General features: G+C 40.2%; 2 protein-coding genes across 4 annotated transcripts in view; one reads left to right on the top strand and one right to left on the bottom strand.

Moving 5' to 3' along the window:
* Positions 1-2,778: 2,778 nt before the first annotated feature.
* On the top strand, positions 2,779-66,333 carry RNASEH2B (ribonuclease H2 subunit B). 3 transcript variants are annotated; one of them, XM_054446744.2, is made up of 11 exons: positions 2,779-3,239; positions 20,500-20,571; positions 22,573-22,680; positions 23,781-23,857; positions 27,970-28,084; positions 39,177-39,250; positions 41,307-41,412; positions 43,853-43,934; positions 45,268-45,310; positions 49,717-49,797; positions 52,177-52,322. In XM_054446744.2, exons 1-11 carry the CDS (start codon positions 3,176-3,178, stop codon positions 52,291-52,293), a joined length of 939 nt encoding a protein of 312 aa, XP_054302719.1. In that variant the 5' UTR covers positions 2,779-3,175; the 3' UTR covers positions 52,294-52,322. The 3 variants fall into 3 exon arrangements, with proteins under 3 accessions (XP_054302719.1, XP_054302722.1, XP_054302720.1); XM_054446745.2 differs by lacking the exon at positions 2,779-3,239 and adding an exon at positions 14,435-14,457; XM_054446747.2 differs by lacking the exons at positions 49,717-49,797; positions 52,177-52,322 and adding an exon at positions 65,805-66,333.
* Positions 66,334-96,374: 30,041 nt separating this feature from the next.
* LOC129011784 (guanylate cyclase soluble subunit beta-2) overlaps positions 96,375-144,179 on the bottom strand; it is a 58,445-nt gene continuing 10,640 nt past the window's right edge. Inside the window, exons 2-14 of the mRNA XM_054446970.2 lie at positions 140,114-140,208; positions 123,764-123,924; positions 119,364-119,460; positions 117,969-118,168; positions 116,453-116,564; positions 115,086-115,189; positions 113,856-114,072; positions 110,151-110,471; positions 106,487-106,633; positions 105,753-105,901; positions 99,627-99,781; positions 96,553-96,704; positions 96,375-96,472 (exon numbers count right to left, since the gene is read on the bottom strand). Of these exons, the coding sequence (XP_054302945.2) occupies positions 96,375-96,472; positions 96,553-96,704; positions 99,627-99,781; positions 105,753-105,901; positions 106,487-106,633; positions 110,151-110,471; positions 113,856-114,072; positions 115,086-115,189; positions 116,453-116,564; positions 117,969-118,168; positions 119,364-119,460; positions 123,764-123,924; positions 140,114-140,180 (1,980 nt within the window). The 5' untranslated portion in view covers positions 140,181-140,208. The remainder of the gene's footprint in view (positions 96,473-96,552; positions 96,705-99,626; positions 99,782-105,752; positions 105,902-106,486; positions 106,634-110,150; positions 110,472-113,855; positions 114,073-115,085; positions 115,190-116,452; positions 116,565-117,968; positions 118,169-119,363; positions 119,461-123,763; positions 123,925-140,113; positions 140,209-144,179) is intronic.

Below are 144,179 nucleotides of genomic sequence, written 5' to 3' on the forward strand. Positions count from 1 at the left end.
TTTTTTTTTTTTTTTTTTGAGACGGAGCTTTGCTCTTGTTGCCCAGGCTGGAGTGCAATGGTGTGATCTCAGCTCACCGCAACCTCTGCCTCCCAGGTTCAAGCAATTCTCCTGCCTCAGCCTCCCGAGTAGCTGGGATTACAGGCATGCGCCACCACGCCTGGCTAATATTTTTCGTATTTTTAGTAGAGACGGGGTTTCTTCATGTTGGTCAGGCTGGTCTTGAACTCCTGACCTCAGGTGATCCGCCCACCTCAGCCTCCCAAAGTGCTGGGATTACAGGCGTGATCCACCGCGCCCGGCCTCATCTGTTGTTTCTTGACTTTTTAATAACCACCATTTTGACTGCCATGAGATGGTATATCGTTGTGGTTTTGATTTGCATTTCTCTAATGATCAGTGATGTTGAACGTTTTTTCATGTTTGTTGGCCACATGTATGTAAAGACACCCATTTCTTTATGTGCTTGACGTGGCCTTAAACATGCATGTATCCTTATAAAATACATCGTGTTGTTCTTTGTGCCTTTTAAATTTACCTACATGGTATTCTGCTAAAAATAATTTCCTGCATCTAAATTTGTTTCTTTAGATACAAAGCATCTGTTTGTATATGCATACCGATCACTGTGTCAAACTGCTGTATAAATAGCCCATATACAATACACATTGTAGCATAACAGTTTGAAATAACCTAAATACTGCACACTAGGGAATGGATAACTAACCCTGGTACACCAGCTGTGTTAAATATCATGCCTTCATTAACAATGATACTTCTCGATATGAAGGGGCACATGCTTATGACAATGTTAAGTGAGAAAAGCAGACAAAATAGTCTAAATTGTGACAAAAAAACACAAAAATATACATTAATACAGCCAAGGGCTAGAAAGGATCAGAGAAAAATGAAACAGGTATGTATGTCTGAGCAAGGGAATCATGTGTAACATTTCTCATGCACAGTAGCTCCCCCTATTTGAAGTTTCGCTTTCCAAGGTGTCAGTTACCCCCAGTCGACCTTGGTCCAAAAATATTACACGAAAAATTCCAGAAACAATTCGTAGGTTTTAAATCGTGCAGTGTTCTGAGTGGTGTGAAGAAATCTTGCACCATTCAGCTTCGTCCTGCAAAGGACCTGAATTCTCCCTTTGTCCAGCGGATCCACACTGCAGAAGGTCCCCTCCTTATGAGTCACTTAGTAGCTGCAAGAGTAGTGATGCTGGCATACTGTGAGAATTATTCTATTTTATTATTATTGTTGTTAATCTCTTACTGGGCCTAATTTTCAAATTAAACTTTTTCACAGATATACGTGCAAAGGAAAAAACAGTGTATTAGGGTCTGGTACTATTTGCGGTTTTAGGCCTTCACTGGGGGTTTTGGATCCCATCCTACAGGAATAATGGGGTGCTCCTGTAGCTGTTAGTAAGACAATGGTGTGCCTGGGGATTTGTGCTATACACCACAGCATCTTCTACAGTCGTTTTGGGGGAGAGGGAAGATCAGAGCAGTACAAATCTGCTGCTCCTTGCCCCAAAACTGGCAAGAGGCGCCTTTCCTCAGCCAGAAAGGCCTCTTCTCCACCAGCTGTGTCCTGCAATCAACTGCAGCTGTATTTGTCTCACCCCATGGGAAACAGGTTTGAAGTTAAAAACCTTTTCAGAGGGCCGAGATAAATTTAGTGCTGCTAAATTTAACTATCTTCAAGATTAAACATGAAAAGCAAAGTGCATGAGTTATGTATATTATTCTTTCAATTGTGCAAAAATAAGACATTAACTTGTTTTTGCATGGAAAAATTCTGCAAGAATAGAGAAGAAATGTTAACAGTTACCCCTGGGATCTGGGATAAAAGAGAGACATCATGCTTTTCTTTAAAAAAAAAAATTAGGTTTTCGCGGATTTTTTTTTTTTTTTTTTTTTTTTTTGACAGAGTCTAGCTCTGTAGCCCAGGCCAGAGTGCAGTGGTGGGATCTCGGTTCACTGCAACCTCCATCTCCTGGGTTCAAGTGATTCTTTTTTTTTTTGTTTTGTTTTTGTTTTTGTTTTTCTTGGTAAGTTTATTATTTAAAAAAAAAATGGTTGACTTGTGCCTCAGCCTCCGTAGTAGCTGGGATTACAGATGTGCACCACCACACCCAGCTAATTTTTGTATTTTCAGTAGAGACGGAGTTTCACCTTGTTGGTCAGGCTGGTCTCCAGCTCCTGACCTCAGGCGATCCGCCCGCCTCGGCCTCTCAAAGGGCTGGGATTACAGGCCTGAGCCACTGCGCCTGGCCCATGCTTTTCTCTAAAGTATGAAAGGAATTTGTACTTTCTTCTTAAAAACCATGTACCAAACAGCACTTTTCAATTAAAATGTTATTTTTAAAAGTTTAAGTCCCCAAATTTCATGGCTCTAACTTTTTAAACATCACTTTTTAAATAAATGTCTAAATTTTTCTCATTATACAGCGTTCTCCAGAAGAACAAATTCATATTCTGAGCCCAAAACTGTGCACCTCTTTTAGTGATGAGGACGGAGTCCAAATTGAGGACATCCCTTATAGCTCACAATGCACACATATTCTCACATCAGTAGCAACATAGAATGCAACTGATGACCAATATATATTCACAAATAATTGAGGACCATGGCTAAGAGTTGCATTCGGATTCCGATGTGACTGCTATTGTCCTTAACACGGACTAGCTCCAGGTGAGTCCCCCGGCCCCAGGGGTGTGGCGGGCGTCACCCGTTGTCCGGGCACACACCCCGCAGACCCAATCCTAGCCTGCTGGCTAGACCATGGAGGGCCGCTGGGTGCAGCGACAGAGCGCGGGGCCCCGGCGACCCCGCCCTGCGCCGCGTCACTCGGCGCCCTGCGGCGCGCGGTGAGCACCTACCGCTAGTGGAGCTGCGAGGGAGAGGCCGCGGCCCCTTCCGGTTGCCTGCGGCCCCGCGCCGGCATTCAGAGCCCCTCGCCTGGCGCTAAATTTAAAAACGTAACACGAGCAGCAGACTGGTCTTGGAAACGAAACGAAACTCGGCCCCTGGGCCTCCTCCCGGGCGCTGCCGGTCCCTCAGCGCGCCGCGCCACCCGGAACAGACCCTTCTCCCGCCATTTTCGGCGGGGCTGGGAGACTGAGGCCCGCGGCGCTGAGCCTGCGGCGCCCCGGAAGAAGCGGGCGGCATGGCCGCCGGCGTGGACTGCAGGGACGGGGTTGGCGCCCGGCAGCACGTGTTCCTGGTTCCAGGTAAACACGCGCGCCCGGGCGGCGGGGGCGACCCAAGAACTGGAGGAGCGGCCCGCGACCCCGGGCGCGCGGCCCCCAACCTCGAGCGCGAGGCCCCCAACCCAGGTGGCTCCCACTACCCGGCCCGGCGCGGGATGGGATTCTCTCTGGGAGAGCTAGCCCCGCATCTTGGTCACACGTCATAGCAAGCCGCGGTTTTCAAACCCGGAAGCTCCGAAAAGGAACGAGCGTGTTTCCCGGGCCCTGATCCCCGGTGGCTCGGGTGGGCGGGTGGAAGCCGACTCAGCCTGAGGGGAGCCACGCGGGTTCCGGGTCACCGGTGCGCTGCGGGCCCCGGAGGTTTCAGCCCTTGGTGTCCCCCACCTGCAGATGGCCCTGCTTCTGTGATCCTACTGGGTTGGAACCAGGGATCCAGTAGGCTCGAATTGGCCTCAGACGGTGCGCAGTTTTAACAAGAAACCAAAGGGACAGGCCTGCGGTGGCGAGGCAGGAGGGAAGCGGGATGGGAATCGCTGTTAGGCCAAGGGTAGTTCAAAGCGATTCAGCAGAATAATGACCACAGGATTGCTGGAGCCGGGCCTTTCAGCCCGCGTGTGGATGATGACCGGCCATCCAGGACATGCGAGGGCTTGGGACAATGGACAGCCAGTGCCACACAAGGAAGGACCGATTAAATGACACAGTTAAAGGAATTTGGCCTAGGGAGTGCAAGCCAGAAAGGTTTGGTCTTTTTATATATGTATAACATTGGAAAAAAGGAACATCTCCTGTTCCCTGTATTAAGTTTTGAGTTTAGCTCAGCAAATGCAGAGTGTTTGTTGCAGTAAATATACTGATAACAATATTCTTTCCCAGGAATTTCGACTTTTATGATGGTTATTGAAAATGTTTACATGACAGGCTGTCAATAATATTTTTTGCCTCTAAAAATAAAACGTAAAGTGTACGAATTTTAAGTATGCAACTCACTGAACTTTTCGTATACACCACCCTAGTAACCATCCCCCAGTTCAAGATGTAGACTGTTTCCAATAACGCCTCATGCCTGTTCCTAGATAGCCCCAGGAACCTCTATGCTGACCTCTGTCACCAGAGATTAGTTTTGCCTGTTTGGATAAGAGCGTGCCCCTTTGTGTCTGGCTTCTTTCACTCTGAAAGATTCATCCATGGTTTGTGAAATTCATTCATGTTGTAGCAGTCGGTTGGTTGGTTGGTTGGTTAGTTTTTTCATTGCTGCTTCTGTTTAATTGTATGAGTATCCATACTATGTATCCCCTCTACTGTGGATGGACATTTGGGTTGTTTCCAGTTTGCAACTATTACAAGTTACACTTCTCAGAGCATTCCTTTAGGCGGCTTTTGATAGACATGGGCACTCATATCTCTAGGGTGTATACCCTGGAGTGGAATGGCTGGTTCTAGTACTTGTGTGTAGAGCTGTAGTTGACAATGTTAAATGGTTTTCCAAAGTGGTTATACTGATTTATATTCCCACAAGCAGTGTATGAGAGTTCCCATTGCTGCGCATCCTCAGTAAAAACGTTTTGGTGGTAAAACAGCTAATGCAAAATTCAGGGTTTTGACAGAATCTCGCAAAGGGCTACCCGTATACATGCTTTTCATTAGAAAAATCATCCTTTCTTCTCACTGCGTCACATCAAGACAATTAGATTTTCAGGGTAGGAACTCTAATCATTCTTTCAGAATCAAGTGCATTATTGTTATTTCAGATATACACAGTAGCTGGTTATAATTTGAGCTTCTTATTTTGTTGTTCTGTTTAATCAGTATTGACATCGTCATTTTAAAAGTATGTTTGTGTCCTTGTATTAAACACAAAACCCTCAAAAGAATTAAATATTGATTGTATCCCTGAAAATTGTAGGTTTTAATATATCTACTGCTGGGTTGTGGGAAGAGTTTCAGTTGAGTTTCTGTTCAGAGCTGAGATCTACTGTGACCTTTTAAGGCATTGGGGGAGGCTGAGCAGCTGTTGGAACTGCTAGAAGAGCTGTGTGGTCAGGGGGCAGGAACTCTTAGCAGTTAAAAACTTGAGCTACCAGCTCCTGCAATTCTTCCTTCTGGCCTTTAGTGCCACCTGCAGGCTCTGAGGGTACAACAAGGTTTGATAGCGACTGCAGTGCAACACTAGTTCTCAAACTTGAGGGCATCATTTACCTGGGGAGCTGGGCCTCAGCCCCCAGAGATTCTGGTTCAGTAGGTCCTGGGCTGGGGCCAGAGAATGTGCATTGGTAACAAGTTCCCAAGAGATGCTGATGCTGCTGGTCCGGAAACCTCTGCCCCCACTCCAGAAACCACTGCAGTAAAGACTTTGGGAACTAGATTGGGATATAAGAATGACAAGCCTTATGTTTGGCCCTCTTTGTGGTGGGCCAGAATTTATATGGTCAAGGAAGTGCATGTAAGTGCAGAGTGTGAGGCTCGTCTTCCCAGATGTAGTTGTCGTCTCTTCCAGAAGATGAGAAATCAGCCTGCTTAGTTACACATTCAGGAGTTGGAAACGATATGCCCTTGGCTGAGGGTGCACCATACTCCAGTAAAGCTGGGCCCTTAATAAAGAAAACAAAGATTATTAAACATTTTTCAAAAGTATTTGGCGGAGGCGGCCTGTATTCAGTTTTAGAACACTTGGGATCTGAAGAACTTACTCTGTGTACTGAAAAGTGAGCAAATGAACCCACAGGTCAACAGAACTTTAAAGGGATTTATCCATGAGACAAGGGTAAAGATGCCTAACCTTGCAATGATACTTTTTTCCAACATTTAATTCATGCTGTTCATCGAGTTGCCTGCCACAGCACTGTGTTATATCTTGAAGGATATATTTAAATGTTTGATATAGGTATCTTTGCCTCTAGTTTTCAATTTGTTTGGAGAAGCTGGCTATCTCAGATAAACAAATCTGGAACTTGGAAGAGATACTTGTGAGATATTTAGACTTGGGACGTTGGTTTTCACAGGCTGGTGAAGACAGAACCGTTTCCCATTTCAGCAAGGCAAGCATTTCTTTTAGTTTGGGATGGTCTTAAATGTTTCTGTAAAATGGCCTGGGAATACTAGCCTGTTTCCAGTTTTAATTTCTATAAGAGGCCATTAACATCTTTACTTTTTGGAAAGTAGTATAAGTTTCCGTCCCTCTTTTTCTGCCCTAAAAGTAAATGTTTGCGTCATATTTTTAATATTTTTCTTAAGTCCATTTTTCTTGTTAATGCTACTAAGTTGGGATGTACCCAGGTGTGAGAGGTCACCTGATTCATTGCGTTTAGAAGACTGCATTTATTGCTGTTGGGGGCTGAACAATTAATTGGGTTCATCTCCAAGGAAATATTAATTGGGAAACCCTAACATTGTGTATTGAAAAAAAAAAAAAGAAGAAAAATCATTTCAGGCCTATTAAAACAAAACTCATTTGGGTTCACTTAGGCTGATTAAAATATTCCTTAATCAGCCCCCTGATTAAACAGTCCTGAGGTGAAACTGGACCTCAACTCGAATTTTCAGTTAGAGACAAGTTTTGCAATAAAGTTATCCCCCTTTATTTCATGAATATGCATGTTAAAAAGTATTTTAGGAAAGATTGCACTTATTATTTATTTCTCCACAGAAAGCAGTTTCATGGAGGTAGAGGATGGGTTGCTTTTTGGGAGATAAGAATCCTTGTCTACCTTCGACATTTCAAATACAATAACAGCTTTTTATGTGAGGCATCATGATAATCACAAATGATTATACCAGAGCTGTCTCTCCAATTGGAATGCAAAAATAGATGTGGAAGGACTGTATAAATTCATGCATTAGAACTATGTTCTAATTAAAGGATTTAAAAAATAAACTAAATTTAAAAGGAAAAACTAATTTTCTTATTTAATGATGGAGAACATTTATATTAATGTTATTTCTGATTATAGTCTTGAAACTTTTTTTTTTTTTGGTCCACCAACTGGCATAATTGTAGCTTTTTATAAGTCCAAAGAAATGCCTCTTGTTTTGGGGGAGGAAAAAAAGTAAAGGTTTAAAGTGTATGGCAAAGGAAGAACTACTATAGATTTAATGCACTTTTCAGTGACACTAAAAAACACTCTTTTCCCTTCTTTACCTAATGGCTCATGGTTAATCTCAGAAGAAAAAGTTAAGCAGGATTTTTGTTCTTTGTCAAAACAGTATGTATGTATATGTTTGTGTTTAGAAATACACGTGAGGGCCGAAAGCTTCCTTATTTTCAGAAGAGGTGAACTTCACTTGGCACATGATAGAGAACCTGGCCAATTCAAGTGCTGATTTTAGACAACCTCGGAATAATTAAGCTCAGCTTTTTGGAAGGTGTGTCGTTTACCGAATAGTCTACTGCAGGCAGTCAGCAACGTAGGAGTCTCAGAGTTTTCCAGCATAGAGCATGTTTAACATTTTCCACACGAATCTCAGTCTGGCTTTGTTTTTGCAAAATGTTTTTTGGTGGGACCCGACTGACCTTTCTCAGATGGCCACTGGATCCGCTCCCCTTGCTATCTATCTGAGCACGTTCTGAAGTGGATGGACTTCAGTTGCCAGTTGGTGTAATCAGGCTGTTTCCGGAGTCTGATCTTGTCCCTTTAGTAACTGTTCCAAAATACTTAGGACATTTATAAGTAAGAACTCATGACTCCCACATATTTATCCTCCAGGTCAGAAAAAAATTCATAAAAGGAAAGCAAGCAGTGTTCGTGATTTTTTATATGAATAACAGAATAAGGACTGCATGGATTCTCCCACATCCTCTGAGCTTTAACTGTGATGTTAAAAAACAAACAACTCAGTCAGTGTGCTCCAAAGCCTGGCTATAATAACACAGACTTAAAAGCTAGATTTATGCTATTTATTAGCTCTGTGTCCTTGGGTGGTTTACCTCCTCACTATAAAGCCTCACTTTTGTCATCTCCACAGTGGGGAGAACAGTACCAGTCTCGTGGGGTTGTTATCTGTGATTTGAGTTACTCATAAGCTTTCTTACACCTCAAGCTTTTAGCCCTGGGCCTGGGACAGAGTAGATATTTCAATAAATATTTACTGAACGAATAAAAGTCTCACATTCCATTTCTTCCTGCAATGTCTTTGCTTATTCTGCTTTTTCCTCCCCTTCTACTTCTATCCAAATTCTACCCTTTCCTCAAGTTTCTGTTCAACTGTGTTTTCCACAAAGCTAAGCCATTTGCTCCAGCTCAGCTTCTCCATCTTGACTTTGTGTCTGCCTGGAATCCTGCCTGCTCTTCACTTTATCTACTTGGCAAATTCCTACTTATCCTTTAAACCCAGCTCAAGTATCACCTCTACCAGGAAGCCTTCCCATGGGCGTCTCCTCTTGTTACTGCCCAGGTTCGTGGTACCTGTTTGACCACCTACACATTTCATGATTATTCATTTAAGTGCCATTTTTATATAAATATGTATTGAACACCTAATACATGCCAGGAGCTAGAGAGAGTCCAAGTGTGTTTTCCCTGAGTGGCCATTTTGCTTCTCAGTGTGGGCACCTCAGCCTTCAGCTTCAGAGCACAACCTCCAAACAGTGGGGCATGTCACGTAGGATTTCCAGGCCTTTGTTCAGAGCTACCTTTATGACTTCCTTGTCTAAGGATGACTGTTTGCTAAAGCAGAATGGGCCACCCCGTGGCAAGGCGATGTAAGGGATTTGGGGCTGCATGTTCTGGTCCCTGTTTCATTATCTGTCCCCGAAACAACTAAGCTGGAGGCTGGCTGACTCCTCCGAGGGCCTAGGTCTGAACATTTGGTAAGGCTCTCCTGCATGATCGGCTACCTTTGCCTGATTGTTTTTAAAGGTTTTTTGTTATTGTTGTTGCCTTTTAACCTTCTTTTGACCAGTTAACTCTACATTTACATGTTTTTCTCACAGTGGTTTTTTTTTTTTTTTGATAACTTTAAATAATTAGAATGATAATACTTACCCAGTATAGAAATTTTAGTAATACGGGGAAAAAAAAAACTAATAAAATAATTTGTCCATCATCCTCACCCAAAATAAAAATTTTGGAGATACTTCTTTCCAGTTTTTTCATGTTGTTTACATTACAAAATGAATTCCAATGTTCTTAAATTTTTTCTTAATTTTCTATTTTTGCCTTTATTTCATTGTTTACCCTTACTACTTATTTAATGTAACACTAAAACACTCAGGGAGATTGGAGTTACATGAAAGTTTATATGGTGCTGTTCTACATAAAATTGGAGAAAGACAGTTCAGTTGATTTAATAGAGGTAGGGGCTGTTTTTTTCCTCTTAATTTTGGTAAGGACAGAAACTCACACAGTGATATGAACCAAGTTGACAAAGAGAATTTGTATTTTAGGCTTTGAACATTGAAGAGGTGTATTACTTATTGCTTCAGACAGTAGACAGTACATATTTGGAATGGGTTATCTTTGAAAGTGGATAAAGATTGAAAATACAAATAGGTGCAAAAGAGGTAAAGATACATTTGCAGAGCTGTATTGGACCCAATGGCAAACTAGGATGTTTCAAAAGTCATTGAAAGCAGGTTACATTTTTGAGGACAACCATACCCTCCTGCAAACATCCCTTGGTGTGCTTTCCTGAAACCGGATACTGGTTTGAATAGCCTGTGAGTCTGCCTTAGTATGGAAATTGCCATTTTTTAATGTGGGGTCAGTGCACCTGGGTTGTGTGTTACAAAACCAAACATGAACTTCTTTGGGAGTTCCTTAGCAGGTTCACATCTTCCCAGGAAGGAGCAGGGGTGGTGGCGTGGTGGAGAGCATAGGACATCTGGCCCTAGGGTGTTGCAGCAGCAGGAGTCCAGGGTTTCTGCCTCTGTGAGTGTTAACTTCCTCTTCTCAAACTGACTTCCTCCATTTAGTGGAAAACTGGTTTCATGTGATTCCCAAGCTACAGATCCCCCGGTGTCTGCTGGGAGGGGTTTCTCCTCTTAGTTCCAGTTTGAAACGTTTCAAAACAGCCTTCTGACTGGTCCTGCTGTGGTCACATGCAGTCCCACCCTCCACCACCTATTGTGGCCAGGGAGGGGCAGGCTGTAAGCACAAGGTGGGAGAGGAGGAGGACAAAGTGGGCACTTGAGGCTAAAGAGTGCTTTTCCGGAAGAAGGAAAGGGTACAGGATAGACAGCAGAGGAACTAGCTACCACATCATTTCACCAGTGGGACTCTGAGCTCTGGCCAGAAACCTCAGCCATTTGTGAGCCGTCTTGCCTATGGCCAACATTAGGGGTTTCTCAGTTGCTGGTAGTCTGTGTGACTGGCTTGTATATAGGTATAGCAGAGGTTTATTTGTGTGGAGAATTGGGTTCTAGTTGTAACTTATACTTGCCTTCATTTAGTCAAAGTTTGTATAATTTTTAGGAAGCCCAGCTTCTAGGCCTGCAACTTCTAGCTGTTATAACTTTGCAAAACACTTTCATATAATTGTATTTGACCCTCTTGATGAGCTTGGGAAGCAGTTAAGGCAAGCTTTATTATCACCATTTTGCACATCAGGAAACCAAGACTCAGAAGTCAAATAATCTGTCAACATACAATAGAAATCCAGTGTCAGAGGCTGTCAGCTCTCTCAAGTCCTTTTCCAGGACTCCTGCATGTGCCAGAGGCCACTCTGCTGACTGAATAATGATACCTCACCACTGTGGGAGAGGCCAGAGGACCAGGAACGGCTGGTCTCAAACTGCTCTCAGTTTGATGACTGGGGACCAGACATACCTCCTTCCCTGGAACCAAACCTGGTTGTTCTCAGTCACCCCAATCAGGTCTGTCTTTTCTAGCACTCCAGAATTTTTCCTGCTTCCCACATAGTTCATGCTCCACCCATGGTCCATCTCAGTATGTTTGCTGGTCTTTGTGGCTCTGAGTTGGCTGTGAACCTGAATTTTTTTATTAGCTTCTTCTCCAGTGCACAGGCTGTTCCTAGAAACATGGTTGTTGATAGGGACAACCCTGAAAGAATGGAGATTTTGTCTTCTATGTTCCTGCTGAAGGCTAGTTTCTAATTTTTATATTTATTTATTTATTTATTTAGAGACAGAGTCTCGCTCTGTCGCCCAGGCTGGAGCGCAGTGGCTTGATCTGGGCTCACTGCAAGCTCCGCCTCCCAGGTTCACGCCATTCTCCTGCCTCAGCCTCCTGAGTAGCTGGAACTACAGGCACCCGCCACTACGCCCAGCTAATTTTTTGTATTTTTAGTAGAGACGGGGTTTCACTGTGTTAACCAGGATGGTCTCGATCTTCTGACGTCGTGATCCGCCCGCCTCAGCCTCCCAAAGTGCTGGGATTACAGGCGTGAGCCACTGCGCCCGGCCTCTAATTTTTATTTTTTTCTCCAAAGCTTCAAAAGAAAGTTACACATAGAGGAACCTATTACTTCAGTAATCACATAATTTTCCTGGTGCATGTCTCTCTTGCTTTCTTGGTTTGTGTCTTGTAGTCTTTGAAGAAACAAGAGCTTCAAAGCCAGGAAAATGACCCAGATCTCTTTGACAGCAGTGCTAATGTTTTGGGAAGTGAAGGCGTATAGTTATTACTGAAATTAGTGTTCCTGGAAGCTGCAAGTTACTTGAAAATTATGCTGATTTGTCTTGCATGCATTGTATTTGTGTCCTACCAAAGTGTTTCCAAGGAAGTGTCTGGCAAACAGGCAGGAGGGTGCCGGGGCAGGGAGAGGGGGAGAGTCTGAATATATTCTGATGGCTGAAGTCTAAAGAAAATGAACTGGAACCTATTTAGGACATCATATTGCATAAGCATGAGAGTGATAATCTCATCTCTCTTTTTCTTTTTTCTATTGGATCTTCTTAAGAAACCTGAATAGCCTTGATATGATATCTAAAAATAAAATAAATGGTGCTTTGATGTCTGTACTTTCTTCTCCATGTAACAGTGGGTGTATGTTTCTCAGAGTTTATCTCCTATGTGCCAAAAATCAGAGAGGCTCAGGAACAAGTGTCCATTGCTTCCAAGTCATAAGAACAATTGGCAAAAATCACTTGTCTCGTGTCGTTGAACTTTAAATGCAGTGAAAAAACTTGTCTTAACCAAGAGAGGGATAAGAAAGAGCTGCCAAGTTTGAAAAACCTGCTGATAAATAACTTCATACCAACTGTACAACAACCTGTACTATATAGTCTGTAGATGAAAAATCATGTACCATTTTGGCTTGTACAATACTTTGTGGCTAACTTTAAAAAATACGGAATGGTTAAGTCTGTGCATTAATACGTGCTGTGTAACCTAATTTTTCAGCATTATAATGTCACAGATATCTGGGGGTGGTGGGGAGAAGTATATGCAGCTTTGTATGGAATATACACAGCTCTCCCTCCTTTCTCTTCCTTCTGCCCCCTGGCTGTGTGGTCTACTGGCTGGATTGCAGTAGCTGGATTGCAGCTGGTTAGATGACTCTGCTGGTTTTTGAGGATGAGGAGGACAGGACAAGAGAGGGAAAGTTTTAAATCTTTATATCATAGGAGAATAGTCATGTCAGGATCATTGTGTTTCCAAGCTGCTGTTTGTGCTTTTTAAGTTAAGAGGTATGGGACTTCAGATTAAGAGTTTCTTTACAGTATTATAGTTTAAAACGTTGGCTCTGGATAATAGTTGACTGAGTTTAAATCCTGGCTCTATAGTTGACTTGCACTCTGACCTTCAGGCAGGTTTTTCATCCAAAAAAGTGGAAATTAACATAGCACCTATTATGTGACCAATATAGAGGACTTAAACAGTGCCTGGTAGACAGTAAATGGCCAATACATATTAGCTGTTATTTTTGATTTTACATTCATTAGACACAATTGTCTCTTTGTCACTGGTATGTTTTCTTTAAAGTACAGATGTCAGGAAAGTAGCAATCAGAGATTCCTTGTTTCTTGAGGGTGTTTTGTTTTGTTTTGTTTTGTTTTGACAGAGTCTCGCTCTGTCGCCCAGGCTGGAGTGCAGCGGCGTGATCTCGGCTCACTCTAACTTCTGCCTCCTGGGTTCAAGCGATTCTTATCAAGCGATTCTTATGCCTCAGCCTCCCAAGTAGCTGGGATTACAGGCATGTGCCACCACACCCGGCTAATTTTTGTATTTTTAGTAGAGCAGGGTTTCACCATGTTGGCTGGGCTGGTCTCTAACTCCTGGCCTCAAGTGATCTGCCCACCTCAGCCTGATTTCACAGTACTGGGATTACAAGTGTGAGCCACCGTGCCCAGCCTGTGGAAGCCCAGCAGATGGAAGATTTGCTGCCAGAGTTAATGGTGACCAGTGGGACATACAATTGAATCTTTACAGAGAATATAGAGACCATGAGATAACTACTCTGGAATCAGTTAGTTTTAAGGAACCAGAGGGGCAGAGCTTGAGATAATTGGGAAGTTTAACATGTTATTAAACCTAAAATGGCCAGCAAGACTGATAGCTGCTTCTCAGTTGTCTGAGTTTTTTCTTTTTTTGTGAAAATACTTTTTTAGCCAGCATGACTTATGTCATCTCTTAGATGAGAGAAAAGAATAAAAAAGACAAAGTGTATAGCTACTCTTTTAAAAAATAGAGTTGGAAGCATAGTTTTGGAAGAAGGTGTCTCACATGAGTCAATTTTCTAGACAAGTGAAATTTGGCTCTTTTAGTATCAAAACTTGCTTTTATAGTTTTTTATTGAGTTTTTTCTAAACTTGAACAATTCATTTATGTTATGTTTATTGAGTATATCTCATGTGCCAGAAACACTACTGGGTACTTTACATTACCTTGATTTTTACATATAAAATGCATTGTGTTCTGGCTTTTAAACAAGATACACTGGTTCTAATTTAATATTTTCTTGGAAGACTAATTGTTAAGCCGTTATGTAACTCTGTGCTTAGATTTTGTGACTTTTATATTTTGATCTTATTATTCCCTACATGTTCTCGACATTTTCCACGTAGTTGAGGGAAGGGATACTGATTGTTAATTGATTATTTATTATGTGTTCTAGGCACTTTCACATACATTTCATTTCAATCTAACAGAAACATGTAAAATAATTATTATTATACCCATTTTATAGATGAAACAACAAACTACAGAGAGGTTGAGTATCTTGCACAGAGTCACACTGCTGAGTGAGGAGAGGAGCTGAGATTGGAGTATGGACCCATCTGACTCTAGGTCCAATGTTCTTTCTATGCTGACATCATTGAAGAAATAGACATAAGTTAAAAGTAGGTTTATAGATCATGACCCTTCCTCACACTCCCTCTCTCTTTTCTAATTCTTTCCCATTACTCTAAAAGCAGGGTTTTCTTCTCTAATTAATTTAGCTATTCTTCACCTGTGCTAAATGCAAGTAAAAGACAGCAGAAGTTAGAAAAAGGGTGGAGCCTCCAAACCTGTTGAGTGAGAGGCTGGTCCATGAAATGACCCAGGATTTTCTCAGAGTAAATGGAAACTCTTTAACTTTGATAGAGTTAATTTATAGTTACAAGTAATTTTGTGTGCCTAATACCAGGTATAGACTAAGGAATTTATCAGAAATATTATAGTAAATGAGCTCTTTTTCTCATACCAAGTCTTCAAAGTTCAGTGAGGGTAAATCCACCCTCCCATAAAAGCAATGAAAACACTAGCAAAGATAGCAAAAAGCAACTTTTTCAGAACCCCTGAAATTAGCCAAAGGCTTCCAATAGTTTGAGAAGTGTTTATTCAAGAAAATCTTCTGAATCTTATTAGGAACAGCAGGGTTTGTGGGATTGTAACTTGAACTACTCCCATTTCCTCTCCTCAGCTCTGTAGTAGCCTTGAAAACCAGCAGCCTTGCAAACACGGTACTTGTAAAAACCAACAGCCTTCAACCATTGGCTAGGATAGGCCTGGATGGAAGATCCTCAAGAAGTCCCATTCCCAGAGCATTGTCCCTATTTGACTTTTCTCACAGCTCCTTGGAAAAGTCTCATTTGCAGGGCATAGTTGTTATTTGACCTACCTTGTAGCTCAGAGCTTGCTCTGTTCCCACAGAGCCCTATCTTCAGGGTATTTGTCAAAAACAATCAGTGACAATCGTTTAACATCATAGCTTCTGAGGGGTCAATACCAGTTGCGCAAGTAAAAACCTGGCCAAAAACTTATGGGTAAGATATGAGGAACAAGATGTCCATAAGGGGCTTTTAAAAAACCCTTGACATATTCCTAGAGGATTAGAAGGCTACACACATATGCAGGGCTATGTGCATGCTCAGAAGGACCTGAGAGGGCCTCAGTGTCTCACCTCTGACTGACCATGAGGTCCGAAGAAGGCAATAAATACAAGCTAAGGCAGAAGATTAAAGTGCCCAAGTGTTGAAGGTATGCCTCAACACACACACCGGACCCTTCAGCAAAGATTGGATCACTTATTTGTTCACAGCATCAGCTAACCACTAAGCTAACTAAACAGAGACATCAGTGGCTGCACACTGCAAGAAATAAACAGACTTTACAGAATTAGTCCAGAAAAGTCACTAAACAAACAAACAGCAACAACTGCAATAACTACAAAAAAACAGCAACAACAAATCCTGGGGAGTTGGGAGAGGAGAGTCTGATTTCCAGAATTGCCACATTTATTATTATCTGAAGTGCTCAGTTTTTTTTTTAACAAAAAGCATGAGACATACATACACAAACAAGACAGTATGACCCATACACAATAGGGAAAGTAGTCAATAGAAACTGTCTCTGAGGGAGCTGAGATGTTAGATTTATTCTGCAAAGATTTTATTCAGCTACTATCAACATAGTCAAAGAACTAAAGAACACCATGTCTAAAGAATGAAAGGAAAGTATGACAATGAAGTTTCACCAAATAGAGAATATCAATAGAGAAATTGTAAAAGGATCTAAAGTCTGGATTTGAAAAGTATAATAACAAATGAAAAATTCACTCGTGAGCTCAGCAGCAGATTTGAGCTGGCAGAGGAAAGAATTAGAAAACTCAAAGACAGGCCAATTGAGATTATCCAGGGTGAGGAACAGATAGAAAAAGAATAAAGAAAACTGAACCTGAACCTAGTCCCAGAGACCTGGAGGACACCATCAGGCCTACTATTATATGCATTATGGGAATCTCAGATGAGAAGAGAAGGGTGGAAGAGGAATATTTGAATAAATAATAGCCAAATACTTCCCAAATTTGATTTAAAAAATACTTGTCTGTACAACTAATGAGTGCAGGAAACTCTAAATAGGATAAACTCAAGGAGATCCATACCTGTGTGTGTCATAGTCAAACTGTGAAAAGACAATCTTGAAAGCAGTAAAAGAAAAATGACTCATCAAATAAAAGGGATCCTCAATAAAATTAACAGCTGACTTCTCATTAGAAGCCATGGTGGCTGGAAGTGAGTGGGATGACATATTTAAGGTGCTGAAATAAAGAGAGGCTCAACAAAGAATTCTATATCTGTCAAAATTATCTTTCAAAAATTAGGAAGGAACCAAGACATTCTCAGATAAAGGGAAAAAATGTGTCACTAGCAGACCTGTCTCACAAAAATTATGAAGGGAGTCCTTCAGATTGAAAGGATAAGGCGCTAGATGATAACTTGAATCCACAAGAAGAATAAAGAGCACTAGTAAAGATAAACACAGAAATAAACATAAAAGCACAAATATATTTTTGTAACTCTTTTGGGTGATAGATAACTACATAAAGCAATAATTATGAACTGTGTTAACAGGCTTATAATACGTAAAGATGTAATTTGTATGACAGTAGCACAAAGGAGGAGAGGAAAAGGAATATGTGCAGAAAACTTACTAAATTCTCTTGAAACTCAGTATTAATCTGAACTACATTGTGAGTTAAGATACTAATTGTAATTCCCAGGATAACCACTAAGAAAATAACTCCTTTAAATAAAAGAAACAACAAGGTATCAAAAATGGTACCCTAGAAAACATCTATTTAACTCAAAATAAGACAGTAATAGGGGAATCCAAAGGAATATGACATACAGAAAACAGAGCTAAATGGCAGGTGTAAATCCTACCTTATCCTACCTTATCCATAATTGTATTAAATCTAAATGCACTAAGCACTTCTATTAAAAGGCAGAGATTGGCAGAATGGAGGGAGGAAAACTCCTGACCCAATTATATCCTATCTACTAGACACACTTACACACACTTTAAATTTAAAAACAAAAATAGGTTGAAAATAAATGAATGGGAAAAGATATACAATACAAACAGTAACTGAAGGAGAGCTGGAGTGGCAATACTAATATCACATGAAATCAACTTTATGATAAAAATTATTACTAGACACATAACAGTCTATTGGGAAGATATCACAATTATAAACATACATGCACCCAATGACAGAGCCCCAAATTACATGAACCAAAAACTGACAGAACTGAAGGGAGATATAGACAATTGAACAATAACAGTGTTTTTTTAGAGAAAGAGTCTCAGTCTGTCACCCAGACTGGAGTACAGTGGTGCAGTCACAGCTTACTGAAGCTTTAACCTCCTGGGCTTAAGTGATCCTCCCACCTTAGCCTCCCGAGTAGCTGGGACTACGGGCACATGCCACCACACGTGTATTTTTTGTAGAGACAGGGTTTCACCCCGTTGCCCAGGCTTGTCTTGAACTCCTGGGCTCAAGCAATCTGTCCACCTTGGCCTCCCAAAGTGCTGGAGTACAGGCATGCACCACCATGCCCAGCCAAGATTTTCTTTTTATTACTGATTTCAAAGTATTATTGTGATGTATAGTTTTATTCCTGTTTCTTATACTTTGGGTTCATTGAGCTTCTTGGATTTGTAGTTTTCATCCAATTTGGAACGTTTCAGACTTACTTTCTTCAAATTTTTTTTTTGTTCCCTCTTCTCCTTTTGGAAACTCCAGTTATACATATATTAAAATGCATGAAGTTGTCCCTTAGTTTACTAATACTCTTTTTTCTTCAAGTTTTTTTCTCTGTGTTCCCATTTTAGATAGTTTCTATTACTGTGTCTTCAAGTTCATTAATCTTTTCTTCAGCTATTAATTTTATCCAGTGTATTTTTCATCTTTAGAAATTCAATTTAGGTATTTTTTTTTGTAATCTTCTATGTCTCTAATTAACTTGTCCATGAGGAATGTTGTTTTTAAAGCCTTTGTCTATCAATTCTATTATCTTGTATATTAATACCCCTCTTTCAGTAATTGATTTTGTTTACTCATTATGGGCCATATTTTTCTGCTTCTTTGAATGCCTCATAGTATTTGATTAGATGGCAGACATTGCGAATTTTGTCCTTTTGGGTGATGAGTATTTTTGTATTTCCATAAATATCCTTGAACTTCATTCTTGGACACAGTTACTTTGAAAGAATTGGATACTTTTAGGTCTTGCTTTTATAATTAGTTTGGTGGGACCAGACCAGCAAATAGTTAGGGCTGACTGTTCCCTACTACTGAGGACCCTTTTGAGTACTATGCCTAAAGCTCCATGAATTGTGAGGTTTTACAGTCTGTCTGGGAATAGGCACAATTCAAGACCCTGAGGAAGTATGAGGTACTGTTTCCTCGAATCTGTTTAGATGAGTTTTCTCCTGGCTTTTGGGTAGTTTCATCACATGCATGCACTGATCCTACTTAAGTAGGACCCTCTGCAGATCTCTGGGGTCTTGTTTCTTTTTAGCCCTCTCCTTTCCTGTGTGCTGACCTGTGAACCCTAACCACCTTGGTGTCTCTGGAATTCTTAGCATCATCTCTTCAACTCAGCGAGTCAGCTAGGCTTTACTGGGTTCTCTCTTTCTGCACTGTGGCCTGGAAACTCTTTTAAGCTGGGCAATCATAGGGCTCATTTCATTTGTTTACCATCTCTCAGGGACTACGGTCCTGCATGGCCTGTGTGCAGTGCCTTGAGAATAGTTGTTTCATATGTTTTGTCTGGTGTTTTGTGGGTTTTTGTTGTTGTTGTTGTTTCAGAGGGTTAATTGAATTCCTGTTATTCCATCTTGGTGGAAAGTAGAAATCTCAATTTTTTTTTCTGTAGATACTTAATGTCACTATTAGTTTAAGAAAAAATGGTCATATTTTAACTATTCATGGGTAAGCCAACTTCTAAAATATGTCTGCTCTATTTAAGCTTATGAAGATCTGAAGTAGAGTAAAGGGAGTGGGGGCCATAGAAAAATAAAAGAGAGTAAAATCTCCCTTCTTTCATTCTTTCTCTTCTGCTCTTTTGGTAAATTGTTGCTATGCCCCCTTACTAATCCGAACCCCATTGTTCTTTTTGGTAATAGGGACATTTTAAGAGTTCTATGAATATGCCACTCAAAATATATGGAGAGTGTTACCAATAAAATTGTCATGGTCTTTATGTTTTAATCTATGTGATAAAAACTTGATGGTTTTGGTACAACTGGTTAACTCCTCGAAAAGAATATTTAAATTGGATTTCCTCTTAATATCTTATACCCAGATGTAGTCCAAATCGGTTAAAAATATAATTTCTAAATATTAAATGAAAATATAGGCAATTCACATAATCTTAAGACAAAGTCTTTCTAAGTGTGATACAAAGGATGCAACCATAATGAAAAAGATCAATATGATTACATGAAGATTTTATATCTTTTATATGGCAAAAATCATTATGAGCAGGATTAAAAACATAGTTGATATCCTTAGTATATAAAGATATCTCACAAAGTAGTAAAAAAAAAAAAGCCAAATATCCCACTGGGAAATTAGGCAAAGGATAATTGTGTAAAAAATATAAGTTTCAGGTAAATATGTTTACAATGCTCTACTTCATCATAGTAACAATTACAAATGATAATACTAATAATAATAGCTATCATTTATTTCATGTTTCTATTTGCGTGATTACGTTAATGTTTTCAGTAGATTGGCTAATTTGATACTTTGAAAAACAAGTATACTATTATTGTCAGTTTATAAATGGCATTTGAGACAGGAGATTAAGACCCTTGCCCAAGGTGACAAAGCTATCCAAGTGGCTAAGCCAAGATTATCACCCAGGCCTTCTGATTCTAGACCCCTGCTTCTCATCATTCCTCATAGAAATACATTTAAACTACCTGAAATTCAACTGCAACTTGCAGAGAAATTGGTAATTTGCTTGAGATCACAACATTTGTAAAGTGATAAATTGAGTTAAAAATCTTCGAAAAGTCATATAAGTAGAAGAAAGGAAAACAGGGTAAAGTAAGGTGAGCAACAAAGCAGCTGTGTGTTTTAATTTTATATATTCACGGTTTATTTTCAGAATATTTAAAAGATGCTTCAAAGAAGATGAAAAATGGGCTAATGTTTGTAAAACTGGTTAACCCGTGTTCAGGTAAGTTCTCTTCTCATAACTTGAATGTTCTTAAATGTGTGGCTAATGAGTATATACACTTTTATGTCTTTGTGTCCTTGCTCTTTCTAAATAGCTTTTAAAGTTAAGATGGCACCGTGAGGAGAAGAAAACAAGCTGATGACGTTACTAGTCTTCCCAGATAATTCATTTGACTTAAACATTTTAAAAATTTCTTCTCATAATTTTAATTCACAAAACTGTTCAGCCATCAGAAATACGGGCAAAAGAAAAAAGTAGCATGTTTGAGTTCTCTTTAAAAACAGATTAATTTTCTTTGGCTTCCTTAAGCCAACTTTTCTTAGAGTAGTTATTCAACATTAGCCTCCATTTATATTCATTTTATCTTATAAAGTAAAATAAACAACCAGAATTAAAAAAAAAACAAAAACAAAAACAGAAGGCTTTTACTTGACATGCCAAGATTTTGATTAGTTTCGGTTTTAGCTATACTTCCCTATTTTCTTCTGACCAAAAAGTAGTACTTTTTTTCTCTGTCAGGGGACTTTTTTTTTTTAATGATAAGCATTGTATATTGAAGGGATTCATATTTTATTGAAAAAATTTTATTTTAACTTTATATTCAGTGCATTTTCAGTTTTGTCTTCACATTTTTTAGGCAAAAATATTAAAATGTATTCCAAATATTGAGTAATATGGGCAATAGTGTTTATCTCTGTGTGTAATTGTTTTTCCATTGATTTATAAGGTTTTGCGTAGACACCTGATACTTGCCATATTAGAGGTTTCTCCTGGTGACAGTAATACTGAATAGTAAAAGTATGGGAGGGCCAATGAGTAGTGCCTTGTTGTTATAGAGACATGTAAATAGAAGCAACAAGAGAAGAAACACATTCCTGACTTTCTCCAGTGTTCTTTTCTTCAAAATGAAATTGACTGTAATTGGTCAACTATATTTAGAATTCTTAGTTATATATCAGACTAAGTTGAGATGAGAAATATTTCTTCAAGAGAAGTTTTAGGTAGCAGTAAAGGTTCTAAAGCATTTAAGAAAAGTACAGGTATAGAAGAAAGCCAGCCCTGTTTTAAAATTTCTGTTTTATCTAAATGCTCATAGACAACAGAGGAACAAATGTTTTTATTTGCTACATTGGCAGTGGGAAAGTAAAGGCTAACATTTGCTGAGTTCTTACTGTGTGCCAAGTATTGGTTTAGGAAATTTACATGTGTTCTTTTTTTTAATTCTTATAAAAACCCTATGAGGAGGTTCAGTATTGTCCCCATTTTACAGGTGTGGAAACAGCCACAGGAATGTTTATGTAACTTCTCCAAGGGCACGTGCCCAGCATATGGTGGAGATAGAGTTAAAGTCAGCATCCTTGTCTGCAGAGATTGTGCTATGGTTAAAAAAAAAAAATTTTTTTTTCATTAGTTGAAGTGATAAAACATGCAGATGTGCACAGTCTTCACCCTTCTGCCTCCTCCCTTTTTTTTTTTTTTTTTTTTTTTTTTTTTTTTTTTTTTTTTGGTTAAGAAAGGAAAGGAAAAAAAATTCATTCAGTTGAATAAAGCTTTACTCACTCCCTATGGCTTCAAGCATGTCTGTCTTTCTCACTTAGGGTTGGCCTGTGGCTTGGTCCCTGTCAGACCCTGTGTGGGAAGAGCCACACACTGCCCAGAGGCAGGGACCCACGTGCCAGCTCATGTCATATGGCTGAACTGTTGTGTTTTGATAGTTTAGGAATGGATATTCCCTCTTGATCTGATGGAGGATTTAAGGACAGGCTTTGTATTAGTATTTTTTGGTTTAAGTCCAGTGAGGATTATGGAGCTGGAAAACTACCATCTATGTATAATAGCTGTAAGCTTTCCTTGGAATCAGTTTTTTAGAATAGACCTGTGTATGTTTATGTTCATATTAGGAACATTCGTCAGAGATACTGGATAGTCTTTTGGGGTGTGTGTGTGTGTGTGTGTGTGTGTGTGAAAACTTACAAATAAAAGACAGATTTGTCTTAACAGGAGAAGGAGCCATTTACTTGTTCAATATGTGTCTACAGCAGCTGTTTGAAGTAAAAGTTTTCAAGGAGAAACACCATTCTTGGTTTATAAATCAGTCAGTTCAATCAGGTAGGTGACTAGTGTAAGCATTTCCAATAACTAAACACATTCTCCAGCTTTTCCATTCTTCACACGTGGGGTTGTGGGTCTGTCACCAGGTTTGGAGTCTGGTCACTGGTTTAGCCTTCCTTGGCATCAGAGCAGGTTTAATCAAGGAGAAAGGAAAGATCATTTGAACACTAAGGTTAAGTCATCTCCTGTGTGTCTTAGACAGTAGGAAGTTTTAAACTAGCAACTCTGATTTGTCTCCTAAAACAGTGACACATCCTGAGTTAGAAGTTAGATTTGTACATGGGGCACATATTGTGTTGATTAGAAACTCTTTTGAGGATCTTTGTGTTTTTAACATGTTATTTCCTTGAAATTGGGTACTGATATGGCTTCTAACATAGGCTAGAGCATAACAAAGTTTCTTTAAAATGCTTTGTCATATACCAGCCTGCCCACCTGCTCCCCCACCCCCATACACACATACACCCCCCAGCACCAAAGTTCTATTTCTTGTGGTGTTCCCTTAATTTGGGGCCAGTGCTGACTAAAGGAAGAGTAGGCCAACGGAACTGTTCTGCCTCATGTTCTGGGGTGGGGGCAGTCAGTGGCTATTCAAAGCATCCTACATTCCCCTGCCCACAGACCACAGAAGGGACTGTGTATAGAGGGAATGGCACTGCTTTCCCATGGCTTTGTCCTCAAAAGCACAGGAAATTACATTTTACTGCAGCTTTATAGATAGACTGACTATACAGGTTTCCTAACATTGCCGTATTCTCATTCTGTCGGTGCTTCCTCCTAACCCCTCTTTTTTCAGGGCGTTGGGAGGCTGTGTTAAAAATGATTTCTAAAGAAGAAATGGAAAGTTAAAGATCAATTTCAGGATCTTGGTTCTCCTCTCCACACGGGGATTTGAAGCTCTTTGGAGTAAAATCTCATAGAGCACATTCTGCCTTTTGAGAGAATCACATAGACTCTGAGGCCTGTGTAAGAAGAGATTTGAATTTGGAATTTCACGTATATTTTTCAACACTGTTTTTCACTTTGAGATTAAGGTGAAATAGCCACATTGTCTTTCCAAGATGTTTAATTCCCTTCGTCCTTTTTGTAATCTGCAGGAGGTCTTCTCCATTTTGCCACACCTGTGGATCCTCTATTTCTCCTTCTCCACTACCTCATAAAGGCTGATAAGGAGGTGAGTTTCCAGCTCGGGGCATCCACAGTGAGGAAACAGAATCAACTATTTTTGTTTGATCTCCTCTCTCTTCTTTTAATGATCCAAAGGTGGACTCTACCTTCATATCTAATATAGTGACTGGAGAAAACATGAGTCATATGGGCCAGTGCAGGACAGAGCACTACTGCACAGGCCAGAGAAGCAGCACCTTACTTTTGATCTAGTCTGACCCTGGCTTGCTTGTGACCTCTGACTTGCCTGACTCACTGTGCTATGCACCTTACTGCTTGACAAAGCCTGACAGCTAACACTCCTTTATCATTAAGTATTCCTTACACTTGAAATACAAAACAGATATTTAAAAATTGACCACATGTCTTAAAGGGTCTCTTCTTCAGTGAGAGACTGTGGAATAGGTAAACTGGAGCAGGTCCAATAGAAGCTCATTAATGGCAATGTGCTAGTTGAGACTTAAGGAATCCCAGATGGATAAAATTTACCTTTGGAATAGAAATAAAGACACAGCTTACTAATAGTAGTAATTTTAGCCGGAAGTTCTGTACTATTTTAGTCTCAGGATACATTTACAATTAAAATTATTAAGGGTTCTAAAGAGCTTATGTTTCTGTGGGTTCTAGCAATACTCACTCTTAGAAATTAAAACTGAGAGATTTAAAAATTATTTATTTAAAAGTTAATAAGGCCATTACATGTTAACATAAATAACACATTTTTATTGAAACAACCAAATTTAATGAGGCGTGTGGCATTGTTTTACATTTTTGCAAATCTCTTTAGTGTTTGGCTTAACTAGAAGACAATTGGATTCTTATATCTGATTCTGCATTCAGTCTGTTTCCATATGTTATTTTGGTAGGATTATATGAAAAATATGTGGCCCCATACATCTTTGTAGTTAGAAAAGGAAGACATAATGTTACAGCCTTTTTAGATTATTGTGGATATTCTTCTTTAATACTGCCTAAAAAATCAACAAGTAGTTTTTTAAAGTTTAGTTGCAATGTGGAATGTGAAATTTTGTCAGTTAACTTTCTATGCTCTGTTACATTAAAAGGCATTGGTCTATCTTGTACTTAAAATGCATCTTTTTAATAGTGTATGATTTTGTAACATCATGCTTTGGTCATTCGGAAAATATTGATTTGCTGAGTTATGCATATCTTCCAAATGTTGACACATCTCATTTTACACACACACACACACACGCACTCCCTTTTGTTAATATTACCACTGATCTCATCAGAAAGCTCTTCAGGTATTGAGAAGCTGTCGTAGTGGCAGATAGAAATTTTCTACAATTCTGATTTTTGCTTGAAAGCTCAAATTTTATTATTGGCTGCAAATATTGTCAATCTTTCCCGTGAAATGACAAGCTCACTTCATTCATATTCTGCCTAATACCGGGGTCTGAATCACCGTAATTCATAGTGGGTTTTTCAAATAAAAATGGTATCCATGAAAAAGCAGCTGGTTCTGCTTGCAACTCAGCCAGCCCCAGGAGAACATGCTCTTCCTGGTAATCAGCTTATCTTTGGTTAAGCAGCCAAAGACCTTTAGCCATACCTCACTTTCATCACAGATAATTTACAGGACTTGTGTTCAAGGGCCAAGATTTAAGTAAAATTAATTGTTTTTACTGCTTGCTCAAGGATATTCTTAAGTGAAAATGGCATTTTTTAAACTGCACATAAATGGCGGTAAGGATCCAAATGATGACTAGGACAGTCTGGTGCCACCATCAGACTCGTGCTAAAGAGCCAGCAGTTTTACCCACCATTGCATTTGAATCATCAGTGCAGATGTCCACACAGTGAAAATGCAGATAGCATCTTAGCAGTATTAGGAAAATAGCTTTGAGCTTGGGTACTTCATGACCCAGGGATCCATCAACCATAGTTGGAAAATCTTTTAATTAATAACTTTAAGTGATAAGTGTTACTCAAACTGCTTAGAAGAATCTGGTTTTTTTGGACTCTCATGTTTGCATAAAGTTTGAACACTTATAAATTTCTTACTTAATCCTTATACCAAATTCCTGAAACCTCCATTTGATAGATAAATTAAGTTGCTATAAATACTGGAAGTCATAAAGTATCGATGCATGTTTTCTCTTGATGCAGCTTAGCCTTTTTTAGCCTCCTCCTTCCCTGCCCTCCGCCCTTCACTGTGGATTAGTGAAGTTTTATCCCTTCGTTTAATCATGTATCCCTTTATCTGGAAGCTACTGTGATGGCCAGTATAATGAGGGCACACAAGCTGTGAGGCTGGTAAGCCTCGTGTCTTTAAGGAACAGAAATGGTCCTAATCACCACCAGGAAGGCCCTGGGGAATATTCGGGGAGGAATTTGTAAACCTCAGTGGCTCACCTATGTGGTGTTTTCTAGGATAAATTAATGAGCAGAAAGACACCAACCAGCCTCAGCAAATATATTGATCTGCACTTAAGGCTCCCCCTCCCCTTTTTGATAGCATTTCTCCATCTCCCATTAGGACCATGACTCTGGGGGATTAACCCTATCTTGGCACTCTGGGCACCTCCAGGGTGCTATGGCGAGCTCACGTTGACAGGTGCAGAATGAAGCAGAAATGCTGTTTAGGGTGGCCTTTGGCTTTCATTTTAAACCGTCGTACTTCCCAAACACGTCTTCCCAAGTGCCAAAAATGCCGTTTAAAGTAACATTTGAGATGTTTAAGTATTTCCTTCTCTACATTTTAGACATGATCATTTCCTATTTAGTTAAAAATTATTGATACACACTTTTGAAATGTGACCTGTTCTTTTAAACTTATTTTAACATCAGTAAAAATCACTCTTTTTTTCTAGGTATCCCACTGCTACTAGCTTTATAGTCAAGGCAGGTTGCTTATTACATTTCCTTCAATGTATATATGGTAAATAAAAATAAGAATGAAACACTAGTTAATTGTGAAATTATTTTATATCATGATTGTATGGTAGTCCATTACATATAAATATTGTTTTAGAGTAGTCAAACATTTAACATATTGATCGATCATGGAAGACTATAGATTTAAGGTAGAAATCTAAAGACAGTAAGACTTGGGAAAAATCTGTGCATTATTCTTACTATTTGAAGGAAAAAGAACATTTAAATTGAGATAGTTCATGGCACTAGTTAACCTAAGAGAAAGTGTGGCAAGCTATCACATGCTCTCAAATGATTGAGAAGATTTTACCCTTAAAACCCAAGAAAGCTGCATTTGCAGAAATTGATCAGATGCAGTTTTTGTGTCTTCAGGAGGAGTTGTCAGTACACGAGAGGTAGAGCAAGCTAGAAGTGGGGCATGGGCAAGGCCATATATCTGGTACAGTCTGGTGTCCCCAAATCAGGGGGCTAATACCTTAATTTAGACAAACTTCGCCTCCACTTGCTACTAGTACAGTTAAGAAAAACTAGACCTAATTCCAAAGAATGATGTTGTGAATCCATATGGTCTGCACTTCTGGCCCACTGGCAACCAGGCCGTATAAACTTCTCTGGCTGAGCCTGATTTAGCCTGTCTGCAGCTTCCCATGACTTCTCCCTCTGGCTGTCTTTTCTTTTATTCTGGTCTAAATTTGGAAGCATTGTGAGGCAGCTCTGACAGGGGTAGATTCACTTTTGTATTTTCTTTTTGTGGCGGGTGCTTCTTTCATCATCCCTAGAGTGATGATGGGGAGGAAGATGTATGTCTGGGCCTGGTCTGGGCTTGTTCCAATGTGACAGTCAGGACTCTTGCTCTGTGACCACAGCTGGTTCTTCAAATTGAATGGGTTGGACCATCCCCAGGCAGTGTCTACCATCTTTGCAAGCTTCTGTGGCTTCCAGTGCTTTTGTAGATTGATGTTGTTCCCCATTTCATTTGGGGACTGTACACCCAAGGTAGATGGTGTGCTGTGTGGGACTCCAGTGCTCACAGGAGCTTCCTGAAGGGAACTGGGGTCCGTCCTAGAGCCTGTCCCATTGTAGGGATTCCTTAGATGGAATAGGTGGCTCTGCACTAAGTTTAAAGGCCCAGCCATGAGTTAATGTGTCTTTTTCTCTTTTTTTCTGAATGTCTTTGTTGAATGAAATGCTTGCTTTCCAACTAACTAAGTGTTTTTTCAGGGGAAGTTTCAGCCCCTTGATCAAGTTGTGGTGGATAACGTGTTTCCAAATTGCATCTTGTTGCTGAAACTTCCTGGACTTGAGAAGTTACTTCACCATGTGACAGAGGAAAAAGGTATGGTATAACTTAAAGGCTTATGGCTGGTAGAAAGGATGGACCTTGCCTAAGAACGTGGCTGCTTACAGACCCACTGAATGTAAGGCTTATTCTGTGTCCACCATAGGGAAAACTATCATTCAGATTTGCTAACACTGCCAGCACTGTTCCTCTATTGCTTTGGAGTGTTTAGTCTTTGGAACTACAACCATGGCAGTCTAGGGCCTACGTCCACAGGGCAGGAATCACAAGGTGTGGCTTCAGTCTCGCTTCTTCTTTGAACTAGTTCTGTGACATCAGGCAAGTCACTCAGCTGCTTTCTGCCCCAGATTTCTCATTGTAAAATTACGTAAAACCTGTACCTTAATAGATGGAAGCATTTATCGAGCACCTACCAAAAAGCATATGTTGCACGTTAGTGCTAAGCTCTAGATACTTATGAATAAGACGTTGTCCTTTTCTTCACTTTGCGCCCAGTCTGATGGGGGTCAATGACAAGCTGAGCAGTGACCACACAATGTAATGGAAGTGAACTCTGAATTTGCTGGGGATGCACAGGACAGGTTTCTAATCTGGCGGGGTTGGGTGGGGAGTGTAGGTGGGTAGATGTCGTGTTGCTTTCCTGGGGGAAATGACCTCTTTATGGAGTCCTGAAGGATAGTCAGAGAAGCAGTGTAACAGAGGCTCAGATGTATGGAAAAGTTTGTCAGGTTCAGGAAGTTCCAAGGAGTTCAAAGTATAGGATTCTGGGGAAGGATGTAGGTTGGTAAGGAATGAGGCGGGAATGCTGGGCATGAGTCCAGATGGTAAAGGGCCCTGTGTGTGTTTGGACTTTGCTTAATGGTAGTGGAGTGTCTGTGAAGTTTTAAGCATGGCAGTCTGCAGTGTGGAGAGTATATTGGAGAAGCCAGGTCCACCAAGGCTGTTGCAGTGATCCAGACAGGAGATAGTGGTGGCCTTGATCTTAGGAGATAGAACAGGAAGAAAGTAGCGATTTAGAGATGGACCCAACTGCATCTGGTGGTTGGGTGGTGGTCAAGGAGAAGGAGGAGTCAAGAGTGACTTCTGGGTTTGTGCCTGACCCAAAGGATGTGTAGTGGTGGGATCCTGGACACAGGGAACATGGGCTGGAGGAGCAGGATAGGATAATGAAGAGATTCGTTTTCACTATCATTCATTTAATTTTTCAGAGGGGAAAGTAAGGCAGTGTGTGTGAATGTGTTTTGACAGGTTAGAAATAGTATAAAAACTTGGCTTCAGTGTCTCAAAAAATCATCCAAGTAGTTTCAGGGTTAATATGGAAACAAAGTGTGGGAACCAGAGCATCCAGCTGATAAGTTGTGGCTGTTTGGGGTCATAGATGGTTTGGCCAACTATGACAGTTCTTCTGGGACCAAGAAAGTGGTGATTCCAAGAAGTGTAAGCTTACAGTGGGAAAGAGGAGAACCTTATTGATTGCATTTTATGTTTAAGGGGTCCAGTAAATTCATACTTGGCCACACTTGGAGCTCCAGTTTGGAAGTGAGGAGTGTATGATGCCAAGGTTTTATCAAAGCACTTCCATTAAAGACATTCCCTGATGCTGAGTTTGGCAGAAGACAGCAATCTTTTTGTGGGTGACAAATGAATTAGCCCATAACCACTTTTAAAAGATAAAGTAATGAAGAATAATTTAATTAAGCCATGTTAATTTTTGTCAACTTAATGCAAGCTGAAAGTGCAGTTAACTCATTGTCCAGAATTCTGCTATTAGCTGTATAAGAACAATCATCTTAAAACCCAGAAATCCGGATTTAGAAACAGTGTTAGTGCCTCAGCATTTGTTTCCTTACAGTCTGCGGCCGAGAGCAAGAGGCTCTCTCTGTCTCATCCCTTCCCTCTTGTACACCGAACTCCTGACCATTTATTGCATCATTATCTGAACTTCTGTCTTAGTCTCCTTTGCTTCTCAATATTGCCTAACTTTTGGAAGTTCTGCACTTCCATTTTCAAAGTAGCTATATTATTAGCCTTTATATTTGCCAGATTTCAAAAACCCTAGGCCTCAATTTTTTACTTTATTTTTAAGTGATGGGCAAAACATAAAATACTTTAGAATAAATTTCACACAGTAAAAGATGTATTCAATCTCTAGAGGTTTGGCAGTTTCTTTTTATCAAATTCTTCCCTTAATAAGCTGAAGCCTTTGAATCTCAAAATAATGGAAGTTTTAAAAACAGAACCAAAAAGATTTTTATTTTTATGTTTTTATTTTTATTTTTTTAAGACAAGGTCTTGCTCTGTCGCCCAGGCTGGAATGCAGTGGCACAATCATGGCTCACTGCAGCCTCAATCTCTGGGGCTCAAGCAATCCTCCTACCTCAGCCTCCTGAGTAGCTAAGACCACAGGTACAAGCCACCACACCTGGCTAATTTTTTCATTTTTTTTGGAGAGATGAGGGGGTCTCCCTATGTTATCCAGGCTGGTCTTGAGCTCCTGGGCTCAAGGGATCCTCCTGCCTCAGCCTCCTAAAGTGCTGAGATTATAGGTGTGAGTCACTATGCCCATTCTCAAAAAGATTTTTAAATGGGGGGAAAAATACATAAGATTCTCAAATGCCTCATCCTCAAAAAGACCTTTTCATCAAAATACATACAAGCATTTTCACATTACTTGCTTTACCCCTTGACCCAAAACATAAATATGTGAAATATGTTTCTTTATGGAAGATCTGTGTACAGGGACAGTATACTGAGATAGCATCTTTTCCATGAAGATCTATAGGGATCAGCATTCGGAAGTTTACCACTGCCATAGAGTCCAACGAGACAAGTGCAGTACCTGCACTTCTATGATGGCAAAACTTCTGTGGTTATTGGTTTACATATATTATATAGTCCTTGCAGTAATTTTCTTTCATTATATATTATAATCTGCATTCTCACAAATGAGGAAACCAAGGCTTAAAGAGTTTAAGTAACTTGACTGACACTATAGAACTTGAAGTGGTAGAACCAGGCTTTGAACCTATGTCTGTCTGACAGCAACTCTTTTGCCTTCCTTCTTATAGCTGTGTATGTAACACTTCCAAAATACTCTATAAGCGTTTTGTGTGTGTGTGTGTGGTGTTTCATGTAAAAATAAAAACTTGACTCTTTTTTTTTTTTGAGATGGGGTCTCACTCTGTTGCCCAGGCTGGAGTGCAATGGCGCAATCTTGGCTTACTACAACCTCTGCCTCCTGGGCTCCAGTGATCCTCCCACCTCAGCCTCCCAAGTAGCTGGGACTACAGGCGGGCGCCACCACAGCCGGCTAATTTTTGTGTTTTTAGTAGAGACAGGTTTTCACTGTGTTGGCCAGGCTAGTCTCGAACTCCTGACCTCAAGTGATCCACCCACCTCAGCCTCCCAAAGTGCTGGGATTACAGGTGTGAGCCACTGCACCCAGCCAAAAACTTGACTCTTTTAAAATTTATTTTTCTTTTAATTTTTTTTTAGAGACAGAGTCTCACTCTGTCACCCAGGCTGGAGTGCAGTGGCACCATCATGGCTCACTGCATCTTTGAACTCCTGGGCTCAAGTGTCCTCTCATCTCAGCCTCCAGAGTAACTGGGACTATAGGTGTGCACCACCATGCCCAACTAAGTTTTTTTATCTTTAGCAGAGACAAGGTCTTACTATGTTGCCCAGCCTGGTCTCCAACTTCTGGGCTCAAGCAATCCTCACACCTCAGCCTCCCAAAGTGCTGGAATTACAGGCGTGAGCCACCATGCCTCACTTTGATTTTTCTTTTTTAATCTCATGTATTTCCTCTTTATAATTTCCCTTTGTGTGGCAAAAAGAGAGAGAGACAGGGAAGGAGACAGAAAAAACTTCCATAGCTTAAGGAAATGTCCATTCTTATCCCTCCAGGGAGCTTCCTAGAGCTTCTAGGCACTGTATGACCCCGCAGGCCTTATTCTAGTGATTGTGTTGGGTACTGGCTACTTATTTGAATGTGGATTATTGTCGATTTATAAATCAGTGTTTGCTTCCATTCTCTGTAATTTATTTCTAGATTTCTAAATAAGAAAGACGACTACTAAAGAGTTGTCAGTTACTATCCATGATGGGGAGTAAAGGTAAAGAAGAAAGCGATGTTTTTTAACTTCCATTCCCTCCATAGGCACTTGTGCAGATAGAGTAAAGCTTGAAATACTCAAATTCCCCAGCTAGCTGTTTTGATATTAAACTCCAGATGCTGTCTTAAACATCTGTGGCATTAAAGACCTGGTAAAGGCTGCTAGGCCTGTGAGAATCTTCCCCTTTTGCCTTCTCCCTGATGAATGAACCTGGCCATGGTTGTTTGTACCCTGAATGATGATGGCAGTGACCTTAGCCCTGCCTACTTTATTAGTGAAGGAAATGATGTGTCTCTGTTTGCTAGTTGTGGGGCTCAGAGCAGATTTCTTGCCAAAGAAGTGCACATTCAGTGGAGAGATGGCATGGGAAAGGACTAATGACGGGTCACGAACCTTATCTTGAATGTAACCCTTTGTTTCATATTGCCAGCCCAAGCTGCAGTGCACTGTCTGAGGTGATTAACAGGAAGAGCCAGGAAAACTTACCTGATTAAAATATCCCAAGTACAATTGCCAAGTTTCTTTCCCTAGGAGGCAGGGGAAGAAAGCGATCATATATGAGTTTCTCAGTTATGGAAAACATTGAGAAAGTAGAAGTGAAAATGTGCCCGAGGCAGTTCAAAATACATCAGGGAAATTCAAGTTTGTGAGCCAATTACCCAGTTGCTGAACATGTTACTTAACTGTGGACTCTCTTTTATTCCATCTTTATTTTGTAAACCCAGTCTTTCCAGATGTTTGAAATCAGTTTTATAGGCACCAGGCACATAAGGGAAAAAAACCTTTCCAGCGTATGCATGTATTATCAAACTCACTGACTCTCACAAATATTAAATTTAGGACACAAATGAACATGCTGTGGTATTTTTCATAATTATGGATAGTCTGTGGCCTTCATGAATATTTTAAACCTCCTTGTTTTTCAAAATTTGTAAATTTCAAAAATAAGCAGTAATTTATACACTGGGTCCATGTGTAGCCTTCTGGGATATAGTAATCATCTTGCCATCTAAGTGTTAACTTAGAAATAAATTTATAATTTAAAAACTTCATAGGAAAAAACCTCCAGACCAAGCTATCTTCACTAATAAATTTTACTATACGGAAGAAATGATAGTCAAAGAAATAACACTTGCTCAAACTCTTTCAGAAAATAGATGAGGAAGGAATGTTTCCCAACTATTTTTATGCAACTGGAATTGCCCCAGTACCAAATCAAAATTATTACCAAAAAAATAGACCGTTATCCCTTATGATTATAGACTAAAAAATCCTTAAGAAAATATTGGAAAATCAAATATCTAAAAATTAAATATATAAAACCTAAGTGGGGTTTATTGCAAGAATTCACAATTGGTTGAGCATTAGAAAATCAATTAGTGTAATTTACCATATTTATGCATTACAAAATTGTATGATTATCTCAAAAGACACAGAAAAGGTATTTGATAAAATTCAGTCATGATATAAATTATCAGCAAATGAAGAATAAAAGGGAACTTCCAAGGGCATCTATGGCAAACTTAAACAGCTAACATCATCTTCATTGTAAAAGACTGAACACAATCTTCCCCCAAGACTGGATACAAGAGAAGGATGCCTGCTCTTACCACTTCTATTCACCATGTGGTGGATGTCCTAGCATGTGCAATAAGACAAGAAAAAGGCATACAGATTGGAAAGTCAGTAGTACAACTGTCTTTATTCATAGACAATGTTGTCATGTATGAAAAAATCCAAAAGAATCTACAAAAGAAGTTACTAGAATTGATAAGCAAAGTTTCAGGATACAAGCTCAATATACAAATATTAGTTGTGTTTCTATATATTGTCATTGAACAATTGGATAATGGAATAAAAACATACTATTTATACTACCATTAAAAATAACATTCTAGTGCTAAATGTAACACAATATGTGCAAGGCCAATATGCTGAACATTACAAAATATTGCTGAGAGAAATTAAAGAAAATTAAATAAATGGAGAAATAGGCCATGTTCGTGGATTGGAAGACTCAATATTTTTAAGGTATCTATTTTTCCCAAATTGTTCTGTAGATTCAGTGTAATACTTAGCCAGCTCCATTTTTTTTTCTTTTTTTGGTAGGTATTGATAAACTGATTCTAGAATTTATATGACTATGTAAAGCAGCAGAAGCAGCAGTCTCCAACCTAATTTTGGCAGCAGGAACTGGTTTTTCAGGAAGACAATTTTTCCATGGATGGGGCGGGGAGGGGGATGTCTTTGGGGTGAAACTGTTCCGCCTCAGATCATCAGGCATTCAATTCTCATAAGGAGCACACAACCTAGATCCCTTGCATGTGCAGTTGACAATAGGGTTCGCACTCCTATGAGAATCTAATGCCATCACTGATCTGACAGGAGGCAGAGCTCAGCTGGTAATGCTCGCTTTCCTGACACTCACTCCTGCTGTGTGGCGCAGTTCCTCACAGGCCATGGATTGGTACCAGTCCATGGCTTGGGGATTGGGGAGCCTTGATGTAAAGGACCTATAATAGTCAAAACAATTTTGAAAAAGAAGAATTTGGAGAACTTACACAAACTGAATTAAAGACTTACTATAATCAAGAAAATGTGGGGGCCAGGCACAATGACTCATGCCTGTAATCCTAGCAGTTTGGGAGGCCGAGGCAGTAGGATTGCTTGAGGCTGGGAGTTCGAGAACAGCCTGAGCAACATAGCAAAACCCCATTTCTACAGAAAGTTTTAAAATTAGGCAGCTGTGGGCCAGGCACAGTGGCTCACACCTGTAATCCCAGCACTTTGGGAGGCCAGCGCAGGTGGATCATGACGTCAGGAGATCGAAACCATCCTGGCTAACATGGTGAAACCCCGTCTCTACTAAAAATACAAAGAAAATTAGCCAGGTGTGGTGGTGGGCACCTGTAGTCCCAGCTACTCGGGAGGCTAAAGCAGGAGAATGGCGTGAACCCAGTAGGCAGAGCTTGCAGTGAGCCAAGATCGCGCCACTGCCCTCCAGCCTGGGTGATAGAGCGAGACTCTGTCTCAAAAAAAGAAAAAGAAAAAAAAATTAGCCAGCTGTGGTGGTATGCGCCTGCCGTTCCAACTATTTGGGAGGCTGAGGAGGGAAGATCACTTGAGCCCAGGAGGTTGGGGTTACAGTGAACTGTGATCACACAATTGCACTCCAACTTGGGTAACAGAGTGAGACCCTGTCCCTAAATTTAAAAAATAAATAAAAATAAAATAAATGTAGTGTTGGTATAAGGATAAATGTATAGATAAATTGAATAGAACAGAGTATCTAGAAATAAACCCACACTTACATGGTCAATTGATTTTTTTTTTTTTCCAAAGGTGTGAAGATAATTCAGTGGGAAAAAGGATAATCTTTGCAACAAATGTTGATGGAAGAATTTGGTGTACATATGAAAAATAACGTTGATTCTTTACCTCATACAGAAAAATTAACTCAAAATGGATCACTATGTTAAATTCAAAAATGAAAATTATTGAGCTTCTAGAAGAAAGCATAGGATAAAATCCGTGTTCCCTTGGGAGGCAAAGATTTCTTAGGACACAAAACCCACTAACTGTAAAAAAATTATGAATTGTATTTTATCAAAAGTATTATCTTTTGTTTTTGAAAAATGCCATTAAGAAAAAAAGGAGATTGTGAGTTGTGGGACAGTTGGAACTTACCTACCTGGCTGTCCAAGGCTTAAAATGATATAGCCACTTGACAATTTCTTTCAGCTCAGGAGTTCTACTACTCCCTGGTACAATGTGAGGAACTACTGCTAGCTGCAACAAAATGGATAAATCTCACAGAAATAATGTGGAGCAAAAGAAGTTGGACACAAAAAGTATATACTGTATCATTTCATTTCTATGGTGTTCCAGAATAAAGCAAGAATTGCCCTATAATGATGGATGAGTGGTGACCTGTGATCTGGGTAGCCATGGGACAATTGACTACATAAGTGTTCAGGGAACTTTGGGGGATGATGCTTACATGACTGCATACATTTCTCCAAACTCCTCGAATTGTACATTTAAAATGGGTGTGTCCATTGTGTGAACATGAACATTGCCTGAACACCTAAATAAAATTCATTTTTAAAACAATATTTACTGATCCAGCACTAGAAGCTAAGCCTCCTGATTTCTAACACAGTATTTATTTTTACTTCCCCCTTTCCCCCAAAATAATATTGGCTCCTTTTCTCTCCACACTTCCTACCTCCCGTGGGATGGAGAGATGGAATGTGGGAGGCAAGGCCGGTGTGAGCACTGGCTCTGAGGTTTAGGCCTTGATATCCAGGAGAGTGGTGTGGGAGGAAGATGAACCACTGGGTTTTAGACACATGGAGGCTTAGTTCAGGGCTTTGGGCTTCCCGGTTAGTTTGTTTAGTCTTGTTGATCTAGGAGGAGATCACACCAGATGAAAGGGTACAGTTGACTTTGGAGGACGGTGAAGCAGAGCTGGGAAAAGAATCAGATAAGTTATTAGAGACATAAAAAAATAGAAAGCAATTTTATATATGCCATGGAGGAGAGGTTGCTAGGAGGTACTGAGGAAAGCATAGACCTAGTGATCTTGGTAAAGTGAACATCAGATCCACAGCTTTGATGTCAGCGTGGTTGGGAGTTGGGTGCTCTTGCCTACTTCCTCAGTGACTTAGGAGAGTTTACTTCATGTCACTCAGAGCCAGTCTTCGAAGATGGGGACAAATCATGGTTTATTAATTGATTCTGAGATTCATTCTGACCATTCAATAAGAAAATTTATAAAATGTGTCTAGCACAGACCTGAATAAACATTAGTTTCTTATGTTTTATTAACAAATCACCTTTTTCATCACGATATCTTAGCTAATATTATGTATTTGCTAAGTGGCAGGTGTTGTGCTCTAGGATTTGTATGGATTATCACATTTCATGCTCAGAATAGCCCAGTGAGAAAAAAACCTCTCTTTACACATGGGGAAACAGGCTTTGAGCACGAGGCAGCTTCCCAAGGAGACAGCATGTGCTGGTGTATGCATGAGCCCTGGTAGCATGGCTCAATCTGTGCTCTCTGCCCCTTCTTAGAGAATAATTCCCAGAGGTAGAGGAGAAGCCTCCTGGTGGGGCTCAGGGAGTGGGAGACAGGAAGGAGAACAGCAGCAGATGGTAGACATTCTTTCAGAAAATTTGGAGGTAGAGGCAAGAAAGAAGTGAGATGCCAGATCAGGGTAGGATTTTCAGGAGAACCTTGAGCAGTGAGCTTCTTTTGGAGTTTTTTTTTTTTTTTCCTCAGGCAATGAACACAACTTCTAAAAGCCATTCAACATCATATATTTATTTAGTGAGTGCTGTATGCTCTTAAAATTCCCGTGGTTTGTACATAGGTTGGGACATGGTCTCCAGGGAAATTGAGTCCAGTCTCATTGGCTTTGGCTTACAGTAGGCTGTTTGCCCAGGTAGTCCTGGCTCCAAGACAGCAGACATTGCACCTTGGAATTCTGACATTCCTGACAATGCTTTTGCAGCTGTCCCTCTTTTTTGTTACTGTAGTGACATGTCCTGAGGAGATGGCTGCAGATGTCCAGCCCCCAATCCATCCTGCCTCATCTTGCCTGCAGCATTGACAACCATAGGCTGAAACAGGGAGGAAATTCACAGGAACTAAGGCCAGGGACCTCCCAACCTCTCTCCCATACAATTTAACAGACTGCAGAAAATGAACCCTGAATGGGCAGTTTCCATTTCCCATCACAAGGTGGGAGGGAGAAAGAGCCTCATTCTATATAACTCAGAGGTGGTGAATTCACATCAGGCCCAAGGGTTACTAGTGGTCATAAAGATAAATCCTGCATGGACAGAGGAGGCTGGAGTAGAAGTGCTGCCCCTGCTAATTGCACAGAAAGAAGAAATACCATGAATGAAAAGGGTTGCAGAGGAAATCATGGTTTAATGGCATGGTATATAAGGCTGGGTGGATTGTGAGGAGAGTAAGTGTAATTTATAAGAGGTGAAACTTTTATCTCCATAAAGGGCCAGATTGAGCCTACCATAAATCTAAATCTTCTGAAATAGCTATGATTATGTTGGTAATATGTTAAAAGATAGATCTTTTTTTAATGCTCCCCCAATCCCACCAGGCCACTACTGAGTAGTTAACAAGATTTTTTTCCTGAATGTATGTAGTGAACTTCATAGATACCTGCATTTAGTTTTAATTTTCTTTATTGGGATTTTCATTTTTATTTTAAGAAAAAAAGTGGTTCATTGAAAACATTGAGGTGAGCTTAAAATTATTCAGAACAGTTAAGACTGCTTAGTATGCTAATGTGAACACAAAATATCTGAGACAGGTCTTAGTCAATTTAGAAAGTTTATTTTACCAAGGTTAAGGATGCACCCATGACACAGCCTCAGGAAGTCCTGAGACATGTGCCCCAAGGTGGTTGGGGGTACAGTTTGCTTTTATGTATTTCAGGGAGACATGAGACATCAATCAATATGTGTAAGATGTACATTGGTTTAGTCCAGTAAGGCAGCAACAACTCAAAGTGGGGGTTTCCACGTTAGACATAGATAGGAGACAAAAGGTTGCATTCTTTTGATCAGCCTTCCACTGAATACACAATTTAGTCTGGCTTGAGGGTGGGGCCATTGCTAGGGACTGGCCCTCTTCTGCCCAGAATTTCCCTGCCTCCTGTCCCTATCACCACGATTTATTTTCCTTTCACATTAGTTTGCTGAGGTTTTAAAATTACCTTTTCTACAGAGTTGTTTGTATAATTTGAAGGTTTTCTTAAATTCTTACTCATTTAGTGGTTGATGACTCCTGAGGTAGCCAAATTACTACTAACATTTAAAAAAACATTTCAAGTATGTTCTCAGGTTTGTAAATTAAGTTTTTCAAGAATTTAAACTTATAAAATATTTTTTAAATGGTTAACTTGTATATGATACAACCTTATGAGTTTTTTTTTTTTTTTTAATTCATTGTGCTGAGTCTTTTTTTTTCTTTTAAGGTAATCCAGAAATAGACAACAAGAAATATTACAAGTACAGCAAAGAGAAGACATTAAAGTGGCTGGAAAAAAAGGTATAGTTCCTCTCTAGTGCCTTGTGGTAAAAGAAAAAATTCAGTTCTCTAAGAAATTTTCAGAGAAGGCAGTAAGTCTGAATCCAGAGACCATCCTGTATATTCAGTGAAAAGAGACAAATTGTGTAGAGATACCAAGTATGAGAAGAAGGCTTTGACTTTTTAATCCTCCCTGACTTGTGTATCTCTGAAGTTAGCTTTATGTTTTCTCGTGACCTGCATTCTCGTTTCCCCCTGATCCTACTACGGAATGAAATAATTTGTTGGTGTGGATTTGAGTCTTCCAAGTAAGAGGATACCAGGCTTGGCACTTGTTGGCCGCTGTCAGTCCTGCAGGTGTCTCCAAGGGTGATGCTCACACACAGCCAGGCAAAGGGACCCAGGGACACAGCCAGGCAAAGGTGTTCAAGTTTAGAGGAAGTATGTCCCGCTCTCAGGGTCTGGACACTGATGAGGGGTCATCTTACAGGCAAACCCTGTATCTTAGTGATTCTAAGAATCTTGACCTAATGGATGGACTGGGGCAGTGAATTTCAAATCAATTTAGTAGGTAACAACCAGTATTTCTCTTGGAATGAAACAGATTGGGATGGGATGGGACGGGATGGGACGGGACGGGATGGGACGGGACAGGATGGGACGGGACGGGACGGGACGCGATGGGACGGGGATGGGACGGGACGGGACGGGATGGGATGGGATAGGTTAAAATATAGCAGAGGAAGGGCAGGTATTAAGTATGGCTCTATGAAATGTATTTATATGTGTTTAAGTATTGGGTTGCTGTATATTTCTTACTATGGGTTGTGATTAAAAAAAAAAAAAACTTTGAAAGCCACTGTCCAAGGATAATATGTACTTTCACATTGATTAAGAAACTCGCTAAACCAGATAGAATAATGGTAAAGTTTTTGCAAGATCAGTGGATACCAGTAGTTGTAGTACTGTTTCCTAAGATTCTCTTCCATCTTTTGTGTGAAAAATCGTGTTTGTCTGCATGTTCTCTCTCATAAGTGGGAGTTGAACAGTGAGAACACGTGAACACAGGCAGGGGAACATCACACACCGGGGCTGTTTCGGGGGTTAGGGGCAAGGGGAGGGAGAGCATTAGGACAAATATCTAATACATGTGGGGCTTAAAACCTAGATGATGGGTTGATGGGTGCAGCAAACCACCATGGTACATGTATACCTGTATAACAAACCTGCATGTTCTGCACATGTATCCCAGAACTTAAAGTATAATAAATAAAAATAAATAATCAAAAATAAATAATAAATAAATTGTGTTTATTTGTCATACCATGTTACCAGGCTCATTGGAAGCCTGGGAAGCTGGAAGTGAGTCCAGTAGAATAATTAGGCTCCTAATGTGCAAAGTAGTGGAAAGGTTTAGAGTGCCATATTTCACTTTTCATTTGTGATATAGTAGTAGTAGTATTCCATGTAGGCGAAGAATGAGAATAAATGCGGAGCAGAATCCTTGATGTTTACTTTTGCTCTTAGCCAAGGAAAATGACATGAATAGCGAAGAGGAGTTTATACTTACTGATTATATTTCCTAGGAAGTGGGAAATTTATATTATTCTATTTAGGAAGTTATTACATATAAATTTTGTGCCAGGTTCTATTCTAAGGGCTTTATTTACATATATTACCTCATTTAATTTTCACAGTAGTAGTATGAGGTGGATGCTATTTTTTTCCCCATTTCACAGATAGAGCCGCAGAAAGGTTAGGTAACTAGCCGTGGTTACAGAGCCAAGCCCAGCAGCCTGACTCCAGAGTCAGCTCTCAGTTATCACAATATGTTGCCTTCTCATATTGTGTAGGTCATGGAAGTCCATGTATTGAGATCATCCAGATATTGCTGCCACTCAGCCTTTCTTCAAATGGGCAACCATTTCTCATCTTCTGGTGTCTGGTGAAGATACTTCTAGGTTCTCAAATACTTCTTTGCAGATCTCTTAAATGGTCTGAAGGCCACCTATGAATTCATAGATTTCTAAAGTTAAGTTGAAAATGCCCTGCTATTCCCCTCTTGGTTGCTTCATAGGTTAATCAAACTGTGGCAGCATTAAAAACCAATAATGTGAATGTCAGTTCCCGGGTACAGTCAACTGCATTTTTCTCTGGTGACCAAGTTTCCACTGACAAGGAAGGTAAGTAAAGCATTTTATCGGAAAAGATTTTTGTCTGGAGTAAGTTGCTTATGTGTAAATGCCTATCTTAGGATTTAAAAATTTTAATATCACAGAAGCCTCATATTCCTACCAATGCCTCATACACATTGTGGCAGGTGTGCATCTTATTTCAGAAGCAAAGAATATTTCTACCATAGGTTACTTCTGTCATTCATTGATACTTAAGTTATTTATTCAGCAAATATTTCTTTTACACTGATAGTAGTAACAACCCTGGCTATCATTTATTGTGGGTGTATTGTGTGCCAGGCGCTTTGCTAAGTTGCCACTATACAAACATAATCTCATCCGACCCTCCCAGTAAATTTCATGAACATCTTCGGGCCATGTGCAAAGTCTCACAACTAGTAAATGCTAAAGCTGAGCTACTTATGGAGCTTGTCTCTCAAGCTCACGCTCGTAACCTTTTTGTGATACTGTTCCTGTGGCACAGTTGTACTGTTCCAGTGGCTACATCTGTTTGCATTTTCTTCTCAAGATACATGTTTTCTGATACAGGGATCAATATATTTTGATTTTAGATGAAAATTGATTTACTTGGCAATTTTTCTTTTAGGTTATTCTTTTATAATCTAAAAAAGGTATATTATTTTCTTTTCCAAGTAGAGTCCTCTTATTTTTATATGTATAGTTGAATAAGAACAGCTATATAATGCAGTTAACAATCTCAAATGGTGAGACAGAAATTATTCTGACGTTAAACTCCAATTCATTGTTCCCTTGTTCAGGGTATACATATGGCTTTAGTCATTACATAAATAAAAACTAGGAATAGTGGCCTGTTTGTGAATGATAGTAATTCAGGCAATCTGATTTGCAGGAATCTACCTTGCATGTATAGGTAGTTGCCTACTGCCATTCTGGGAGTGGTGGACAGCACCTTTGCCATACTGAGTTACCAGCTGTCAGTGTCTTTAATTGGCTTTAACAATAGAAGATGAGGGATTGAGATAGATGATTAATGGATAGATAGGTGGGTGGATAGATGCATCCATGGGTGGATGGATGGAACCATAGATTTTGTTTTAAAAGTAGAAGAAGGGATGTTAGAGGTTATTTAGACAGATCATCTCATTTTTAAAATGGAGAGGTAGGTAACTTATCCTCAAGATCTTCTGTTCTAAGTCTAGTGCTTTTACCAGTAGTCTACATATTAAGGTTCTGGGCTTGGCTATATTGCCATTTAGTGTCCTGACCATAAAGTAAGCTTGACATATTTTACATTATTTCATTTTTTAGATATTTAGGGTGGTTTGGTACCAGAAGCAGCAAATGAACTATAAGTTGACTTTCTCAAAATAGTTTTCTTTGTCTAGTCATGACTCATTGGATAATGACTATCCCAGATCCATGAGCAATTTTAAGAAGGGTCAAATGATAACATTCAGTTTTCCGTTGACAGTGAAAATCTCTTACTGAAGACTTTTTGACGTCAGGTGGTCCCCAGACGGCAGTCATTTTCTATGTAATACTGAAGCAAATTGTTACTTTGACTTGAGAGCAGAGGAGAATGGAAAAAAGGAAGTGAATGAATATCCCAGCAGCAAACCTGGGGTCTGCTTTTGGTGCCTTATATCCCCACGTGGTTATCCCATCTTATGATTAAGTTTGATTATCTGCTTGTATTCTACATAAAATACTGAATTCAGGAACAGAGTTTTGAAACAGATTTTATTGTCTTCTTATATAACTGTATTTCTAATTGCTGCCAGAGCTGCATTTTAGTACTGAGAATCCAAATGCTTTAGAATTAATGATGATAAATTCTGCTGAGTTAGTTGTTTAAGTGTTTTATTAGTTTGGGAGTGTGTGTGTGTGTGTGTGTGTGTGTGTGTGTGTGTGTAGAACTATATATATAGAACAACATGTATGTATAGAACTATATATCTGTATTTCAGGGTTCTTATAATGCAAATACCTAGTAGTAGAGACATGGTATTTTATTTCTCTTAAATGAGTACACTCATTACTGTTGAATAATTAGATTTATTCTTTATTGAAGCAGGCTTAGAAAAGATTACCCTTTTAAAAAAGACATGACTATTTCATATTGTTATAGCTGATTTTTAAACTTTATTCGTATTCAGTGGTTTCAACTAAGAAAGCAACCCTGAGTTTTTGTTTTTAGTGTCATTTAGGGAGCATCTACTGTATTATACTTGTTTTATCTTATATCTTTGGTATCATCCCATGTCATATCTCATCCATCATATCTTCCCACTAGTCTGACAGATAGATATTACTATCCCCATATTACAAATGAGAAAACTGAGGCTAGAGCTTAAGTGAGTTCCCTTTATCCAGATAGGGTCAGAATTTGAACTCAGGTCAATTTGACTATAAAACCACCATAATTACTATTTTTTTTTGCTTTCACTCCTCCTTCTGTTTCTTTCAGAGGATTATATTCGTTATGCCCATGGTCTGATATCTGATTACATCCCTAAAGAATTAAGTGATGACTTATCTAAATACTTAAAGTAAGTATTGATTATCTTCAGTCATAATGAAGTACCATTTGCTTCTTGGTTTCCCCAGCAGTGGGGTTTCCTTATGGCTTATCATATCACTGTTTATGATACAAGATTATTCTTCAGCTATGTCATATACTTTGTGCTTTGGGGTGATTTTTAATGGATGATTGGAATTATGGCTTGGTCTGATATTAGAGGATTAACTATGTTAAAAGTTTATCCTCAATTATACTTAACTAATTTGGTTCTTTGTGATCGTTTTAAGAGGAAGAAAGGAGGGATGGAAAGAGTAGATGGAATATAGACTTTTTTTAATTTACAAAATATTTGTATCATTTTCACTATTATCACTAGATGTTCACTAAAGGGACTTTATACCCAAGACTTGGAAGTCAAAGTAATATGAAACACAATCTGTGTCTTTGAGGGGCAGAAGAAGGGTTTTAAGAATGGTTTCATGTATGTTCCTTTCTTTATAAAGAGCTTATACATTTAGACTTTAAGTTGAAAAAGAAGTGTTAGAAGTCTTTATTTTCTAGATTTTTGCAAAATCATTACTTAATTTTGTTGTTAATATGTGTGTGATGATTTAATAGCTTTTCCTGATCCTTATAAATCCTTTTTATCCTCTGAGTCATGAAGATAAAATGACTTTTTAATAGATATATTTGCTGGTTTTAGCAAATTCCAGAGGTCCTACTTTAAAAAACAATGATTGGAAACTGGTTTCTGTAATAGTTAAAGTGTGTTGAAAGCTTGCTTCAAATTGATAATCATATCCTTCTGCTTAATATATCCCCAGATTTCTATGCTGCTTGTCTTGTTAGAGACCTCATGTCTTTGTACTCCATTGTTTGTATAGATTCCTTTCTTTCCACTAACATTATTAAGTTTTGGTTGAAGAGTTTGGAAGAAAGGTATGCCAATTAAACTGCTTTCTAACAGAAGAAAAGTTGAAATTTATGTGGCTTTTTGTCAACAGTTAAAATAATTTTCACCTTTAAATATATGTTAGCATCTTCATTATGAAGAAAAAATACTCCAACACCCAAACACAAATTTATAGAGGCTAAAGAAAAGCAACTCTGTTCCAACAGATGGGTTCTAATTGTATTTTTTACTTCAGACAACACCAAAACAAGGACTTACATATCAAAATAAAGACTCATTTATTGAGAAAACTTTCATTCTTTACACTGAGTTAATTGAACAGGAAGATATATGGAGGTAAAGCTGTAAGTTGAAAAGTAGGACTTACTAAGTCTTAAGTTGGCACTGTCTTTCTGTTTGTTTGTCTATGAAAAACCATGACTTTGATTCTTATTTTTAACTTCCTTAGGCTTCCAGAACCTTCAGCCTCATTGCCAAATCCTCCATCAAAGGTAAGAAGCTGTGACTAAGATATCTTTGGGGGACTTAGAAAAATATTACACTCTTACCACATGAGTTTAGTTGGTTCTAATATATTTTAAAGCATACTAAATCCATTTTGCATGGAGTGATGCCATGTGGAATAAAGATTGTACTGGGCTCTCCATCACTATTTTTTATTTTTGTAGATTCTACCTGAATGGTAAATAAAGTGCCATGAAAACCCAAGAAGAGTTGGTTTTAGCAAGGTACCCCTGTGAAAATATTAAAGACATATAGTTAAAATTAAATCTTCCTGCATTAGTTAGATCACTTAATTAAATTTAGTAATCACTAAGCATACTCTATATATAACTAAAACTCATTTTGCCAAATCTAATTGTCACTGGCACAAAGGTGAACAGAAAATGATTTCCATAATACAAAGAATCCTTTGAGCAAAGATGATCACTTTTTTTCTGAATTTGAAATGATTGATGAATTTACGTGTAATCTTTGTTAGTGGAAAATCTTTTCCTCATTCATTCTCAGGCTGCTACCCACAGCTCCTCTGCAGCTGGTGTGTTTATCTCCTAGATCCAGAGAATGGAGAAGCCAATCATAAACCACACCTGACTGCAAATTGCAGCATTCCTTCAGCCCAGGCCAGATCTCAGATCAGTTAAATGCTGCTCCAAGACAGGGAAATAAACATGTGCACCAGCTTGTCAGTGAGGTCATTTCTTCTGCCAGCAGAGTAACGGATGCCTTGAGAATGTAAAATGGACATATTGTGGATGTTACAAACTTTCCTTCTCCCTTGCATTCGTTTCTTGGCCTTCAAGGTAGCTAACATGCTCATAATTTTTTTTTGTCATTCCCTGTGTAGAGGTGGTGGTGGCTCCAAAAACATTGTCCTTAGAAAAGGACAGAAAATTGAAAGTACAGCAGTGTTTGTTTGGGGCTATGTTCAGCATGTTGTCAAAAAAAAAAATGCATGTTTTACTCTCTTGGAGAATAGCACTGGGCAGAAGTCTGTTGCTGTAAGATGTAAGGACTGCTCTAGGCCAGACCCATGCTTCTTTCATTCCAGTAGTTAATCTCTGACAGTAGCTCTAGAGGACCTAGAGAGGCACAGTTGTCTTGCTGAAACTAAGAGGGTAGATTCTCAGAGTGCTTCTTATTTTTCTTCATCCAAAAATTAAGCAGATTTTTTTCTCCCAACTATCTATCTTCCTTAGTAACTTAGAGATCATTCATGAATTGATCTAAACCTATTCTTGAAAGCTTTAGCCTTGGATACCTTTTGGAGTAATATGTTTCATAACTTTATTCTTCTCTGCTCCTGATTTCTGTTTTCTTATTTTAATTTTCAGAATTTAAGTTGTTTGTGACTTCATCATTTATGATTTAGATCAGGGATCAGCAAGCCTTTTCTTCTAAAGCCAGACAGTAAATATTTTAGGCTCCATGAAGCAGATGGACTCTATTGCAACTACTCAACTCTGCTGTTGTATTGTGAAAACAGCCACAGATAATACATAAACGAATGAGCATGGCTGTGTTCCAGTAAAACTTCATTTATAAAAGCAGGCAGCCAGCTGGATTTGGCTCCTGGGCCATCATTTGCCAAGCCCTGATTTTGATTTTGGCATCTTGCTCTTCCTAAACCCCAGCCTTGTTTTCTATATTATTTGAGTTGCTTTTCAAGGTCTTCTAGTCTGTGTCTTTCTGGGGTTCCAGTGTACACATGACAAACTATACTAGATGATGTACCATCATTTAAACAAGCATAGGACATATCTTCTGCTAGCTTTCCTGTCTGTATCCAGGATTTGATTGATTTTTACAGTAATATAGTTGACTGTTTCCAGGAAATATATTCCAGTAGCTGTTAGGTATCTTTGTATCTGTGTTGTAATCGATAGCATGGAGCCTGTCATCTTTAATATGTTTTATATTATTTTCCTTTACTATCATATGTCTGCCTTTGTTGAAACTCAGCTTCCAACCCTCACTTGCTCCAGTCTTTTCAATTTGTCACTGTCAGCAAGCAGAGTTGAATGCAACCAGTGGGTTTGGAGATGTTCCCGAGTTCCTTCTTGCAAATCATTTGTAAGAAGGCCTAACATTAATCCCTGTGGTACTCTGCAGTTTGTTCTCTTTCCAGAACTGTATCCATTTAGTCATAGCCTTTGTTACTGTCTTTCTGAGCCATTTTTCTGCTGAAACAATCTCCCAAATCCATAGTGATTTGGTCTTTTAAATAACAAAAATTTTAGTAAATTCTTCAATCATCTTTTTTTCTAATATATTCAACAGTGCACTGGGAATAACATAAAAACTAGTTATATGTAGAGGCTACCACAATCATTTTCTTTTTTTAAACACTTGTAACTGGTATCTTGTTTTGTTGTGAGCTATTAAAACACCTGAACAAGTCATTTCTCCAATTAATCAGGTCCATACAAAAGTACCTTTCATCTTAAGTTCTTGTAATGAACACTTTTTATTTGAATTATCAGTGAAAAGTGAACCTCATCAGTGCAGTGGCACACACTTGTAGTCTTAGCTACTCAGAAGGCTAAGGCAGAAGGTCGCTTGAGCCCAGGAGTTCAAGGCTGTAGTATATGATGATTGCAACTATGAACAGCCACCGCACTCCAGCCTGGGCAACAGAGTGAAACCCTGTCTCTGAAGAAAAAAAGGGAATAATGTCTAAGTGTTTATAATGACATCTATGTTAGGAACATTTTGCCACAGAGAAGGAACACAAGCATCCTCATAACTTCAAGCCTTTTGTGTTTTGAAAATATTTTGGCCTTCAGCGTTATTAGCTGTGAGTTCCACCCTCTTAGCTGAAGATACCTTTCTAGTAAAAAATGTGCATCACCTAAACACCCTTTGCTGTCTTAATTTAAATAGAAATATGTATTCTTTTTCTCCTTTTTGAGACAGAGTCTTGCTGTGTCATCTAGGCTGGAGTGCAGTGGCACAATCTCAGCTTACTGCAGTCTCTGCTTCTCAGGTTCAAGCAATTCTCGTGCCTCAGTCTCCCGAGTAGCTGGGACTACAGGCACATGCCACCATGTGCAGCTAATTTTTATATTTTTATTAGAGATGGGGTTTTGCCATGTTGGCCAGGCTGATCTGGAACTCCTGGCCTCAAGTGACCGCCCACCTTGGCCTCCTAAAGTGCTGGGAGTACAGGCATGAGTCACTGCACCAAGCTGAAACATATATTCTTAACAAACTTGCAAATATACATTCACTTGGTGCTGATAGGTGGTTCATTTGTGATGGATTAGTCTTTTTCTTTTAATGATTCATTTGCTAGAGGTTGCTGTGTGGCCAAGAGAAGTTTTTCCTATAGTGTATGGTATATTCCCAGGATGAGCCTCTGTTTTTTTACAGCAAACAATTTTAAGACATGGTGTTTTATCCTCTTGGGTTATGGGATAAAACACCACGGGCTGTGGAAACTTTTAGCACCAACTCTACCAGTTCTTTGTTTAGCAAAGCAGGGCCATGAAGAATGAAGCTGGGAAGAAGTCTGTTTCCTAGGGTAGATCCATGTTGGGTCTGGTCAACCTGGTGTCTCCACAAACAGCCTGAAAATTATAAAAATCTGGGTTGTGATCACCATGCAGTCAATTCTCCATGTTCAGCAGCAAGACTTGTCTTCCCTGCTATTGTACCTTTTACATAATAAGTGTGGCATGATTTCTTCTATATTGTGATCATTAAGGCCTTGACAAGATTCTCACATTCACTGGTGTAAAATGTTCATGTGAAAGGAGAAAATAGTAAGTAAAGGTCTGACTTAGTTGCATTGGGCCTAATGGAAAGAACACTGTATCAGAATTGAAATCTTGGCCGAAGTCCTCTACTTGGTGACCTTAAGCTATTCATTTAGCCTCTCTGTGCTTCCCTCTCTTGCTGGCTGCTTGCTTGTGCAAGGTTGTTCTTGCATGGATAAAGTAAGATAAATATTGTCCCTTCATTCATAAGTGGACATTAAACCGGCCCAGGAGGTAAAAGAAATAGGGATTCTGGCTGGACACCTGGCCCCCTTCAAGAGACTATTCTCATTTTGACTTCTGTGCCTTGATTCATCTGGTAATTAGCAATCCCCTCATGCCCACCATATCTGGCACCTACAAAGCCTGTGTTTGCTAGACCAGCTAAGGGGTTCAGCCATGTACTTACCCAATCATATCCACCATCACCAAGGCTGCTTCTTAGAAGTGATGTGTGGCTCGATTCCCTAGATGATTGGCAAAATGTAAAGGAGCCTGTAAAAAGTAAGCCCTTTGCTGGGTCTGCTGTTCCATTCGCCTCTGTAGAGGTCTAAATTATACATGTTGGGTTTTTTTTTAATGGATTGATGTTGTGTCAAGGTGACATTTGACACCACTTCGCTGCTCTAATGTTGCAGAAAATAAAGTTATCAGATGAGCCTGTAGAAGCAAAAGAAGATTACACTAAGTTTAATACTAAAGATTTGAAGACTGAAAAGGTATGTGGGTTCAGGTGTAGTGGTGTATCATTCATACTCAGTGCGTGATGTGCATGAATACATGCGGAACAGTTGCACGCTTGATTGTGATTACAGTTTTGACCAGGAAGAATTATTAACTTGCATTTCTGTGACTTAATAATTAAGAATTGTGTATGACAATGAAAATGTTAAGCAACTAAGACTTATTATTAGTCAGAGAAAAACAATATACTACTTATCGAGAGTGTGCCTAAATTTTGCTATGTATTCATAGAGTGATAGGGTGGGAAAGGAGGGAGGAAGCTCTACAGGTAATTTTTTGTCAACCCTGCTGCCCAGAAGCAGAAATTATGATGATGATAAAAATTATTAATAATTTCACCATTCAGCATTCACCCTGGCAAATGGCATTTTGGTAACATTCCTTACTGAGCTTTATACATGCATTATAAATACATATGTGGCCTTTAACATTGGCATTATAATACTCAGTTCTGCGCTTTTTATTTAGCATTAAAATGTGAAAATGTTCACATATCATTAAACATTCTTTGAAAAAATATTCATGTTTTTATGATATTCAGTCATGGGTGTTTGTTTCACCATATGGAATGTAATTTAATCATTTCCCTATATTTGGACATATAGGTTACTTCTGATTTTTTTATTTTTTTGTTTTTATTGAAGTGATAGACATTCTTATTTACAGTCTGTATCTCCAGTCATTTCATTAGACACAATTTTGAACTAAGAGTAAGAGCTTGGAGAACATGAACTCTTTCATAATTGAAATATATATAGCTAAAGTGCTTTTCAAAAATGGAGAAAGTTGTGCTTCCAAACATTATTGCCAATGAGTATTTATCTTGCATTTTTGATGACATTGAGTATTGCTTTTATTCTTGAACATTGTTGCCTGTCAAATTAGGCTACATTTCTTTAACTAGAAAGGTTGTTTTTCCAAATGCTTATGGCCCATTTGCATTTTTGCAAATTGTTGGTTCCTGTCCCTTGCCTGTCTTTATGTTGAGATAGTAATGTTTCTCTGTTGCTTTGTATGAGCTCATTCTAAATTAAGACTATTAACGCTTTTCATGAAATATAGGATACAAACTTGTTTTAACTTTTTCATTTGATTTTTTAACAGTGTTAAATTTTTCTGAGGATTAAGTACAGAAATTGTTTCCCTTTATGATTTTTCCATTGTTTTTATGCTTAGAAAGGCCTTGCCCGTCTCAAGATAAGTTAACTTTCACTTAGATTTTAAAAAATACTAACTGCCCTTTGAGTTTAATGTTTTTTAGAACTGTTACTCTTGAATCAATATGTAATTTATTTGGGCATATGATATTGGGGATAGTTCGATTTAAGATCTGCCCAAATAGCTAGTTATCTCGATGCTGTGTCAACGGGGACGTTGTCAGTTTCTCTGAGAGAAATCTTTGTGCCCCGCCCTTCTGTGGGAGTGCCACTTATTGTATCCACTTGGGCACAGCATGGAGAATGTCTTAAATGCACGAGATAAGTCTGAAGCAGACTGTTGCTTTGCACCATTGAGTCAAAAATAAGCCTACTAAATTATAAGTGACAGAATGTGAAAAGCAGAATTGTGGGAATCATATACTGTGCCTCTAAAAAATACTTTGTCAATGACTTTGTCTTACAGTTCCCAGGGAGACAGGTGATTTTTTGTTTTTTGATTCCCATAATTTATGCTTCTTCTGAACAATTTGTGGTGCATCTGCATCAAAGTTAAATCAGCTGCTATTTACCTTCTGCAAGTGCTTTATATAAGACATGGAAGAAAAAACTTCAGTGACCAGAGAGAGATAGAAATGTACAGGGCAGAATTATTTGGAGTCAGCTTTTTGGAAAGTATTGCTTTGTTGGAGGAAAAATAAGGCAGCTATCCTGCTGGTCTGGGATGCTTTGCAACCCAAGTCATCTTTTGAATATTGTAGGGTTGTCCTTGGTTTCCCATGGAGCAAATGAATAAAATCAGATGGTAAATTGGTGTGAATTATTCATCATGTGGTAATACAAGGCTGTAATTCCTACCTCTGACAATTGCGGCCTGTGTCAGTTCCATTGTTTGTGTTATTGTACTTTATGCACCCTCCAGAATTATCTACCCCCTCCCCAATGTAAACCATTGGTTGGAACATTCTGCTTCTTAGAAGGCGGCAGTTTTGTCTTCTGCCTCTTTTAACATATTCTGTCTCTTAGGTCTGAATTCTGAATAGAAATCAGAACTTTTTCACTCCCTTATGAAGCATGTTAGTGGGGGACGCTTACCTTCCTTAATGAAACTTGAGACATGCAGTCTTCTTTGATTTGCATATATGATTAATAAATGTTACATTTATAACAATTTTTCTCTCTTATTTTCATTAACAGAAAAATAGCAAAATGACTGCAGCTCAGAAGGCTTTGGCTAAAGTTGACAAGAGTGGAATGAAAAGTATTGATACCTTTTTTGGTGTAAAAAATAAAAAAAAAATTGGAAAGGTTTGAAACTTTGAAAATAAAATCTAGCAAAAATATTTGCTTTTTACATGTTTCAGTTTGTCCTTCCTGACCATTAATGACTACCTTTGGTGGGGGGAAGGAAGAAGCCAATTTCATGTTCTCTTAAACATTTCTTTGCATTTGGTTTTTGTGTTCCTGAATGAAATATGGGAAAGCATGTAACTTCATGGCTATGGCCTTTTGGAGTCTCATCTGACATAATGAAAAGTAATCACTTGAAGAGAATTAACATATAGCATCATGATTTTCTCAGTAAACTGACGTGCGACAATGTTAGAGTGTATGACTGTTTTTTAATGCAACTTTGCATCCAGTAGGTATAGTAATAATATTTTCAGTATACTGAGAGAAACTGGATTACAAAACTGTGAGGTAGATTATTACTTTTAAAAAGGCTTTAGTTTTTGGTAAAAATTTTTTTTTTTTTTTTTTTTTTTGACACGGAGTCTCACTGTCGCCCAGGCTGGAGTGCAGTGGCGCGATCTTGGCTCACTTTTTAGAAAATAGAGAAAATAATAAGAATTTCAATCTCCCATTTCTTCATTACCCAGAGATAATGTATTTTCTTATAATAATTTTTAGAAAGGAATTACAGTGACTTTATAACCTTTTTTTTTTTTCAACTTTTATTTTAGACTCAGGGGTACATATGCAGGTTTGTTACAGAGGGATACTGTGTGATGCTGAGGTTTGGGATGTAATTGAACTTGTCACCCAGGTAGTGAGCATAGTACCCAATGGGTAATTTTTCAAGCCTTGCTCTCCCACTCTCCCTCCCCTTGAAGTCCCCGGTGTCTATTATTGCCATCTTTAAGTCCATTTGTACCGAATGTTTAGCTCTTACTTATAAGTGAGAACATGTGGTATTTGGTTTTCTAGTTTTTTTGCATTAATTCGCTCAGGATAATGGCCTCCAGCTGCATCCATTTTGCTGCAAAGGACATGATTTCATTCTCTTTTATGGCTGTGTAGTATTCCATGGTGTATATATGCATATTTTCTTTATCCATTCCACTGCTGATGGGCTCCTGGGTTGATCCCATATCTTTGCTATTGTAAGGAGTGCTATGATGAACATACAGGTGCATGTATCTTTTTGGTAGAATAATTTATTTTCCTTTGAGTACATAGCCAATAGTGGCCAATAGTGGGATTTCTGGATCGAATGGTAGTTCTGTTTTTAGTTCTTTGAGAACTCTCCAAACTGCTTTCCATAGTGGCTGAACTAATTTACATTCTCACCAAAAGTGTTCCCTTTTCTCTGCAGCCCTGCCAACATCATCTGTTATTTGTTTACTTTTAACTAATACCTGCTCTGACTGGTAGGGGATGGTATCTCATTGTGGTTTTCATTTGCTTTGCTCTGATAATTAGTAATGATGGGTGTTTTTTAATATGTTTGTGATCACTTGTATGTCTTCTTTTGAGAAGTGTCTGTTTATGTCTTTTGCCTACTTTTTAATGGGGTTATTTGTATCTTATTGATTTGTGTAAGTTCCTTATAGATTCTGGATGTTAGTCTTTTGTCAGATGCATAGTTTCTCTCACTCTGATTTTGTTGTCTGTTTACTCTGTTGATACTTTATTTTGCTGTGCAGAAGCCCTTTAGTTTAATAAGGCCCCCACTTGTCAATTCTTATTTTTGTTGCAATTGCTTTTGAGCACTTAGTCATAAATTGTTTGCCAAGGCTGATGTTGAGAAGGGTATTTCCTAGGTTTTCTTCTAGGATTTTTATAGCTTGAGGTCTTACAGTTAATTCTTTAATCCATCTTTAGTTAATTTTTGTATATGGTGATAGGTAGGAGTCCAGTTTTATTCCTCTGCATATGGCTGGTCAGTTATCCCAGCATCATTTATTGAACAGGGAGTCCTTTCCCCATTGCTTATTTTTGTTGACTTTGTTGAAGATCAGATAGCTATAGGTGTGTGGCTTTATTTCTGGGTTCTCTATTCTCTTTCTTTGGCCTATGTGTCTGTTTTTGTATCAGTACTATATTGTCTCGATTACTGTAGCCTTGTAGTATAGTTTGCAGTTGGGTAATGTGATGCCTCTGGCTTTGTTCTTTTTGCTTAGGATTGCTTTGGCTGTCTAAGCTCTTTTTTGGTTCCATATGAATTGTAGAATAGTTATTTTCTAATTCTGTGAAAAATCACATTAGTTACCTTTTTATAAACATTATTTTATTACTATTTTCCCAGACTACTAACTGTTCTTCATAAATATGTTTTTTAATGACAGTATAATTTTTGATTATTTGGATATTTGATTATTTAATAACCATGATCCTGTTTGGACATTTGGATTGTTCACAAGTGTTCACTATTTGAAGAATCAGATTATAAGTAAATATTTGTCCACACGTTTTATTGTTTCCTTATAATGGATTTTTGGTTGTGGGCTTATTGGATTTTCAAATATATATTTATGGGAATATATTTCATGGAAAGCTTATAAGCTTTTGCACTCTAGGCTTATTATAACGGTCTTGCACTCTAACAAACAGTGGGTGTGAAAGCTTAATGCCACCTTGTTAGCATTGGTTGTTACCTTTGGAAATAAGTGTAAAAACATTTTATTGTGGTTTTAATTCATATTTCTCTGATTAGTAATGATTTTGAACATTTTTTCATACTTACTAATCAATTGTCATCTTATAGAGAATTGTCTTTTATATTCTTTGCTAAATTATTAGAGTATCAATATTTTTCTTATTGACTAAAAGTATTCTATAACTTAAGGACATTAATTATGTCTACTGTGTTTGTTGTAAATTTCCTTTCTTGGTTTATACTTTGCCTTTAATTTTGCTTATGATTTTTGCATGCAGGTGTTTTTAGTTTTTATGTAGACATATATACATAAACTTTTCCTTTACACAGATATTGTACTTAGAAAGATATTTCATTTTACAGGAAATTTAACCAGACACTTTTATTTTCTTCTGATTTTTTGATAGTTAGTTTTTCGTTCTTTTTTTTTTTTTTTTTAGATGGAGTTTCGCTCTTGTTGCCCAGGCTGGAGTACAATGGCGCGATCTCAGCCCATCACAACCTCCGCCTTCAGGGTTCAAGCGATTCTCCTGCCTCAGCCTCCCAAGTAGCTGGGATTACAGGCACGTGCCACCACGCCCAGCTAATTTTGTATTTTTAGTAGAGACGGGGTTTCTCCATGTTGGTCAGGCTAGTCTTGAACTCCCAACCTCAGGTGATCCACCCGCCTTGGCCTCCCAAAGTGCTGGGATTACAGGTGTGAGCCACCATGCCTGGCCTATTTTTGTTTTATATATAATTACTTAAATCATCTAGAGAATGTATAATTATGTTTAAATATGCTGTGAGGTAAAGCTGTAATTTAATTATTTTCTCACCAGTTTAGTTTTTCATTTAATCTGTAGGATTATTTTGTCAAATTCTAAGAGTAAGTTCCAATGGGATTTTTACTGAGATTTTGTTAGATGCATAACTTACTTTGGGAAAACAAACATCTTTACAAACTTAAATATTCTTATTTGGGAATATAGTATTTCTTTTTATTTACTCAAGTCTTAAGAATACCTTTCACTAACGTTCAGTTCTTCATCTTCAATAGGTTCTAGACATATCTTTGTACGAGTATGTGTAGATGTTTTCATTGCTATTAATGAAATCTGTTTTTTTCCAGCTAGGTCTACCAACTGGTCATTTTGTGGTAAAGTTTCATATTTTTATATATTTATCTTTTAAATAACAAGTTTACTAAACTATTAATGGAAAAATTTTCCATTTTATTTATTTTGGGTTTTAGTACATAATATAGTATGTAATTTAGTTTTTAAAAATTGCATGCAATTCTTTCTAATAGTTACACCTCTTTTATTATATATTTTACATTATATTACATGGGCTAGAATATCCAGAACAGTATTAAAGAGTAATAATAGCTGTCTTTGTCTAATTGGTGATTTTATTGATGTGCTTTACCATTAATCTGACACTAGCTGTTGCTAATATGATAAAGAATATCCATCCTTTTATACTTAGTTTCCTTAAGGTTTAAATTAATAATTGGTGTCGGTTGTTATCAGAAAGCTTTTTGGCATCTATTGAGGTGTCTATAAAGTTTTTACTACTATCAAACTGTACCCAAATGTCTAATAAACTCACCCTGGCAGTAGATAAAGGATCAGTAGCATAATGGATACATCCTATCTTTCTTAACCTTTGTCAAATATAGTTTTCAATTAGACTTCCTACACTTTTATTAAGGAATTTTGCAGACATATTCATAATCAATGCTGCTGTTAGGCTTTAGCGTTAGAATTAGGCTAGCTTTCCATTTTTTCCAACGTTCTGGAAGGATTCATTTTGCATTATTATATTCTATTGCTGGAAAATGTTTAAGAATCTTAGAGGTAAAACTATCTGGCACTGGAGCCTTTTTGTTGTTGTTATAGTTTTCTTTAATCTGCAAGAATTTCTCATCTGTTCTTTGTCTTACTTGACATTTTTGAGGAGTACAAGGTAAATATTTGCTGGAATATTTCTCATTCTAATGTTTCTTTTTGATTAAATTCAAGTCATACTCTTAGGGCACCTCCAGGAGTAATATGTCTTTCTCAGTACACCATGGCAGGAATCACAGTCTATCCCAATCTCAGTGTTGTTGACTTTGATCACTTGATTAAGGTGCTGCCTACAAGTTTTTCATTGTGAATTATTGTTGATTATTTTTGTAATTAATAAGTAATTTGTGGATAAGTATTCTGGGACTTTGTAAGTATCCTATTTCTTATCAGATGTTTGCCCACTACTTTTAGGATCTGATGATTTTCTAACTTTCATTTCTTCTATATTTATCAGTTGGCATTCTTCTGTAAGGAAGAACTTTCCCTTTTCCTTGCTTCTTCCCTCACTTATGAATTCTTAACAGTATGGATTTATAGATTTTTATTTTATCCAGTGGGCTATATTGCATTATTAGTATTAATTTTAATGCTCATGTTGTTTCAGAAGAGCTAGTGGGAGACCCTTCAAGCTGACTTGTGTATCTTTTGGGTATGTTTCTATCATTCTTTAATACATTCCTGCTTCTGCGACTGGAGTTTCAGCCTCTTGTCCTGTGCAAGCCCTGAATCCACCTTTTTTTCAAAGAACCCTGGTTCCTTTCAGTGAAGAATGGTATTTAGAAACCAAGATCTAGGCAGTAGGTATGCTCATTGCTATTGGTATGTCATTGCTTAGGAGCCAAAGCTAGGAAATGAGTGTGTGTGTACAACATGTACACGCACATATATACACTATGTACTCATATCAACATTTCTAAATCTATCCATGTATCTATCAGTATTTATCTGTGTATGTGGTTTTTTGTAGAATTCCCTTTATCAGGCTGAGAAAGTTTCCTTCTATTCCTAGTTCACTGAGAGTTTTTATCATATATGGGTATTGAATATATAGGTATTTATCATATGTGGATATTGTCAAATAATTTGTATCTACTGAGATGATCAAGTAGTTTTCTTTTTAATAGAGAAATGTCTTTTAATATATGAATTATAATGATTGATTTTTGAACGTTAAACTAACTTTGCATTCTTGAGATAATCCCTGCTTGGTCACAGTATATTATTCTTTTTATATGTAGTATGGGATTTTTTTTCCTAATATTTTGTTAAGTACTTTTTTGTATCTCTGTTCATGAGGGATGTTGGTCTGTGGTTTTCTTTACTTGTAATGATTTTGTCTGATTTTGATGTCATAGTAAAACTGGGCTTATAAAATTAGTTGGGAAGTATTCTTTCATCAATTATTTTCTGAAAGAGTTTGTGTGAGGTTGGTGTTGTTGCTTCCTTATATGTTGGACACAATTCACCAGTGAAGCCATTTGGACCTGGAATTTTCTTTGGGGGAAACTTTTAAATTACTAATTCCATTTCTATAATAGATGAAGAGCTATTCTAATTTTCTTTTTTTTTTTTCTTGTGCCAGTTTTGGTAATTTATGTCTTTCAAGAAATGTATCCATTTGATCTAGGTTGTCAAATTTATTGGCATAAGTTGTTCATCACATTTTTATTATCCTTTTAATGTCTGTGAATCTGTAGTGATGTTCCCTTTTTCATACCTGATGTTGGTCATCTGTGTCTTCTTTTTGCTTTCTCTATTAGTATAGCTAAAGGTTTGTCAATTTCATTGATCCTTTCAAAGAATCATTGTCTTCTGGCTTGCATAATCTCTGATGAGACATCTATGATATTTCTTATATTTCTTCTCCTTTACATAATGTGTCTCCTCCTCATGGCTTCTTTTAAGATTTTCTTCTTTATTACTAGTTTTTAGCAAGTTGACTATGATGTGTTGATGTGGTTTTCTTTTTGTTTATCTCATTTGGGAGTTTATTAAGCTCCTTGAACTTTTGAGTTTTTAATTTTCATCAAATATGGAAAATTTCTGGCCAATATTTCTTTAAATACTTTTTTCCATTATTTCCTCCCTTTTCTCCCTATCCCCTCAGCTTCTGGGCCTCCAATTTCATGTATGCTGGAACACTTGGTATTGTCCTCCAGGTCCTATCACTGAGTTTCTGTTTTGTTGTTTGTTTGTTTGTTTGTTTATGTTCCATTTTTAGACAGTTTCTAGGTGTATCTTCAAGTTTACTTTGATTTATAGCATTTCATCTTCTGTTAACCTTAGTTATTTAATTTTTACTTTAAATATTGTAATTTTTTTTTTGTTTTTTTTTGTTTTTTTGAGATGGAGTTTCGCTCTTGTTGCCCAGGCTGGAGTGCAATGGCACGATCTCAGCTCGCTGCAACTTCCGCCTCCCGGTTCAAGTGATTCACCTGCCTCAGCCTCCTGAGTAGCTGGGATTACAGTCATGCGCCATCAAACCTGGCTAATTTTGTATTTTTAGTAGAGATGGGGTTTCTCCATGTTGGTCAGGCTGGTCTTGAACTCCTGACCTCAGGTGATCCGCCCACCTCAGCTTCCCAAAGTGCTGGGATTACAGGCCTGAGCCACCACGCCCAGCCTTAAATATTGTAATTTTTAGTTCTAGATGTTCCATTTGGTTCTTCTTTATGTCTTCCCGTATCTCTTCTTATTATGCTTGCAGTTTTCTTTAAATACTTCAATATAGTTAAAATAGCTACTTAAATGTCCTCATTTGCTAGTTCTATTATCTTTGTTATTTTCTATCTTCTAGGTCTATTTTTCTCCTGTCTCTTTTACTTTATTTTGAAATAATTTTATACTTTTCTAGAAAAGTCACAAAAATAGTAAAGTTTAGATATGACGTTCACCCAGTATTAGCATATAGTATGAGACTTCCCTCAGTATTAGCATACATAACCATACTACAAGGATCAAAACCAGAAAATTTACCTTATTGTACTTTCACCTATCTTTCCACTAATACTTTTTTAATTTCAGAATTCAGTCTGTGATGCTACATTGCATTTAGCTGCCACATCTCTTCAGTGTTTTCTAATTTGTAAGAGTCCCGGCCAGGTGCGTTGGCTCATGCCTGTAATCCCAGCACTTTGGGAGGGCAGGGCGGGCAGATCACCTGAGGTCAGGAGTTTGAGATCAGCCTGACCAACATGGAGAAACCCCATCTCTACTAAAAATACAAAAAATTAGCCAGGCATGGTGGCGCATACCTGTAATCCCAGCTACTCGGGAGGCTGAGGCAGGAGAATCACTTGAACCCAGGAGGCGGAGGTTGCAGTGAGCCGAGATCGCGCCACTGCACTCCAGCCTAGGCAGTAAGAGGAAACTCCATCTCAAAAAAAAAAAAAAAAGAGTCCCTCAATATTCCTTTGTCTTTCAATGACCTTGACACTTTTGAGAGTACTAGCCAGTTATTTTATAAATGCCCCTCAATTTTTGAGGTACTTTGAAACTATGTTAATATCCTATTTCTCTTACGATCATTTCACTATACTACTAACTAATAATACTGACAAACACTGTATAGCATTTATGTGCTTGGCATTGATCTAAGCACTTTATATATAATAACTCATTTAATCCCTACAAAAATTATAATCATACAGTGCCATACGAGCCAGAATAGTGACACCCACCCAAAGGGCAAAAGATGAGAGGAGGAGCTGCTTAAACACTTGCATTATTATCCCTGTTGAAAGTTAGCTTCTTAACAACAGGAACTCTGTACCATTCAAGCTTGTGTCTTGCACGGTGCCGAGCACACAGTATGCAACTGGTAAAGGATGAGTACATGATAGTCAGACAGGTTGAATAATCTCAGCAATATTATCACTAATTGAGACTTGATTGTTTTTTCCAGCAAAGTCGAGATCTTTATCTACCTTTAAAGTGCCTAAGCTGTTTTCTGGGTTTCTTTTGGGTCCTTGAATATGCTGAGCTGTTTCCACACTGGTGCCTTTGTATGACTGGTTTTTCTCTATGTGCCTTTTTCTAAATCTTCACAGGACTGGCTCCATCTTGTTATTATCACTTATCTTAATCACTTTTCCAGAGACCCAATCCTTGACCTTCCTCCCCTACCCCCACCCAGCTCCTGCTCAGTACTCTCCATACCATTTTCCTGCCTTACTCTCTGCATAGGACTTTGCCTGACTGCTTCACATATAGTCATGCCCGGCACAGCAATGTTTTGGTTGATGACAGACTGCATATGCGATGGTGGTCCCATGAGATTATAACAGAGCTGAAAAATTCCTATCACCTAATGATTTGTAGCCATCATAACGTAAGGTTGTAGCACATTGCATTACCTTTTATGTGTTTAAATAAGTTTAGATATACAAGTAATTACTGTTGTTTTACAGTTGCCTACAGTATTCAGTACACTAACATGCTATACAGATTTGTAGCCCAGGAGCAATAGGCTGTACTGTATAGCCTAGGTGTGTAGCAGACTACACCATAGGTCTGTATAAGTTGTATAAGTACACTCTGTGATGTTCACACAACAATGAAATTGCTTAACAACACCTTTCCCATAACGTATCCCATCATTAAGCAGCACATGACTGTACATACACAGCACCTAACTTGGGGTTGCATACAGTAGACCTTCAAAAGATGTTTGTTGCATGAGAGAATTAACCAACCAACCAATCCATCAATCTATCCTGGACACCCCAGACAGGTGTTCAGCAGTACAGTGTTGGAGTCCTTGACAACCTTGTGGCTAAACCTTGAAATTCAAGAGTCATTCTGAGAATGAGTTTTCTGTGATGCATTAGTGTTTGAAGTCCAAGGACTTATTCATAAACTCACTCATAAACTTGTATGGGCCTTAAATTTGTGTGTTAATGTTGCTGGTAATAAATGAAATAGATACAGTCTTTAATCTCTCTGGAAAAAGGGCTGTGAATTTTCTTCTGTCAGTTGATTGAACTGCACTTACTGGAGTCATTTTACGTAGCATGTAGAGATTATTTGTATTAAGCCCACAACCTAAATTATTGCAGTTTGAGAATATATGTGGTCTTTATAAACTCCTTGTATTCACAGAGGCTTGAATAGGAGCTCATGTTGTGATTTAGCTACAAATTATTTGGGAATTTGGGAAACTGGCAATTTTGTTTTCTTGCCTGTTTCACTTTACCTTTGATGCCAAGTTGAAGATCTCACTGGCAATGTACAACATAACTGAGTTGAATAATAATTGAAAAGTGAAAAACAAAAGGTGTTACACGTACCAGGTGCTATTTTGGGGAATAATATTAGGAATAAATCCATGTGGGTTTATATTTATACATAAAATGTTCATATACACACATAACACACACAAACACACATATATACACATGAGTACACACAAACATAAATGCATACCCACATATGGCACAGATAGAGACTTACATCTACGTAGCCTGTCCTTTAGAATTCTTTAAGGAATTTCAGACTAGAGCCTTTTTAGACTCTTGTACTAAACATTAGGATACACTAGCCTACTTGAATCCTTTGGCCCTTTGCTTCTCTTAGTTACATCATTTTTCTTTTTGATTAATGTGCCAAGTTTGGGAAAGCTTCACAACATTTCCACAAACTGCAAAACCACTTGGGTACATAGACAAGAGCCTCCATCTTTTTCATCAAGCCATATTTTTTTTTTTCTGAAACTGATCACAGGTTACCAACATTCTTTTTTGTTTCTAGTTTATCTTCAATTTAAATTTTCCTTGTACTCTCAGACCCTGTCGTCTTTCAAGGTTTGTGCTTCTCGGTTCTGCACTGCCAAAGAGACTCTCCTCTGTAAGGCTTAAATTGGATGTCAAGTGGAATTGTCTTTTGTTTGTTCGAATCTGTTTCATGTTGTGCTGCTGTCCATTCCCAAAATCATATTTCTCTTATTTGGGGCCTTAGCAAGACACAAAAGCAAGCTCTAAGTGAGAACCTAAAGTGTACCTGTTTACTTACTAAATGTACAGTGTTGTTTATATTGTATGCAAACTTCTGACAACAGTGAACAGATATCTTAATCTTTAAAAATATAAATAAAGTGGAAAAAGGACTTCACATCAACCGTGTTTCAATACTAAACAGACTAATTAATACAACATGGCAGGATTGTTCCTGGTTGTAGTCTCAGTTCCGCCTTAATTCTGTGAGCATGGAGGAAGTCACTGGCATCGCTGGCCCCCAGTCACTTCTCAGCATGAAATGGGACTACATCATCAAGATTTTTTATGTCTTTCTCTCCAGCCGCTGGTGCTTAGGGAGCCGTGTCTCCTTTACACCTGGGAGGAAAGTGCTTTTACAGTTATCTTTCATGCAGTGCTTACCGTGCACTAGGCGCTCCCCTAAATTCTTTAGATGAACTAGCTCATGTGTTTTGCTGGAAGAAAGTCTGGAAGAAAATACAACAAAATGCTCATACTGGGTTTTGGGGTGCCCATGATATGTGTATATGTATATTTCTTTTCTTCATTTTTCAAAGATTATTTCACTTTGCCATAGAAAGAAATACAAAGAACACAATTGTTGGAAAGTAATAACAAAGACTGGCAAAGTGCATTGTGATTTTTAAAGCAACTTTGACATGAATTTATGTGTTTAATCTTTCCAGGAGCCATATGGCACAAAGGGTATTATTTCTCTTGTTTTGCAGTTGAACAAGGGAAGGTCAGCTCATTTGCCCAACATCACACAGCTAATGAATAACTGAGCCAGAACTTGAATTCAGGACCTCTCACATCCAGACTCCACCACATCAAATTCCCTTTCCCTAGTGGCTCTAACTTTGACTCTGTTACATCCTAGAACATCACCTCTTCACCAGATATGAAAGACAACCTTTTCATATAGTGTAGGAGTTGACTTTCTCTGTTCTTAAAGCTGATGTAACTTGACTAGCTGCCTTGTATTACATATTTTCTCCCAAACACCCCTTTCTCTGGGACTAATCCAAAATTTGGCAATCTTGGGAGTTAGCTATGTCATAGTCAGAAATCTTGGAAGAGAAAGAACTCCAGGTCTAGAGAAGCAAGTGGGAGGGTGTTTTCCAAGTGTGCTTAGAAAATGTCTATGAGCTTTGTCCTCATCTGAATAATCAGAAGATATGATTTGATTTTTACACCTTGGTATACACTTGGAGATTACACAGTCCTGAGGTTTATATATTCCTCAGAGCCATTAGACTGACCAAAAGGGTTCCTCCCTATGTTTCATAGTATTTTTACAGTTCTCACAGCAATCACTTATCAGTATTTAAATTGACCTTAGCTGGGCACAGTCACTCTCTTCTGTAATCCCAGTACTTTGGGAAGCTGAGGCCAGAAGTTTAAGTCCAGCCTGGACAACATAGCAAGACTGTTTCTACAAAAAAATAAAATAAAATAAAAAATTAGCCAGGTGTGGTGGCACACACCTGAAATTCTAGCTACTTGGGAGGCTGAGGAGGGAGAATTGCTTGAGGCCAGGAATTCAAGGTTACAGTGGGCTATGATTATAACACTCCACTTCAGCTTGGGTGATAGAGCAAGACCCTGTCTCTTAAAAAAGTAAAATAAAATAAATTAATCTTTACAACAACCCTCCAAGGTAGACCAGAAAGAGGTGGTATCCTTATTTTATTGATGGTCTGTGCGAGGTCATACAGACAGTAGGTGGCCAAGCCCAGATGCCAAGCCTAGGCCTCGTTCCTTTTGTTTACCCAAGGTTCCTATTCATACCATTGTATGACCATTTAGCCTTAAATAATCTGTTTTAATTGCAAATTTTATTTTAAGAAAGGAAAAAATCACATTTATTCTGCTGCATCTTCTTGCTTTATTCATAATGAATTCTGCAGGTCAATTTATCCTCAACGGTGGCAAGCCAGAATTTAAGTAAAGCTTCTACTTAGCTGGTACATTTGCATGTCAAATCTTTAATTCAGCTGTTAGTGTTTTAGCATTTACTGTACTTTCATTAATAAATGTTATTTTGATGGTCTCAGGCTAATCAAGACTATTTGACATGGAGGACAGCACCAAATGAAATTTACAGAGAAATCAGAGCTTCTTCATGCACTTTAAAATAACTGTTACTTTACACGTTTGAATCAGAATACTTGTAAAATTAAAGTTAGACATGTTGTTAGTTCTTGCATAAACAAGCAAAAGAAGCTAAGGAATCAACTTAGATTTATTTGTTCCTTTAAGAGCATGTGCTGAGCACCTGCTGTGTGCTAGACATGTTCTAGATAGAGGAAATGCGGATATCAACATGGCAGGCAAAAATACCTACCTTCAAGAATTTCCATTCTAGAGCGAGTAGACAGATGATATCTCAGATAGTGCCAGGGCCTATGGAAAAAGCTGACCAGGCAGGGCACTGAGTTTTGGGGAGTGGGTGGTCAGAGAAGGCCTTGCTTCCTTCTCATCCACATTCTGGCATAGAAGTTTGATTTCCATGTAGATGTTTTTTTTGTAACATATAGCTCCAAAATAAGTTATTTTTAACTTTGCAGTCAATAAAAAATCAACTTGTAGTAATTAAACTTGTTCAGTACATTCTTCACAGGGACATTAGGTGCTACTACTTCTATCAGCAACAAGTATTTGCTTATCTATTTTTTATACATTGGAGTCTACATAAGGCTTCTGCTTTTTATAAAAGGAACTGCCTCTTTACAAAAAAAAAAAAAGAAAAATGGTTTAAGAATTACTCATCTCAGAACGTTATTTTCATGTATTTCTTGTATTTTATTTTTTTTCCTATAAGACGGTGCCCATCCCATAAGTTTGGGCCACCCCAACGTTATATTTCACTCCCTTTGAACATTCAAAGAAAAACATACTTCTTGGTGTGCCCTTGAGGAGCCTGCTGTGAACCCTAGAATGAGATCTTGGATGCCGGGCACGATGGGAGCCCCTTCCTGCATCTGAGGTCATCTCTTAGAAGCGAAAATGCTCAGCTGCCCTCAGGACTAAACCCACCAGCCCTGCGTTCTGTTCTAGGAGCTGCAGATGGTACTTGGGATTTCAGGTGACTTTCTCCTCACCAGGACACAACACATGTTTTCCTTTCCTCTCTAGATGGCAGCACAAAGACAGAAAAGGGGCAAGTGACGGTGGTGGCTCCACGCAAGGCTTGGCGATTTTCCCTGCAACTTCAGACACTCCCAGAGGACTCGGGCTTTTTCTTCTGCACTTTTTGGAAAATTGCTAAGTGCCAAAAGGTGTATTTTAAAGCGCTGCCTGTACATGCTTTATTTCTTTGATTACTACCACTAGTCTATGTGGGCAGCGGCATTCCTGCCTGGAGCACTCAGCTAGGCGGTTCCGTCCGGGAGCTTGAAAGCATCCCAGCGGTGCAGCTTGTTCAGTCTGAGGACCTTAAGCTTGGGTCAGGCCAGCATGTTTTAGGTATGGATGTGGTGACTTAAAGTATTTCATTGTCTTGATTTCACCCTGAAAGCTTTGGCAAACCAAGTTTCAACCCTTACTTTAAAAATCTGACACTTCTTTACTCCATATCAATTTGGAAGCTTCTAATTCATAAATATACCTAAACATTGGCCTTTTATCTCTCCAGGAGTTATTAAACATTTCTTCCTTTTTAAAAGATTTGTCCAGTATGTGTATTATTTTATTTTTTGGAGTAAGGACATAGGAGATGAGGGAAGGTTGGAAGTAGATGCCAAAAAGTGATTTGGTGGGGAGTCTGGTGCGTAGTGAATATGTTTTAGCAGGCAGTGGGAAGTTTTGTGCAAAAATGTCTGTGGATTTGAGCTGGCTTGTCCACTTGACATGCAAGAGGAATGTGTGGGTGCTGCTCAGCTGATCTTCCCGCATTCACACAGGACCCCAATCTGCTTCTTCAGGAAATAATTTTGTTTCCAAATCTCTGACTACAAAGAGTATTAATAAGTAGTCTACCATTTTTCCACACCTCCCTTCAAATGTAGAAATTTTTGTTAACCTCAAAGGACTTTAAAAATTCCTGCCCTTCTGTAGTGGAAAAGTGAATCTTCCCTCTGCAAAAACCAAAGCCACTAGATACTGATAATGTCCAAGTTTGTCACTAGAAACCCTGCTTTCTTACCTGTGCCCCAAGTTTCTGTTCCAACACTTTAAATTCAAACACCTAACATTACAAGATTTCGTTGGGTTGTTTTTTTTCTTTTCACAAGTAATTCATGATATATTCTCACAAAAAGAGAAGGCAGAAGTGATTCCCACCTCCCACTGCCAGCACTACTGAGGCTCCCCTGGGTGACTGCATCCTTGACCCTGAATCAAGTCCGTTTCTTAGTTATCCAGTTTCCCACTTCCAGTTTCTATCTTTTTCCTCGCAGCCCGCGCAGCCCTACAGTCACTGTTCATGCAATCCATTTCATCGTTTCATCTAAGAATCCAATCCTATTGAGCTCTTCTTCAGAAATACCTCATGGGAAAATTAAAATTAAGACAAATCAAGAAATAGAAAACTCCAGCACTTGAATAAGCCCTTTTCTTTCTTTCTTTTTTTTTTTTTTTTTGTTTTTTTTTTGTTTTTTTTTGAGACAGAGTCTTGCTCTGTTGCCCAGATTGGAGTGCAGTGGTGCAATCTTGGCTCACTGCAGCCTCTGCCTCCAGGTTCAAGCGATTCTTCTGCCTCAGCCTCCCAAGTAACTGGGATTACAGGCACACACCACCACGCCTGGCTAATTTTTTTAAAAATTATTTTTAGTAGAGACAGGGTTTCACCATGTTAGCCAGGCTGGTCTCGAACTCCTGACCTCAAGTGATCTACCCGCCTCAGTCTCCCAAAGTGCTGGGATTACAGGCGTGAGCCACCGTGCCCGGCTAGCCCTTTCCTCTTCATGCCCACTGCCACCAAGCATAAGGCTGTTCTCTTGAGGGCAGAGACCATATGGGCCATGTCTCAAATAGAGACACGCCCGCGGTGCTAAGAACACCAAGATAGCACTGAGCATGCCGCATGTATCCCCCACTCAGCGCGTGAGTCACTGACACACAAGGTGACATACTCCTTCCCTATCAAGTTGTCAAGGACTTTTAGAAAACAGCCATGCTCAGAGCTAGAGAGGAGGTGGGAAGTGGGCCTTGGTGGTAAGAATAGAAAATGGTACAACTTTTGGAGGCTAACTTGGAAATAAATATGAAAAGCCTGAATGTGTTGCATTTTCTTTCAATGGATATTGTTTCAGCAATATCCATTGTTAGGAATACAGCCTTAGGAAGTAATCATGAATGTGTGCAAAGATTTAGCTACAAGAATATTCACTGTGGTTCTGTTTAAATAGTAAATAATTGGAAAAAAAACTAAATAAGAAGGCTGAAATTATTTTTTAAACTTTTTTACTGGGCTGTGTGTGGTGGCTCTTGCCTGTAATCCCAGCAGTTTGGGAGGCCAAGATGAGAGGATCACGTGTGTCTAGGAGTTTGAGACCAGCCTGGGCAACATAATGAGACCCCCATCTCTAGAGAAAATAAAAATTAAAAGAAAAATTAGCTGGTCATGGTGGCATGTGCTTATAGTCTCAGGTACTCGGGAAGTTGAGGTGGGAGAATGGGTTTGAGTCTGGGAGGTCGAGGCTGCGATGAGCTATTGATCACACCACTGCACTCCAGCCTGGGTAACACAGCGAGACTCTGCCTCAAAAAAACAAAACAAAACAAAAAAAAAAACAACAACAACAGACAAATTTGTACCGCAAGTATAAGTAATATCTCTTTTTCTCTCTCTTTCCCGTCTTCCTTCTTTCCTTCTTTTCTCTCCTTTCTTTTTTTCCTTGTCTCCTTGTCTCCCTTTTTTAGAAATTTTCTAGATAAACATGTTACTATTATGCTAATACAAAAATAAAACTACTCAGTTGGTTATTTTATACCATTAGTCCCTCATAATTTTCCTCTCCAGATTATAATCTCTTTTAAAATTTTTGTGTCTCATTTAGTAAGTTTCTTGGAGGAAGAACCATACTATATATGTTTCACCATTTTTTGCTTAGCATTCAAGTAGATCATAGCAAATCCTACCAGTAATCAAATAATTGCCCTTCTATCACCACACCTTTAGAGTTTCAGGTCTCTACTGATTCCTTGACTTCCCAGCCCAGTCAAAGATATATGATTTGCTTGGAATTGTGTGTTTGGGGCATGTACACACATGCTGAAATTAATTAATTTTGCTTTGAAGATTTCCTAAGAGCCCTAGAAATAATTGCAAATGCTCTGGAGTATATCACAACCAGGACTGATAATTACTGTTTCTGTCTACAAAACTAAGGGGAGAGAGGAAAACATACTACTGAATGAGCACAACACAGAAGCCAGTGAATGTTTCACACTTGGTGACATGCAGTTTTTGCTGTTTTTTTGCCCTAGCAGATTGTAACCAAATTGCTCAACTTCACAGAAATAACTTTAGAGACTCAGTTTCTGAATGCTTGTAATTGGCTTTTCAAAAGAACTTTATAAGGATAAATTAATTGCTACTGTACTTTTAATGGTTTTAAAGTTACTTAGGCCACTTCTAGAAATATGTAAAATTGTATGATCCTAACTTAATGTTTCATTTCTCCCTCAGTTATTATGTGATTTGATAATATAATGAACGGAACTATAAAAATGTGATATTGTTGAGGCCGTTTTAGAAAATTGAGATACATTTTTCTTTGTATCATTGTTGCTAAAAGAGGTTAGATATTGATACTTGTTACCTAGGAGAAAGAACAGCATTTTGTGGCAAAATAAGTAGGTTATACCGAATTTAACAGACTTCTCCCCTGACCGATTTTGGAGCATATATCTTCATGTGCCTTGTAAAACTAGAGATGCATTCAGTTTTCAATATTCCCAGATATATTTTACCACTCAATTTTTCCCATATAGCATCTCAATAAACTGCTGTTTCATAAAACTCCTTTGGGACTTTTCCTTGCACCTTCTTTAGTCACTTTATAGCAAGAGTGTTATCCACAATATTTAACATAAATAAAATAGCACAGCACAGACCGTAGAACAGTCTAGTCAGATTGCCAGTCTAGTGGTACTGACGCCCTCTAGCTGCTTATCACCCGAGCTTTAACCTAAAAATTAAGGCAGGAAAGCCTTCCAGATGAATCCTGTTCTGGAATCCTATCCATCTAGGAACCCTTGGGTGTGTGTTTATTGTTTGGGTTTTGTGTTGTTTTACATTTGTTTGTTCACTTGTTCATGCTTATATCATTTCGATCCATCACGATACAGCTGTTAAGAACTTAATATCACCAGCCTTTGGAAAACCCAGTTCTATTTGATTAAATGTTATCAATGAAGGTATTAAATATTTTTTCTAGAAGGTTATCCGGGCTGAATACTACCTTTTCATTATTATTTCAAAGTCTCTAGACTCAACTACTCCACAAATGTAGACCATCCAGACTTCCCATCTGAGCTCCATGCTTGAATGTCTAGTGGTCCTTTGACATCACAGTCACACTTGAGTATCTTAAGGACTATCTCAACTCATGATCTTCTCCTTGATTGAAAAAGAAGAAGGAATAAAGGGAAGGAAAAAGAAAGAGGAGGGAGGGATGTAGGGAGGAAGGAAGGGAAGGAAGGAGGGAGGGAAGGAAGGAAAGGAAAGGGAGGGAAGGAAGGAAAGGAAAGGGAGGGAAGGAAGGAAGGAAAGGAAGGAAGGAAGGAAAGAAGGAAGGAAGGAAGGAAAGAAGGGGAAGAAAGGAAAAGAGGAAAGGAAGGAAGGAGATAAAGAAAAAAGAAAAGGAAATAAGAGAAAGAAAGTGTTTAAAACCAAACATGGCGGACAGAGTTTTTCCTAGCTTTACCTGTTGATACAAGCTGCAAATCTTAGAGTCATCCTTGACTCCCCCGTCGCTATTGTAACCTTGACACCCCATGCATGGTCTTTCAGTTTATCCTGTAAAAATTTCACCAAGCCAGATGCTTTGCTCCATTCCTATCACCTTCCTGCTGGTTCAAACCACTGTCATCTCCCAGAGCACAACTGTGTCCTCCCTACCTGAAGGACCAGCATCCAACTCTAGAACCCTTCTGTGCACTCTCCATGCCTTTCAAACACAAAGTTCACTATCATCCCTGCCTCTCCCATGACCTTGCACATACCCAGTTCCACTCTAAAGTTTTCATTGCTCTTTGGATGAAGCCCCACATCATGACCTGCAAGGCCTTGCGTGCCAGAGCTGAAGCCCTTCCCTCTGCAGCCACACTTCCTCTGCAGACCCTTAGTCGTGCCATGGTTACTCTGGCTATGTGGCCTTTAGCTGTGCTGTCTCCTCACCTGAAATGCTCTGCCAGCTTCCTCTGGTTACCTAAGTCCTGATCTTCCCTCAGATCTGATCTACCATGGTCAGCCACAGGGAAGCCTTAGGAAGGCTCCCCTGACCCCCAGAGCAGGTCAGATCTTCCCATGACAGCTGTCACGGTGCCCTTGACCTCCCCTTCGTGGAACTATCACAGAGACAATTTTATATTTGTAGGCCTAATAATCATGTTAATGTTTATCTCTTGGATTACACAGAGCTTCGTGAAGGCAGAGACCATTTAACTAACCATTCGTGCAAAGCGTTAACACGGCAAGCCTGAGACTGCTATGCTTAGAACGGCCTGCTTGCAAGGTTGGCCTTTGGCTGGCATCTGGGAGCTTGAGTGGTAAATGGTTCCTTACACTGGTATGAAACGCTGATAGGATCAGAGGGGCTGGCCATGCCTAAACTGTGGGTAGAAGCATGTGCTCTATGTTGAACATGCAACTTTCTTTCCGGGGGTCTGGGAGTTTGGTACATGCCAAGCAGAGGAAGCCACGTGGCCAGCCCCAACATTAGTCATGGAATCGGTAATGGACTTCCCTAGGCAGAATTGTTGCAAGTGTGGAGCTGCATTTCCATCGCTGAGGTGCACCCCATGTGACCCCACATGGGAGGGAGAGAGCATAAGGAATCCTGTACGTGGATTTCTGCAGACTCTACCCGTGTCATTTTTCCTGGCTTGGCTGTGTATCCTCACCACACCACTGTCATAAGTCCTAGCTGTGAAAATGGCTATATGCCAACTCCTGTGAGTCTTCATTGCAAATACTCAAACGTGGGGGTGTCTTGGGGACTCTCAACTCACCATGGTATCCGCAGAATTTTGCTCAGTATTTGACATTTAATGAATTGCTTAATACGTAATTTTTTTAATGAAAATGAAAATGACCTCAGAGGACTAGGACTAAGTCTATCCTGTGGAAATTCTCAAAAGAACTAAGGAATTTTATGATTTATCAACTATATCCTAATGACCCAAATAGAGAAGGCACATCTTTCTGGAAAAGGCAAAATAAAAAATGATTCAGGAAATTTTGCCTGGTCAAAGCCCATTAGAATTGTTTTCTCATGAAGATGAATTTTCTGTATCTGAAGTGTCAGCAGGGCAGAGATGAGCCAGCAGCTCCTCTCAGGCCCTGATGTTGTTCTGCTGGCTTCACCATCTCTTCCCTCTTTACTGTGTGTTTAGATTGTTGGCCAGCCTGTCACGGAGAGTGACGCCTCAGCATCAGGGGAGCAAGAGCTTCTCAACGTTGGCTGCACATTGGAATTACCTGGGAAGCTTTAAGAAATACTGATGCTGGGCCCCACTCCTACAGATGCTGCAAATAATCAGTCTGAGGTATGGTCCAGGCACTGGGATTTTAATGTGCAGGCTCTTCTGACACCACACTCTCCTTTCCTTCCTCCCCTACACATCCCCTTTGACAATCAGATTTCACAAGGTCCATCCTTCCACCAAAGTGAATTCTTATTTTGTAAATGCTTCTTAAAATTTCTGGTTTCTGGTTTTCGAACTCACAGCCAATTAGCAGGCACACTGATAAGAGGAAGAAATAAGACCTTTTGCCTCAACCACATGAGAAGATTGGAGCAACTAAGACAAGCAAGTGAAACTTGAAACTATACAAATCAGGACTATGGCGGATTGGGTCACTCCTAAGGACGTGGCTGGGATGCAGAACAGAGTTCAGGAGATGGTTTTTAATAATGACCAGTAGTCTACACCACCAGTTGCCCACTAAGAAATACATATGTCACTTTATATATAAGATGATGTGAATTAACTTTATTTTGAATATTTGTTAACAGTTCATCATCGGTGATGAGGAGGTGTATGTTATTTCCTATATTGGGAAGCTCCTTCCTCCACTAAATGTAAATCTATCCATTTGCCGTTTTTTAACCCTTCTCTAGGCAAGACAGCAGACCATGAGATGCAAGAGCTGTTAGTTGGCAGAGCTGTGATTTATCTTTCCTTTGTAACACCCAGGGAGATTGCTCAGGGAATGGAATCTGTGTCTAGAAGCAGTGTGAGGTAAGGCTATTCATGTCTTGAAGTCAGACAGAGGAGTTTGGCTTTGAAAGCATGGAAATGTAGGTTCTCAAACAGAATAAAGAGCCATAAAAAGGGAGCTACAGGGTTGCCAGGTGTAGATGGGAGGCTCTTATGGAGAAGGTGGAACTGAGCTGGAATGAATGGGATTCAGGCAGGTGCAGCCCAAGGCAAGTCCCAAGGGAAGGAAAGGAATTGACAACACGTCATAGTCCCACCTTCCCTGTCTTCAGAATCAGAAGCAGTGAGAATTCAGCAAGGAAATAGTCTTAGCTCTTTGGGTTTGAAGAATCTCTTTGGGATATAATTTCACTTTTTCTCTGCCTGGTGCTAGAGTCTAAAGCTGGCAGTGGAAATGCCAAGAGAAGTTGTTCTTAGAACTGTAAGGGCTGGCTAACAGGCCAGTGGGGACACAGCCTAGAGGGCCAGCAGCTATCTGGGGGCCCTAGGGTTGGACAGGCCCAGGCAAGGTAAGGGCAAAGTCAGGTGACTTCATTTACCCAGGTGCAAAGAAAGGCATCAGCCTTCAAAGGCTTTCCATTGTTAACAAGCAGACCAGAGGCAACTGATCACTATATGGAAACTGATAATTTTGCTGCTCATTCATTTTCCCAGTTAATGCTTTTCAACACAACCCTTTATATTTCCGAAGAATAAAGACTTGTAAAAGAGAGGGGGGAGTTATGGCTGCAGAAAACTGGCCCTTACTTTGCTCTGCTGACAGTTTTATAAGGCCAAGGAAGTTCAAAAAGTAAAAAGAATTTCTAAGCAATTCCACAGAAATTCTGAGCATTTTCAGGAAACTCATTTTTAACTTTTAAAAAATATTAATACAAGATTAGATGCAGTGATTTAATTAGTAAACCATGACAGATGGTCAACATGCAGCATTTTTTTTTTTAATGTGAACAACATCACCAATTTTTTTTTCGGTTTGTTTTTTCTTATTAATCTTGGGTAAAGATTCCTTGGGTCTTCAAAGATACCTACTCAGTCTACTTTTTAAATGGATAGTTTGCCTGAATAATTTTGTTAAAGCTTTAGTAAATGAATACCCTCTTGTTTGGAGTGTAATTTCCAGAGTACAGGTTGAATGCAATGACCCCTAACACAGCCCAGATCTGGTCACCATGGACTGATGGCAGAGAGGATCCAGATATTTTGGTTGGATTCATGATTAGAGACTAAATCAGTATGATGCATATGAAAAGGTCTGGTTTTTAAATATTTGCCATGGAGCTAGAGTAGAAGGCAGGGCGACAGAGGCAGCGGTGGCTGGAGTGTAACCAGCCCATGAATCTCAGGCAGGACAGGCTTGCATGCCTCTGTATATTTCTCTAGGAGAGAACACTGGGCTTCAAGGCTAGTCTGCTCTGTCTTCAGGCTCTAGGAATCTTCTTGTCAAACCCCTTCATTGGAAAAATGGGGCCTAGAAAGATTAGATGACTTTCCCAAGTGATAAGCTAAGAAAATACCCTGAATGCTTTAAATCCACCTTGAGGCTTCAATGTCTATGTGCTCTGTAAAGTGAATCCCACATTGTTTTTCTTTAAAAGATTTTCAGAAATAGCTGCCTTTTACCCTTTAGATTACTCACACTAAAGTTTTGAAATACTAATGTTTCTGATTTGAAGATGGAGGTGGGAAGTTCATCCTCTGTCCCCACCTCCCACCCCCAATCTCTTCTTTGAAATCATCCAAAGCAAAAGGAAAATAAGAAATGGAAACCAAAAAATCAATTTTCAGCAAAACTAGGAGGTATTTTAAACTATGAACAACAAATAGATGGAAGGGCTGCAAAAAGCAGGGGAGCTTCCAGGAGAAAGAGGAAGGAAGAGTTCATGGCTGTGGAAATGAGACTGAGTCAGCAAAAATACATTTGTAAACAGAGAGGGCAGAGGTGAGGAATAAAGTCTAAGTCACATGTTTATGATAGAAAGAACCAGTATACACACCAGAACAGCAAGAACTCTCCAAGACCCAATTTAGTTGTGAAATGAAGAGGTGATGGAGTTAAAAAAAAAAAAAAAAAAATCACACATCCACATCACATTTGCAGGAACTATCTATCTCGGTGGCAGAGGGAAAGAAGAGAGACGTTGCTTTTTAAAAATCCCCATAGCTACCTGTCTTTATTGATCAGGGAGAAAAAGAACTAAAACTTGCATGCAAAACCCTAGTTTATAAAGAAAATTCCTACTAGGCTGGGATGAGGCCCTGTAAATATTTGGCCCAACGAAAACTCTTGTGCCTCAAAGATGAGAAACCAAAAAGAACGAACCCAAGTTATTTCAAAGATACAAAACATAAAACAAGAAAAAAAAAGACCAGAAAAAGTAAATGGCAGATAAAGTGTTGCCAAAGAGCAGATAAAAATAGTAAAAAGTATTTTACTACAAACATAAAATACTTAAAACAATTACAACTATGAAGTTTGGGCACAAAGTAGAGAGGGAAGAATCATGGAAGTGACAAAAAGACAAGTGATGTTGTTTGAGCTGGCGCACTACAGGGTAGGCATGGGGGAAAAAGTAAACCATCAAAGAAACAAAGATGTGTTTGAAGGAAGATAGACAATAATAATAGCACAAGAGCTTAGAGGTTAAAAATAAGAAAACCAGGCAAAATGAAATTGATTTGGGTACAGGAAAGATTTATTAAACAGGACAAAAAGGTGAGCAAAATACTGATTTTTTAAAACCTGGTGATTGTAGAGTTCAAAAAAACAAGCTTACTTGTAAATATTAATGCAAAAATATTAAATAAAATATTACCAAATAGACTCAAACAATTCATTAAAAGAATAATACAATGTGACAAAGTGGGGTTTATTCATAATATAAAGATGGTTCAATATTAAGAAGTCTTACCATATTAGTTATCTAAGGAAGAAATGAGGTATTATTAATCTCCTTAGATACTTAAAAGATACTTGGTGGCACTTCTTCTTGTCACCATGTGAAGAAGGACGTGTTTGCTTCCCCTTCCGTCATGATTGTAAGTTTCCTGAGGCCTCCCTAGCCCTGTGGAACTGTAAGTCAATTAAACCCCTTCCTATATTAAAAAAAAAGATACCTGGTAAAATTCAACTTCCATTTTCGATCTCAAAATAATTCAGTGAAATAGGAATAGATGTGTACTTCCCTAATATATACAAAATAAAAGTCAACATTATGTTTAGTGGAGAAATATCAGTAGCGTTACCATTAAAGTCAGGAATATGATAAGAATGTTCTAAACAGATAAGAGAGAGAAAATAGACATATACAAATTGAAAAGAAGTAAAATTATCATTATCTGCAGATTTTAAATTTGAATAACCCAAGAGAATCATCTGAAAAAGATTATAAAAATTATAATTCAGTAAGGTAGCTTAATGTAAAATCAATATATAAATATCAAAAGCTTTTATACATTTAAGCAACTGCTGGATAGATGTCGTGGAAGAAAAGACCCTTTTACACTTTCAAGAACAACAAAAAAGCTAAAATAACCAGAAATAAATCTAAGAAATATTCCATACATATATCAGGAAACTTTAATCCTGAAAGACAACAAAGCACAGAGAAGGAATTAGAGGGGCTTCTCGCTTAGACCAGGTGACCAGGCAATGTGGCATTACGAAGGCATATTGACTTCATCAATAAGATTTAGGACTTCTACTTATTCTATAAGAACGCTTACAGACTTCATCTGTAGAGGGAATTTTTCTCTTAGTTAACATTTATTGCGGAGTTACATGTGCAAAGCACTATATGCTTTGCCAGTGCCATGTCACTCATCACTGTAACAACTTTTTGAAGTAGGCACTATGATAGTTTCCCTCCCACAGAAAGGACCTCCAGGGTCCAAAGGCGAGAAATGGTTTGCACGAGCCAAGGAGCTGCAGAATCAGGCTGAAAAGCCATCACACTATTCTTTGGAAAACTCAGAAAAGAATGAAGAAGAAAAATAAAGTCACCCATAATTCTTGTTCCTAAATATGACCACTCTTAATATTTTAATCTAAATCAGCAGCTTTCTACCATTTATCCAACCCGGTCCATCTGAGTTCTGTGACTCTTTTTTCCTTAGGAACTGGGGCTCACTCTGAAACGATTTTTCTTAGGGGTATGAAGGTGTCATCTGAAAAGTTCCACGTGTTTTTCATGTGGTCTGTCCATTGTGCTGTTTTAGTCTCCTTCTAATAAATGACATGGTTTTTCAAAGTTCACGTTGTCCATGATCAGGTGTGAAGAAGTTTGATTTGTATTTATTATTAATGGAAAGCCTTCCCATACTGTTGCAACCCTACTGATTTACCTGTACCCTCTCTGGCCAGCCACTTGCTTTACTTTTCTTAAGATGCTGAGGTATTATGGTGATAGGCATACACAGTCACCTGTATTGTCACAGTGCATATGTCACCTGAGAGGTGGGCTAATATTAAAATACACACACACATAAACACACACACGTGCACATACATATACATTTTTTTCTTTTTGGAAGAGCTGGGTCAAGATCAATTTTGATTTTGCCAATCACAAACATTTTTTAAAAAGTCATAATCACAAGATTATTTTAATCAGAGAAAATTATTAAAATTTTATTTCCTAAAATAAGTTGATGGCCAAAAGCTTTTGAATGGCTTTCTAAATGATTTTCTCTACTTGGGAAGTTAAACTGACTAATGATTGTGTGTCTGTTTCTGATGTTCATTAATCACAGGTAAATTAGTAGACACCTCAGGTTCTGTTTAATTAATAAATCATCTCTGCAGTTGTGCATCTTGAACTTCAAAATAGCACTTGTTGAATCTGGGGAAGTATTCAAGATTCCTCTGTAAATGAATCTTACTTTTCGTTTAATGCTTAATTTAAAATACTTTTTGATATGTAAAAAACTTGTCATGAAGATGTTAACCAAATTTATTTGTGGAAAGCTATTATGTGAAAATAATTGATTATGGACATTAACCAATTGAATGACATCAGCTATGACATGTATTTTGAAGACCGTTGACCTCGATTTTTGTACTTCATATTTTTTTTTTTTTTTTTTTTTTTTTTTTTTTTTTTGAGACAGAGTTTTGCTCGTCACACAGGCTGGAGTGCAATGATGCGATCTCGGCTCACCGCAACCTCCACCTCCCGGGTTCAAGCAATTCTCCTGCCTCAGACTCCCGAGTAGCTGGGATTACAGGCATGCGCCACCACGCCCGGCTAATTTTTTGTATTTTTAGTAGAGACAGGGTTTCTCCATGTTGATCAGGCTGGTCTCAAACTCCCAACTTCAGGTGATCTGCCAGCCTCGGCCTCCCAAAGTGCTGGGATTACAGGCGTGAGCCACCGCACCCATCCTCTTCAGATTTTTTAATGCTGGCCTTGAATTGGTTTTCCCATTTTCTTCTCTCTGTTTTGATTCCCTTCGTTCTTTAGTGTTTGGTGTCTGTGGAACAAGAGTTGTTCATTCTGACTATCCCAGACCTTGCATCAGCCCTCCCATGGCATGATGTTCCTGTTGTGTTCTTGAGCTCTCGAGTGATCCGTTCTTGAGTGAGCCATGACTTTGTCTCTTTCGTGCTTTTCCCTAGTATTTGAATCCTTTTAATTAAGGTGTTTATTGGAAAGGATACTTTAATAGTACTTTTTGTTTTTGTAACGCAAGTTTATTATGCTAATGCTTTCAAACCAATGTGTTCAATAGAGATGAAAAAAGAAAACTAATTCTTCCATAAGCATAAGTTTATTTTTTTTTCCTCACCTAAGACAAAGCTAATGCTCTGAAAGGTTGTGAGTCTCCTTACATGTGTCTTTACCCTTGGACAAGGTAAAACAAGTTATAATGGAGGGTGTTGTGGGTGTGACTGATGTTTATTAGTCCCTAGCAAATTAGTAGACGTTTTGTCTCCTGATACCTCTGGCTTTGATTCATGTTTGCTCACTACAGAGGGGCCTCATGGACTTTCAGGATGGCACTCATTCATCAGAGAAAGCATTGGAGATTCGTACATAAACCTGTTGTATTTATTTTATCATTTGTTTAGTTTAAAACATACTTTTCCTGAGGGATAAAACGTCCTCCCTTTTTTCTGTGTTCTAATTGGCATCAGCTTATGTGTATTTCAAGGCAGCTGCTTAGTGAGGAAATGCAGGGGGCGCTGAAGTCCAAACACACCCTTGCCTGCTCCCTGACTCCTCCACAACAGAAGAGAGCAATGACCAGTAGTTGGAGGCACTTTACTTTTTTATAAAATAAACTGATGTAAACCCAGCTTTGGACACATTGAATAATGACTCTTTTTCAGGCTCCAAATGAACTGTCTGTTTAAACAGCTGGATATGTCAGGGAAAAAAATCAAGTTTTAACTTTTATTAGATCTCTCCTGTTTAGTTCACTCCAACTATATGTGTCTGACATGATGAGAGTGCTTTATACGGGGTGTGAGTGAGTAGTTACCTTTCTTCCTGTTGGAACATTGGAGAGGACTGGGGCCCAGTGGCTGAGAGCTAAGGTCAGAGTTAGGCAGAGCTAGGTCTGAAGGCCACTTCTTCCACTTAGACCCATGCCTCAGTTTCCCCTCTGTGAAACAAGGATAATAATACTATGTACGTCACACTCACAGGACTGTAAGAGGCCACATATGGAGAATACTTAGCTGGGTGCTTGATGAAAAACAAGCATCAACCAACAATAGCCACAATGATATTGTCACCATGTTTTTCAGCTTGAGTTCCCAGGTGGATACCACTGATATTAGATAACACTGATATTACACACCATTGGTATCTGCAGATACCACTGTGATTAGCTAACAGTGAATGTAGACATGACAGTGCTTCATCAGGTAGACATCAGACTTCGAACATGCCTCCATCTCCTTTCTCCAACCAGAACCCCTGCAAGGGGGAAACAGAGCAAGTTAAAATACTGCAAAGCTTTGCATTTAGAAACCGGAAAACAGATGCACAGAGCAGTCTGCCTCTGTGTAAATGCACATTGTAATCAGTTTTCTAACGCTGCCTTTACAAGGATGAGTTAAGTGGTTCGTTGACATATCATTATCACATTCTGAAGATAAACAGCCACAGGATCTATGAACTCTCATCAGGCAGTTAATTATTCTTGAATTTTTCTGCACTCTTGAAACATATTCTATTTATTTAACCGTCCCCTGGGAGCCCTGGTCGCCTTTGTCCCTGCCACATGGCCAGTGGTGTAAAACCTCTGCATCTGTCAGATTTCTCCATGTGGAGCATAATTGCCTGATTTCCATTTGAAAGTACAGCCCTGACATTAAAATGACATAGACCCACCAATGATAACAATGGCTTCCTGACACCTACCAGAGGAGAGGGGGTGAGGGGGCATAATGCAGGAATAAATAAGTGCACGAATGAACGCTCGCCTTCACGGGGCCAGGTCTGAATTTACAGCTGCAGATGAAGTGTTCCTTGGGAGCAAACAAAAAGAAAGAATGAAAGAATAAAAGAAAAATAAACCAATAGATTAGCATCCGCGTGAGTCTGTTGGAGCCAGATGGCTCTCTGTGGAGAGCGAGCTGTCCTGCTTTCTCCCAGTAACCCCGACCAGCAGACAGCAAGCCCGCTACACGGGGAGAGAAATGATCTCATTCCTCAGCCGGGCACGTGAGCCGCCTTCTTTCTCTCACACACAACTCGAGCTGAAGGGAAGTTGGAAAAGAGAGAAAGGGTGAAAAGGAAAGGGCGGGGGAGAACAAGCTTGTAAAGAACAAGCAGGTCCTCGTAGCCCAGAGGAAGAGTGAGACTTCAGGCCCTGGCCAGCCCTGAGCATTCAAGAACTGTCTCCAGATGTCCACGAATGAGAAGACAGGGAGACAGAGGGAACACGTGACACATTGTTATCTCCTCCACACACATCCATGAACTTCACCTCCATGGTCCAGTGTTGCCTGGAAGGCTTGGTGTGTAGAGGCTGGGAGGAGGGGTGCGGGCTGCTGTAGAGGCTATGGGATAAAGTTCTGTGCCCCACTGGAAAGGGGCAGTGAACAATGTTTTCAATTCTTCCTAATGACAATGTCTGCCTGTCTCTGTGGGCCACAGGCCAATGAGTCTGTCAGTCCTCAGCCTGCAGGACCAGCCATCTGCTGGAATCCTGGTCTGCCATGCTCCTGAACAGGTGCCTGAGGTGGAGGCAGCTGGAGTAAGGGGGCAGTCAAATGAAACTGACAGGTTGTAGGTGTGGGAGGGCTCCTATCGTTGAATATTCTGAGGCTGAGAGGAGCTTGGTCTGGGGTCATTCTGCCTGCCCTGCTGAGCAAAGCATTTGCTGCTCGTAAACAAGTCTGTTGTCTGGAGTGACAGCCACACGTGGGGGCTGGTGGACATCAGACAGACCACCAGATGCTGGTGTTAGAGTCTAGCACTTGCAGATGTGTGCAGAGGTGCAGGCCTCCTTCAAGCGAATCTGCCCTCTTAGTGAGTGTTCACACACCCAGCGTGGTACCAGGGCTCCTGAGGCCTCCAACCCCAAGAAGCAGACCAAGAGAGAATGAAGGTGCCCGTGGGAGTGAGTGCTGGGGGCTCACGGAGCACTTCATCAGCCTGGCTAGGTTGCCTGGGCACCTGAAGCTTGTCTCCAGCAGTGTTTACTCAAAAGAATAGTTTCCAGGGTGACACCAAATGCGGGGAGATGTAGTCATTCATTTAAAGCTGGAAACTATTATTTTACTCCTAATAAATATTAAGCAAAATTCTCTTCATTTTCAGCCCAGGATGAGGGCACCTGCTTCACAATTCCTGGCAGTTGTCGGTACAACTGAACATTAAGCTGGCATATTCTATCAGGGCCAAGGAAGCAAAGCAAGCTGCCAGCTGGGGGCTAAAACCACAGGCTCTGGCTTTTCTTCTTTCTAAAAATGAAACAGAAAGCCACCACCCCACCAACTGTTTTGCTCTTTATCTCCCAGGCAATGCTACCACATAATAGGGTTCCTCGTTCTGTATGGGATTCTCACTCACAGCAGAGCTAAGGATTTCAAAGGAAACCGTATCACTAAAGTAACAAGAGCGTGAGCTCCATCATCGTTCCTTGTCTCCACTTAAGCAGGGAGATCAGTCACTCAATAGGAGCATTTAAGAAAATTTTAAAATGCTAGCATTTAAGAAGCACTTACCAAAGTGTCGGCCCTCCCTCTAAGTGTTTTGTGTACATTTCATGTACTCTTCATAACAACCCTATGCAGCAGGTTCTCTGATTGTCCTTATTTTACAAATAGGATGCCAAGTCCCAGAGATGTTAAGCAACTTTGCCAAAGTTGCACAGCTAGTCCCGGGTCCATACCACCAGGCTTTCCCACCTCTTTTGATGGTATAATAACTGAGCTTTAGGCTTCCTATTTTGGCTGCTCACCAGTGGTGCCATCTTGGGCTACTAAGTCTCCCTGAGTTCCCATTTCCTTGTCTGTCAAGTGAGGACTGGAATAGTGGTCTTATAGGGTTGCTGTCAGGAGCAGAAGTAATGTGTAACATACATGCATGCAGGGCCAGTGCCTGGCACATGTTTGAGGCTCCATAAATGTTAGTACAGATGGTCCCCTGATGGTTTGATTTAACAGTTTTTCAGCTCTACAGTGGGTTTGTTGGGAAGTAATCCTGTCGTGTGTCAAGGAGCATCTGAGTTAAGATAGTTTGATTTACAGTTTCAACTTTACCATGGGTTTATCAGGATATAAACATTTTGTCAAGATATAAACCTGATGCATTTTTGTATTTTCAGCTTACAATGGGTTTATCTGGGCAGAACCCTCATCATAAGTTGAGGAGCATCTGTGGTTATTACTACTGTGAGCACTGTCATTATCTTTGTGCTCTTATATTTCGCTGAATTCTCACATACACACATGCACACATAAAACTATGAGGTAGGTAGGGCAGCTGTCACTAACCCCATTTTATGGCTGGTGTATCAGGTGGTAAAGCTTGGGCAAGAACCCCCATCTCTTGACTCTGCACTTTGTCTAAATCTGAGCTTGCTGTTTCCTGCTGGACTGCAGGTCACACCTGTCCATTTCTAGACACCAAACACAATTGCTGTCTAGAAAGATTGGAGCAAGGAATTCAACTCTTTTCACTTTCCCTTTGTCTCCAGGCCCTGGGATTGGCTGAAGACAGAGCCAGTTCCTGCCTGTGCCCTCCTGGGAATTGCTGAGACAGTTAATGCCTCTTGGGACAAGTAAGGTACTAGCTTAGATGGATCACAAGCTCCTGTGTGCCCTTAAGATTTTCTTTAATGTCTAGGTCAAAAAAAAAAAAAACTTATTTTCTTATCATCATGAAATGCAGATGCATAGCCCCATCTCATGCCTCGCTTCTCCTAGTTGGGGTGGCCTCTGAGAACATTTCCAACACTCTTCTTTGCAGAAGGTATTCTGCACCTACAGCTGGAAGCAGGAGAGGAACCGGCCAAAGGTGTCTTGGCTGTGCTCTGCCTTCTTTCCTTAGCTTTCCTAACTCTGCCTTTCCAGTGATTTTCATGTTTTCCCGTTCATTTTACTTTCAGAAAATCTCTGGGGAATGCAGCTTTTGTTGTGTTGCTTCACGTAATTCCCAGGGCTGGGAATGAAAATTATTTGCTTTCACAACTTCTGGCTGAGTGGCTTTCACAGCCCGGCTGTGTTCTGGGGTGATTTATAAACTGCAGAGCCTGGGTCTCTTTCCTCCTCCTCCTCCTCCTCCTCTTCCCGCCCCCCTTCCCCTCCTCCTCCCTTTCTCCTTCCCACCACCCTTTAAAACAAGGTGAGCCTCCAGAGTCAGGGTGTCAGCCACTGGGGCTCTTGTTCAGGCAAAGGTTCAGTGGAACCATAGTGATGAGAGCTTGAAGCCATTCATTCCTGTTAGAAGAAGACAGAAATAGGCCTCAAGGCCGAACTTATGTCTCTGAGAACAAATTTGACCCAAAATCTCAAAGTTTAGGGTTGGCTTTGAACTAAGAATATAAAAGCACATTTTCCAAACTTGTCAGGATTGTGTTTCATTTCTAGACTTTTATTCTCAAAGGGATGATGAGGAAGAGACACGGCTTAAGAAGTTTTGAGCTGAGAAATGAAAAGAAGTCACTTTTCTTTGCTGCCACAGAATTAAGTAGGGGGAAAATTAAGCCCAGGGGTTCATTTAACCTGTTACAACAAAACACAGAAACCAGACGGCACAGTGTCATTTGCAAGGTGATGTGTCTTTGTCGGAACTGAAGGCTGTCGCCGGTCGGCTGTCTCCATGGAGTCCCCATCTGGCCCTGCACTCCCCACAGGGATGATTTCATCAGGAGCTGAAAGAACACAGAGGGGTGAGCAAGGGATCGAGCCTCAGACTGTCTGTCTGTGCCAGACCCTGGGGAACACATGTGGACACTATGGGCCTCCTTTTCTATTCAGCGTGATCCTGGATAGGAAGAAGTCTTCACAGCCAAGGCCAAACAGCCCGGACAGACCACTGCCTTGTGGCTATATGATTTCTTTGAACTGCCCTGTGCCATCTTTTTGGTCACACCCACATCTTTGCTTCCGCATAACTCACACAATAGCACCAGGTCTCCTTGTCTTCTGGCCTGTGACTGTCTGTGAGTTCTGAGCAGCAGACACAGAGGCTAAAGGTCAGAGCCAGCATTGCCACTACTTGACCTGTAACCCTGGATGAGTTACTGAAGCTCTCTGGGCCTCAGTTTTCTCATATGAAAAATGGAGAAATAACACCTACCTTCCAGGGTTGTTATGATCATTAAACTAGTTGATTTATACCTAGTGATTCACACAACACCCCACAGAGCACAAACTCAAAGATGCCAATTAGTATTTCTAAGCATGGGAGGGAGCCCTGGGAGAAGGCCCTGGAGAAAAACTGCCTCTGGGACTGTGAGCCAAGGCAAGAGAGAGAGTGGGATCAGAGAAGCAATGGGATAGAGGCCGGGTGGAGGACACTGAATCTATCTCCTCCCATGTTCCCTGCAGTTTCATTTGGAAGGGCAGCGTCTGAGATTTTAAAAGTCATATATCATTCCCATTTCCTTTTTTAAAAATATAAATCATTGTCCCAGAGACATTCAAGTTCGGAAAAGCGCATGTATTAGGTCTGAGGCTCATGTACATCTAGTGTTATAGAAAGCAGGAAATCAAGACGGGCTCCTGTCTTCAGCCTTCTCTTCCCAAAATAATGGATGACTTTTTTTTCACTATTAGAGGCTGTTAGCACCTCAGACTTCATCCTGAACCTGGATTAGCGATCGGTTTTTTTTTAAGATCCTAAGAGCACAAACGATGAGACTAAAACAGGCTCCATTCACTAATGCACTGCTCATTGAGGAATGTCAGTGATGACATGCATGTGGAAAATTTGGGGCTACCAGACCTCTCCCCAGTCTCATCTCAGTCTCAGGCCCAGAATGAGGTGAAAATTGGAGAGAGGGCCCTGGAGCAGAGAAAAGGGGGTTCCTGGGACATGTAGGGCCATGTCACTGAGGCAACTTCCAGCAATGATTTACAAGAAGCGTTTAGCTCATGCATATATTGGGGCCAATCTGAAAAGGAATCAAGGTTCATGAGACTCTCAACTGTGACATTTTAGAGGGTATGGCACAACCAGAGTTAGCTAAGTACAGATATCATTAGCTATAGGTTCATTTGATTGCTATTACATATTCTCTGTCTCTCTCTGACACACACATACACACACACACACACACACACGACTGAATTATATTCAGCAGTATTTTATGCTCTTTGGAAATTGTTACTTATTCAGATACAGGGTGTTTTGTTTTTGCTTTTTGCTGATTCTCTACTAATTTTATTATTCCCAATACCCTCATCTCTTTCATTTTGAATTATGGAGTTTATTGCAGTATTGTATTTTTTGAGATGTAAAAACTATTATAATTAGAACTAAATTTTTCAAAAATGGAAACATGCAGATTAAATGATAAGAATAGTGTATTTGTGAAATTTGGGTTCCATTTTGTTTTGTCATCATGGCAAATAGAGAAAAAATGAGTTGATTACAGATGGAAGTGTAATTTTTTTCTGTTGAGAAGACCTGGTCATGTGCCTCCACATCCATCACCATCCAACAGTACTACAAAAGGCAGCTGAACTCTCCCCCAATACTCTTCTGTGCCCCAGTTTCTCTAGATGTAAAACAACACCACACAACACATCTGTCTCCCCCTCAACTCAAAGAAATGTTATAAGAATCTTTGAGAGAAAAAAATATCCACAAAAGTGTTGTGATCCCAGAACTTATTTGTTTTGTATCTTTGTAACTGTATGAAAAGTGGAGGTCACTCTAGTGAAAATGAAAACTGAGCTGGAAAGGGCTGGAATTGCTAAAATGAGCGGAAATACGGTAAAGGAAACCATTCCCTGTACCCAGCAGCTGTCAGGCTGTGTTCATGATCTGCTCTTGCTTCCTGAGAGCACCATGATTTCTTTGTAACCAAGAGGAATAATCTATTTTCTGGCCTAACCTCTCACAAGGTATTTTGGAAGTAAGCTCAACACTAGGAAATAATATTTTACAGATCTCTTTATCTCCTCTTTATTCAAAACTCTTTAATTTTTTTTCCTCTTGCAATTTCTCTTCTCAGAAATGTAGCTTTTCAGCGTTGATTCATTTCTCCTGACTCATAGCACATTTTTCTCTCTTCTAGCCTGACCATTTTTCATTTTTCTCACTTGTGTCTTAACTGGATCTTCCATCTCCTCCATTTCTACTCCTATTTCCTTTAAATTCATTTTCTTCTTTCCCTTTTCTCTCCCTAAAGAGTGAACAGACAACAGACAGAAAGGACAATCAGCTAGGATTGTGCGAGAAAATGAACTGACACAGCACAGTGAAAGTTGGACAAGCCAAACCTGACTCCATCAATTTGGGTTGATGCCTCTGACAATTCAAACAAGACTTGGTCAGCGCAGAACTGCAAGGCTGTCTTGGAATTTTCACACATATATGTTTGACATTCTACTCCAATTCAGTTCCACAATCCAGATGCTGGAAGAATTTTGTTTACTTGAGATGAATTCTCATCCATCATCTTTCGCTCCCACAAGACCATTGCTCACAACCCCCAAGGACTGCCCATGAGTACCATCATTTTGTTACAGTTAATGCCCATTGTTGTGCACAGTTGGGAAATGTAGCCTTCTGGTTAATTACATTTTCCAATTAATAGAAATTACAAGGTACATCTTCCATGTGTTGCTGACATCTAGACACCTGGGATACTCTAAACACCAAAGCTAACTTGAACAAGTTTAGTCTTTCTTGGAAAATTTAGAGGAAACTTCAGGACTCATGGAACATCAAGGGTACCAAAGTGTGTTGTAGATGTGGGTAGTATAAGATAATTGGGATTTTCATTTGGTACAATGTAAAAGTGGTTTGGGGGTATGTAATAGCACAAGTCACATGGGAAATAAGGGTACCATGTGAAGCACATTATATCTTTTTTAAATTTTCCTCCTCAGTATTATTAAGTGTTTAAGTGTTCAAAGGAAAGAAATTCATGACCTGCCAGATTACAAAACAGTATATACATGACAATTCCATTTTTGTAAGAAAAAGCATGTCTGTATACACATACACACAGCCTCCCATATACAAGTCAGGGAAGATATGACCCATATTTTAATAGTAGTCTCTCTGAATGATGTAATTATAGGTGCTTTGGTTTTCTTCTTTTGGTTTATCCGTACTTATTAAAAATTAAATATTTCTTCTATAATACAAATAAACAAATATAGTCTTTAATTGGAAAAATCACATAGCTCAGTATTAAAATCAGCACAGAAATCTATCTCAATATAGATCAAGAACAGATTAAATGAAAAGAATGGTTGCAGAAGAAATCTTCCCATTTGGAAAACACCTATCACGTGAGATTGTCAAACACAAACTTGGAGGCTGGGGAGTTGGGGGTGGTAGTGGCTGCAGTGATAGCAGCATGGAATGTGAGGAAATGCTGTTGCCTTGGGGAATAGAGGTGGGATGTGGATCATCACCTGTTATCACAGGCAGGCTCTATGAGTCATACACGATATGATATGGGGTTACAAGAAGGATTCTTACATTTGCCATTAAGATAATCACTTCATAGCATTTCTGCATCTGTTTCTAACCTTCTAAACAGAATAAGATATGGAAGACCATATCTTGGTTTCAACACTGATTCTCCACAACTGGGGTGGAGGGTTTGGCCTGAGCCTGAAACCAGGCACTCAGTCGTCTCCAGGACCCTGCACCAGCATGGCTTCACCCCACCCACAGCTTCACCACATCCTGGTCCTTGACAGCACAGGGCCTGTGCCACCGTCCCACCTCTCTCCCAACCCTGGACTGGCCTTTGCTCTGTGTGGTCTCCACTTGTGCAGAGCCCTGTACTCCTCCCACTTGCTTCCATCTCAGTTTTCCCAGTGTTCACCCTGATCCTAGAGGAAGAGCAGGGGACGTGTGAACAGAGAAAAGAGACACAAATTCCAAAAATGAAATTTTAGGGGAAATTCTACCAGTGAGTGTAGACTTCTACCCTAGTGATACAAAGAGTACAGTGGCATTTCCAGGATGAGGGAAGGGGTGGCTGTTCTAGGATCACGCTGCCTGGTTGCCTCTTTCCATCCATGGGCAAAAGAGGCCATGCCGTGCAGGAAATAAATTCCCAGCTTCCAGAAGTCCCCACATTTTCCAGATACGAGAGCAGATCCTTGCCTATTCTCATTTCTGCTGTTGCGTGCACCTTGTCTAAGAGGTTTTCCAAATCCCAGTGTGTGTTTCAGCATCACTTGTGCACACTGTCACACTGGAGCGCCCTGCACAAGGCTGGGATCCTGACTTCCCGTGTGGATTCCTCTGTCCCATTCGTCTGAAGCTCTTTGCACGCAACAGATCGTACTTAAAAAAAAAAACAAACAAAAAAAAACACCTCTGCAGTACCTCTTACAGTTTTGTGTTAAGTCCCATATATTTGTTAAGCGAATGAATGCCCAACTGACTCAGCAGTCCACACACCTGACACTCTGCTGTTTTCAGATGCTGCATACTATCTCATCTATTTCTCAAAGCAACCCTGTGAAGAAGGCCCTCCATTACCCCTGCCTTCAGGATGAGAAAAATGGCTTGAAGAGGACTTGCCTGAAGTAACACACAGGTCACTGACTGCCAGGACCTGGAATTCTGATTTCAGTCTATTGCCCTTTCCATCATGATGGTGATCCCCAAGCCAGTTGGCTCATCAGAATCCCCTATAAAGTTGGTTAACGAACCAGTCACAGCCCTACTGCAGACTTGCCAAATCCCTCTCAGGTGAGGCTCAGCCGTCTATACTGTCAACAGGTTGTTCCACAGATGATCTGGCTGCCCTCCCACCCATGCCGCCTGTGCTGACCAGCTCTGATTTGACATCTGGTCGATGCTATCAGGGGTGTCAACACAAAACTTCAAGGCTAGCCCTGACACTGAAAATCCTATGTTCCTTCATTAGTCACCTCCTTGTGTGTGAAGAGTTCATTTACACCTCCCAGGATCCTCTTTCTGTAGGAGCTAGGTTAACGGCTCAACTTCTAGAAAACCCAAGGTTAAAAATAGCTGTGACACTCATTAGCCCCAAGGGGGAAAGGTCAGCAAAGTTTGACAGCCGCACTTAGGAAGGACTGAGAGAGGCTGCAGAAAGACCTCGGAGCTGAGAACAGGGACCCAGCCTTCCTTAGAAGCCTGGCTCCAAACCAGCTGGGCCCCCCCCAATTGGCCATGTCTGGGAAAGGTGCTCGTATAGTCACGACTCTGTAAAGCAAGGGGCAAGGGCCCACAAACCCATCCACAAACCCATCCAATAATTACTCATCAGGGGGACTGCAAATGGTGGGAAAGTTCTTCCTGTTTGGAAGAGTGAGTGAAATTTGGAGGGAATCAGCAACCCGCCTCCCTCCAGCAGCAGACCACTAAAGTCTAACCCCATCAGGAGAGAGACCCTCACCACTCAAGTTCTCCAGAGGAACAATTAGGAGTTGCTTGAGAAGTCCCCCAAGCTGACTTAACCTGCCATGAACCCAGCAAGCAGACGCCCTCTGACTGTGATTTATAAGGAAGGGGTGGCCTCCAGAGAGGGGCCTGGGCTACTTGCCTAAGTGCTGTGTGCAGGTCAGCCTGGAAACCATTATTATCATCATCAGGAGGATCAGTTAGGAGACAAGTTGAAGCAAGTTGAAATTTGCAAAACACATTAACAGGGGCCTGACGAGATGCCAGAAGAGTCTGCCAGCAGGGACAGCTGGAAGGCCAATTTCTGAGTCAATACTGAAAGGTGGTTGCTTAAATATCTGAGTCAACACACACTGATTTCTCTCCGGCTCAATACTCCCGTTTAATTGCACTGGGGAGTCTCTCCACTGACACATCTAACACCAAGATACATAGTTAAGTGGAAGAAAAGCACGTTATTGAAGTGCAAATGAGGTCCTCCGTGCAGCCTGCAGGCCTGGGTCCCGCTGAGCGCTCCCTACTGCCCTGGCAGAAGGTGGCTGGGCCTTGCAGGGACTCCATGTGGCCCCCTTTTTAAAGAGGGTCAAGAGACGTGTGAGCCCCAGGCAGCTGGCCAGCAGAGAGAAATCTAGGTGCGCTGCAGCTGCACAGGCTACCAAGACTCTGAGATACTTTGTCAGGATCCATGGTCCTCTCCGGGGAGAGGGAGCCAGGAGTGCCTGTTTCCCACCCAAGACAGCCAAGTCAGATGGAATGGTGTGCAACTGAAGAGCCATCATGTTTGGCAGCCAGGTGACCACCTGGTGAGGTTGGTGGCAGAGATGAGGAATGAAGCAAGTCTTGAATGTCTGCCCAGCTGCCTGGAGCCTGGGAAGCATGTTGGTCTCTGAGGAGTCCTGACAGGTCATGGCTACTGATGGAGACACTTCCCCATCGCGATGCCCACATAGGGGCCGGGCAGGATGGCCCAGGGGTAGTGGCGAGGGTGGGGGCTCCCACAGTGACCCTCTGGCAGCCTTCACTGACTTCAGAGCTAAGCATGATACAGGAGACCTAGCTGGACCTGAAAACCCATGAGAACGGGGACCCGAACCACAGTGAAGAGGCAGGTCCCATAAACAGGTGGCATGAGTCCTCCACTGCTAAATTCTATGTCTGCTTCCAACTGTCGGAGATGAGGAAGAAGCCCATGTCGGTGGTAAACCCAAACTCAAATTACTGGGGCACATTGTGAAAGGGCAGTTTCTGGTTCAGTATGTCTGGGTGTGGGTAGCTTTGGGTCCAGTGGCACTCCTGGTGCACACCAGTCTGTCATGCACCCACAGTGTGGGAGTGCTTCCTCATTAATACACCTGCTAATCACACCAAACAATCAGAGATCTGTTAGATGGGGCCCGGAGGATCTGAGAGACAAATGGCTGGGCCATTGTCAACCCAAGCAGTTCAAGTGCAGTGGCCACCACTTAGAGAAACTATGGAATTGTCTTGGTCTGATGCTCAAAACGAACTCACAGGGATGTGATCTGCCCAAGACAAACAAGTCTGAAATGAAGATCAAATGCTATTTCTTCCACTTACTAGTTGTGGGACCTTATATAACTGTTGTGTAAATAAGATAATGTGGGTAAAATGCCTGGCACAAAGTAGTTGCCAAAAAAATGCCAGTTCACCCCTCGAGTTTCCCCCCAAAACTGAGGTGGCCTCAATTTTTCCTTCTCTAGTTCAGTGTTGCTTTTTGTCCAGGAAAGCCACAGTTAGAAGAGGTGCTGTGAAATTTCTGTCTCTCACCTCTAAGCAAGACATCCAGCCCTGCTGGTCCCTGTGGCAGGACGTCCCTATCTCCCACATAGCAGAAGTTTGAAAAATTAATTTACTCATCTTCCTGGAGCATAAAGAGTTTTTAGACCCTCCCTTCTGAGCTATTTATGGAACCGCCATTTAGGAATTCAAATGGCAGAGCTGTTCTCCCTCTGAAGGTCCCCGGGAGCCCCAGCACCTCCTCACCTACCCCTTATTTCATGCTTATGCTTTTTTGCACGTCAATAAGCAGTCTCAAGGCCAAGACTGTCCCAGGCCCCCATGCACCTGTCTGATTTCTTCCCTATGTCTCCCTTCCTCTTGCAGCCCTTTCCAGGCACACTGGTCTTCTTGTCTCCTGTGAACTTGCCAAGGCTGTTTCTGCCTTGGGCACAATGCTGCCCGGAAGCCCCTACCCAGGTAGCCACATGGGGGTTCTTCCTTCATCCAAGTCTCAGCCGAAATGCTGCTCCCTCTCAGAAGACTTCACTGGCCCTCTACTCAGTTTTATTTTTTTCTTAACATTCATCACTACCAGAATGATCTTATTTGTTTAGTTACATGTTAATTGTCTGTTTCCCTCTACTAAACCACAAGCTGCCCAAAGGCAGGGATCTCATGTGTTTAGTTCAGTGAGCATAGCAGATCCCAGGTCAGTGACTAGACACTTTGTCCATTCCTGCAGCAGCAACAGTTTTCCAAGGAACACTATCAAATGGATCTGTGTTATAATTCTATATTATAATTCTGTAATAGGTTGGACAACTACTCAGGGTTTTGGGCACTGCCAGAAACATGCAACTCCAGGAAGGAGAGGAGTGGGGACGGGAGGGAAAGGCCTCCAGGCAATGGCAAAAACTTTGCTTTGAGCTTCTCATGTCCCAGAATGCAAATGTCCATCTGACCCCAGGATCAGAGTGAGAGAAGTTTTGCTCTGTCTCCTCTCACCTGAAATGAACAGGAGGCTGCTATTCATTCCCTCAACCTCAGGTTCTAGGGTCAAGCTAGAGGGATGCCTTCGGGCATCAGGGCATCAGGGCATCAGGGCAGCCAAGTGTTCAAGCAACACTCAACTTTAGAGATATTGTCTAATAAAGATAAAGAGAGCTAGACTTTTTATATGGATTATTAAGCTGTTCTAACTCATCACATGGATGATTTAATTTGTCTTAAGAAATTGTCTCAGTGACCACAGATGGTTTTTAGAAAATTCATGAGATGTGATCCCCTCTAACAAACATATACTGTGGCCGTGCCACATTTAACTCCACATGGATCACCTAGCATGGGGGTTCTAGAAAAGGATGTGGGAGCTGCTGATACAAGGGTTCGTGTTGTCCACCCATCCCTGGTTCTTCATTATTCCTTTGTGACTCCATACTCAAAAGCAAGCCTTGTCAGTCCTGAGAATGGCTCTGGCTCCGAGGGAGCTGAATGACTGCCAAGGCCGTCCAGAATAAGCCTGAATTAAGCAAACCCTCCTGTCCCTACGACCCTCAGGACAAAGTGGAGAAGAGAGTAACTGGGCTACTCTGCGGAAGTGTCAATGCCCTGAGGTCTCTGTAAAGCACCAGATAGTGCAGGAAGAGGAAGTCTCAGCTCTCCTTAGCAAGACAAGGCAAGCTACTGAGGGCCACGCTGTCCAGAGAAACATCGTTTTGTGGATGCACAGAAAGTAATACGTTTTTCTGGTGTTAGAGATTCTTTTGGAAGCGAGTATAGAAGGCCCTGCCAGAATGAGAGCCCTTGGGACACCTGGGATGGGGGTGCTCAAAGCAACAGTTTATTCAAGATACAGCAAGCAAGTCAGTAGTGTCCTGCCCCAGGACCCCAAACTCCACCTATGCTATCCCTTCCCGGCTCTTTCTTACTGCCCATGAAGTGACCTCTGAAGTGTCTGATTGTCTTTATGAGCAATGCAAGGCTGGAAGTAATTTAGACCAGGCCTGTTGTACTCACCGTCTGCGTCTGCTGCGTCTCTGTCGGGGATCAGCTGCTGACTGTCGGCATAGCTCATGATGGCAACAGTTCTCCTGTCTTGATTTCCCTGAGCACTTGCTTCTGCAAAAAACCGTGAGAGGAAGGAAAAGTGAGGACGGTTGCATGAGTGGGCTTCATGGAGGCCAAAGTGGGAGACTTTTTTTGGATGCCTCTGAACATCGGCTGCCCCTGGCAGGTTTCCCACAGGTGCCCATCATGTGAAGGACTGGATGGAAGTTCCAGCTGTTGGATGTCGTGCTAGGGAGGCTGAAGGACATTTAACTTGTTTCATGTACTCATTACCTAGAACGAGGAAATGCACTGTCTTGAGAACAAAGTGGAGGAGAGGAGGCTCATTTGAAAAAGAGCTCTCCTGGACACTATCCTTTCCTGTTCTGTCACCTTCTGGGTCTTTTTGTGCTAGGGCGGAGTGGAGCACAAGAAAGACCCTGTAGGGCCCTTTCTTCTGCATTGCTTTGGTCTTAGACATAGTTCTTAACGCTGACTGCACATTAGAGTCACTGAAGTGCCCTCGCTCCTGCTCCTCCCTAAGTAACCCCCACAAAAACAGTGTGTGTCCCATGGGAGATAATCTGAGGGAATAGACCCATGTGAAAAGAATATCAGTGAACCCCATCACTTTCTTTGAGAAGCTCTATCTTGCCTCATGGAGATGTCAGTGGTCACTGGGAGAAAACACCCTGGCCCCCGGAAGTTCATGGGGTTCCTTAGGAAGCAGTATCCGCATGAGGTCTCCCCTGAGAGTTCCTGGCCTTCCTGCTGGAGCCCCCGTGCTGCACTCAGGGCAGATGAAGGCAGGCAGGGAGAGACAAACTTACCCTCCCCCAAAGCCTTGTGGCTGAGGCTCACAGCAGGAAATCCAAGGCTGCCGGGGAAAGGGAGAGGGAACTGGGAAACGCACAGAACCATGAAAAGAAAAGTGTTGGGATCCTTCCTTCCTGGGACCACATACATGTTTGTGCAGTTTTCTCTACAGGGAGGCACCTGGCCAAGGGGTTCAGGGTGAAGACTGACCTCAGCCCACACAGAGGATTGCCATTTTCCTCTATGATAAGCCATGTCTGGGGGTTGTCGACCCCATAGCCCACAAAGGGGTCCTTGTTCTTAATTTGCATAGAGACACTGATTGGGGTCTTGGGGGATGGGGGCTGCTAGCCCCTGCCCTCCTTTCACACCCACCCTCCCTCCTCTTTCTCAGGCTCCATTCTGAGGGCTCCCAGTTGAGGCACCCTTCCTCACTTTCTACTCAGGGTTGCTTTTCCCTAGCTCAGAACTGAAAGTGGGTTTGATTCTGCTGACTCAGACCTTGCTCCAGAATACTGTTTCTCTAAGAAGTGTGGGAACCCTCAGTGGACGAGTGGGAGAGAGCAGAGTGGGGTTACAGCCAGGCACAGCTGAGACCCATCTGCCCTGTCCTATGCCAAAGCCTCCAGCCCTGCCCTCCCCTCTCCCTCTCCCCACTTTACTTTGTCCATTTCTTGGCAACAAAGAAGAAAAAAGGGGGGAAAGTTTGTTTGCCTTCTCTCTAGAAACCCTCTGTACTGTGGGGCTGGCATGATGGTGGGTGGGAGGGGGTGGGAGATAGCAGTGGATGAGGGGCCCAGAGCCTGGAAATTCTGGGGCTAAAAGCTCTAATGAGGACTGCTCCTGGTCCTTATTACCAAAGTTATTTCTTGTTTTTTATTTAGATCTTTGTATCTCAGTGTCTACAACAGTAAAATGTGGTCTAAACCAACTATAGCTCACAGGGATACTATGGTGAGCTGATATTAGAATGAAAGCATTATGACAACAATATTAAAAATTCTTCAAATAATCTGTCTTTTCTTTGGGATAGCCCCACTTTTAAAAATAGTCATCATAATCCACATGTCCCAAAGAGACATACTGCATATAATAGCTGTGTAAATAAGGAACCTCTGGACTTTGAGATTCCCCTTGTGGGCCGCTGGAGTGGCTAAAGATTAGCTCCTGTCAGAAGGAATTCATTCCCTTCTTGGAGGTTCAGAAAGGCATGCCTCCTGTTACCGGGTTTCCCCTTCAGGTCAGCACTACCGTCTTAGCCAGGCTGTAGCTAAGGGACCCTGAATGAGTGGGATTGATCAGCCTTGCAGCTGATGGAGACCTCGCCATTGGATTCCAGCTTCTTTTTGGGGGTACCATAAGCCAAACAGTAATCTCTAGTCCAGCTTAGTACTGGGTTGTTTTACCCTAAACTCCCACCCTCTTGTCATTCCTGGAGCTGGGTGAGTCACAAATTTTGTCCCTCATCCCAGTTTTGGAAGCTAGAACAAAATGTGGAAGGCAAAAGTTTCCAGCATGCAAGGGAAGCCTGTGCTAGAGCCTGAGCCTCTGAGGCTGTGGAGCAGAGGAAACACTCACAAATCATTCCCCAGCTACCAGAGAGCTGCATGGGAAACGCCCAGAGAAGAACCTTGAAGACTAATGTATGTAGAACTCTTCAGCTGGATCTATCAGCCCAGCTCAAAGAACATCATAATAACCAGGATGCAAGAGAAGAGTGTTCAGGGCAAGATGGTTGAACTGAGCCCTGGAGCTTGGTGGTGGGCAGGGACGCTATCTGTGTTGACCGTGCAGATACTAAATATATCTGAAGTGGTTAGTGGAAAAACTACTCAACACTAATGACAAAGCTTCTTTTTTTTGCTTACCCTTGTGATCAAGTGGGGTTTTAGATCTCCCCATGATCTCATCCTCTGTGGCATTCAAGTTCTGGATCAAAAAGTATGTGGTCATTTTCCCTTTACCTTTCACTTCGATTTCACCCCTCTCAATGATTTCAAACCCTTGATTTTTAAAGGCTCTGCACAGAGAAAAACAATGCATCAGATATCAAAGATTGTGGGTCTGTAACTCAAGAGTTGGCTACAATGCAAAGGGCTACTCAAGAGGAAAAGTCCAGGACACAGGACACACAACAGCAGGGGAGGGAAGATCCCAGACATCCACCTGCTGAAGCAGGACAGAGGCCTTAGGGAAAGCGAGGATGAGATATTCTGAACAGGACGCCAAAGGCCAAAAGAGAACACAGGGACTCACCAAAACCCTCCCAACCCTGCCACCAATTTTCCTCCCTCCAGCTCAACCTTCGTATGGGCATCTGTCACGTTTCTACACACCATGCTGTCAGTGCCCATGTGAACACCACCTTTCATGGTTCTGCCACGTAAGACTCTTGGGTATCAACACTCTTCTTTCCATCTTCCCCAAGTGCACCATATACCCCATGCTTGCTACTATGCTCATCCTAACTACACAAGCTTTCTCCACCATAATTTCTGTCTGCCAAGGAACTGAAGAGGAGGACTATAGGGTAGGGACCATGAAAAGAGACAGAGCTACGGGGTAATTACAAATGTTTCCCTGTTTATTTATTTACTGGCCACCAAGTGATGTTGGAGAAAAGCCAAAGAACCACTCAGACCAGTGAGGATTCAAATTCATGACCACCTGCCTCAGCACTCCATCGAGACTTCCCTTGTCCTTGGCCAGGTTGGTAGAGAGTTCAGACCTTCACCACACTCCTCATGTGCCTCCATTTGGCATCTGCTCCCCTCACTCATATGCTGGTGGCTGTGCCTCCTACTTTATGCCCTGATTCATCTACAAAATTACATTGATTACAGGTGACAGCCTGTGACTTCTCACCCCATGACCACACCATCCTGTCCCCCAGTCTCCAAGGATGAGGTATCTTTCTTGTCCAGGGGCTCCTCACCCATGCCCCCTTCCCACCACCTCTGGGCCTCGCTCCATTGGCCACCCCATGCTTATCTTCGGCTCCCATTCCATTTGCCTTTCTCCTTCTGCTTTTCAGTGTGCTTATGTCTCTTACATCCTAAATAGAAGCAAACAAAACAGCCTCTCACCTGCTTTAATCTCATACAAATTTTCTCTTCTTTTTATTCTTCAGCCCAATGTCTATCCCACCATTCTACTACAATCACTTTTGAGAATGTCCCCAAAACCTCTAGTGAGTATTTTTCAGTCCTTTACTACATTTGACATTTTTTTCAATTCCTCCTTCCTAAAGTCATCCACAAGAGTGCTTCTCACCCTCAACTCTCCTGGTCCTTTCTGAGTATTTCTTCTCCTGTCTCTTCCCTGGGCTCCTCTTCCTTCTGTGCCACTTAAATGTTGGTTCTGCACAGGATTCCAGTCTTTTCCCACTGTTCTTTGCACACTGCATCCTTCCCTGGGTTGATCTCATCAACTCTCATGACTGTAATGACCACCTATGTGTTGCTTACTCCAAGTCTGGATCTTCAATAACTCAACTCCATCCATTTTGTGGCACTTCTAGCTGAATGTTCCACAGTTCCTTTGAACCCAATGTGTCCAACCTAAACTCATTGTCTGCCCCTATGATGTGGGATACTTCTCATTTGTCCCATTGCAGATGGCGAGGCCACCATTCAATCCCTAGTCACCCAGAATGGAGACCTGGGCTCCTCCCTTCTCCTCCCCCATTTCTAACTACTTTAGCTGGTTTTATTTTCCCCCATATTCCCACCACTAATGTTCTGATTCAGACCAAACTCCTAACAGGTCTCATCTATCTCATTTTCTGGTTCTCAAATATGTCCTTTCAGGGTCTCTAGAGTGGTCAGTGTCAAATAGGACCCTGACCCTGTCACTGTCTTCAACCTCACATTCCTTGGGGGCTTTTCCTCACCTACGGCATAGGGCCCTTGCCCTTCAATAAGGCATGTGCAGCTCTCATCGCTCCTGCCTCATATTTTCCAATACAGAAGAGCTCGGGTGTTTATAATTCTCTGCACCTATTCTACATGTGAGCCTCTACCCACTTTTTACTCCCAATACCCCAATTTTGGCTAAATTTTACTCTGGAACTCCTTGTTCAAGATTCAGCTCAGGAATCTCCTCCATGAAGCCCTTTTCTACTGGGTCAAGCACCCTTGCCCTGGGCCCTCATGGCACCCCTGGTGACTACCTTGAGGACAAGAGTGCAGCAGTTAAAGGGGGACACTGAACTCTGACTCCGTGGGCTGCATCTGGGCTATTCTCCTCCCTAGCCTACCTGGTCCTGAGGCAAATGATTAACCTTTTTTTGCCTTTTCTTTCATGTAAATAATAATAATAATGTATCTTCACAGAGCTGTTGCAACTGTAAATGAATTAACATATAAAAGAATTTAGAATAGAATGTGGCCGATTTTAAGTGCTCAAGAAACTGTAAGTATTGTTTTCTGCACATATTTATCATTGTACTTATCTCACTTTAAAAATAATCAACCACAACTTTTCTTTTTTCTTCTGCTAGACGAAAGGTCAGCACACTTTTTATATAAATAAACACCAGATAGTATATATTTTAGACTTTGTGTATCATATGGTCTTTGTTGCAGCGATTCAACTCTGCCTTTGTAGCATGACATCAGCCATAAACAATATGTAAATGAAAGTGCATGGCTGTGTTCCAATAAAACTTTATTTACAAAAATGAGCAGCGACTAGATTTGGTCTGTGGGGTTATAATTTGCTGTTCCCTGAACTAAACTATATGCTCCTTGAGAGTAAAAACTATGTTACAGTTAGAAGCGCAACTAAATTTATTATCTGCCACAATATCTTCTGTAAGCCATTGAGACATGGAAGAAAAAACATGAGTTTCCTGCACTACCCCAACCCACGGCTGCTAGGCACTCTGTAAGCTCTAGAAAGAGGGAGGGACAAAGGAAGGCATGAATAAATGGAAGGCTACCTGTAGGCTGTGGGACTGAGGTGCACTTTGTTGGGAAGCCCAAGACTTTCCATCCTAGAAGCTGTGTTCACAGTGTCACCAAACAAGCAGTACCATGGCATCTTGTCTCCTACAACACCTGCTAAGACTGGTCCAGTATGGATCCCCACTCTGATCTGTACAGAGACAGCATCACTGAAAAGAGACCATCTAATACTCTTGATTTTATTTGTAAGTTGAGATACAATTTACATAAAATAAAAAAAACAGATATTAAACTGTTTAGCTCCATGAGTTTTGACAAGTGCTTATATCCCTGTAACCACCACCCAAAATAAAATGTACACTAGTTCCATTACCTTGAAAAATTATTTTGTGCCCCTTCTAGTTAAGCTCTCTCCCCATCTTCTTCAGCAGAGATAACTACATTCTCATTTCTTCTTTTATTTTTGAGATGGAGTTTCACTCTTGTTGCCCAGGCTGGAGTGCAGTGTGATCTCAGCTCACTGCAACCTCCGCCTCCTGGGTTCAAGCGATTCTCCTGCCTCAGCCTCCAGAGTAGCTGAGATTACAGGCGCACCGCCCCCCACCATGCCTGACTAATTTTTGTATTTGTATTAGAGACAGGGTTTCACCATGTTGGCCAGCTGGCCAAGCTGGTCTCAAACTCCGGAACTCAGGTGATCCACCTGCCTCAGCCTCCCAAAGTGCTGGGATAATAGGCATGAGCCACTGTGCCCGGCCTTTTTTATTTATTTTACCAAAGAATGATTTGCCTGTTCTAGAACATCACATATGTACAATCTTATAGTATATACTTTTTTATATCTGGTTTCATTTACTCAACATAATGTTTTTGAGATTCATCTATATTGTCTTACATATCAGTGGTTCATTATTTTTATCACTGAATAGTATTCTATTGTAAGAATACACCACATTCATTATCCAGTCTCCTTTTCATGAACATTTAGATTATTTTTCAGTTTGAATCTATTAAAATTAAGGCTGCTATAAACATTTCTGTACAGATATTTTTGTAGACATGTTTTCCTTTCTCTTAAGTAAATACCTAGAAGTGGAATTTCTGAGTCCCAAGGTAGATACATATTTAATTTTATTTTTTAACAAAACAAGCAAAAAAAACTACCCAGCAATTCTCCAAAGTTGTTTTACTGTTTTACATTTCTATCAGCAATGTGACACTTTCAGTTGCTCCCATTTTCACCATCATTTGGTCTTCTCATGGGTGTGAAATGATATCTCACTGGGGTTTTAATTTGCGTTAAATTGGTGACTAATGATGTTAAGCACATTGTCACACACACATTGGCCATTCATATATTTTCTTTTGTAAAAAGTCTGTTCAATTTTTTGCCTGTTTTAAAAATTGAGCTGTTTGTCTTTTATTGTTAATGTGTATGAGTTGTACACATATTTGGATATGCAATATGTATGTATTACAAATATTTTTATCAGTCTGTGGGTTTGTGTATTTATTTTCTTTAATAAGCAGAATGTTTTAATTTTGATGAATGTATTCATTTGCGTGGGCTGCCATAGCAAAATACCACAGGCTGTGTAGCTTAAACAATGGAAATTATTTCTCACAATTCTGGAGCCTGGAAGGCCAAGATCAAGCTGTGGGCAGGGTTGGTTTCTCCTGAGGCCTCTCTGCTTGGCTTGTAGATGTCCACCTTTTTGCTGTGTCCTCACATGGTCCTTCCTCTGTGCACATGCATTCTTAGTGTCTCTTTATGTCCAAATTTCATCTTCTTATAAGGACATCAGGCACATTGGATGAGGGCTCACTCTTAAGGCCTCATTTTACTCAGTAAAGGCTCTAGCTCCAAAGACAGTCATGTTCTGAGGTACTGAGTACTAGAGTTTCAAAATAAGAATTTTGGGCAGGACACAATTCAGCCTGTAACGATGAAGTTTATCATTTTTTTCCCTTCATGGTCAGTGCTTTTTGTGTCCTATCTAAAAAAAAAAAAAAAATCATTGTTTGCCCCAAAGTCATGATGCTATTCTTTATTTCCATCAAGAAGCTTTATGATTCTAGATTTTATGTTTAGATTTGTGATATATATCAAATGATTTTTTTGTATATGGGGTACAGTAGAACTGAGGTACGTTTTTTCTTTCCATATGATATTCAATGATAACAGAATCATTTTTTTAAAAGAGGTTGCCTTCCCCACTCAACTGTTTGGTGCCTTCGTCAAAAATCAATGGACTAAACGTGGAGTCTATGTCTGGACACTCTGTGCTGCTCCAGTGGTCTGTCTATTCTTTTCCCAATCTCACTCTGTATTTTTTTTTACTGTTGCTTTAGAATAAGTCTTAAAATTAGTTGTGTACATCCTCAAATTTTGTTATTTTCTAAGAGTGTTCAGGTTAGTCTAGATTCTTTACATTTCCATATAAATTTTAAAATCAGCTTGTGAATATTTTCTAAGAAGCCTGCAGGGATTTTGATTGGTATTCTACTGAATCTATACATCAATTTGGAGAAAATGGACAGCTTAAATATATTGAGTTTTCCAATGAACACGGTATATCTCTCCATTTAATTAGGTCTTCTTTAATTTCCCTAAGCAATATCTTATTGTTTTAAGCATAGAGGTCATGTATATCTTTTGTTAGGTTTATTCCTAGAAATTTAATTTTATTTTCTTTTTATTTCATTTTCAATTTTTTGTCCTTAACATATAAAAATTTAATTAATTTTCCTGTATTTATGCTATGACCTTGCTAAACTCATTTATTAGATCTTGTAGTTTCCTGTAGTTTGTATAAGAGTTTCTAGGTGCACCATTATTTGTTCTGTGAATAATGATAATTTTATTTCTTCATTCATTTCTAAACTTAATGTCTTATATTTCTTTTTCTTGCCTTAGTTCACTGGGTAGGGTTTTTGGTATGCTTTAACTAGAAGTGGTTGTCTTTGTATTTATTCTGCTTGGGTTTGCTGAGCTCTGGATGTGTGCATTGATATCCTTCATGTTGAAAAATTCTCAACTATTATCTCTTCAAATATTTCTTCTTACCCATTCTCACTCTGTTCTCATTCTAGCATTTCAGTTACATATATGGGAGTCCATTTGATATTGTCCTATAGATATAGAGTGTCTTGTGCCCCTTTTTTATCCTGTTTTCTTCTTTGCATTTCAGTTTGGATGATTTCTATTTCTCTGTCTTCAAATTCCCTGATTTTCTTCTCTATTGTGTCTAGTCTTTGTTAAGCCCATAAAATTAATTCTTTATTTCTGATTTCTGATATTATAGTTTTCTGTTAGGTATAGATATAGATGTAAATATAGACAGTATGTATGTATTTCCCATATCTTCACACTTGTTTTGCCCCTTTTCTTATAGACCCTTTAAAATATTTATCAGACTTATTTTAAAGATTCTATCTGATAATTCCAACATCTAGGCTATTTCTGGACCTGCTTCTATTGACTATTTTCTCTATTGGCTATCCACTATGTTACCACTTTCTTGTTTCTTCTCGCATCTCATATTTTTCATTATTTAATTGAATGACCTATATTGTGCTTGAAAATACAGTAGAGACTGAAGTAGATAATATTTATCCCCCAGAAAATGTTACATCCCTACAGAATTAGGCTGCTGAAATGGGCAGTAAGTAAATCTAATCCTTATTTGAGTTGGGTCAGGGCTTTTCCAGAAATATTGGTAGATTCCATGTACCACTGGTTTCAAATATTATGAAGGCTGAATCAGAACTTTCAGTACAGGAGAGCTTAGAATCTGAGCACCAGCAAGGCTCTGAGGACCTTGAATGCTGTACAGCCAATCCACAGCTTTTGGAGTTCTAGGAGATCTCCTTCTGCATTACATCCCAACAGTGAGATTTTCAGAAGTCTCTTTGCTCCTCAGTCCCACCCTGGCTCTCTGCACCTTGGGAAAATTTTCTCTGCCATTCCTCCTTGCCCTCATACTTCAAAAGGTCATCATAGTGTACTTGGTGAAGACGAAGAGTACTTCAGTTGAATTTCTCTCACTAACTCTCTTACTCTAACATTAGCCTTTAATGGGCCACTGCTTTGCATTTGGGAAAGGCCCCAAACACCTCAGGGACTTGGGAGTTCTCTCAGCTCTCCTCTCCTGTCCTAGTTTTTGGCTGACTAATCCCCTGCACTTGGCCTATGAGGAAGAGTTGGTAGATGGGTACAGATTCTGTGGCTGGGACTCTTTGTCATTCTAACCTGTTGTTTCAGCACTGTGACCATTAAAAATCCACTAAAATTTAGACAGGCTTATCCCTACCCTCACCTCTGGTGGATTACTTCTTCTGCTGCCCTGCCAGGATTGAATGCAATTATGGGTGTATTCTCTTTGAAAGGGTTTGTCACTTCCTGGAATTTAGTTTATTTTGATTCTTTTGCTTTCTGGTGGGGAAGAAAAAAAACTGCTAGCATGGGAACAACAGTCTCTTACAGCTTTCTACATCCTAATCAGATTGCTTGTTGTTTTTACTTGCTAGATTTTCTTCTCCTTGAAATAAAATTATAACTTTCTCTAGGAAAAGAGGATTCTCTGAACCCTTCAAAGCACCTAGTAATACTATCTCATACATGGATGGATCTCAGTAAACGTATATTAAAGCTATATGAATAAAAGAATATCTCAGTGCAAAATAATTGCACAATTCTGTTAAGAGAGAAAGTGTTTCCAGTTCTTTCCCCTACATCCTTGAATAAACCCATATGATATGCTGTTTCTGGTGGACATTTAATGATGCTCCTAATTATGTCCATAGTCTTACCTTGGAATTGCTAACATCCTTTCCTATTTTTTTCTTGGTAAATCCACCTTGAGAGTTTCCCAGAATTCATTGTCTAATTTCATTCTTATTGGTGTAGCATTATTTTCATCTCTGGCGCTATGCCCCTTTCATACACACATGCACACACACACGCACACACACATGCACACACACACACACACATGCACACTACGCTTTCCATTTTTATTTTTTCACCAGTGACTTACACAAGCGTCCTTTAACTGAAACATTTATCTCTTATCTAACCTTCTTATATCTCTTCCCTCATTACCTCTCATCCTGATTTTTTATTTATTACATTGGATTTTTATTCCACTGATGCACACTGTGTATACAATGAGTCATTATGGCAGCTGTCTTGTTCTTGTGACTGTCTAAGGCCAGCTTTTACTTAGAAGACTGCAGTGGATGCTGTAGTCATGATCTGCACTGTTTCTCAGCTTCTAACTCACCATGGTCAGAGTGAGTGCAGCAAGTTTTCAGAATCTCCTGTAAAAAGGTTATAATGTGGAAAAATCATATTCCATCTTATAATTGGCTTTGTTTATTTTGAATGGACTATTTAGTTTATTTTGAATTTATGACTGATATTAGCAGGGGAAACATCTAGAAATCAAAGGCAGAGAGACGCCGCTGTCAGCCATCCCAGGAGCATTAGGATCTGCTGAGCCAGCAGAGGAGGACATTCATTTTTCATCTCCAAAACTGCTCAACTTTTAGAGTGCGAACAAACTTCCAGACTTGGAAATGTACTTTTCTGTGAGAAAGGCGGGCAGATGTCTCGCTAGTGGCCACGTGGTGGAAGGAAAGCCATTCTGAATATCTTACAGCATCACGGTGCCTGTCCTGCTGACTGCAGGCAGCTTCACACCTCAGCCTGAGTTCTGAACCTGTCAGATGGCATGTTGGAGACACAATTTCCTAAGCAGGAAAAGTTGGCTGCTCACTAAACCTGAACCACTTGTTGAAATGCTTGAACAAAAAAGCAGGAATTATAAATGAGCTGGTTTTTAAGATGGATTGAGCCCTGCTAGGTAAATAGGAAGAACTGCTCAGCATGGTCCTAAATTACCGACAAAGGAAGCTTGCAGTCAATCGTAGGAAAACCTTGAGCACCGCAGCCTCCTCTGAAATTTGAGAAAAGTTGAGACTACAGTAGCCTTAGGAATATCTCTATTAGGGACATACGCAAGAGAAGAAAAGGGCTAGGATACATTACCCATTTTAATGACGGCAACTTACCCAGTAATCACCTAAGCACATAAGCAGAATTCTACTTTTGTGTGTGAGATGTTTGGCATTAAGCCAAGTACTCAATTGCTCTCTACCTGGATGTGTTCTCCAGTAACAGGATCTATCACTTCCTTTGCAGAAATTCTCATCCCCAAGGCAAAATTAGCCACTCTTTGAGCATGGCTTCCAAAAGGCACTGGTACACCTCCTACCACCATATAAGCATCTCCTATTGTTTCTACCTGTCAGGGAAAAAAAATAGGTATTCAGATGGATTCCTTCATGCACTAAACATGTCACTAGACTTTTTTTCATTTTCCATATATAGACAAAGGGACTATACTAAAGCTGGTGATTGATTCTTTGCTAAGGGTATGAGGAGCATGAGAGAGGAGGTGAGAAGGAAAAGGACTCAGGAAACAACCATGAGAGAGCCAAAAGGCCTTTCTGCTTTTGGTGGAAACAAATCCCAGAAAAGAGGAAGCTCCTGGGGTAGTCATATGATGCTATATACGAGATAACACATTGTTTGGATTCAATTTTCTGCTGAATTTAGGAGTAGGAGAACTACGCTCTACGAAAACATCTGACATCTAAGTGCCCCTCAAGGGCACCAGAGTGCCATCTTAGCATTGAGCATTGTAAAAAGAATTCCTAAAAACTAGAATTCCTAAAATACTTCCAATTCCTTTTCAGCTTTTATTCTGACCCCACACTCATCCACACCAAACCCCAGACCAGTGCAGACAGAGGCATAGGGAGACTTAGAATCAAGCACTTGCCCTGCATGAGCACACCGTGAAACACCCCACACTTTACAGACACTTACTATAGACCGCGTGCACACTGGTTAATCTGTCAAACTTGGAGTACATGGAGTTCAGCATGTTCACTATTTGTATAGGTTCACAGGCAGTACAGATGTTAGTAAATGTCACTACATCACTGAAAAGAATCGTGCAGCTTTTACATTCTCCTACAACAGAAACCAGGTATCAGTGAGAAACAAGGAGCTCGACTAATAAGTCCATGAATTCTGGATTAAGAGGCCCTGTGAGAATCAAACCTGCCTGTGCCTTGTGGGAAAAGGAGCTGGATGCCATTCCCCATTCAGCATCACCCAGCACACGTTTAGTGAGTGCCCGCTGCAAGCTAGTCATACCAGGAGAATCATATCACAGGGGGCAAGCAGACCAGGCCCTCGCCCCCAAGGAGCCCCCAGTCTATTGAAGGAGACATAAAAGTGAACAAATGCTTCTAGTAAGATGCGACCAGTGCTGTGGGAGGACAGAAAGGACCCCTAGCAAGTGGGCCAAGCAGAGCCTGAGCTACAGGAGACCTGGGGACAGGGCTGACAGAGACTGGTCACTGTGAAGTGGTGGGTCCCTGTCTTTGTATGGCAGGAAAGCTACTTTGTCCTGAACACTTGCTCCTAAATCACGCCCCTGATTCCACCTTTGCCCGCATTCATGCTGACTTCCACATAGCAGCCAGATGCCCTGTTTAAGTCAGATCTCCCACTCTTCAATCTCAAATCTGTCATGACTTCCATCACACTTAGAATGCAACCCAAAGTCCTGACCATGGCCTACAGAGGGGACCCCCCTACCTCTGTCCCTGCCACCTCTCTGTCCCCATGTCCCTCTGGCTCCCTCCACTCTGGCCACACTGGCCTCATGGGGTTTCTCCAGCATGCCAAATGCCTCCTGCCTTTGGGCTTCTACACCTAAAAAAAGAGGCGTTTCCTCTGCCTGACACTTTTCTCAAATATCTACGGGGCCTGTTACTCACATTTCAAATGTAACCAACTCAGTGAGAACTCTCCTGACCACCCTGTATAAAATAGCCCCTAGACTGGCTATCCTCTTAGCTTGATTGCCTTCCATCCACTCCATACACATGTGACATTATATATATATACGTGTGTATATATATATATATACGTGTGTATATATATATACATGTGTATATATATATATATACGTGTGTATATATATATATATACGTGTGTGTATATATATATATACGTGTGTATATATATATACATGTGTATATATATATGTGTGTGTATATATATGTGTGTGTGTATATATATGTGTGTATATATATACACACATATATATATATATATTTTTTTTTTGAGACAGAGTCTCACTCTGTCACCCAGGCTAGAGTGCAGTGCAGTGGCACGATCTCAGCTCATTGCAACCTCTGCCTCTTGGGTTCAAGCATTTCTCCTGCCTCAGCCTCCCGAGTAGCTGAGACAACAGGCACATGCTGCCATGCCCGGCTAATTTTTTGTTATTTTCAGTAGAGACAGGGTTTCACCGTGTTGTCCAGGCTGGTCTCGAACTCCTGAGCTGAGGCAATCCGCCTGCCCAGCCTCCCAAAGTGCTGGGATTACAGGTGTGAGCCACCGCGCCCGGCCTGATATTCTGTATGGAATGGTTTATTTGGTTATTGTCTACCTCCCCATTAAAATACAAAGCTCCATGAGATGGGAGACTGTCAGTTTAGATCTCTGCCATATCCCATGCACCTAAAGCAGGGCCTGGCACATAGTAAATGCTCAATAAATACTGAGTGAGTGAATCGATGACTCCTTGAACGCAGCCGGGTGCCTTCTTTGTTAGTTAAGCCTCTGATGGTAATTTCCCCTTTGTGGAACTTTCCCTTCTCCTTGGCTTCTGGCCTATCATCCTCTCTTCATATTCCTCCTACCTTTCTGATCTCCTTGTTTTATATCTTTCCTTGGCTTCTCAACCTTCTTAAGTACTAGATATTCCCTAAAGAGTAATACTCCACTCTCTTCTCACTTCCTGTCCTCTAGGTGATCTTATCCACCATTCACAGAGCCCATGATTAACCCTGCCCACATTGCAATAACTCCCAGATGTATAGCTCCACACCACAATGTTCCTATGAGCTCTCACTAAGATTCCTACCACTGATCATGCTATGTGGAGTATCCCACAGACATCTCCAGCTCAATGGTTCTAAAATGGACCTTATCATTCTCCCCCAACCCTGCTCTTCTTTCTGGCCCTGTCTTAGGATAAAGCATCCCATTTTTCCATGCAAGAAGCCTCAGATCCATGCCTGCCTCCTCTGTCTTACCTTCCCCATCTGGTCAGTGAGGAAATCCTGCTGATTCTTCCTCAGGCTGCCCTAGTTCAGGCCTCTACCATCAATGAGCTGCGCCCTTATGGGCTTTCAGCCCCGCCTCACGCATTCACTACATTGCAGCCAAAATCGGATTTATGAAACTCATCATGTCACTTCCATAATAAGAGAAGAAACTTCAATGAATTCTCACTGCCTACAAAATAAAAGACTTTTCCTTAATAGTCCAGATTCATCACTGCATCACCTGAACCCCACCCTACCCACTCAGCGTCACCAGACCCCACTTTTCCACATACCCCATGCTCTGGGAACATGCCCCATGGTATTTATTTGCACATTGCCTTAACTTTGCTCTTACTAGCCCATTCTCCGGAAATGCCTTTTTCCTCTTTGCTTGCTGAAATTCAGCCTCAAGGCCCAACTCAAGTGTCACACACTTTTGAGAGGTGCCTCTACAACTCCAACCCACCCCCTATCTCTTTATCTCCTGACATCTATTTATTATTAATTTCCCTGTCCCCATATTGCCATAGCACCTTATGTGATGGAAAGAGTATGGATTTTGGAGTTAGATGGCCTTAAAGCAGTTAGTTTCCAGCTGTTTCATTTACCAGCTGTGCTGAATGTCAATTTGCTCAGCAATATGGTATGGATAACACCTCCCTCATAGAAATGTTGAGAAAATTTAAAGAAACAGCACATGTAAAATGTCTAACACGGATCCTGGCACAATAATTGCTCCTTAGTGCAAATTAGTTTCTTTTCCTTTGGTCATTTCCACCCCCATTAATTTATACTGCATATCAAACTCACAAGGCTGTAAACTCCTCTGTGTCCCCAGATCTGGAACAGCACCCTGGCACAGAGTAAGTTCACCAGGCGTGTCTGGTGAATGAACAGAATCCCATGACAAATGGAAAGTGAGTTCAGGGTAAACACGGCATCCCTGCCTCCATAAATAGTATACTGTCCCAGAATGGTCCTCAGAGGACTCTTATGATTTAACCAGTGTGCGAGTGTATTATTTCTAGTTATAGTTAAGAACCCTACTCACTGTCACTGAGTAACGAGGCCAGTCTCAGGACACAGCCTTAAATTCTTAGAGAATTTAATATGTGTGTAGTTGACAACCATTTTTATATAATTCATATTTCACTCCTGTATTATTTTTATTATTATTATTATCAATGTAGAGAGAACAAAGCTGAGAATGTGCAGGTGGAGTAATAACCCCAAGATCATGTCACTTACAAGTGACAGAGCCAGAATTCAAAACCACTTCTGTCTGGCTTCAAAGCTTGTGGCCCTGACCTCTAAGACATACCACACTCTGCTCAGAGGACCCTGTGCAGGAGAGGGTGCCTCACCTGCAGCCACCTTTTTGCCCTCCCTCAGCTGGTTGGCCACATGTTTGGGCAGCATGGCACAAAGTAAGGTCTCTGTTTTCTTCTTTTCAATGGCCAAGTGCTTGGAGAGGACCCGTAGCTCCTCCTTCTTCCTTTCCAGCTGGTTGGACAGCTCTATCTCAGCCAGCCGCTGCTGGTTCAGGAGGATGAGATCCCTGGTGGTGTCGTGGGGGGCGATGTCAGAAAGATGCATATTGAGTTCTTCCAGCTCTTGCAGGCTGCGGAACTTTGGAGAGCACAGGTACACCATGCACCGCATGGACTCCATCCAGATCATCTGGACTTGCCATCATGGAGAGAAATGCAACAGTAGAGTATGTCACCAGTAGGGGCTGAGAAGAGCTCACTGGACAACCAATCATCTCCCACACTGTGTGCTTCTAGCCACTGCACAGTCACACTCTTTCTCTTTTACCCAAGGTCTATGAGACTTTACTCATCTCCCCTCTTTCCCTAGCAGCTCTGTCCATTGCCTACATTGAAGTGGCTCCCATCTATCAATGGCCTCCATGCTACTGATGCCAACACAAGTTTCTTGGCCTTTTCTTTACTCAGCCTTTCTGCTGTTTGATGATGTTAACCGGTCCCTTCTTCCTGAAATCTCACTTCCTAGGACTTCTCTGACACTGCTTTCTCTCTGAGATGTCCCCTAATTCTTTGAATTTTTATTTACATTATTTTAATCTCATTCCTTAAACGTTAGTTTTCCTGAGGGTTCTGTCTTGGTATTCTCATTTAGCATCACACAACTGCATCCTACACCATGCTGACTGAATCTGAATTTCCAGAGAAACCTTGCTTCCTGAACTCAATATGTGTATTTCTTTGAAAATAGATATGTTTGTTATGTTATTGTAAAAGCAGTACACATTCATTGCAGAAAACCAAAAAAGTGAAAGAAAATAGTAAAAATCACCCATAATCATACCACATGGATAATTACTATTAATATTTTGTAGTATATCTTTGTTTTACAAAAAAGAGGGATTATATGGCATCTTCTTTTCATAATCTGAATTTTTCACTTAACATATATAACATATTCTTTCATAGTATTAAATATAGATATGCATCTTAATTTTTGCTGGCTACCTTGCTCATACTGTATTTTATTAAATAATAAGCTAGTATTGATTATATTATATCTAGCTTATCATTGTATAAACAATATTGTGATGAATAAGCTTGAGGCAGTCTTTGTGTATAATCATGGCTAGTTAGTTTGTTAAAAGATATATTCTTAGACACGGGTTACTTAGACAAAGAATATGCTCATTTTTAAGGCTTTTGATACATATTGCCAAAATACACTCTAGGATGATTGTGACAATTAATGCCTCCATGAACCGTGTTTTTTTTTTTCTTCTGTTCTCCCTATTAGGTATCTGTTCATGGCTATCTGCACTGAACTCATCTTCAATCCCCTCCACAAATCTTCTCTTTCTTTTAGTTCCTTCATTACATATGTAGTTAGTCCCTACGATGAGCTAGGCACACCGTTTTAAGCATTGAGGATATAGCAGAGACTCAAACTGACAAAAATCCCTGCCTCAAGGACATTACATTATGTCTTTTTTTCAGTTAATTGCACCTTCATCACCCAGTTACCCAATCAAGGAAGCTAATAATTATCCTAACGATTCTCTTCCACCCCCTACATCCAGTCACCAAGTCCTGCCTTAATTATCTTGTGAGTCTATCCTCCAATTGCCACCCCAGTGCCACTGCCGGAGTTTAGCACCTTAGAGTTTCTTTCCTGTACTCCAGAAGTAGCCTCTGTCTGGCCTCCCAGGATCCATTTTCTCTACACTCTGACCCATCCTTCACACACCTCCAGAGTGATCATTCTAAACATCAAATCTGATCATGGCAGACACTTCAACATGTTTCCAGCTGCACGATAGAGTTCAAGTCCTCATCTTGCCAGCCTCCTCTCCTATCACTCCACTCTACACCTCACTCGGATTCCCAGAACATGTCATTCTCCCCTCGGACATCCCCCGAGTTCTGCCTGTGCTTATCCCTGGAATAACTAAACATCCCTCTAATCGAAAGACAGCTCAGAATGTGTGCCCTTTCATGGCATATACAAAAATTTGCTCAAAATGAATCAAAGACCTAAATGTAAGAGCTAAAACATAAACTCTTAAAAGAAAACATAGAAGAAAAGTTTCACAACATCAGATTTGGCAACAATTTCTTGGATATGGCACCAAAATCACTGGCAACAAAAGAGAAAATAGATAAATTGGATTTCATCAAAATTAAAATCTTTTGTGCATCAGAGGACACAACCAACAGTGAAAAGGTAACACACAGAATATATTTGCAGATTATATATCTGATAAGAGGTTAATATTCAGAATGTACAAGAAATTCCTACAACTCAACTGCAAAAGCAAACAACCCAATTAAAAATGGACAGAAGACTTGAATAGACATTTTTCTGAAGAATAAATAGAAATGGCCGTTAAGCACATGAAAAGATGCTCAATATCATTAATCATTAGAGAAATACAAATCAAAACCACAATGAGATCCCACTTCACACCCATTAAGATGGCTACTATTTTTTAAAAAGCAGATAATAAGTGTTCATGAGGATGTGGAGAAATTGGAACACTTGTCCATTGATGTCCATGATGGGAATGTAACATAGAGCAGCCACTATGAAAATCAGTATGGAAGTTCCTAATTTTAATAAATTAAAAATAGAATTACCATATAATCCAGCAATGCCACTTCTGGATATATATTCCAAATAAATGATGGCAGGGACTCAAAGAGACATTTGCACACCCACATTTGTAGTAGTATTATTCGCAATAGCAAAGTGGTGGAAGAAATCCAAGTGTCCATTGATGGGTAAATGGATAAAGAAAATGTTGTATATTCATACAATGGAATATTATTCAGCCTTAAAAAGGCAGGAAATTCTGACACATGCTACAATATGGATGAACTTTAAAGACATTATGCTAATCGAAATAGGCCAGTCACAAAAGGACAGGTACTGTATTATTCCACTTATATGAGGTATCTAGATTTGTCAAATTCATAGGAACAGAAGGTAGAATGCTGGTTACCAGGGAATTGAGGAAGGACAAACGAGTTATTGTTTAATAGGCAGAGTTTCAGTTTTGCACAATATAAAAAAGTTCTGGAAATGGATGATAGTGAAGGTACAACGTACAATGTGTGAATGTGCTTAATACCAATGAACTGTACATTTAAAAATTATTAAAATGGTAAATTTTCTTATGTAAATTTTACTACAATTAAAAACAAAATGTGGGCCCTACTAATAGTGAGTTAGATGATCATGTTGCTACATAAAATACAGACATTAATTTAATACCAATAGTACCTCATGCATTCTGAAAATTTTAGTAACATATCAGAATTTTTAAATTACATATTGTATGTACTTTAATAATTATGTATGTAACTATATTACATATATTGTTTATGTCTAAACCAGAGATGGTTGAGGAAATAAAATATATTCTTTACAGATCAAGTCAAGTGGAAACGTCAGAAAAAAGAAAACGTGTTCTCAACGTCGCCCCTACCCCACTTTTTAGGAAATTGGAAAACTTTACCTCTTCCCTTTCTGATCAATCTCTCAAACAGGCGGGGAGCAACAGGAAAGGAGTGAGTGATTACCTCGAAGTTTGAGTGTGGTCTGACTTTGCCATGCTACAGGTATCATTTCTCTTCGTGTCTTCAGGACAAATTGACTGTTGATAAATTTGCGGATGCTGAAAATGTTGAAGGTAACTTGAGGATGAATGATGGAGAAATACTCATCCAGTTGAATCTTCTGGGTTTGGAGTCCTGGTACGTACTTCTGACTGTTCACTCCGGCTTGCTTCACCCGTAGCTATCCACAGAGGACAGATATAAGACCAAGGAATAGAAAGCAACACCCCTCCCCATAAACTTCCCCTTGGAAATAACATTCTAGCCGTGTTCTGTGGCTCACTATCGGGAAAGGGGGTCAGTAATGGAATCAACATCATGGAAGTAATAAATTTTTTTGAAACAATCAAATCTGTGCTAATGTCTGAAAGAGAAAAGAATAGTACAAGAGTGCTGAGAGGCTTATTTCTGACTAAAGAGAAATGAGGTTACAGCTCTCTATTGGGCTAATAGTTCTTCCCTCGCTCTCTGAGACAACTCTCTCACTCTCTATCATTTACTAATGAAGAAACTAGCAAATTCTATAGCATTGGATATATCACCCAGGCCTGGGTGAAGAAATCCATCAAGGGGGTGGGAGGATACCTTTCACTGCTATCTCCAGTGAACACACAGAAGGAAGAAGTAAAATAGGTGTCCTTTAAATGAGTTCCTAATCAATTCAGTTGACATATATTTTATCCATGGAAATGGATTAACAATCAAACTTAAATAGTTATGCTCACAACTCTCACAGAGCAGTGGCTTGACTTAGCATGACCCCTTCCCCACGTTCAAGATGCAGAATGTGAAGCTGGGTGGGATGGAGACATACATGGTGGTCACAAGGATGGGAAGTGTTCATGGGTAGAATTCCACCCTATTGTTGCTACTGACTGTGTTCTGTTGTCTCTTTATGTAGTGAATTTTAGCGTCACTTCCTTTTCCCCTTTTTTCTAATGGTAAACTTTCCCATACACTTACTAGTTCAAACCTCCCTTTCTACCCTATCAAGAAGATCCTGCATTCTGGATTCTGGAGGATACCACAATATGAAAAGGAAATCAATGGTCCTGCCAGGGTAAAGCCTAGTCTCCCAAGCCCTGGGAATTTCTCAGGGACTTGAAAATCTCCACTGTTCATGAAGGACTGTAAATCATGCTCACTTCCCTGGTTTAGCCCCAGTTCTTAGCTACAGAGGGAAGAGTCTCTTACTGATTCATCAAATACAATGTGGAAAGGAAAAGCATAGCAGAATGTCTTCTCTTCAATCCAGAGTCTCTCAGGATAAATTGGCTCAAAGGTGTTCATGAGATGCCCTGGACATAGAAAAAGAAAGTGCTGATGAGAAGCAGCTCCCGCCTCCACCCTTGCACAGAGCAGAGCTCGGGATAGGGATAGTATCTTAAGTGTTTCACAAGCAAAGTGCAATCTCACTTCTTTTGCATGGGCTCCCTCAGCATCTCCAGATGGCCACAGCAATTCTTCTTCCAAATTAAAACAAACAGAAAACTTGCTACCAGGTTGAGAAGCCCTCCTGCCCCCTGCCAAGTTTCTGCCTGCCGCTGAAGAGTTTCTGGGCCAATTGAGTATGTCTCGCCATGAACACAGAGTCGGCATTGAAATGGTGACAGCCAGACAATGAGCTAGCAGAGCAGAGGGTGTGCTCCGGGCCCAGCATCAGGGACATTTGCCATGGAGCTTTTTAGACTGACAGTTTTGGGTGGCACATGAAAATTTAACCAACAGTCCTATTTGGCAGGGGGTAGAGATTCGAAATGGAGCCTTTTTGATATGAAAATCTCCTAGACAAAGGATGTCAATTGCATGTTTGACTCACTTGCCATGGCTTGAAGGACGCAAAATGCAGCCCTTTGAGCCCCGCAGACCTTCTCCCAGATGCGTGTCACCTGGCCCATTGAGCCGTGCCGCAGAGCACCCTAACTCCCTTCTCCCAGTGGATCAGTGCCCTTATTCAGACTCAGGCGTTAGGTGCTAATCATTAGATGGGCTCAGTGCCCACAGGGGTACCTTAGGAAGCCTAATGCCTGCATTTTGCAAATGAGAAGATGGAGACTCTTGTCCAGGGTCACACAGCTCCTTAGGCACAGAGCCAGAAACTTGCTTTCTTGGCTCTTGATCTAGTGTCCTTTGCTAGGCGACTAGGGTTGTTATCCACAGATCTCCAGTCCAGAAATGTGTCCAAATGGAGAAGGCCGGACTGCAGAAGAGGAGCTGTGGAAAATTCATTGTTCCTGATGGCACATCAGTGCTCATCTTCCTTCTCTCCATCCATCACCTGTTGGGAGTGATTCCAATTGTGTCTCCAAAAACTTTTTCTTAGGACAGGGGAGACGATGTCTCCATGTCACCTGGCACAAATAACGACAGGCAATGGAAGGACAATTAGAGCCTGACATTTTAAAGTTAAAAACTATGGTCACCAAATCCAAGCTTTGCAGAAACTAGTGCCAACATAATCGCAGAGGGCTTGGCCCCGTCAGTGTACACTGGCCGCTACTCCTGAGAATCAAGCAATCTTTCTGATCTCAGAGCTGAGCTTGGGAGAATCACTCATTTACCTTTTCCAAACATGACTATGCTTCTCACAACATCCCAGTGGAATTTTTTCACAGGATAAGAAGAGACATTCAAGTATTTCTCCTTCATCCTGAGGAAAGCTGCCAGGAGGGCCTACAGATGGCAGGGAGACAGGCACCTGGTCACATGACTGGAGAAGCACAAACCCCATTTGCTGTGATGGGGTCCACCTTTAAATAAGGAACTGTATCCACGGCCAGAGGAATGGCATAAGGGCTTACAAGATCAATTCTACCAAGACTTTAGCATTCCCGGTATTTTTTAATCAAATTAGTCCTCATGCTGTTTCTCTATCAAAGAAAGCAATAACTTTTCAGAAAATCTCAAGAGGGAACTAGGATGATATCTGGCAAGAAAATCATGCACGAACATTTCTTCCTGTGGCTGAAGATTCTGCAATGAACAGACTCTGAGATGGACTTTGAAAATACTCTAAGGAATCACAGACTAATCCTAATCTGGGCATTTTCACAAGCTATGTGCATGGAGAGCTCTTCACCTAACATACGTGGTAACCTAAGCAGGTAATGATAACCCTATCAGTTGCAACTGAGGTGGCCAAGTACAGAGTCTTGAGTTGACTCAGGACCTATGACTGGTTCCAGCTGCAGAAGTGGGCACTGAAGACTGGAAAGATCAATTTATTTGAGGAGGATTAAAAAAAAAAGCCATCAAGTTCAAATTTCAAACCCTTCATATGGTTATTGTTATATGTGAAAAATTGTCCAGGCTCAGGTACATCCCAGAATGCTTCCCAGTATATATCCACTTAACCCAGCAATTGTCAACTGGGAATGATTTTATCCATTACCCCCACTATGCAGACACTTGGCAATGCCAAGAGACATTTCTTTTTCTTTCTTTCTTTCTTTTTTCTTTTTTTTTTTGCCACAAATGAGGGGATGAGGTTCTACTAGTAGGAAAAGACCAGGGATGCTGCTAAGCACATTATAATGTGAAAGATACCCCATCAACACCAAAGAATTATCTGGTTCAAAATGTCAGTAGTGCCAAAATTGAGAAACTCTGCCTTAATTCCACTATTAGAAGATCCAGTTGGTCTCCCATCCAAGCACTAACCAGGACCAACCCTGCTTAACTTCCGAGATCAGTCACGTTCAGGGTGGTATAGCTGTAGACACTCGTAAGTGGGAGTTGAACAGTGAGAACACATGGACACAGGGAGAGGAGAATCACATGCCGGGGCCTGTCAGGGGGCAAGGAGAGGGAGAGCATTAGGACAAATACCTAATGCATGCAGGGCTTAAAACCTAGATGATGGGTTGATAGGTGCAGCAAACCACCATGGCACATGTATACCCATGTAACACACCTGCACGTTCAAAACATGTAACCCAGAACTTAAAGGAAACTGTAAAAAACAAAAACAAAAAAACAAAAGGTCCAGTTGATTCTGTTGTTTGTATAGATTTTTCCAAGACTGGTAGCTCTACTTAAGTACAACTGTTCTTTCTAAAGGCACAGCAAACCCAGTACCTCTTGGTCTCTCTCGATGCCCTGACTGTCTTGTAACCTTTTTGGCTTTGTCTTTCTCATCTTCCTGCGAGCCTTCTGTACAATCAGAAACACAACATGCTCCTTCTTCCCTGTCCTCTCCACTTCTTCATTCATGTCAAGAATGTCCATGGTTACATTAATGTCAAAGAAGTCTTTGGCCACAGCCTCAATGATACCTGCAGCAGAAGGACACCTATTGTCGAGGGATGGCCAAAGGCAACTTTATCAGCAAAAATCATAAAATAATCAAATTGTAAAACTTCTGATGAATATTCTGAAGTTCACCAAGCCCAGGCCCTGCTTCAAATCAGACATCAGTGATAGCCAATTAAATAAAAATATGCAGAGACTGAAGTTATACATGTTTGGATACCAAATATATCCATGCCACTTTAATTTCTAGTTTGGCATCTATTCATTTGTTTGTTATTTCAGGTAGGCATTTAACTCATTAAACAAACAAATAAACCTAGAGATAATGTAAGCAAAATTCAGTTGTAAAAGCATTAAGGATCAAGTTCAAAAAAGTGTTCCCCTGGGAATCTATCCCAGGGTTATATACAAAATATAGGGAAAGCACTGGGCGTGGTGGTTCATGCCTGTAATCCCAGCACTTTGGGAGGCTGAGGCGGGCAGATCACAAGGTCAGGAGATCGAGACCATCCTGGCTAACACAGTGAAACCCTGTCACTACTAAAAATACAAAAAATTAGCCAGGTGTGGTGGCGGGCACCTGTAGTCCCAGCTACTTGGGAGGCTGAGGCAGAAGAATGGTGTGAACCCGGGAGGCGGAGCTTGCAGTGAGCCAAGATCGCGCCAATGAACTGCAGCCTGGGCAACAGAGCGAGACTCCATCTCAAAAAAAAAAGAAAAAATATATATATATATATATGGAAAGCACGTATGAAGATGTTCATGATAGCATTGTTTACAAAAGCAAAAGATTAGTATCAATGGAAAATTTAATAATAGGAGATTAGTTAAGATAATTACAATATGGAATATCGTTCGGCCATTTAATATGTGGTTTTAAAGATTATGTGGAAACATGCTTTTTCTACAATGCTAAATGCAAATAAAGAGCTGATACAAAATAATATAGGCAGAATTATCACAACTATGTAAAAACCTGTATAATTTAAAATGTTGAAAGAAAAATACAAATTACTTGTTTTTGTGGAACTTTGGAAACTTATTTTAAAAGCTCAAGGACATTGGGAGCAGTGGTCAAGATGATATGAAGTCACACATTCTAAGAGAGTTTTAACTTCTTACCCGTAGCCAGTTATTAGCCATCCTGGAGAATCCATGGGGAAACCTTCCTCACTTCAGAAGCCCCACAGCTCTGCGGCCAGCTAAGCCATTTCCATACCTGTACAATGTGGCACAGACCACCTCTACCCGAGTAGCAATGGAGAAACATTTTCCCATCTGCTCCTCTCTCCACACGAAACGATGGTGCATTCATCTCCTAATTAAAAGACACACATTTTTCCCAGTGGACACAAATTGTGTAAATTATGCTTTTGAGGCTTTGTGAAACAATAGTATTTATCATACAGAACTATATCCCAACCCTCTCTCCAATCACATAAAAACTCCCACTGTTTCTGCTGCTGTATGTCAGGAATTTTATACTATACCTACTATACTTTAAACAACTCTATATGGCAAGTACTAGTTCCATTTTAAGAAGAAGAAACTGAGGCTCAGGGAAGGTAAACCTAGGTTAACGGTAGAACAACATTTGATTCCCAAATGAGCCTTTGCACCGTGCCATGCTGTTTCTACCCATATTCCAAAAGCAGCTGTCTGCTGGTAACAGGAAGCCTTAGTGAGTTTCTGCTGCGCTTGGCCTGTGACCAAGTGACCATGGGCATCTTCACTTTCCAACACACCAGGGAATCAGAGAATTTGCAAGTAGAATTAATCAATGTCTTGTTCTGAAAGGATAATGTCATCTGTGATGTCAATTTGAACATTTAGAAAGTAGAACCTTCCACCGGGCGCGGTGGCTCGTGCCTGTAATCCCAGCACTCTGGGAGGCTGAGGAGAGCGGATCACAAGGTCAAAAGATAGAGACCATCCTGGCTAACACGGTGAAACCCTGTCTCTACTAAAAATACGAAAAAATTAGCCGGGCATAGAGGCACATGCCTGTAGTCCCAGCTACTCGGGAGGCTGAGGCAGGAGAATCGCTTGAACCCAGGAGGCGGATGTTGCCATGAGCCGAGATGGCGCCACTGCACTCCAGACTGGGCGACAGACAGAGCGATCTCAAAAAAAAAAAAAAAAAAAAGTAGAACCTTCAAGGATACATCAGAAGAGATCCTCCCCTTTCTCCAGAAATGTTGACATTTAAGTACGTATCATTTTACAGTAAATGAGATGTATACTAGGAAAGAAGGATAGAGACTTTGCCTAGGGGAGTCTCTAGCTAGTTAGAGGGCAACTCAGCACCCTGGACACACAGCTTTTGGTCCAAGTGAGGGAATAGGCAAAGGAGATGGGTTCCTTCCAAGATCTTTGTCGTCTTCCATGGTGAAATGTTGTTAGTTAAAATGGGTTTCTTTTTTTTCCCCAAATACTTTTTTATCTTTTTTTTTTTTTTTTTTTTTTTTTGAGATAGGGTCATGCTCTGTTGCCCAGGCTGGAATGCAATGGCACGGTCACGGCTCACTGCAGCCTCTGCCTCCTAGGCTCAAACGATCTTCCCACCTCAGGCTTCTGAGTAGCTGGGATTACAGTCACGCCACCTCCATGCCCAGCTACTTTTTTTTTTTTTTTTTGTATTGTTTGTGGAAATGTGGCTTTGCTGCGTTGCCCAGGCTGGTCTCAAACTCCTGGGCATAAATGATCTTGTCCACCTCGGCTTCCAAAAGTGCTAAGATTACAGGCATGAGCCACCACACCCAGCCCTCAAATACTATTTTTTTTCTAATTCCAAAAGTATGTGCCTAGAGAAAGTACATATATTTATTTGTATGTATGTGGGTTTACATCTTGACAAAATGTAAAGAGTAGTTGAGGCAGCACATTTAAAAGGCATAAATAAAATAGGAAATTAACAGTTAATTTAAAAATTATATCCAAATCCTACATAGTGAAAATAAAGTAACAGAATACAGAGGTCTGAAAGAAAGTCCACGTGATCCTGCTTCACGCTCCTCCCTCCTTACCCCCTGCCCAGAGACACTTCCAAAAGTTTGTGCTTTTAGTTCTTCTGGTCAATGTCACTAAGTCTCTAAATAATATAGTTATACTTTTATTTCTTACTTCAAATATGGCTTTTTAAAAGTGGAGAATTAGGGCAAAGAATAACAGAATAAAAAAATATTTTTGCCTAAAGAGACAATCTATAATACTTTGCCCAGAATAAAGCACTATATAGCTGTTAGGTATCATTACAGAACAGAATAGAAAGCCCAGAAATAAGGCTGTACACCTAAAGCCATGTGATCTTTGACAAAGTCCTCATTATTCCAAAGAATAATGAGAACAGCACAGGGCAGGATCTTTGGAGACAGGTGTGGGTTTGGGTCCAGCTCAGCCACCATGCCTGGGTGATTTGGGGACAGTTACTTGACCTTTCTGGACCTCAGTTTTCTCATCTGTATAACAGGAAAAATAAGACTGCCTACTCTTATGGCATCAAGAAGGTAAGTCAATGCTGACATATTACTTAGCCCAACACCTGCCTCATAATTAGCCTCAATAAAGGTTAGCTAAAGCATAACAAGATTAAAGACTCGGTTCTAACCAGAAATATATGCCTTAAAGGCACTGCCAAATTACTAGGTAGACACAAAAAAAGTGAATATTATCTTACTTTGTTATTTTTGCCTAAAGAGACAATCTATAATACTTTGCCCAGAATAAAGCACTATATTGCTGTTAGGTATCATTGCATGTATTTTCTTCCAACTTGTATATTATAATATTTAAATATTTTATTGATCTCATTATATGCAAAATGTCCTCAAACACCACCAGAGAAGTTCTATTCTATTGCTTCTCTAGCATCACTTATAAGTGAGAGCTAGACATTGAATACACATAGACATAAAGATGGCAACAACAGACACCGGGGACTACTACAGGAGGGAGGAAGGGATGGGGGTCGAGGGTTGAAAAACTGTTGGGTACTATGCTCACTACCTGGGTGTCAGCGTCAATCATACCCCAAACCTCAGCATCATGCAATAGACCCATGTAAAAACCCTGCATATGTACCCTCTGAATCTTTTTTTAAAAATTGAAATTATAAAAAAGCAAAGAAAAAAGATCATAGAATAAAAAATATACATATTACAAAAAATATTAAAAGGGCCTAACTGTATTTCTTTATATCCTAATTGTTGTGCTTTAGCTAAGAAATTGAAAGGAAGTTGTCATGCAAATTATCGTAATTCTTAAACTGGCCATATTGAACAGAGAAGAAAGAAAGGGGAAGGAATAGAGTTATTATTTATTTATGGAAAGCTGATTTTTCTGGGCTGATTACAATGCTAGAGACTTTTACATCTTATCTCTTGTAATCCACATATTGCTATGAGGTAGGTTATCTTTTCCCTATTTATTCCTTTTTGTCTCTGTTTGTGTCCAATACCTTAAAAAGTACTTGATACATAGTATCACTCAATAAATATTAGTCATCCAACAAATATTATTAAATAAAATAAATTGAGATTCAGAGACAGGAACTAACTTGCCCAGGATCGCACAGCTGTTAAGTGGTAGAGCCGGTGGGACAGTCTCATGGGCCCATCTGACCCCATAAGCAGGGCTGTTTCCACTCCCTCTACCCTTGAGTAGTTCACATGATAACAACAGGACAGGCCCAGCTATTCATGCCCAGCTATTCATGACTCATAATTGAAGTCAATTAAGGCTTCCAAGCCTCTGATTCCTTATATGAAAAATGGAGAAAATAATGCTTTTCCCATTTATCGTCTATGGGGGGGAGTGTAAGGGTTGCTGAGGCTTTTTAACATCCACAATCCCATTTTGTCCCCACGACAACCCTGAAAGGGTGGATACGAACACCAATATAGAAATGGTGAAGGAAGATCTCGGTGAAGTATAAAAGGCCCTAAAATTAAACTATGTTCTATAAAATAATAAACTATTATTATGATATATATAAATGCTCTTTCACCTTTTCTTGTCTAAAAAATAAAAGAGAATCTAGGCATTTGAATTTCCAGTGATCTCTACAAACAAGAAACCCAACAAAGGAACTCCAGAAGGATACATCCCAGTAGGGAAATTAGTTTCCTAACACCTCAGTCAGTCACCCATGGGTTAATCAGAGTTGGATGGTTTCCGATTCTGGCTCTCAGCCCTATCAAGTCTTCCCTTCTGATACATGAATAACATGAATCTGGCTGCATATGCAATTTATCAGCTCCATCCTGGCCAGGAAACCTTAGGAGAGCTTTTGCAAATGCACTGAAACCTGACTGTTTTCCAGCCTTTGTTCCAATTGTAATGAGTCTCCAGGATTTAATTCCAAATCAACACCACACCCTATCTGAAAAGGCCATCCCTTCGGTTTTTGTGAGCCAGTTTATAAAAGTGGCCAGCAGGTGTTTCTTTTTCATTCTCTTCCAAAAAGAACTCCTGAGCCCACCAACACCAGGTACCAAGGATTCTGCAGATGGGAGGGTTCTCCTGCAACCGTGCCTCTCTTGGGGGAGGCGGGGAGCTGGCCCAAGACTGCCACAGCATTTGCTTCCTCTTGGGCAGCCAAGACCAGACTCAAGTGGCCTTACCTGATAAGAGAGTGCCAGGTAACTGTGGAGGGCTTCTAGGTTTTCAATAAACTCCATGAGATTTCCTCCCAGTGTCCGTAGCATCCTGTCATAGCCAGACATCTTACAGAATTGAAAGAAGTATTCTCCAAAGAGTTTCAGGATGGCTTCCATGGAGACACCTGTAGAAACCAAAGCACACCCCCTAAATAAAATCCCCTGGAGGTGTGTGTTGTCCTTTGTGTGGTCTTCATTTATTTCCAAAGGGTTCACATCCTGGCTGTGTGACAGTATCGAGCTACTCTCTAAGCCGTCACTTGCCTCCTCGGTAAAATGCCAATAACCACATTGATGTCATGGGGCTTTTGTGAGGAGCCCCGTGCAGCCTGGCACTGGGTAGGTGCTTGTGAAACATAAGTCTCCATGACAAATATTTCCTCAAAGTCGGGAAGGGGATGCAGAGATGCTGTACCCGCTTCGCTGCTGAAGCCAGTACCCAGAACAAGCTTCACTCTGGGTGGGGAGGGCACGACCCTCCATGATCACTCCCAATACCTCCCACATCTTTAAATGTAACAGTCAGTCTCTAACAAGAATACAAGGATGCCTCTGAGAAATAACTAATACACAATGAAAAAACTATGCCTTCAAGGCTACAGGATCCTGATTTACCAAAAAGATGATACCAAATACTTGCAGTGTCTTTCTCTTTCTCTCCTGACCTCATCAGATCTTGGCCTCCCCGTGAGGCCCAGCATCCATGTTCCATTCTCCATGAAGATTTCTCTGAATTCTCTCTTCCTAAGTGTTGCATTTTTTTTCTTCCTAATTCATAGTAATTCTGGAGAGAAGCAACCTAGTCCTACACGTTTTCTGTGCTAAACACAGCGTAGGTGTCCGATGAACACCTGGAGGTAGATTTGCAGCCTTAGTTGGGGCTGCTGCCCACCTCCCCACTCCCCAGTCTGCACCGTTGGAATAGACAATGAGCAAGTGTCCGCTTTATGGGAGAGACAGCAAACATTTTAAAAGAATATTTTATAGTTCTGACAACATACATTAATTATGGTTCTGTTACTCAATGTTTGCCCAGCTCTTATAAGGTAGCTAACCTTATTATCATGTCCTTTTTACAGCTGAGCCTGTTGGGGCTGAGTCATCTTTGTGAACTGACTCCAGTCACATAGAGTTGCAGAGGCCAGATTTGTTGAAGAGGCTCCAACTCTAAGTTTAGCACTTTTTGTACCACATCCCCCAGCCTCTGAAGCAGCAATGAGAGAAGCAAGGAGTCTCCCCAAGGCAAGGGCTGCTTATGCGTTGGCTTCATTGACACAGGAGACAGGGCATCCATCCATGCTGCTGGTCGGGAGCTCCTGTGAGAAACGCCCTCTTATTTACAATGGGGCTGTGACACATGTAAGTCCTGGGGGCTGGGGCAAATGTCTGTAATGCCCAGGTTTATGGGAGGCCTGAAGAGCTCACCATCACCAGTATCTGTGGTTCCATCCTTGAAAAACTCTGTGATGCTCTGGCTGGATTTGGAATTCACAGCAAGGGACATTCCAGGTCTCGTGAGCTATCCAGGGCTAAATCCTACAGAGGACAGACTAAGGAGGTCTGGGCACTCTCCAGCCCCTGCTTGCTTCCTGGGATGGTCTGAAGAGCAGTTTCCCTACAGCTCATAGTCCACAGCCAGACCATGGGGCAGATAATTGTTCTGTAATCTGAGCAGGATAGAGTCCCCACTGAATTGGTCTAGTTTTGTCAGAGATGAGTTGTACATATTTTCCAAGATGAGTTATACATATTTTCCAAAAATTGATTAGTCCGATCTGAATCTAGACGAAGCTTGGGATGGTAGAGAAGCCAGTGGTAATGGCCTATGTTAATTGCCTCCGTTGGATTCTTTGCTTGTGGGTGCATCCTGGCTGGCTGCAGGCAGGCTTGTCTATACCAGTATTCAGGGGCCACCTGCTAACCCCTAGGGGATCTGAGACAAATTCTACCAAGTTCCTTTCCAGTGCTTGAGTCTCTGGGAGGGGGAATGCTAAAAGGTAAACAGACAGATGGGAAATTGTCCTTCTGCTCTCCTGCTTCCATCCCTCTGTTACCTCTAAATCTAGCTTATTCGACTAAGAAAAAACAGCTGTGCTGTGCATCCTGGAGGCTGGAGCTCTGAGCAGGTGCATCCTGTTACCTGCCAGGAAAAGCAGGGGTCCCAGTGGCCCCCCTTCTCCCGAGAACCTCTGCCAGGAGGACTGGGCTTCGTGTAAGCCAAGCAAAGTTATATGCAAGTGAGAGTGGCAGCTTTGGGTAAAAGACTGCCTGTTTGACTTTTAAATCTTTAAACTTACAAAAATCCATGAAGCTGTTTGTTCCAGGCTCTGGTTATTTTGTTTGTGGATGCCCAGCTCTGTTAAAAGGAAAGGACATCTGGCTGAGAGAGGAACTGTTTCCCAAACAAGGATCTTGAGTTTGAGTGTGGTGTTTTCCACCTGTAATGGGTTTGGAGCTTCTAGAATTCTTAGTTGAAAATGCTTGTCCAGCAGAGAATAAAGGCCACTTTAAAAAAAAAATCAACACCTGTCTTAGTCTTTTATACAGTTTCACCTCAGTGTATTTAAGATTCCAAAAACCCGGTAAGTCATAGGGGATCCAAGATATACAGGAAATGGTTAGAAACTGCAAGAAAGAACTAAACTAACTTAGATGTCTTAAAATGTTTTTTGATAGTACAGGGGAGAATTTATGCTATGCTTAGTATTCCTTCATGTAAGAAAGAAGGAAAAACAAGGAAATAATCATCTATCTGCCTCCTTGCGCAAAATTAAACACCAGAAGGATAAACCTGGATCTATTGAGATTGGTTACCTACAGGACATTGGTAGGGAATGGGGTGGAAAGATTAGAAAAATTGTGGGATTGGGGAAAATGACATTTTTCTGAGCATAACTTTTTGAACAGTTCTGGTTTGGGGAGTCATGTTAATGTTTCATATGCTTAAAATAAATAAAATATAAGATCAACAAGGCTAGAGAAAACCCCTAAGATGGAATACAAACAGAAACAAATTCACAGAACAGCATTTCAACAGAACAGTTTTGAATAACATAATTACCCAGGAAAAAAATTAACCCAGTAATATTTGAAAATAGTATTTACACTACTGTGTCCTCAGGCCAAAAACAAAAATAACTTTAAACAAATATTTTACTGTAGTTAGTAGGCTTCCTTTTCACAGCAGTGTGGGTTAACAATTCTGAAACTATGTTCTGAACAAGTAAATATATTGTGGATAGTGGGAGCCAGGTTTTTCACTATCTGAGAATGAAGTTACAATTATGGAAAGGGGAGGAATAGAATTAACCCTGTGCCTCTGGATTAGGAAATCTAACATAATAAGACAATGAAATCTATCAAGGTTTTATATATATATATAAATATATATAAAAAATATATAAATATATATAAAAATATATATAAATATATATAAATATATATAAAATATCTATAAATCTATACAAATATATCTATAAATATATATCAATATATAAATATATATAAATATATATATAAATATATAAATATAAATATATATGAATATATATAAATATATATAAATATATATGAATATATATGAATATATATAAATATAAATAAATATATACAAATATATATAAATATATATCAATGTATAAAATATATATAAATATATATCAATATATAAAATATATATAAATATATATAAATATATATCTATATATAAATCTATGAATATATATAAATATATAAATATATAAATATATCTATAAATATATAAATATTTAAATATATAAATATATAAATATATAAATATATCTATCAATATCTATCAATATCTATCAATATCTATAAATAGATATAAATATATAAATATATATAAATATATAAATATATAAATATATTTATCAATATATATGAATATATATAAATATATATATAAATATATATAAATGTATATGAATATATAAATATATATGAATATATATAAATATATATAAATGTATATAATATATATAAATGTATATAAATATATATAAATATATAAAAATATATATACATATATAAATATATAAATACATATAAATATATATAAAAATATATATCTATATATAAATATATATCAATATATAAATATATAAATATATAAACATATATCTATATATAAATATATCAATATATAAATATATATCAATATATAAATATATAAATATGTATAAATATGTATAAAAATATATATAAATATATAAAAATATATCAATATACATAAATATATATGAATATATATAAATATATATAAATACATATGTAAATATATATAAATATATAAATATATAAATATATAAATATATATAAATATATAAATATATATAAATATATAAATATATAAATATATATAAATATATAAATATATGAATATATAAATATATAAATATATATAAATATATGAATATATAAATATAAATATATATGAATATATAAATATATAAATATATAAATATATAAAAATATATAAATATATACAAATATACAAATATACAAATATACAAATATATGAATATATATAAATATATACAAATATATAAATATATCTAAATATATAAATATATACAAATATATCAATATATATAAATATATAAATATATACAAATATATCAATATATCTAAATATATAAATATATACAAATATATAAGTATATCTAAATATATAAATATATACAAATATATCTAAATATATAAATATATACAAATATATAAATATATATAAATATATACAAATATATAAATATATATAAATATATATAAATATATAAATATATATAAATGTATATAAATATATGAATAATAAATGTATATAAATGTATATAAATATATATAAATGTATATAAATATGTATATAAATATATAAATGTATATAAATATATATAAATATATATAAACATATATAAATATATATAAACATACAAATATATATAAATATATAAACATACAAATATATAAATATATATAAATATATAAATATATAAATATATATAAATATATGAATATATAAATATATATAAAATATATAAATATATACAAATATATATAAATATATACATATAAATATACATATAAATATATATAAATATCTACATAAATATATAAAAATATATAAATATATATGTAAATATGTATAAATATATATAAATATCTACATAAATATATATAAATATATAAATATCTACATAAATATATAAATATATAAATATATAAAAATGTATATAAATGTATATATAAATATATAAATGTACGTATAAATATATATAAATATACATATAAATATATAAATATATATAAATATACATATAAATATATAAATATATAAATATACATATAAATATATAAACATATATAAATATACATATAAATATATAAACATATATAAATATACATATAAATATATAAATATATATAAATATACATATAAATATATATATAAATATATATAAATATACATATAAATATATATAAATATACATATAAATATATATAAATATACATATGAATATATATAAATATATATAAATATACATATAAATATATAAATATATAAAAATATATATAAATATACATATAAATATATAAATATATAAAAATATATATAAATATACATATAAATATATAAATATATATATAAATAGAAACATATATAAATAATATATAAATATATATAAACATATATGTAAATATATATGTAAATATATATATAAATATATATGTAAATATATATAAATATATATAAATATATATGTAAATATATATAGAGAGAGATAGTATATATATATAGAGAGAGAGAGAGAGATGGATGTGTGTATGTGTGTGTATATATGTGTGTGTGGTTGTGTGTGTATATGACATCTATTTTCCAGCACTGTCCACTAAAAGGGTCTAAAAACAGTGACATCCCAGTAGCAGTGGGGTCACCTAATGTCTAGACCTTAGTTTTTAAATGCTCTTCTCCTGTCAAAGGAATCAGGGCCTCGGAGAAATGGCAGATTCCAGGCCTGGGGCAGGGAAAGGATGAGATCAGCCTATAACATCTTGTTAAGCAAGAAAGTAAAGAAGTGATCAAAGAATGATGGGGACATGTCAAAAGGACACAGGGGCCAGTTTAGGGGGGCTCTCACTGGCTAACTCCTGCAGAATTTGAGCATCAAAATAAATAATAAAAGGATACGATTACAGCCTGTTTTTAAAAAATAAGAATTGCAAATCTACATTTATATAATTAAATAAATACGGGGGGAGAGGGGGAAATTCTTCCTTACAGAAACTCAATGAATAAATGCAAAAGGAATAATATTCTTAGAAAATCACCATTTGACTTCCATCATAAGTATCAATTCAGACAAGAATCACAAATAAATACTAAAACTATGAAAGAGGGAGTTTGAGAAACAACAAGGTATTTGCATAATCTGAAAGTATCTCCTCACAAGATACTAATTACAAAGGGAAAAGGTAACTTTACAGTGGAGAAAGCTGGCAAATTCTATGTAAATCAAGTGATCAAAGTTAGCCTCACTAATAATAGGACAGATCAGTGGAATATGCCTCCTGATATGATAAACTGGGAAGGAAAAAGATCACGTCTGTGATCTTCCTGCCAAGAAAGCATAACCTGAATTATATCATGAGGAATATCAGATAATCCTGAATTGAGGGACATTTTGCAAAATGTCTGACCAGAACTTTCCAAAGATACCAATTTTATAAAACATAAAGAGACTCAGAAACTGTTCCAAGCCAAAGAATACTGAAGAGACATGATAAGTGACATTATCCAGGATTTTCTTTTGTTCTAAAGGACATCATTGGGTCAACTGGAAAACTCTCAATAAGGTCTGTAGATTAGGTAATAGCACTATATCTATGTTCATTTCCTGAGTTTGATTGTTGTACTGTAGTTATTTAAGAGAATTTTTAAGGACAAAAAGGCATCACATTTGCAATATAATAACAATTTCAAGAAAAAAAGTATAAATCTAGATATAAAGAGAAGGATAGACGCTATATGGTAAAATGTCAACATTTGGGGAATATGGATAAAGACTACATGGGAATTCTTTGTACTATTCTTGTAAGCCTTTTGCAAGTTTGAAATTATGTCAAGGTAAAAAAGATTCTGTTGATTGCTCTGAAAAGACCACAGGGAATCTTACATAATAAGACCATAAAGACCACATTTATCCATGGCCAGCTAAAATAGAGCTGCAGCCCAGGCCTCTGTAATGTTATGAATTTGGTTAGTTATAATCAGGGCATTATCAGTATATTTTTAACGTCTTTATCTTGTTAGAGACTCATACTGAAATATTTATGGATGAAATTGTGAGAAACCTGGTAATTGCTTTAAAATACTCCAGAAAAAATAAAACCAGAAAAAGAGTGGAGGAATCAGATAGATGAAATAAGATTGGCAAAATATTGTTAATTAGTGAAGCTGGGTGGAGGGTATGTGGGCGTCTGTACACAATTCTCTCTACTTTTGTGTATGTATTAAAACATGTTTTTTAAAATAAATAAAAGAGTTGAGGTTTTTTTTGGTTAGTTTTGTCTGTTTGTTTTTGAGACAGGGTCTCCCTCTGTTGCCCAGGCTGGAGTGCAGTGGTGCTATCACGGCTCAGGCAGCTTCAACCTCCCCAGGCTCAGGTGATCCTCCTGCCTCAGCCTCCTAAGTAGCTGGGACTACAGGTGTGTGCCATCACGCCTGGTTAATTTTTGTATTTTTTGTAGAGATGGGGGTTTCGCCATGTTGTCCAGGCTGGTCTTAAACTCCTGGGCTCAAGTGATCCACCCGCCTTGACCTCCCAAAGTGCTGGGATTACAGCACCCAGCCAAGACTTTTTTTCCAGAAGGAAAATGATGGTCACAAAGCTTCTATGCTTGGTTCCCCAGATGTGGAGACCTCTAACAAGCTTTTACATTGGAGTGTTGCATGAACTCAAACTTTCTGACTTAACAAGCATGGGTCTTCTTTGTCACTGGGAAACATTTGCTTCTTGCTGGGTTTCAGCTCAAGGTACTGGAAAGAGTAGATAGAGTTGGGCTGTCCAGGGCTGGGGGACAGAGGGCACCTGTTGAAGCCCCAGTGAGGCTGGCAGGGACACCATAGCCACCAAAGCAGAGCCTTCTGGACAAACAGCCCACTCAGGGCCATACTTGCAAGAACCCTGCCCACCTCCCATCACCCAAGTCACAGGCAACAAGAGCTATTCCTCATGGCACTCTTCCTGAGTCACCCAGAAAAACATATGCTCTTCAACAGGAAAGAGAAGTACATGCTCTACATTTGACAAAGTTTTCCATTGAAAATGGGTAATTTTTCCCCCAAAGCGCTGGTATCCAAAGGATTACTCTTCAGATACCTGAAAAGAGCCATAATCTCACATACTCTTTTTCTCTAATGATATCACTAATGTCAGGCATGAGTTAGTTTATGGGGAAATATTTTGGAGTAGGAGAAAGAGGAGTTTAAGAAAAGGAAAGAAACATCTGCCCGTGTCCATGCTGTAGTTTGCAAGGAGGAAGAAGACTCTAAATTGGGAGGGTTGGGTTTCAGAAGTAGTCGTAAGTTTATACAGGCATAGAGAAAAAATAAACTGGAAGTCGATTAAGGCAGCTCAGGAAGGTGGTGCTCTGCAGGGATGAAGCAATTCCGCTGAAGCCTGGTAGAGAAGAAGGCTCCTGGTTCCCATCAAACCTTGGAACAGAGTAATCAGCCCTACCAGGGCCACAGCAGAGGGCCAGGGGTCTATCTGGTGGTGAGTAGGGGTGAGGGACAGGGCAGGGTACCTTGTTGTGTACCCACTCGGTGTCAGGCATTTTGCTCACCTTATTTGATTTCTTCTGTAGGACAGATGAAACCCCCTGGGTTGTTGCCCTACAGAAGAAATCAAATAAGGTGAGCAAAACGTCACAGGTATCATTGCTGCATTACCAGGGGAACATTTACCCCAGGTTACATTATCAGGAGCCAGTGTAGCCAGGGGGCTCACCCAGGTCTGTCTGATTCCAAAGCCCTTGCTCTAGACATTGTCGCCTTCCCCTCCAGTCTGTGGGATTAAGCATCAACCTTGGAATCAGCAGACCTGAATTCAAGTCTCCATTCGTGGCTGGTTGCACAGCCTGGGTTAGTTGTCCCATCCTCAGAGGAGAATAGTGAAGAGCAAACGTTATAATGCCTGATTTCAAGACGTTGTCAATTTTGTGTTGTTCTTATTTTTAAAGATGTGAGTGCAGAGAGGCTTGCTGGCATTTGCTGATAGCTAACTGTTGAAACACATTTTACTATGGGTGTCTTCGCAAGCAAAGTCTAGACGGACACAGCTGTGCCAAATGGCTGTTGTGTGTTGTTTTGAATTTTGTCACTTCAGATCACTAATAACCCACTTACACACTAAGTAGGCACTTATTCATATACAGAACAATTCCTTATGCAGTGCTCAACCTGCCATCTGGTCCCCTCCTGAATTATGCTAATTGGAAAGCACAGAGCTATGCAGAGGCAGAGCGGTCTGGAAAAGTCCCAGCAATTGCTTCAAGGTAGGGAAATTACATTCTGAAGCCCACATGGAAAGCAAAGCCCTCGCTAGTGGTGACTAAGCACACTTTTTCCTTTGTCAAAGGGAAGATTTTCAACTGACCAGTATATTTTGTTAGAGAGTAAAATGTCCTTCCTGTAGCCTTTCCTTTGGCTGGGTCTTGCTTTCTCAGACTCATGGGAGTTGTAGACGTACAGAATCACCATGGGCTTCCTGGGGCTGTCCTGATTCCACATCTCATACATGTGTTCACTCGAGTTTGCATCTCAACTTCTTGTTTGAAAAATGCATTCACCATACTCATTTACTCTTTCAGATAGATATAGGCCAATAGATGTTATGGAAATAAATGACAAGAAGAAAATATTTCTGACATTCAAAGCTAGGCAGAGAGAAACCACAGTGATGAACGTTGGCTTTCGGTGGAAAGGTGATGTGGGCCAGCCCACACATTGGTCTATAGACTGGCTGCTGCCTCTACACATGTTGGTTGGGTTGGGAATGTGACGGCAGTGGGGCAGGTATGTGATGGCATCTCACTGCTGAAGGTACTGCCACACCATTTGATGTACATGAGCACAGACAGCCACAAAAATGGACTGGGTTGATATGATATATACAGAGTATTTCTTTCTAGAGATATATAAGCTGATTCAAGTTCTTGTATTAGTCCACTAGGACCACCATGACAAAATGCTATAGATGGGGTGGCTTAAACACCAGATATTTATTTTCTCAGAGTTCTGGAGGTCAGAAGTCTGAGATCAAGGTGATAACATGATTACTTGGCTTGTAGAGGGTCACCCTCTCACCATGTTCCCATGTGACAAGGAGTGAGAGAGCCAGTGCTCTGGTATCTCTCCTATAAGAGCTCCAATCCTATCAAGAGGGCCCCACCCTCATGAGTTCATCTCAACCTAATTATTTCCCAAAGGTCCCATTTCCAAATATGAATTTGGGGCATGGGGGCACAATTCAGTCCAGAGCAGTTCTTAGGTTAAAAGATATTTTTAGAATCTTGAAAAAGATCTGCATCCACCCTTGAGAGCATGAAATGACCAACTTTTCCTGTAAAGGGAAGATAGTAAATAGTAAATGTTTTCGGCTTTGCAGATCATATGGTCTCTGCGCAGCTACTCAGCCTTGCCACTGTAACACAAAAGCAGCCATGGACGATGTGTAAACAAAGCGGCACGGTTGTTTTCCAATAAAACTTGATTTACACAAACAGGCAAGGGCCCAGATCTGGCCCATAAGCTGTATATAGTTTGCTGAGCACTAATCAGAGAGCTCAGAACATAATTTTTTTTTTTTTGAGACAGAGTCTTGCTCTATTGCCCAGGCTGGAGTGCAGTGGCACGATCTTGGCTCATTGCAGCCTCTGCCTCCCAGGTTCAAGTGATTCTCCTGCCTAAGCCTCCTAAGTAGCTGGGATTACAGGGGCACGCCACCATGCCCAGCTAATTTTTTTTTTCTTTTTTGCATTTTTAGTAGAGACGGGGTTTTACCATGTTGCCCAGGCTGGTTTTGAACTCCTGACCTCAAGTGATCCACCCACCTCAGTCTCCCAAAGTACCGGGATTACAGGCGTGAGCCACCGCACCTGGCCCATAATTTATTTTATTTTATTATTTTTAAGTTCCAAGGTACATGTGCAGGATGTGCAGGTTTGTTACATACATAAATGTGTGTCATGGTGCTTTGCTGCACGGATCAACCCATCACCTAGGTATTAAGCCCAGCATGCGTTAGCTAATTTTCCTAATGCTCTCCTTCCCCCGACCCCCACAACAGGCCCCAGTGTGTGTTTTTCCCCTCCCTGTGTACATGTAGAACATAATTTTTTACCACAGCCATTTGAAGTGAACAGCAAAGCCTGTCTTCTTATAAGGGACAGTATCTAGAGGTACAAAACATAGAAATACCCCCGTCCTTCCTTCAGATTCAACATTCGGCTGACATTTACCAAACACCCAGTATGTGCCATGCATGTTGCTAAGTGCCTTACATTTGTTATTTGATTTAATTCATTCCTTCCCACAACCCTGTAAGGTATTATTCCTTTTGCAGGAGATCAACTCTCAATGAAATTCTAGCCCAAGGTCACACAGCTGGTGTGACAGAAAAGAATCCACCCTCCATTCTCATTCTGGAATAACAACGAGATGTTCTTTCGCAGAGGGCTCAGACCAAATCAAGACTACACGATACAGCCACTACGTCCTTCTGCTGCTGGGACCCTTTGGAATAAAATCAAGAAAAGAGTAAGGTGGGCTTAATTTCACTACCCATTCCAAGCTTTTTTGCCCTTGTATTTCCTAAGCTCTGTCAAAACTCCAGATTTTCAGCTCAAATGTAGTCATCTCTCATTACAGAATTTCCATCTAATGATTTGTATTCTTCCTGTGGAAGGAAGGTTACTAGATGCTCCTCTTACTTAGCCAGAAGAAAGGAGGTAATTGCAAACCACTGGACTTGCTTGTGGACCTCCATCCCTCACTAGGATCACAGATGTACAGAACTGTCAGCCACAAGGGCAGCACCTAGGCTTTGCCTATGTGGGGTGGACATATTAGGATCAAGAGGGGATCTGTCTGTCTGGTTTGCAAAAGCATATTTAACATTGTAATCACATACTTTTAAAAAAAATTAAAGTGATGCTTTAGAAAACAAAACAGGTAATCTCTTTGGCAGGTGTGTCAAGCACGATGGCTGAGAGGTGACCCTCTGGGGTAGCTGTGCTGCTGCCACCTGTTGAACAAAAAGGCCATAGCTGGGGAGCAGAGCTGAGTCGAGAACCCAGGTCTCCAGGCCTGCAGCCCCTGGGAGCAGCACAGTGCTGTAAAGAGGACACATCCCACGCTCAGACTCGAGCGCAAAAAGCTCAATGCTGTGTGCTTTTTGAAAACCCAGCCCCACAGAAACCTCCCCTGGTGTTAGCTGCTGGAGAGACAAAAGGGCCTGGGATTCGTCCCAAAACAGGCTGGACAGGATAGGGGTGAAGTTTGCAGGTATCACTGACACTTCTCAGTTCCTGGGCCAGCTTTGGCCTAGAATCTCTCTCTGTAAGCTTCTTTGGAGAGCGGAGTTGGTTGGTGGATTCGGGGAGAGGCCCAGCCATGATTCTTGGGAAGCCACATGAGCCCTGTCTGCCAGCTGCCTGCATTGTCCCTCTAAGTACTGCCGTGGTGGCAGGCTGGGAACTGGCTTTAGGAAGCATCCGGGAGGTGTTGCTGCTCTTGGCACCTGAATTCCAGGAGCTGAAGGAGCAAATGACTGTTTCACTCCTTGTGCCTTATTTCCAGCCTCAGACACAACCTTGGTTCTATCAAAAGATGCAGGTGGGAAGTGACCAGCGGCTAGCATACATCTGGTTGGAAGTTGTTTTAACAACCAGTTGGGACACCAGATTCCTCCTAGCTATGATCACCATCACCTGCCAGGCCTCGTTGGCAACTCTGGCCCCTGCTTGGCTCTGTGGCTCCAAGAGAGCAACATGGTGAGATGAGACAGCAGGTGGCCCAGAGTGGGCAGGGGAAGCAGGTGACCACCTGTTACTGGAGAGGACTCTGAGCACCACACACATCCAGCTTCCTCAGCCTCAGTGACTTCCCCCTCCCAGCTTGGCAGAGACTTTGGGCCTCTCCTGGATATGGATCCCTGGAAGGTCTTCTGCATCCAGGAGGTGACCAGGAACATAAGAAGAGATGTAGATATCAGTCACATCGCCATGTGAAAGCCATGGGAAAAGCCCTCTCATCTGTCAGATCCAGTTGCCTGCGAGTAAAGCTGGCACTATCTTTTTAATCATCAGATAATTTTTCTGAAATCCAAAGGAAAAGGAAATAAGCTCAGTACCTCACATGACACGGGCACTTTACACATCACTGCTGCGCTCTGGAGAAGCTGCTTGTCCCTGCGGGCTTAGCATTAGCTAGCTGCCCTGGTGTGTTCTCAGGCACGCCTGCTGGGCTGATGACTGTGATACCTGCCACTGGCTTAAACCTACATCATTTCACAAATTGTTCCTGAGAATGGCAAGCCAATTTGCTAGGTCCTCAGAGGCACCATGAAACCAACTCAAAACCATGGCCCCTGCTGCCAGAGCCTCTGCAGGCTGCGTAAGAGTCAGCTTGCACACTCCCGGGGACTGGGCCTAGCCTGACACTTCCAACAGGGCTATACTCGGTGCCAGGTGCCAAGCATGAGGCCTGATGCAGCGTCTGCCTGAGATCATCCTTAAATGCCATCTCACACTCTCACAGTGACCCAAGGCAGCACCGCCTATGAGGAATGGGTGAAGGAAGTTCAATGGGAAGGGAAAGAGGGACCTCATCAAAGATCCTGGAAGTACAGAGGGGGGCTTCGGCTTCCTGCATAGATCCCTGGAGCCTGGGACGGTGGAGGCTGCCTGCCCCTCCCTCCCCTCAGGCCTGCCCTGGCTCATTGTGTACTCAGTGCTGGTGAGAAGGAAGGATAAAGAAAGGGAGGGTGTACTGGGTTGAATAGTGTGCCCCCAAATTCATGCCCACCCAGAACCTCAGACTGTGACCTTATTTGAAAAGAGAGCAGATGTAGCTAGTTAAAATAAGGTGAAGACATAAGGGATTAGGGTGGGCCCTAAATCCAATGGCTGCTGTCCATATGAGAAGACCACGTGAACACACAGGGAAAAAGGCCTGTGGTGATGGGGACAGAGATTGGGGAGATGTGTCTACAGGCTAAGGGGTGCCAGCAACTGCCAGAAGCTGGGAGAGAAGCAAGAGACAAGTTATCCCTAGAGCTTCCAGGGGAATGAACCCAGCCAACATCTTGGCTTTACACTTCTGGCCTCCAGAACTGGGAGAGAATTGATGTTTGTTGTTTGAAGCCACCTGGTTGTTGGTACTTTGTTACAGCAGCCCAGGAAACACAAAGGGGAGGGAGGGAAGAAAGAAGAAAGGAAGGGAGGGAGGGAGGGAGTGAGGGAAGGAGGGAGGAAGGGAATGTTTTTTGAAAGCCTGTTATATGCCAGATACCACACATGATATTTTCACATACATTTTCTCATTTAATCCTCCAAATAACTCTGAAGAGTAGATCTTGTTCAACCAATGAGAAAACTATAACTATGTAGGTCATTTGTCCTTGGTCATTAAACTAGAAAGAGGCAGAGCTAATTTCTTTTTTTTTTTCTTGTTTTTTTGTTTTTGTTTTTGTCCTGTACCCTTTCCCCTCTGGGCATGGGGAGTGAGCAGATTAACAAGATAAAAAAATCCAGTGCTAATACATCCACAGGAAAAACCATCCTGGGAGGACATGCACATCGTCAGTGAGACCATCCACACATGGTCCTCCTATGATCCTGTCAATGGCATTTTCATGTCCAGGCAGATGGGAAAATATGCGATGGAGAGCAGATGGGGGAAGGGTCCTCAGCATGCTGCAGAGCACCTCACGTCCATTTCCAGGTAAGCACGAGTGTAGGTGGCATAGGTGGATTCTCAATGTTGTTCCTCCTGACACCCAGAGGTAATCATAGCAGACCATTCTAAAGGTATTGCAACACCTGTAAAGCCAACATCGAAGCCAAACATGATGGCAGCGGTGCAGACGGTGCTGCTCATCATTTTTGTCCGTAAGAAGCCTAAGGCCACTGAAATGGAAAGGGTCATACCTGAGCCCTGTACTGGGTTAGAGTGCCCTCCAAAATTCATGTCTACCAGGAACTTGTGAATGTGACATTGTTTGGAAATTGGGTAATCAAGTCAAAATGATGTCATTTAAGATGGACCCTAAATCCAATATGCTTGATGTCCTAATGAGAAGATGGAAATTTAGACAAAGAGACACAAATGCAGGGAGAAGACAGCCACGTGAAGACAGAAGCAGAGACTGGAGTTATGCCGCCACTAGCCAAGGAAAGCCTGGGGCCACCTGAAGTCGGAAGAGGGAAAGGATTTTTCCTGAGAGCCTTCAGAGAGAGCACGGCCCTGCCAGCAACCTGATTTTGGACTTCTGGTCCCCTGAACCACAGAGAACGAATTTCTGTAGTTTTAAGCCACCCAGGTTGTGATACAGTCGGTCCTCATTATTTGAGGATTTCATATTCACAAATTTGGCTACTTATTTATCTGTAGCCCTGAAATCAATACTCACAGAGATGTCAAGGTCATTCACAGACAAAGAATTTCCACCGGCTAACATGAATGCTTCTAGCCAAGGTAGAACAAGGCTGTGCTCTATGTTCTTATTTTAGTTCGAACTATAACCAAGTGTCCTTCTTGCAGTCTATTTAGTGTCATCTTTTTCACATTTTTCTGCTTTTCTGTTGGTGATTTTGCTGTTTAGAATGATCCCCAAGTGTAGGCTGAAGTGCCATCTAGTGTCCCTAAGCACAAGAAGACTGTCACATCCTTCCAGAGAACAGGCAGTGTTAGATTAGCCTCCTTCAGGCATGAGTTACAGTACGGTTGGCCAGCAGTTCAATGTGAATGAATCAACTGTGTATATTAAATATGTATTTTTTTCACAGAAGCACACATGAAACAAAGTTATGCATTGATTGGTTGGCAAAAATCTTCTGCCTAGAGACTTTCAGGAAACTGAAAAGTATTCCCTGTATTTCCCCTAGGAACAATGGTTCAGTATTCACTAATTCAGTATTGCAGCAGCTTTATAGACTATAACCACTGCAAAAAATGAGAATCAACTGGGTTTTGTTACAGCAGCTCTAAGAAAGCAAAACAAGTTCTTTCATACTTACCCAGAATGTTGCAGGCCTCTTGGATGAGCTTAATGGTGATGATGTCATCATACATTGTGTAGGTCATGAAGGCATCTTGTACTTCTGCAGAAGTTCTGGAGGATAAATCGAGGTGCAGTGAATGCTCATCAGCTGGAGCTTTGCGCCAGGAATATATCCACTGACCCAGCAAGATATAATATAGCAATAACCTTCCTGGTCATAAGGAATGTGAGACACTGGAGTGTTTGGGTGTCAACTCCTCCAAGAAGCCTTCCCTGGACCTCAGTTTGAGCCCGGAGATCCCTTCTCAAGTACCCAGGATGGGCTATGCATTTCCTCAACTTATATAAAGATTGTTGGTCTTACCCACTAGCCTGGGCTCCTTGAGGATGAGCATTGTGACCTATTTTTATCTTTGAACCCCCAGCAAGTGGCAGTGTACTGAGCACATGTTCAGAACTTACTATGTGGTAGTAAACTGGAACTCAATGGTCATAGAGTCTTGTTCTCTGAATGGTAGAGCAGCTGCTTGAGTTTCTCACTGTTTTGCAGTGTAGTTGGCTATGTTGCAGGAGTTATGGATGGACTTTAGTCTTCAATAGCTAGCCAAGCCTGCTGAAAAGAGGCTTAGCCTGGGAGTCTGAGACTTGCACCCTTGGCTTGGCCCTTATGTGAGCCATCAAACTGTAGTTGGCAACTGAGTTAACAAATGGGGGAAGGAGGTTGGTCAGGGAATGCTTCTCTAAGAAAGGGAGATTTTGCTGAGACTGAAGGATGGAAAGGCAAAGAACAGCCTTCTGGACAGAGAGAACAGGCTTCTAGGCAGCAAAGAGCATGTTTGAAGAACAGAGAGGGGTCAGAGTATTCAAGCTTATCCAAAGCACACCATAGAATCTTGACATTGCGAGAAGTATGAAATTTTCTCCATGTCCAATTTTCTAAATGTCCAATTTCTTACTGCATGCTATTTCTGACTGCTGGCTTTCCAGTTTCTTCTTGAATGCTTCCAGTGACAACAAGCTCATTCCTTTGCAAGGCAGCACATTCCACTTACCAACTGTTCTCTTTGATGGAAATGTCTTTCTTATGTTCAAATGAAACCCCCTTCTGGGCCCTCATAATACCTCCTATTTATTGAGCATGCGCTTTTGGCCCAAGATATGACAAATTTATTACTTATCATTCCTCGTACTGTTGAGAAGGCTGATGCTCAGAGGGATTAAATGTCTTGCTATGGTCACCTGTTGACAAAAGAAGGATCTGGGCTCTGGACTTCAAAGCCCACATCACTCCTGTACTGTGCTGCTGGGAATTTACTCACTGGCCTTAGTTCTACCCTTTAGGAAAATGTAGACTGGGCTGGTCCCTCCTCTGGATACCTAACCTTCTAATGTTTGAGGATCCTTATTCATCACTAAATTTAACTGTCTCTTTATCATCTTTCTGGACTTCATCTTCCTCTCTGTAAAATGTGGCGATTATTATTACCTGCCCTTCCTATCTGCCAGGAGTGTTGGTAAGGATAAAACAGGATAACAAATCTGAAAGAGCTTGGGGAAAATGAGAACCACCATGCAGATTCAAGGAGAGCTGTGATGACAACAAGAACAAAGGGGCTGCATCGTGAGTGGGAGGTGACCAGGGCTGGGGTTTAGGAGACTTTGGTTCCAAGCTTATACCTTACACAAATAAGCTCTGAGGGAAAATCACTTTCCCCCTCTGGGCCTTGATTTCCTTATCTGTAAAATAAAGGAGGTACTGGGCAAGATTCATGTTTCTTCATATTTTTTAACCTCTCTGCTACACACACATCCACTGGGGATTCTCAGACAGCCCCAGAAATGCTTGTGCACGCAGTTGAGGATCCTGGACTAGAAGCTGCTTGAATTCTCCTTCACCTGTAAGAGTTCCTGTTTTGGCCCATGCCTATACAGTGCTTTCTAAGCATCTTCGGAGGCAGCTGTTCAGAGAAACCGGCTGTAGGCCTGCTCGGGCGAGGAGTGCCGTACACCACCACTGCTGCCTAAGTGGGGCACTCTCCACCATGTTGGAGTTGCCTTTTACTCGCCCCCAGGGGCCCACAAGTCTCTGTGAAAACATGTGCCCTCCTTCTGCGCCTATAAGCAAAACAGAAACACATGGACGAGACCCCAGTTTAAACTTGACACATTGTCATAATGTGTTCGGAAGACCTTAGAAAGGGTTAAGTGACCTCCAGGACCGTCAGAAACATAACAAACTCTGTGGCGCTCCCCGGCCCTCTGATGGGACCACCCATTCACCCAACTCTGGATCTGGCAGCCTGTTCTTTCCCGTAGGCTGAACTGCTCATATTTTAGTGTCAAATATTTATTTGGGTTTGTATATATGTTGCACGTTGCTGGGATGCCAGACGTGCCCAGACTGTTATGATTATACAGGGATTTTCAGCCTTGTTTATTGATCTCCACGATCCTGCATATAACATTTCCCACAGAGCCAGTGCACACTTGTATATGTAGTCATTCAAGCTGCTTTAGTAAAACAGTATGTTCACCAAGAATTTTTTTAAAATAAATAAACCAATTGATATCTTCCAATGAGATGACAAAGCCTCTCATATGCAGAGGAGAAAGAGAGAAAAATGACTATTGGAAAGCATTTCGAAGAGATCGAGAGTTGGAGATGCAAGAAATGTGGGAAATGAAGTAACAGTTAGATGTTTCCAGCTCACACAAAGAGGAGTACCTGTCATGGAACATGAAAAATGTCAGCCACATAGGTGCTTGTATGCATCCATGTGCAGGAGACTGAGGAATCAGTGTTTAATTGGCACCAGCAGGCATTCGATATATGTTCCTCTTTAGTTAGTTCCAACTAGCGATACCCAAAATATCTGAGCAGAAAATCAGGGCCAGGCTGCCTATAGCAGAGAAACTCACAGAGCAAAATAAATACACAGATTCCTGAGCCCCAGGAGGTGGTGCCTGAAAATCCATATTTTTTTAACCACTTGCCTCAGACGACTGTCCAGGTTTGAAAACCACTGCACAGAAACACTTTCTAGCATTCAGTCTGGCAAGGCAACAGGTTACAAATGATACATTTTACGTGGTTCAACCTTACTAAACTGATGTAATGGTTTTTCAGAGTCCAGGGTGAGCTATAAAGCCCACAGGAAAAATGAACAGCACTTTGTAGGAAGATTCAGGCCAAGAGAATGGGATCAATTTAAGCCATAGGAACTCATTTTTTCAACAGCTCTCTTAATGGTAGGTGGGGAATTCATATAACAAACTTGCCTGTCACTGTGTGACTCAAGGTGTACTTGGGGAAAGAGAGGCCCAGAGAGGCAAAAGATTTGTCCTGGTGTCACGACCATCTGGAATTTAGAAAAAGCACCAGACTGTCTTTCTAGCCTGTCCTCCAGCTAGCCTGTCTGGCTCCCCACAACTTTCTTAATAAAATCCAGACTTCTTAGGTGGACATACCCAGCCTCCACAACCCAGCCTCTGCACCTACTCCTCACCTCCAGCCATTTCTCCCATACATCCATTCCTCCAGCTACTCAAGCTCCTCTCTTCCCTGCCTTCCCACAGGCTCTGCTCCACTAGAAAAGTTCTCACTTTCCCTGATCTGGCTAACTTGATTCTTCCTTCCCAACTCAGTGTCAGATTCCCGATTCTGGACATTCTCAGCCACTTGCAGATCTGGGTGTCCCTGCTCTGGGCCCCCCATGCTCTCTGTATCACCTGTCTTCGTGCTAACTGCGAGTGGAATTGATTTGCCCATCTGCGTGCTTCCTAGACTACCAAGTTGAAGGATCGTGACAATGTCATTTGATTTACTATCTGCAATACCTAGCCCTGTACCTGGCACACAACAAGTACTCAATAAATAATTGTAAGACAATTTAGGTGAGAGACCTAACTTGACAGAGTCTCACAGACTCTGTGTGTCAGGAGGAGACCTAGGAGTTAACCCTGGTTCTACCACCATCTAGCTGGATGACTTGGAGCAAATCTCACTGTGCCTCCATTTCTTCATTTTTACAATGATAGTATTCAATTAGGTCATTGTTGTCATGAAGACTATGTCTGGTCCT

The sequence above is a fragment of the Pongo pygmaeus genome, chromosome 14 (assembly GCF_028885625.2).
Source record: "Pongo pygmaeus isolate AG05252 chromosome 14, NHGRI_mPonPyg2-v2.0_pri, whole genome shotgun sequence".
NCBI classification, from domain to species: domain Eukaryota; kingdom Metazoa; phylum Chordata; class Mammalia; order Primates; family Hominidae; genus Pongo; species Pongo pygmaeus.

What these genes read in the sequence shown, in the direction of transcription:
- RNASEH2B (XM_054446744.2), top strand. Translation starts at nt 3,176, where the DNA reads ATGGCCGCCGGCGTGGACTGCAGGGACGGGGTTGGCGCCCGGCAGCAC. An exon ending in AGTTTCCACTGACAAGGAAG is followed by an intron (nt 41,413 to 43,852) that starts GTAAGTAAAGCA and finishes TGTTTCTTTCAG; the next exon opens with AGGATTATATTCGTTATGCC. An exon ending in TGCCAAATCCTCCATCAAAG is followed by an intron (nt 45,311 to 49,716) that starts GTAAGAAGCTGT and finishes CTAATGTTGCAG; the next exon opens with AAAATAAAGTTATCAGATGA.